Raw genomic sequence first — 105,142 nt, forward strand, 5'->3', positions numbered from 1 at the left:
TGTAAGTACGGAGCCCTGCTGGTCACATCCCAGATAAATAAAAATAACATGTGGCCATGCTGTATTAACGTGTGGGAACAAGATCCTAATGCGTGGCCACAACTTAGTAAGGGGTGGAAACAACATATTTAAGTTGTGGCCATTACTTAGTAAGGCGCAGGAACAAGATTAAGCTTATTAAACTGTGGTCAAGGCTTAATAATCTCATTCCACACCTTACTAAATTGTGGCCATGCTTTAGGATCTCCTTCCCACACCTTACTAAGTCGTGGGCACGCTTTAGTTGTATGTATACAGGTTGTCACCAGCAGGGCTCTGTATATAAGACATATAAGAAAAACACTAAAATAAACAAATTAATCAAATTTTTAAGAAGGTTTTTGAAAAATAATAACTTGTTTCATTTTTTACGTGTGTAGTTAAGAAAAAAGGCACATTTCTTTCTTAAGAAAGTTCAGACTGCACAGCGTTACAGTGTCCTGTCCAAATAACACGTGATCACGCTATTCCCGTCTCATCCTGCCTCGTGCGCTTTAGCGGCTCTGCTGAACACCTTCGTTACTTTATAACATAACAGAAAATATGGCCGCCACATCGGAAGGTGGCGCTGTGGCGAAAGCCGACCTGTGAAGTGTGAACACGCCGCCGAGGAAAGCTGTGTTTGAAAAATGGCTGCGGACGCGACGCAGGGAAGTTCAGAAAACAAACGCAGATTAGACGAAGAGGAGGACGGAGATGACGGGTGGGTCGGACCCCTGCCCGGTGAGGCTGTTCAGACAAAAAAGAGAAAGGGTGAGTGTCTTCATCTACAGGGGTTTCACAAGTTCAGTCGGAGTGAGCCAGCTAATAAAGCGAGAGAGCGAGGAGGGTCCAATAACTGCAGAGCCCCAGTACCGCGCTCTCAGCTCGTGATAGAGAGGCTGAAATGGATTATGTGATGATGATATGGTTATTGAGATAGTAAAGGAAAACTCTGGACTTGCCAAGCAGAAGCAGCCAAATGTTAAAGGCGCCGTTTGGGCCGTTACTGCCGTTCTGCGAGTGCCTACGGCCATGAAGTCACTGGGGCTGAGGGTGCACGTCTGCAGCTAGACTCTATTGATTATTTTAAGACCTAGTACACTAGTTGCATAGGGATTAGGGAGATTGGCTATGTGAACTAGCAGCAAATCAGTGAAGATTTAGACCTTTGCATGCTGAATGGCATAAATACAAATAATACCAAAAAAAATGTAATAGGAATAATGTAGTGCGAGTTCAATCCACCATGTACTTCTGTACTCGTGAGAGCTGAAAGTGCAGCTGCAGTTCTTGAACAGGGGCAGAGGGAGCTGAAAGTATAAAGGCTGAAGATGCGGAGCTGTGGCTCTGCAGATGGATACTGTGGGGTTCCAGCAGCAATGAGGAACAGCGTACAGAAGTCGTCCAGTGTTTGCCTAATAATAACAACATGTTTTCCGGTGTCCATATCTCCAGAAGAATTTGACCATTATGTTGGGTAATGATCTGGTGCAGGAAAAAATGGCCTACAGCAGTGCTTCTCAGCTCTGGTCCTGGAGACACCCTGCGCTGCACCTTTTATCATGGAAAGCTGAATTTTCCTCACTGTGTAGAAGTAATAGCGTTTCATGTAAGACATAAAAATTGTTAGTTTCAAAATGTACCCTTCACTCCCCTGTCCATCAATACAGTCCATGAATGGAATCTAGGGTGCAGAAACAGCCTGTTTTGAATATACAGTTTCTGTAATGTCACAAAAATCAACACACCTATGCCCACATCTGTCTGAAAAGCTGAAAAGTGTTACATACGTACACACACACACACACACACAAAAGTTGGAAAATAGTCATGTAAAGATAAGTTATGATTGTTTTTGGTCCACAAAATCACACAAATGTTGTAAGTGGAGCTCAGGGGCGACCTCATGAAGGTAATGTTAAAGGAGAATTCCACAGATTTTTAAGGTTTCTACATAATTCCATTCTGTAGATCAAGTGGTTTAATGTGAAATGGTGCATTTTAGAGAATCCAACTCAGATGTCTTAACAGAGAATAGGAACCAGGAGTCACAATGTCTAAAACAGTATAATCACTGCCACTGTGAAGAATTCTGACTTAGAGAAGGAATAACACTAAAATGTTCCAGGCAGGAGACTTCCAGGACCAGGATTAAGAACCACTGGTCTGCAGGAAGAGTGCTGGAAAACACTGATTTAAAAGCAAACTGCAATCCTAATGGTCAGTTTATTTACCTTGTAAATTCATGTCCCTGGTCATATTTAGTACATTACGTTATACCAAATAATTTAACAACAAAATAGTTTTCTTGTAATCTTCCATCAAAATCTAGGGACTTTTTCCCACCTCTAAAATGCCTTTTGATTTCTTTGGCATGCTTCAGCAGGTGGGAAAAATAGTATAGTCACCTCCTCCTTCCACCTGATACCATATTTTGCTTGTATGGAATGAAAATGAGTTATGCATTACATTTCATGTTGATCTTGAAGCCTTTTTTCCTCATTTGCAGTGCTCGAGTATGAAAGAGTCTACCTGGACAACTTACCATCTGCTGCCATGTATGAGCGAAGCTACATGCACAGGGATGTTATCACTCACATTGCGTGCACCAGGTAAGTTGTCTACAATAAGCATAATAGTGTATGTTAGGTTGCTTTGAAGAAGTTGTCAGTCATCTTTGCAAGCTGCATAATTTTGTTATGTGCATCATTACAGAAGTATAAGTCAGCTTTTAAGTTTCTGGCCTTGAATGAGTGGAATGGTAACTTAAACTATTTTATTTTTTTTATCTACAGAACAGACTTCATTATTACAGCAAGTCAGGATGGCCATGTAAAATTTTGGAAGAAGAAAGAGGATGAGGGAATAGAGTTTGTCAAGCATTTTCGTAGCCACCTGAGTAAGTTACTTTTGTTGATTCAGAAAGACCCATTCCCTTTTTTTTTATTTGTACACCTACCCCTTGCTTTAGTGTTACCTTGCCTTTTGGAACTGAGTTACAAGAGGAAGTGGTTGAAATCTTCCCCTACAACATGGGACAACCCTTCAAGAACCCAACACGTCATCAGTAGTCATTGGTGGCTTTTATGTAAACAGACATGACGAGTTTTGCCGGTAGTCAGCAGCAAATCTGAAAAAGGTTAGAAAACGAAGAAGTCTTCAACGCCTGAGAATACTGGTGGATTGGTTTGTGGTACTTAGGATATATTGCAAATAAGTTTTGTTGTAGTTAGACTCATAACTCCGTTTGGAGCGTGCCTCTGAAAAACCTCAGTTTGGAGGGCCATCTAGCCCTAACGCTTCACGTTACCCCTCTATCCCAACAACAGTCGGGACAACCCTACCCCTAGGCATGAATGCGCAAAACAGAGGGGTAGGGATAAGTCGTAGGGGCAAGGGGTGAAATGGGATTGGGCCTAACTGTTTGCTGATGTAGCTTTGTTACAAGTTGCTGTTTATTAAAGTGCTCGTTTTAAATGACACATTTTAATCCTGGTTGATATTCCTGTCTTTAGGTGTGATTGAGTGTATTTCAGTCAGTGCTGAAGGTGCACTCCTCTGCACTGTTGGTGATGATCAAGCTATGAAGGTATTCGATGTTGTCAACTTTGACATGATCAACATGATCAAACTTGGGTAAGATATCATTCTCCAGTTCTGTAACAAAGGACTAATCCAGGGGTGTCCAGAGTTCAACTCCAAGGCCAGTTTAGTTCTGTGGCTTAGTTCTTGGAATGGCTCACGAGTCAATACTTTTTGATTTGTGTATTTTTTAATTTTTTTTCCCCCCATTCATCTTATGGTTGCCACAGTACTGTAAACTACATCACACTGTGTTAACATAGTACTGAATGTACAATGTACTGAATGACATTTAGTTATGACAACAGCCACAAAAGCACGAAGTTGACAATGAAAACTGACGATTTCAGTAGAGAATAAGTTTTCATCAAGAGCCATAGCAAATGCCTGTGTCACATATGTCGAGAGACTATTGTGGCAATTAAGCAATGTAATATCAGAGGGCATTGTGAAACAAAGCATGGACAGTGGCAGTAGGCAAAAAAATGTTTTATTTTTGCCTCCAAATTGAATGAATAAAATGCATTTCAGATGCTTAAATAAACTTATTTTTGGAAATTAACAGTGGCTTATTATTCTGGGAAGCCCCTTCACTTTGAATAAGAACTGTTTTTAACAACAAAAGTAAATCTAAAGTTTCATAGTGCAAAATGGAAAAAACGACGAACCCAAGGTCTGACAAAATTCGGCCTTAAGTGTTGTTTTACATGTTTCACAAGTTTCTGCAAGGCTAAATTTGGCCTCTTACGCAGCAGCTTTTTGTTTGAATTTTCTGTTCCAGCTTAAATGGAACAGTGCCCGAATGTAACACATCCACCATTTAAGGTGGGCCAAGAATGTGTAACAAGAGGCCAAATTCAGCTTTTGAATTTCTCTCATTTTTCTCATATGTGCATCCCACACACACTTCCACAGCAGTGTGTTCACATTCAAATCTTGAGATATATCACCTTTGAGAATATGAGAGTTAAACACGCTATCTACACTTATTTGTGGTCTACTGGTATAACAGTTATGACAAGACTCATACCTGAGAAAGACCTGGTGTACTGCCCACTACTAATGGAAAGTATGATGAACATTCAAGAGGTGAAGGCAGAGAAACTAAAGCAGCGGGAAGATACCCTCATCCCGCAGCTGCAGCCTTTTGTCAGAGCCAGTTCTCTAGTTCAATAAATGTTCTACTGATTTGTGTTACACGTTTTGAATTTCATGTTTTAAATAATTTATTTGTGATAAGCTCTCAAGTGTTTTGATATGGTTCAGTATTGTTTGGGCACCCCTGGACTAGACTGACCGTTTCGACTTTCAAATATATGGTTTAACGTGAATTTTCTAAATTTATTTATTTTAAGGTTCCACCCTGGTCAGTGTGAATGGATCTATAATCCAGGTGATGCCATCTCTACCGTGGCCTGCTCTGAGAAATCCACTGGGAAAATACACGTCTACGATGGGCGTGGAAACAATCAGCCACTGCACACTTTTGATAAAATGCACTCCTCTCCACTCTGTCAGATACGCCTCAACCCCAGATATCGCGTCATTGTCTCAGCAGACAGAGCAGGCATGCTGGAGTACTGGACAGGCCTCCCGAGTGAATTTAAGTTCCCCAGACAGGTGGACTGGGAGTATAAGACAGACACAGACTTGTATGAGTTTGCGAAATGTAAAACACATCCCACCAGCCTGGCATTTTCCCATGACGGCAAGAAAATGGCCACCATGGCAGCCGATCGCAAAGTGAGGATTTTCCGCTTCCTGACGGGGAAGCTGATGAGAGTGTTCGATGAATCTCTAACAGTACGTCACTTATGCTCTTGTTTACATGTAGCCCTGCACAGTTATGGTCCTGTGCTAACAGAATACTATTTGGTCTATTCTGGGTGAGGATGCACCACAGAACTGGATTCATTAAGTGGTGATTCACTTTTGATGAAACTATTGGCAGCATACACCACACTACTAAGTGTGAAATATTTTAGGATATTAACAATTGTTATTCAGTAATAAGTTATGGATTGAAATATATTTATATATTGAACTGTTATAGACACAAAATGTAAACCAATGGTTTGTTCACAATATATGGCAACAAAAACTTGTGGTAAGGTGAAAAAAAACGTGTTATTAAAAATAAATCGTATTTCTGGTCACAGAATGACCATCAATAGCTGTTTAGTCACCACTTTAGTCATCCATCATATGAGGGATTCTGGATATCCATTTTTGTTAGAAGTTCTAATTTTCTACGCTCTACAGTTTTCTCAATTAATATGTAATCACATACAGTTACATTTCCTTAGGTACAGAGTTGTAATTATGATTTTACTTAACATGTGCCATGTTTCTTGTGCACGAACAGATGTTCACAGAACTGCAGCAGATGAGGCAGCAGCTGCCGGACATGGAGTTTGGCCGCAGGATGGCCGTGGAGAGAGAGTTGGAGAAGGTGGACGGGATTCGACTGACCAACATCATCTTTGACGAGACGGGCCACTTTGTGCTTTACGGAACCATGTTGGGCATCAAGGTCATCAATGTGGAGACAAACAGGTATCTGTTCATGTTTTGAGATAGTTATTTAGTTATTATTTAAAGCTATACAATGCATGGAGAACAATGTAGCCCAAGATTCAGGGCTTCAGTATGTGTATGGAATGGTTGGGCAGAAATAATTAATTAATCCTGTTTAATTCGATTAACAATAAGCCACATTGTAGACATGCAACAAAATTTTGTTTGGTGATTCTCAGAGACCAGCAGCAATCGAAAACAGGATAATAGAGACAATAGAAAACATTAAGGCAATAAAGGCACTTGGATGTGACATTTAAACAGTCAGTGCAAGCAGTGCAGTCTAAACAGGTATTGCACATCAAGTTGGATAGTGAAGTACTCAGTCCTCAACAGCGATAAAAACAAAACACAGTGAAGTAGTGTTCTCTGTCTGTATATAATAAACAAAGGCACTTGGTTAGGTCAGATAAACAGCGACAGTGTACAGAATAAAAAGATATTGCACTACAAGTTAGATAGTTAAACCAGTACAGTCTTCAGTTCTTAACAGTTGTGGGATGTTGGGGGTGATGGAGGCTGCTGCTCTGGGGAAGAAGCTGTTCTTCAGTCTGTTAATTCAAGTTTTGAATTAACAGACTGAAGAATTTGAAGTTTTTGGAGGCTACTGATGTTACTAGCAATCTTGTGTAGATGGCTAGCATATACTGTATCCAGGTTTGGGTGCACCGCTTGTACCAGAGATTAGTGTCTCTTATGCCATTCATCAGTTCCTTTTCGGCGCATTCCTGCTGGCCAGCACACTGCCTGTCCTGAAGGCAGCATCTCGTACCCTGAGCAGAGACCTTATATTTCTGTCCGACCATGGTTTTTGGTTTGGAAACACCTTGATGGTTTTGGTGGTTAATATCGTCTCAGTACAGACATACATGTAGGCCAAAATAGATTAGGTGTATTCCTGCAAGTCTGCCGCCTTAGTTAAGTGAAGCATGTGAAACATTGAATACATTTGTCTTCATAACTTTCGCTTGTATTTTTTTTAAAGGTTGCTGATGGGTTTTTTTGTCTGTTCCAACTTATCAAACCTCATAAAAAGACTAAATATTTGTGATGCGTCTTGTGGATCATGGCTATATCATGAAATATTGTGATGTTATATTTTTGCCATGCCCCCCCAAGGTGGAGTAAATGGGGATCAAACACTTCACAATACATTGTTTCTTTTCTTTTCAAAACATCATGTTCTCTGTCTGTGATCAGGTGTGTGCGCATCTTAGGGAAGCAAGAGAACATCCGTGTGGTGCAGTTGAGTCTCTTCCAAGGGGTTGCAAAAACCATGACGGCAGCCCCCACTATAGAGATGAAAGCCTCTGATAACCCCGCCTTACAGACCACCAATCCCGACCCCACCATCTTCTGCACAGCCTTCAAGAAAAACCGCTTCTACATGGTAAGAAGTCAAAGAAATGGCTAACAGAGTTGTTTAACAAGAAAAAGATTATGTCAGGGCATCAAACTCATGTTACTGGATGACTTTGTTAGCTTGCTAGTTTCTGTGCCTTATTTTCTTAACGGAGCCTCTTGTCCTCTTGAGTGTTCTGACATGGGCCCGCATTCACTAAGTTCAGACTGTTAATCTAGCATCCAGTTTTAAGTTTGTGCCAAATGTCTTGGCTTTGACATTCATTATTGGCTAGAAACACTGATCCAGAATCAGATGTCCTTTTAAAGCAGTGGTTCTGTTAAAAATCCAATTAACACAATAGTCAGTCAGCCAGGACGTTTGTCACATAATGACTCAACATTATGCAGGTATTTGGGTGCATGATTACATTTCTGTTTCCTGTTTCTATTTTTAAACAAATGCACAAAACTACCTTTCAAAAATCAAAATTAGTAGTTATTTATAAAAAGGGAACAACGATTGTAATCTGTAGACTCCATATGGCATGCAGGAAAAGACAACACTTGCTGCCTAAAAATGTACACGGTGAAGTTTACCTCACTTTCATAGCTCGTACTGTATTCTAAACCACATCAATTCTGTGCAGTCTTAATGAAGACCTGAATATGGTTTGAGTTGGTTGAGAGAAGTTTTGGTGATGTATTTATGGAAAAGACTTGGGTGACTGACTTTGACCCTGACAGTTTACAAAGAGGGAGCCAGAGGACACCAAGAGTGCTGAGTCTGACAGGGACATCTTCAATGAGAAGCCGTCCAAAGAGGAGGTCATGGCTGCCACACAGGCCGAAGGGCCAAAGAGGGTCTCGGACAGCGCCATCATCCACACCACTATGGGAGACGTCCATATCAAATTGTTCCCTGTCGAGTATGCATCTCAGCCATTACGCTTTATTATTTCCCCGATTGGATTACTGCTCAGTCATTATTTTAGAGCAGTGGTCTCCAGCTCTGGTCTGGGAGAGCTACTTTCCTGCAGAGCTAAATTCCAACCTGCATTTAACTTGCTGCCCCTCCCTTTACCTAACAGTAATATGTGATCGAGCCAATCAGGAACTTCTGTTTAAGTTGACTGGCTGAAGCAGGTGTGACTGATTGTGGTTGGAACTAGCCACTTCAGGAAGGTAGTTGTCTAGGACCTGGGTTGTAGAGCATTGTTTTAAAGCAATTCATTTGTTTGTAAATTAATTAATTTGCATGTAAATTTCAGGTGCCCGAAAACGGTGGAAAATTTCTGTGTCCACAGCCGGAACGGTTACTACAATGGTCACATATTCCATCGTGTCATTAAGGTATACACACTTCCGACTTAATGCAGTGTTCTCCAGCTCTGGTTTGAGAACCACAGCATGTTAACAGTTTAGTGCTTTTTCTATCCCTGATCTAGTGTAGCTAGTCACTTCATTATCGGGGCCTCTGTAGTGTTAAGGAAAAATATTGTTTGGTTGTGTGGAGCTGGAGAGCATGAGTGCTCCCAAAACACTGTACTCCTGTCACTGTTTTGTGGAACATGTGAAACTATAGCACCTACATACATCTCTGTACAGGGTTTCATGATCCAAACTGGAGACCCCACAGGGACAGGCATGGGTGGAGAGAGCATCTGGGGTGGCGAGTTTGAGGATGAATTTCATGCTACTTTGAGGCATGACCGACCATACACACTCAGCATGGCCAACGCAGGTCCGGGAACCAACGGCTCACAGTTCTTCATCACCGTGGTGCCCACTGTAAGAACCTTAATACTTTTCTCCAGCAGTGGATTAAGTACTGATGAACTATACTCAGTCTTAAAACTACATGGATATAAGTATCAATACTCCTCTAACAAATTTAATCAAACATTTTTATAAAAAAAAAGTATAGTAACTTAACAATTAGGGACACACAGATTATGACTGGTTGTGGGTTTTTTTTCTCCCTTATTCCCATTCAGATTTCTGTGTAGCTTGATTAGTTTGTAATATCCCAAGTACTGTGTGGACTAAATGAACATGACATAACCCCAGCACATTTCACATACTTGGCCAAAGTTAAATGGCATTATTTGCTTATTAAGAGGCTGAAATGGTGTTTTACATTTGTAAATGAAACATAAGCAATATCTCCAATAAATCCAAGAAATACCTCTAAAATAGTATTATATTGACATTTATTTTAAGCATTACTATTGGTCCATTTATCATGAAATGTTTACACATTGCAAAGAACAGTTTATGGTTTCAATCCATGTGTAAATAAATAATGACCTTGGAGTTATGAGGTGTTGGTATTGATCACAACAGTATGCAGGAAGCCTTTTAAGCGGTGCTGGTTTAGTGAAATCTCTAAGGGAATTAGTGGAGTAAAAATAACTTTAAAATTTAAATATGCAATATAAACACAGAAATCACTAACTTTTACATACAGTCTACATAATTTTACTTGCACGTCTCCTGTTTCTCACCTTTAGTAATGCTGTTGAATGGTATGAAGCTAAAAGTTCTTTTATTTGCGTTTTTCAACAGCCATGGCTGGACAACAAGCATACAGTATTTGGAAGGACTACCAAAGGAATGGAGGTGGTCCAGAGGATCTCCAATGTCAAGGTCAACCCCAAGACCGACAAGCCCTATGAAGACGTGAGCATCATAAACATAACTATCAAGTAGATTCCTCACCTACGCAGACTGTCGTGTCATTATTCTGTACAATAAAGAGTCTTTTTTCCAGACAGTGCTGTATTTATCAGAGATCTACAAATGTTTAAGACAAGAGAATGTCTGCTTTCTTTTTTTTAACATTTTAATAGCATAACAATTATGAATATTTTTACAAAAAGCCATCGTCAAGTTCACAACAAACAAATGTATTAAGTGTGCACTGTGCTTGTTGAGGTTTCAAACTTAAGAAGGAAATCTTTCACAAACTGTGGTCCTCTGAAGAACGAGGGAAAGGCTTCACACATGCTCTTTAACCTACAGTCAGTAAAACATTACATAGCAATGAGAAAAACATGGTTCAAACCAAAGGGTGGTTCGTCAAACCAACTAGCTCGGAGGATGTATGCGCCGAGTCACTAGCTATGTTTCCATTGACTTTGTGCACAAATTGCAAGCCATAAAATGAAAATGCTACCCAGCAGCTTGTACCCAGCAGCTTGTTCCCATCAGACTGACTTAAAAGTTGTAATTATCTTTCCTGCAAAAAAAAACTGTTGCATATATTTTGGTTGATCAATTAAATGTTGTTTGATAACCTACTGACAATTTTGTTTTATATTTTCTTAAAATGACCCCCCCCATTCGAACCGTTACATGAGCGATCATGTTTCTCTGCCATATGGAGCTGTTTGAGTGCTTTCAATTTTGAAAAACTGCAGCTTTTTCTGAGCATCTCTTTCTGTAAGAGCTGAAAAATGGCCACATTTTAAGAACTTTAATGTCCTTCTTAGTCTGGGGGAGTTATTCACAAAGCAGGATTTTCAGTTTAGGCAGATAATTTAAGCTTAAAGTCAAGCCTGTTTAATAGGAATGTCCCTCAGCTCTTTCCCTGTTAACTATGCTTGACTTCAGGCTTACATTATCTGCCTAAACTGAAAAATCCTGCTTTTGTGAAATTCCCAGCTATGTCAGAGGACAGTAAATGTATGGGTGAATGCATTAACATTATTTACTGTGAAACACTTTAGGTATCAATAAACATTTTTACACTTAAGTAGAATATTGTGTCAACATTCACAACATATATATGACCATTACCCAGTTTGTTGATGTTGGCAAAGGAAACAAGAATGTTATACCACTTTTTTGGGGTGGGGAGGAAATTTGATGGAAACATAGCAAGCGACAGTTTCAATATTACCACAGCTAAACAGACGCAGTGTGTGTGTATGTATATAGAACTGAGCTGTAAAGTAAGAATGAAGTGTTCTCAGGTCAGGTCAATAGTAGGTCTGTGTGATCTTGTTTCACAGGAAGCCATTCAAAATGAAGCAACAGACAGGTGAACTACTAAAAGCTTTTTTTTTCCTGCTCCACATAAGGGAAGGTTAATAGAAGGCATGGTATGTGTTCCCCCTGCACAGCAGTACTGCACTTCACCTAAAAACAATTCATAAATCAGAGAGATTTTAAAATATAAATAACCAGTAACAACATTTCATGTAACAGACATCTCTGCTACTCCGTACCTGGCAAATTCACACCTGCACCAATGTACCAGTTTTTTTTTAAGACCACGAAACTGCAATAAATAAATATCACTCATTTTCTCCCGAGCGGAATTCAAAAAGCAAATTATAAAAAACAAATAAAAACAGAACAAACCAGTTGGACAGAGAGAATTAAGGGGCCAATTATGTTAATGCAGAAACTCACATGGTGCTCACCGATTTGACTACTGGTGATGTTCTTGTTTCTCCAGTAGACCCTGAAGTCTACAGGCACTTCACATTTGTTAAATATCTCGTGATACTTTGTTCTGTCTTACTAACCTTAGTGTTGCCTTGGTAAATATACCTAGTAGCTTAATCTATTCTGTCCATGCCATGTTTGGCCAGGTGAAAACAGACGCTATGAGACTTTACTATTTTATCTGTTTTGAAGTCATGATGTGACTTTTATTTACTTTGCAAATTGTTCTGTTAGAAAAGGCTAACTTAGTTCCTCACAATAACCTTTGACTTTTGTAAGAAGAATAAGGACTAACTGACCTAATGCTAAAATAACTGTTGACCAGTTCAACGGTTTCTTTGAAGGAATTCTTAAACCAACTCCAGTTATGAACACATTTAGCCACAACAGCACTAAGCATCAAGACTAACAGTAGAAGACCATATGATGGAAGATCAAGATGGAGGATGAGTAAGAGAAGTGGATCCTAGTGAATGAATCTATCCAAGAGATAGTTTGGCAAAACTAACATAGCTAACAAAAATGAAAGTTTAGTTAGCATGAGACCACAAGCAAGGGTGGGCACACTGCAACTGTAAGAACTTACTTTATAGCCCCCGCCCCCTAAAAAAAAAGCTAACATTGCGGATAATGAATGAAAGCTTGCAGGTGTGTTATCGCAATGAGGTCATGCTAACTGGTCTTCATTAGCTTTCATTCAGTGCTAGCCATGCTTTGGTTGCACTATCCCTATAGCACACCATCAGGCCACGTCCAGAACCCCAGCAGCCACAAGCTGACGTGAGAGCCAGTCCAGGCCCTCATGGAGGCCCATACCACTGCGTGCATCACAGCCCTGGATGTGCCAGCTCCGGCCACAGCACAGCTTGTGTAGGCTCAGTAGCTCAGTCATCTCCTCCACTGAAACAGCTCCAGGGACGTCCTGCGAAAGGAGACATTACAGAGGTTGAAATCAAATAATACGAGCTGGAAGCAGACTTTCTGCTTTAATTTGAGGTAGTTTACATCCAAATCGGGTGAACGGTGTAGAAATTACAACCATTTTAATTTACAGTACATTCATTTACATTTACATACAATGACCGCAAATGACTTGCGACCAAGATTAAAAATGACAAGTTATTTTTGAGACGGTTAGTTTGTACAATTACTATCGAGCCCCTAAAATGAGAGGCTATGTTTGAAAATGGTTGTAATGTGAAAATCTGCAGTTTGAGCTCATATTCATTATCTAAACTCCAACATGCTGTGGTAGACATCCAAAACAATAACTTTGCCAAAGTCAAAATATTTATGGATTGTGGGTCAAAAGTATTTAAAGGGACACTACAGCCAAAATAGAAAATGTAACCACTGCTTCATCTGTTGTCACATGCCTATTTGCCTCCTACAGCAACGCCACAGTAGTCTCTAGAGGTTTAAAGACAAGGAAAACCCCTTTCTGATTATGTAACACAAAAGTGAGAGGATCCTCTCAAAAAACAAATGCTTTAGGGAAGATACTTAAAAAAGTATCTGTTAGACTATTGTTAGAATGTTTTTTTTTTTGGCTAACAAGGAACAACATCAGATAGCTAGCATGACTGCTAGGAAGCTAAATATTTGTATTTATAAGCCTCAGTGGCTACACTAACAGTCAGAATTTCTTTAGCGTCGTGGTGTACACTCCCACTGGCTGTATGAAAAATTTGCATAATGCATTCTCAGTACTGTAGTTAGGAGAACATTGATAGATCAAAAATTAAACAAAATGAATTCTGTCAAAGCGATGAGGCTAAAGGATGAAATACTGTACTAATGAACACTACATAACAATAACTATCCTTATAGAACACTGTTCATACTGGTGGCATCTCAAAGAGCTTTACAGGCAGGTGATAAAGCTTAAGAGTAATAGAAGAAACTATGAGCATTAGTTTAAATTCATATATAACATGATAAATAACATTAAATGCTGTTTTAAGACGAAATGCCTCTTTAAAGCTGGAGGTACACATGTTCTCAAACACAGCCTAAAATGCACTCATGATGGACTTTGCTGGCTGATGAGTTGAATGTCAGGCATGTTAGAGCAGAGCACACTGCTGTAAACTGTGCTGTGGGGTTAGAGTAGAAGAACCAAGATAACATCGCTGTCTAACCTGTTTATTGGCAAAGATGAGCAACAGAGCATCCCTCAGCTCTTTCTCAGTCAGCAGCTTGGCCAGCTCACTGTGGGCTTCCATCAGCCTGTCCCTGTGACAGCTGTCAATCACAAACACGACCGCTGCAGAGCAAGAGAGAAAGCAGAGGTTAAAAATGAAGAAATGCAGAAAACGCACAGCCAGAATTTTATACTTGAATGACAGCACAAACGTGAAAACACTGGCTACAATATAAAGAAATTCATAACAAATCGTTAAAGGAATAATTCAGCTAAAAATCATATTTACATATTTTTTCCCCACTTACCCTAGATGTAGGCAATCGGCTGAAACATTTTCAGGGTCCAAATTTTGCTCCCTTAATTTAGAACTAAGTCTAATATTGCTAACAAACACTCGAAATCACGTCACCCAAATAGCCCAAAAAATAATCGACAAATCTGCGCAAGCTTAATAAACCCCTGGATGCAGTTTGAGGGAGGTTTTAGGGATGTATTTTGACAGAAACAATTTGGGCTATTTGGGTGACTGCTGACTTCTAGTGTTTGTTAGCAATGTTAGCATGTAGCAAGCAAAATCTGGACTCCAAGCCTGTTTTGGCTGATTAATTGATCTGAGGTAAATGGAAATTGGGTAAATGATTTTTCAATGAACTATACCTTTGTAAATAAAACTGAAGTTATATTAGCACGAACAACAGATCACCTTGCGTGTTGAGGTAATAATGCTTCCAAAGGGGTCGGAGCTTATGCTTGCCACCCACATCCCAGATGGTGAATTTCAGATTTTTGTACTCAACAGTTTCCACATTAAAACCTAAAAAAAGAGGAAAAAAACATAAGTAAGTAAAGTAGGTAACTGGAAATAGAAATCTTTAAATCAGAACAATATATCATTTTTCTGAATCGTGTTACCTATAGTTGGTATGGGTTGCATGAACTCATCTTGCTTCAGCTTGAAGAGAATGGTTGTTTTGCCAGCACCATCCAAGCCCAACGTCACCACTCGAATTTCCATCTTGGGCCCAATATGTACACGGTTGTCCTGAAACACAATTCAGTTTCTTATAGCTGTGAAAAAAGCTTGTCAATTTTTGCCGCTGAACACCACCAGACTGTTCTCATGAAAGAAAGCCCCTTTTTTCAAACGATCTCCAGAATCTTATGACCACTTATACTGCAGTGTTTTTGGGAAGCCAGCTCTTGAATGGATGACCAATCCAGACGTTTGATGGGAACAGCTGGAGACAGTACTTACCTTGGTGAACGTGACAGGGATGCCTGCATCCAGCTGAACGTGGTCAGCCATCTCTGTGAACTGCTGCTGCTGTTTCTGCAGAGTTTCTAGTAGTCTGTTGATCTCCTGTTTCGCCAAAACAACCCTGCAATCGTCCTGTTTCAAAACCAATTGCATTCATCACTCAAAAAACTACTGCAAAATCACACACCCAAAACTTCTTGCAAAATAACTATAGTCCTTCAATCTTGTGACACTATGCCCTGTTTGCCAAAGCACTATAATTTAAAAGCACCTTAATTTATGATTCATGTTCTCTTTTATTAAGAGTTTCCACTTCCTGGTTTAATGATTTAAAAATCATTCCATGCCGTTTTGAGAACGAGAGTGTATTTGCCTCTACCTGCTGCAGTGTCTTCTCACAGTGCAGACAGGCTGTGGACACCTGCGAGAGCAGGATAGTCATGTCCTCCTGCTGCTGCCGCAGCCAGATCAGCCTCTCCCTTACATGGGCGTCCACCACACTGAGCGCCATCTCCTCCTGACGACACAGTGTCTCATGTAGGTCGGCGAAATACGCCCGCACACACGATCGGGCGTTCTCCGCTGTCCCTGGAACCTGTGAGAAATGAAGACTCATGTTTAGATCTGGCAGCACTGAAGCTACTGGCAAGTCACTTTGCAAAGTTTTTCTTTAACTGATATTTACTAATTTGAAATCTGTGAAACTGCAGAACAAGCATGTTAGAATTATGCTCTACATTTATCTGCACCCGTTTGATTTTATAAACTGAACAAAATGATTCCAACTTTTTAGTGCAGTTTTACCATGGTTTATGACTGTGTTACTATAGGTTATTGAATAAGACTTGCTTCCCAAAAACTCTCATTAATAGTTATTGAAACAAGCATTCATAGGTGAAACATTTCTTTGAGGATTAGGAAACTTTACAATTTTATTTGTTTGCCATCCTCCAGTAAAATTGCACTCCCATTAACGAGTTGTAATGTCTTCCTACATAAAATCAAACTGGTGCAGATAAACATGGAACATAATTCTAATATGCTTGTTCTGCAGTTTCATGGGTTTTACATTAGTAAAAATCAGTTAAACAGGCAAAAAGTCCAATATAAATTTGTCCAGAATGGATGAATAAATGTAATAGACAGGGCTCTAGATGATTCTAAAATAACTGAAAAGCTGTGTTGTAACCAAAAATGGCAGCTCAAATCAGATAATTTGACAAGAAATACACAATTACAATATATTTATAACATCATAACTTATTATTGTTCCTGTGACACTTTAACTAATAAAAAAAAAACATATAAAACACTTTTTGTCTTAGTATACTTAAAATAAAAGAAAAAATGTATTAAAATGACAAGTGATTTCAGTATAGTACACATTATTAACAGCCGTGGATCTAAGTATTTGTCCTTACATGTTCTGTGTGGGCCATGCCTACACCATCCTCTACAATCTGTTCACCTCCCTCAATCTGCTGCACGATGCCCACAAGCTTCCTGGAGTATTCAGAAACTTCTTCGGTGAATGTGCGGATACAGTGAGCCATGTCCAAAATAGAGGCCCGGATCTGGTTCGCCTCAGCTTCCAGAACAGCATGCTGAATATGAACACGAGGAGTTTCAATGTCACTCAATAATTCAACAATTATTAATTACAAACTGAACAAAATCAGACTGCTGTCTGAAACTCAGCTGCCATTTCAAACTGATTTACCACTTTCGACTTTCACTTGCAGAAGTGAGCAAACCTCTCCTCTGAAAGAAACACTATACAAGTCTTGTGATAATGAGGGAAAAGCACTTCTGAAATAATTGCCCTGCATTAGTACGGTTGATAGCCCTGTTAGGCCCTGCATTACCATGTTTGACTGCCCTGTTATTCAGGTGCAAAGGCAGATGTCTGGATAAGTCAAAGTATTTCAAATCACTAGATTTAAATATAAGCTCATGACTGACCATGTGAAATTTTCTTTACACTTTGAGGACATGATGTCACTGTGCCAAACAGACAGCAATTTTTGCCTTAAAACGAGTCTTATGAAAACGTGCAAATGTTTATTAAGTCACTACTTTCTAAATCAATCAAATTTATTCAAAGTTAGAGTTGGAAACAGTCATGTCCAATTCCACTCGCTAGTTAAGTCTCCCATTTTCACACAATGCTACCAAGCCACGAAGGTGAACCCAGGTGCCTCTGAGACACGTGAAGTGCCTCTGCAGCTTCACCGGACAGCTCAACACGCTTGGAGGAGAACACTAATTGCCACTTCTGCTACATCAGCTAGCAGACACCCGTGTTGGTTAGCATTGCATTGAGTGATGGGGGAGAAGGAGGAGCATCTTACCCACCCAGAGAGAGTGAGGACAGTTTTGCTGCATTCATATGTGTGTGGTAGAAGGACGACGACATGAAACAGAAAAGTCTGCAGACTGCATCAGCAAGTGGAACTGTACGTCAGGACTTCAATTTTTCTACTTTTGCCGTTGACCACAGCGGTGGAATAAACCGGATGTTGATTTTTTTTTGGAGTTATGGATGCCAAATGTCTTCCAGACTAACCCAGCATTATAACACAAAATAAAACCGTGCAGGGAGTGCCTTTCTCCACTTAACATAATCTACACTGCTAAAACTCTCCTCCGACAATCATCCATTTTCACTGTCACCACAACGACTGCATGGCTCCATGCACTGTCAGCCACTCACCACTATGAAATGCGAAATTACGTCTTTTTCAACACAAACATGTGAACACAGCATTATGCTCTCTTGGGACTCCTTGCTATGGATGGTTGTGACATTGCTGGGGAAACACTTTTCCTTAAGTCATTACCTTTGAACTATGGATGCTAAATACACTCAATTCAGAGATTGTTCATCTTAGTCATTAGTCAAAGAAGCAAGGAGAAAGTCAGCTGAGACTGAAGTGGGACTGAGCAAACCATAGTGCACTGGCAGTACCTTATGTCCTTGATGCTTGCCATATTCCTTGCAGACGCAGCACATGAGCGGGCCTGGCTGGCAGCCCTCCTCCAGGCAGACAAACTCGATGGCATGGACCTGGTGCTGGGGACACAGGGTCTTCTCGTGCGGTTTGTCAGCCAGTGGCACCCGTCGGTGCTTGGCCAGTGTGCGGGTGGAGTGTGTGAGCTGGGAACACTCCGCACATAAATGTGTGGCGCACACTGTGCAGTACATGGAGGCAGTGTGACTTTCATCCTCATCACAGCGTATGATGCACTAAGAGGAGAAAACAATGAATGTTGTCAGATATCATGATGGAATTATAAACGGATGCTTGCGGTAAAATGTACAACAATATGCACATTTGTCACATTCTCTGTTAGTATTAAAGGGGACTTTAGCTTATTTTGTAAAATTTCTGGATAATTAAATGGCTAAGATGTAAACAAAGTCATTCTGTCAGAGTGGTTTGATATGAAATATTCCATTCTAGAGAAACTTACAAGTCAGAATTGTTCACAGTGGTGGTGATAGGAACCAGATGTCTGAAGAATTTAATGCCTCGTAAAGCTACCCCATAGTAAGTATTATATGAAATGGTTATGAACACGTACATAAAATGGCTATATCTGTGTTGAAGACATTGGGATCTCTGGTTTGGATCACCACCCCTGAAAGTCAAGTCAGCAAGTCTCTCTACAAGGACCGCTTCACATCAAACTTGTTTACATATAGACCATTGCTGAAATATTTTTAAAAAATGGTGGAAATCCCCTTCAATAGGCCTAGATCTAATTCTGAAGTTTCATTTAAACATGTGCGTGCATTTCACACTAAGTAATGCTTTTTGCTTAGCACAAAACATTTGCTTAGGCAAATGTTATGCAAAGAAAAGATTTACAAGATCCAATAACACAATAGTGCTGACACATCCACAGGAATAACATCTGTCCATGACCTGTGTCTTACATCAAGTTTAGGATTATATGAGGCACTGAATGGACTTTCACATGCCCAAGCAAAACATTAGAATGTACAATGATTTAATGATTTAACCCTCTTGGCCAGAGGTGGCACTGGTATGGTGATTCTTGAGGGAGACACTCTCTTATATTCATACTGGGTAGAAGCATGTGCTGTATGTCTAATAGGAAAACTCAGGTTCCAACCTCTCCCATCTCTCGCAGTGCGTCCTCCGACATCCCTGACTGATTGGAGGCGCCGTTCTGCAGCCGTTCAAGCAGTTCTAGCAGAGCAAAGTTCTTCTTCAGGCCCCACACACCCGAGTCCCCTGAAAGTGAGAAAAGAGTTTATTTTTTACTGATGATAATGCAATGATGTTAACAGTACATACACAGCACCAAAATACAATATTTCTTAAACTGCAGCACTCAAGTCCAAAGGCTTATGACATCATGATTATATCTAGAATGTACAGACAGCGCCCGATTTGTACAGCCAAACAGTAGAAGTGACGCTTGGGTCAGTATCCTGAGTCACAGCTTAGCAAACAGCTAAAGTCAGCATCCTTTAAGATGCACTAGTTGCAATCTCATTGAGAGTGATAAACAACAGGATGTATCCCTTTTCTAATGTGACGTTCCAGCCAGCTGGTCAAGCAGCCCTGTAGTAGCCTTGAACGCTTGAGTTGTTCTTGTAAATACTGAGTGGTATTTAGCCTTTTTGCCCACCTACATTAAAAGGGAATCCCACTGATTTTTCAAAATATCTACAGAAGCTGAGATGTGAACAAATATGCAGTATTTTTTTAAAACTCCCATTTAATAACAGAAATTCCCCTTTAATAGCATCTAAGAAAAAACTGAAATTTTATCCAGGGAGCATAAGAATGACTCACTCACCCAGCTCAGTGGCCTGTCTATCAAAGGGACACCGCACAGCCCTGCCATGGAGGGGCAGGCGGGTCAAACAGTCATGGCAAACGGTGTGACCGCACAGCAGTAGCCGAGGCACCTTGTCTCCTTGCAGTGAAAAAACGTCTTCACATACTCCGCACTCCAGCACCTGAGCGGCAGCAAATATTTGTATGAAACAATGGGTTGTCACTTAGTTACAGATGAGTTTGATCACATTACTAATAGAGTGTAACAATTTCAATACAGTAACAATTGCCAATACACTTCTGTCTGTTCTGAGGGTCTCACATTTTAGTGAATGATCAACATTAGGCACCTGGGTTCATTTAATCCAAGTTTGTACTGTACACAATTAGAGAAAACCCAAAATATCAAAAAATCAAAATAAATCTTGAGGAAAGAGAGAAAAGTATAATGTAAATCAATAATCTACATCCTTGTTCTAGAAAAAGTTTGGACGCTGTGCAAAATGTAAATAAAACAGAATGCAATGATATATTTCTATATTTCATTGAAAATACTACAAAGACAACATATCAAATGTGGAAACTGAGACATTTCATTGTTTTTTGAGAAATATGTGCCCATTTTGAATTTGATGCCAGCAATATGTTTCAAAAAAGTTGGTCAGGGCAACAAAAGTGTAATGCAAAAAAAATAATTTGGTGGAAAATCTTAACTAATTAGGTTAACTGGCAACAGGTCAGTAACATGTTTGAGCATAAAAAGAGCATCCCAGAGACAGATGGAGAGGAGTTCACCACTCTGTGAAAGACTAAAAGGGCAAATAGCAACGAACTTGGGGATTTTATCATCTATGGTATATAATATCATTAAGAGATTCAGAGAGTCTGGCTGCAGACATGCATTCTCGGCCAGATGCATTCTCAGCCCCAGTGACCTCACGTGCACGTGCACTCTCTGCCACAAGGACAGTGTGGCTGCTTCTGCTTAGCGATATCATCACTTAATCCACTTTCCGTACATAACACAGCTGGAGAGCTCCATTAATGTATTACCCTGTTGAAAAAAAAAAAAATCATAGAACCCATTCTAAGTTTCTGCTGGTTCCAGGTGGAGTACTGTAGTCACTAACGGTATTCTGTGTTTTCCTGATGAGTTGATCCCACAGTGTAAAAGAATATAATGGTTAAATGCATTTGATACTTTCCTAATAGAATGTAAAGGCATCCTACACAACACTAATGGCCTCTAATGGTAATCATTAAGCCAAATCCTATTAGAAAGCAAAACCATCAGGTTTTATTCCTAAGGGTCTTTTTACAGCAGTAGCCTGTTTGCAGTTTCTGTTAACAAATGTGATATAACATCTTATTGTCGTGGTACATTTTATTTTGTAAACTCTTATTTATTTATATAATTTATTTACATTTTGCACAGTGTCCCAACTTTTTGGGTTGTATATACTTAATTTTTTTATATTTCAAGAGATGAAAGGTAGGACAGATTGCAGACTACCTATTTTACACATCTACAGCTTAATAGTTATTTACCCTTTACAGCTCATTCTGACTTCAGCCTATAAAAATAGTATCAAGTGACGACTGGAAAGATGCAGCAAAGCTACCCTTTATGTTATGCTGCAAAACAAAAAGAGACAAAGACTGTCCAGAATAAAACATATTACAGATTCTCTGATTAACCTAATGGATAGCGATCTAACGTTACCTACACTCTTAAAAACAAGGGTTCAAGGGTTCTTTAGTAAGGGGAATGGACATATATAGAGATCTATGGGAGTTGGAGCTAACATTAGCTGAGATGGTTAGAAAGATGGCACTTGGCAACAATTAGGTGAAAAAAGCGAGATACACTCTTAAAAATGGTTCTTTAAGGATTCTTTAGTAAATGCAATGATGCTACTTAGAACCATTTAGTGTTTGAACAGTTCTTTGAATTGTGAAATGGTTCTTCAGATTGTGTTCTATATGGTTCTAGATCATATATCAAGCCTTTTTGAAAACAGTTGTGTACATCAACAAAAGGGGTTCTTCTATTCTTACAAGCTTGATATCGTTTCAAAGCAGAACCTTTTATGGTGCTATATGGAACCATTATAAATAAAACCTTATACAACATATTCTCCATCAATCTGAAGAACCATTTCAACACGCAAAGAACCACGCACGAGGTTCTATATAGAATTCATGCTTTCTAAACAGGACTATTGCCTTTCTGGGCTAACTGTTGCCAAGTGATTGCCTGCCGTCTATCTAAGCACCTCCGCTAATGTTAGCTGGTATTCTGCTTGCTTGATTTGTTGCAAAATGCAAATGCAAGTTCACAGACAGAATAAAGTACCGTTGATTAAAAGTAAACAACAGTTGAAGAACTACTCATTGCATTATTTTATTAAAATGTTGGGGGGAAATGATGTTATGATTATTGGACTTAGCTTAGCTTAGCTGGCTCGCTATTCTTGATATGAAACACTGCGACGCCCCGCAGCAGCATATCTGTCTGACCGGAGGCACGAAGGCAAAAACACACCTATATGCGAAAAAACACTCCCAAAACACTCTTCTTGATTTTCCATGTACTTAAAACATCGTACCTTCACCGTATTGCCTGTAGTGCCCCTGCCATGTCGGACACAAGGCTCCATCGATGCTGCGGCTCCTTGCTTATTTACAGCGGCGGCCATCCTGGGACTCGACCATCCATCGCAAAATCGGGGTGAACGAGTGAGAGGACGAGCAAATAAGGTCACAACCTTAATTCTGGCCTACTATGACTTGCCCTTACCTAACTGCGTATTTACACTTTGCTCTTGTATTGCAATATATTTGTGTGATTTACATTGCTGATTCTGTAATTACACATATACTTAGTACAAAAATCATTTAATCCCCCTACACAAACAATAGACGCATCCATCAGCTGTTTCCATCGGTTTAATGTCACCGCTGCTCAAATATGACACTTTTGCAGCAGCTCTGGTCAAAACGCGTTTAAATATCTTTACTTATATTCATAGTTTTCCTAATTTCATTCAAATAAACTATATAATTGTAATGACAATGTGTCCTCCCGGTAAATTACATACATAAATCTAGATTGATGTTATCTAAGATCCAAACGTATTTTAGGACCCTTTCCAGCTTGTTTTACAATGAAGCATCTGTTAAATCATCTTCTGGAAAAAGTGAATTCGTATGAAATATAATGAAATGTTCATGCTGTCAAGGTGTACAAAAACGTAAATCTCAAGTGAAAGAAGACGCTTTCGCACCAGAACACGTTGCACCAGTTAGCTATAATAATGATAACTGATCCTTGCTGAAAAAAGACCATTAGAACCATTAGGATTAAAACCTGATAGTTTTGCTTTCTAATGGGAAATGGCTTAATGGTTACCGTTAGAGACCACTAGTGTCATGCAGGACACTTTCAGATCCCATTAGGAAGCCATCAAATGCATTTGGAATCAGAACACCTGTTAGAGTCCTTTACACTGTGATATCAACCCATCAAGAAAACACAGAATACCATTACTGAGTACTGGACGCCACCAGAAACCAACGGAAACTTTGAATGGTTTCTTTGATTTTTCTATCACGCACACACATATAATAATATATATGAATAAATCTAGCCTGAAACAGACTGCTTGGATTGTTTGAGCATACATATATACGTAGAGAGAGAGAGAGAGAGAGAGAGAGAGAGAGAGATACACACACACACACACATATATGTATACATATATAGGATGTAAGTGTAGAAACATGGGGTTGTTTTAATGTCATGGCTGATCGGTGTATGTTCATATATCATAATTAATAATTTATTAATATATGTATTCGTATGCTTGTATTTTTTTCTACAAACATTTCGACAACATGTTAATAACATTAATGTACAGGTTTATTGTCTCTGCCTGGCCTCCTTTGCTGCGTTGATGAAAACGCCTTTTGTCCCTCTCTGGTTTCCGTCATCAGCTGATGCAGGCGAAAGTTCAGTCGGGTTTACCATAACACAAAATGGATGTTAATCAGGCTAAACAGGAGCACCTTCTGGCTCTAAAAGGTACAGTTTCAGCTCTCAGTCTGCTTCATTTATCACTCCTGCTGCATCTGTATAACGCTGCACTGTTTACTGCCGCAGCGTAGCTCCTGTAGCTCGACACAGCGGCCGCAGTCTGTCTGTCTGTCTGTCTGTCAGCGACAGGAGAGCCTCACTGACTGCTCCGCTGCTTTCTCTGATATCTGCTCACAATTAGGCATTTCTCTGTGTATTTCACGGTTTACATATTTAATACAGTATCGAAACTCAAAACCGTTTAAAAACAAAAAACAGTGAAGCTGAAGTTGGCTTCCTATCCGTCAGCTTCTTCTTCGAATTTTCCCGTTCCACCTTAAATGGTGCAGCAGTTATCATTATAACGCCTCAGGCGCCAGAATGTAACTGCTGCACCATTTAAGGTGGAACGGGAAAATTTGAACAAGAAGCTAACTTGAACCTCGTTGAAATACAGCTATAGCTTAGTTGTTATTAATGCTCAGTGTCAGACTCAGCGTATGTTTTGCTTTTACTTTAAAGGGTCCATATCCTGGAAAACCTGATTTTCTTGTTTTTTAAATAAGAGTTTGTTATACTGTGTGAACACTGTGAAATTTTCAAAACACAGTTCACTCCCCACTCCAGACAGTCAATATATGGAAACTAAGCGGAAAAAATAGCCCGTTTTGAATGAATTGTTCATGTGATGTCACAAAAACAATGTAATTAATTCTAAAGGATACAGAGAGGTTGTAAAATGGTCACATAAATGTGAATTTACTGTTTGGTTTATAAAACCACAAAAAATGTCTTACAGGGACTTAAAGGTACCCAATAAAATGTAGAGGAATGTGAGAAATGGGTCTTGTAATTGCACACATACGTATTGACATTTCAATTGTTGAGCATCAAAAACTGAGACAGAAAATCTTATATGTTTGTTTTGCACTAGGAAATGCTACTATGTAGTTTTTTATTTTGAAACAAAAGTAGTATTTTTCTGAGCCTTACCAGTCTGTGTTATATACACTCATTTTTTAACACATAAAAAATCGCAATTCAAATCAAATCTTGACCTCAGAATCAGTAATTGCATCAAGCTTAATAATATGTGTAACATTACTTCTCTTTCATCTCATCTCTCAGCACGTATCAGCATAGGAACTCAAGTTTGTTAGACTCAACTCTAGGAGTGGGTGTGATGATATTTATTGCTGTTGTGATAATTTTGTCATGCTTTTCTGAGGATCTCATCAGTACTTAAAGAACACTGACTGACTGCATGTTTCATAACAAAAAACATACTTAGACCTGTTTAAATAGATTAGATCATTAGTAAAGTGCAACCTGTGAAGTGTTCAATAAAAGTTTTTGTATTCAGAGTTTTGTAGCTAACGAGTGAAGTGACTAAATGTGTGATTCTACAGTCTATTGGGCTTTTAATGCCTCCATGTGATCCAAATTAGGGCTGGATATCACAAATCAGTACTTTTATGGCATAAACAGAATTACTTCAATAATACAGAGTATTGAAAAGTTCCATGTCATTCAGTACCAAACTTCAGTACCTAGCTAGTCAAACTTATCAACATCAGTCAGCCAGTAAGCATGCTTATTCCAAAATCTAGACTGCTGATTGGCTGTCCAAATTACATCCCGTATGCAAGTTATTAATGGGTTCACTCCCTAATGTACACAGTTTATAAATGGAAACAAAGCTGCAAAAACCAGCCTGTTTTGAATGTGATGTTATGAAAACAAACTTGTTTACATAAATCCTACACTTCAGCCTACAGCAGTTTAGCACTGCCCATTTTACACTTAAGTTGTAAGGAGGGTTTTCTGCACTTCTTGATTGTGGTTGTCAGCAATTCAGTCCATAAGGAAGCTAAACCCATTCTCAGTTTAATATTGTGGTAATGTCATAAAAATTAAAACATTTGCATATACCTGCCAATTCAGCCTAATGCAGTTCATCTCTGCCCATTCATGCTGATCTTATAAGAAGCGTTTCTGTCCCAACTGCTTTCTTTGAGTCACAATACAGGGCAGGCAGTCAGAACAGAGGCCATTTACAAAACAGCTAGTTTAATAATTTATCTAGTATTTATTAATTTAATTAATTAATTTAATTTCTCTTTTTTTGGTACATACAACCACACAAATATCCTAAGTGGGCTTTAGGGGAAATGCAAAATGCTAGAAAAATGTAGGATATGGACCAGATATCAAAAATAACTATCATTGAGGAATCACTGAATGATACCCAGTTCATAGCAACAAAAGTCAGCACAATTTCATAAAGTTGATTTCAATAATCTCTGTTCATGTATTAACATGAACTCATGTTTTTCCCCCAGTGATGCGACTGACAAAACCCACACTGTTCACCAACATGCCGGTGACCTGTGAAGACAGAGACCTTCCAGGTAAAAAAACTGACTAATATTGTTTTATATTTAATAATACTATATAGTTCAACAAATCTCTGTGACTGCTTTTGTCATTGAAATAATAGTTATGTATGTAGTAAGTGAGATGCAAACTCATAATGCCTGTAATTAAGCAAGACAGCTGTGTCACTGGTGGTGCTATTTGCAGTTTCACTTTGACGCCCGCAATTAACTTCTTTGAAAGCCTGTTAGTAAAATTGGAATGAAATCCCTGGTATGACTCTGGCCCAGAATATAACCTGCAGACCCAACAAGAATTTATAATGTTTGTTTTCCCTTGTGCCACAGTCCAGCAGCTCTGAAACTCGATATTCGGCCATTAACGGCACCATTCCAGAGGCATATGTCATTATGACACTTCTTCGTAGGTCCTCTATTTATATGGGGGGCAAAATGAAAGTGGAGCATATTCTGCTATAAATCAAGATGAATGAGGAGAACATGATAGTGGAAAGATAAAGTGAACGGAGTAGGTCTGAAGCCAGCCTTGTCTCATGCTATGCCTTCTCCTGTTTTCTTTAATTTAGTTATTGCAGACTCCAGCTAGATGTGTACTATAATATATACCAGTTGTAATTTGTCTAGGCCTTGCCTTTGACATCATATCAGATGACTGTGTAATGCTATACAGTTTAACTGTGTCAGCCTGTCACTCATTGGGCAGAACTCTGCAAAGCTGGCCTTTGATCAAAGATCAGGTTCTCTAAATGTAGAGAGCAACATATTTTTCCACGAACATAAATCATTCTGATTCTGGCCTACTTAAATCACTGTTAAAAATCTTTAATCAGTTTTCACTTACGTTAAATATTTGGCCTCTGTTGTAAGTGTATTCTTTTGGCTCTAGAATATTTCGTGTACTGTATGTCTACAGGTGATTTATTTGGACGACTTATGAGGGAGGATCCGTCTACTATTAAAGGGGCAGAGACCTTGATGCTTGGGGAGATGCTCACGCTACCACAGAATTTTGGGTAAAAAGATTCTGCGCATGTTTATTTAGACATTATACCAAGATAATGTGGATTGAGGGCGCTTACATGCACTTCATAATCCGATCATAATCGGATTTCTGCAGTTATCCCATTATTCAAATGGTCATATAAGCGGCGTACTCCGATTTCTTAGATCCGAGGGAATCTAGAAATTAGATTAAGAAGTCCAATAAAGAGAGCTGGATTTTAGCTCAGTAATCAGATTTCTCAGCGCATGTGTACTCTTACTCTGATTTCTTTAGGATTTCTCAGTCTGCGCATGTTCGAAAACAGACAGCGGTACCAGAAATGAGCAAGCAGCGTTGCTGCGAGACGCAGCAAAACACTTTTGGAGCGACGCATAGCAAACTACGTTCTTGACAAAGTGAAGGATTTAGGCATTCTTTATGTTCTAAATGATGTATGTACGTATTTCCAGGTAAAGTGGTGCAAAAGTGACTTAAAAAAAAAAGCAGCGGAATGAAGTTTTACATTACGTTTACGTGACGTCTTCTTCTGTGACTTTATTGGCTGGTTGCAAAGCAGAAATCCGATTACTGCCTGAATCATGTAGACCCGGAGTTTCCCATTATCTGATTACTCCAGTACATATAAATGCGTTGATCAGATTACTGACAAAATCTGATTTTCTGCAGTTATCAGATTATTAAGTGCATGTAAACACACTCATTGATGAGAGCTCACTTGTAAGAAAAAAAAATGTGTTCTTGCTCTGGAGGTTAGGGGGTTTGCTGATGGCTACTGCTGTTTTGCCCCTGAGTTACATATTTACTACAGTGTAGCTGTTACTGTAGTATTAATGTAAGTCGCATTGAACAAAAGTGTTAATGTAACCATAATGCATTGTTTGTGTTGACTTAGACATGATACAACCTAAATGTACCAATATACATAAGTACCAAATAACATCCAAATATAACAATCACAGTAAGCTATTTGATATTATTACTAGGCTTCCATGATGCAAATGCAGAATATTCCTAGATCTGAAGTTGCCAGCTTTTAACTCAAATTAACCAGTGTAGCTCATGTTAAAGCAAGAAACTGTAAGTAGTAACATGTTGTTGCTGTCAGAACAAAACCTTTTATCTCCAAAATGGTAACTTTACAGGAGAAGGAAGATCATTCTTAACTTGTAGCAGAAATTAACAAGAATTTTTTTCCAAATAGGTTTCTGCTGGTCTGTCATGAAATTTTAACACAATGCAAAGGGTTACTAAAGTGTTCAAATTAAAAAAAAGTAAAAGGATAAAAATGAAGGTTTAAGTTTGTTTGAGCTCAATGTGATTGACTAAATAATTGGTCCTAAACCAGGCAGATGACTTTATATTCAGATGAATAAGTAATGCAATAAGTAACATTTTAATTTTGAATGTTCCGTGACGCCCAAATGTGTCGACAGTATAAAGTTGTTTTCCCTTTAATAATTTTTCATTAGGATTACTTGTTTTTAAGAGTGCAGTCTATCAGTTTTGGTTCCCTAAAGAACTGTCTTTTTAAAAAGAGATTGGTGAGTGTGAAGAACCTTTCGAAGGTTTAAGAACCTTCGTATAATGTAAGATTCTTTACGAATGTAAAGGTTCTTCATAAAACCTCTACGTTATGAGAAGATTCTTCAAACTCATTTACAACAATAGAAGCAGCAGTGCAGTGCGTGATTTCCACAATAGAATAACAAGAGGTTTTGTCCAAAATGTAATCTCAGGCACTTGTTCTTGGTCAGATCTGTGGGATATTGTTTTCAGTGTGAGGCAGTTTCTTCCACGTCTGACTTTCCTTGTCACCAGGCCATGTAGGTGTTCTGTCCTTCTTATAGGCTTCATCTATCTGGTAACCCGGCCCTTTAAGTCTGTCCTTATATTGAGAAGCTGTTCTTGTCTGCAGCATCTATTTCTGAGCCTCAAAGTGACCTAATAATCCAGTGTGTGCTCTCTCACTTTCTCCTGCACAGGAATATTTTCCTTGGCGAGACCTTCTCAAGTTACATCAGTGTGCACAATGACAGCAACCAAGTGGTCAAAGATATCCTAGTAAAGGTATTCATTCAGCCATTCCTGCACAATATGGACAACATACCAGTGACTATATTGCTACAGACTAATTGCAATATGCCTTGCAGTACATTAAAAATACACAACTCACGTTTGTTGTCATGGCTCAGGAAATGGACAAGATGAAAAACTACCAACCTTGGTCAGTTAGGGAGGTCTCCTTTTCAACTTATAACCATCTTCTGATTTATTTTCTTGTCCACTAATTAAAGTTGAGATGCTTGCAACTGTTGCGGCTGAGTTTCAAATGAGTTGCAGGATGCTTTACATTATTCAACTCAAGTACAATTTAGTTTCATGTAGGTTTCAAGCAACTAAAGTTGCATTAAAGTTTCATTGTATGCTGTTGTTTGGGTTTTGCTCTGTACAGGCTGACCTGCAGACCAGCTCTCAGAGGTTAAACCTGTCTGCATCAAACTCAGCCGTAGCAGAACTCAAACCAGAGTGCTGCATCGATGACGTCATCCACCATGAAGTCAAAGAGATCGGAACACACATGTAAGACAAGTTGAAGTAATAGGTAGTAATAAACCTGTATAACTAATAATTTTCTAAGTAATAAACCTAACTGGGATGCTTCTCCTACTGTACAGTTTTAGATCTAGCTGTAGAAGTCTACAGATATTATGGTCATTTTACTATATTATTTAAAGGATATTACATAGTTACATAATTAATGACAGTTTTTTGCAAATTATGTTTGATTTACATTCTATGCAGACAGTTTCGAGATCTATATATATATATATATATATATATATATATATATATATATATATATATATATATATATATATATTATATATATATATATGTATGTGTGTATATATATATATACACACACACACACACACACACACACACACATTATTTTTTTTTCTCTTCTTCTTACAAACACTAATGCAATACGTAATAAGTGCAACTTCTGTGGCCAGTTTTCCAGATATGGTTTAAGCCTAGTCTAAGACTAAATTGAGACCCACACTGAAAGCCCTTTTTACTTTAGGATTTAACTAATCTGGGACTGAAAAATTAACCCCTTAGGGTTAAGATAGGGTTGAAACTTGTGGTGTCAACATTTATTATATTAGTAATTAGTAACAATTAGTCAGCAAGGACATAATAAATAACCCCCCCAGTCTATGTGCATTGCTGCTGTAAGTGTTTTGTATTTTAAGTATCAGGCTGTGTATCTATGTATTCATGTGACAGATTGCTAAAGCTTTCTTATCTTATTTGGGTAATATACTGATTACTTTGACCATGAATTGAGTAATCAGAGCTTTAAAAAAGGCCAAACAATAAAAACAAACTTAACAGAACAATGAAAAACCCTGCATAGCCTTTCAAAGATTTCAAAATACTTTACTGTTTTTAACTGTAAGAAAGAGCAGTAAGATAATCTATATGCATTAACATCATGAAAACTGCCAAATAGTTAGTGTTAATTCATTGAGAATTTCTATTTTAATGCAAATTATATTTTTACAATCAAAGTATTGAGTTTCATGGAGTATAATTGTGACTGTCCTACCTAGAACCAAAAGCAGCAATAGGTAGCACAGGATGGGTTATTTGGAGGCCTCCATACTAAAATCTAACAGACATATAAAAGATCTCTTTAATTAGTAAAACTTGTATACACACTAAAATGCTGATATTCACTAAGAACCTTGTGTTTTCCAGCCTGGTTTGTGCTGTCAGCTACACCACTCAGTCTGGAGACAAACTTTACTTTAGGAAGTTTTTCAAATTTCAGGTACGTGCAAATCTCACTCCTTCTTTAACATTTCTTGTTTTGATGTAAAAAGAGAAATGCCGTGTTGGGCATTACAGTGGACTATGTCTTCATGTCAGCTGCCATTGTGCCATCTGTCATATTGCACTGAGGAAGTTGTGGTGGAAGGCGTAGATGTCCGTCCAGAGCCGTCACTCTCAAACAATGTCACAGAGTGTTGTCAGAGCAGGACGTAATTAACACTAGCACTTCACATTTTAGTGCTTCACAAAACCAAAGACCGTTGGATCAGATCAGGCACACTTTGTAAGGCTCCGGTCTCTGACAGTTGGACGAAATAGACTGAAACTTGTATTGTGGCGTATTTACTGAGTGGCTGTTTTGTTGTATGTGTTTAAATGCATTCTAAAGAGGAACATTCAGACATCAGCTCACATTTCAGTTTGAATTCTATTCTAAATCAGGTTCTCAAGCCTCTAGATGTGAAGACCAAATTCTACAATGCTGAGGTAAGTTTTTATGTGTTTCTCAATCTGTTTAGTAATACATTCTTATGCAAAAGTTTTGGTGCCTCTGGTCAAATGATTTTTGTTGATTTTCTAAGTGAAAATAAGTGAATGCATCCTCAACAGAGAAAAAATAAAACATAAAATGTGCCCTTTGCAAAAGTTATGGCACACTTTATATGTTTTTTCTTCAGTGTTAAACTCAACAAATAAATAGAAATTATGAACTAAATTATCAGCAAAATGCCATATTTAGGTTTGTTGATGTGTTGTTTTTGTTTTAGAAAAACAACAAAATGTAATTTGACCAGGGCTGTTAAACTTTTGCTCACGACTATGAAGAAGTGCTAAACAAAAAGTGTTCATGGAAAACTATTTTAATTGCTTTTAGTAGCATTTCTGCACGTGTCCACATATTCTTCATTTTCTTTTCTGTGGTCACACCATTTAACCTGCATTTACTCAGCTGTGCTCATAGAATTTTCATTTTAGTTTATTATCCATTATATTTGTGGGTCCATTTCACTGTCTCACGAAGCAGGGTTTCTTGCTTAGCCAGCTAACTTTAAGCTTAGGTCCATCTAACCCTGTACTTTCTGTCTCATTGCAGTGTATAACTTATTATCGGGCTACATTTCTATGGCAGTTTATGCTGCACACTTGCTCTGGGTCAGGTTAAGTGCAGGATTATGGATTGTAAACAGCTCTTGGACCATTCAAGGCCAAGCTTCTGACTAATCAGGGCTGAGGTTCTGGTAGAGATGGACCCGTTCCATTTACATTTCATTAAAGTCATCAGCTGTTTGTTTTATAGTACGTGTAAAGTTAAAAGACTGAAAGACAAATAGCACAACAACCAATTGTGGCTTTTTTCAGTTTTCCAGTGGTGGAACACAAAATCATACCATATACTGTACTGTGCAAAAATCAGAGACCAGTCTTTCATTTGTTTTTTTTTCAGTTATAAACAGCCATAAAGTACAAGTATGTCAAATCTGTACGTATTTAATTTGTCCACTCTTCACGTTTGTGCTCACTACTTACCTCTTTTACTCTTCCTTCCTTCCAATCTTAAAGCCAATCAGTTACAGCTGTGTCCTCCCAACAAAATCTCTCACTGACGTTATATTCACCTTCAAAGAGACTACCCAAACTCACCTCAGCTGCCATGAAGTTTCTTTTTCATGTGCATTTAAAATGGCTAAGGGAGACATTTCTGAGGAAATGGCATACAAGATAAACCACTGGCACAGAGAAGGGAAAAGTCAGAAGAAAATAAGTGGGAGTTACATAGTTATAAATGAGATTCCTAACAACCACATAAGACCTGGTAGACCTCCAAAACTGTGCCCACCAGATAAACAGTACTTAAAGCTTTCATCTTAAACACTTCAGATCTGAAAAAATCTACAGGTGTTTCTGTCCTTCTTTCCACTGTGAGAAGACACATGAGTCTGAAAGGTTGTGTAGCTGTTCAGAGGCCCTCAGTGAGAAAAGAAAACTGAGAAAAGAAAATTTTCACTAGAGGACCAAAACTGGACATCTGCGATGTGGAATAAAGTTTTGATCATTTTTTTATTTGGATTACCAACCTAAGACTGAACTTTGGAGGTGTTGAAAAATGTCCCTGCAGATTTCTTTGAAAAACTGATAGTGAGTCTCCTGAAAAGAATGGAAGTTGTAAGAAAGGCAGAGTGGACACACTAAATACTGAAAAATTTGTACCATTTAGTAGTAGTGTATGTTTTTTTTTCTGATGCTGAGGCTGTTTTGACTGGGAATTAGATAAATGAAAGTCTGGAAATTAGATAAATGAAAGTCTGGACAGTACTGTACATACGAAAACATAAAGAGCAATAATATATGCAAAAGCAACTTCATTAACAAATAATAGATTTACTTCCTTCATTTTCAAGTTGTATAATTTCTTGAAAAGTTAGCCGCTCAACGCCTCCTGATGTTTTACGTAATTGGCTGTTTATTGTAAACATCATACCTTCATGTGCCTGCACACAAGATTTAATTGAAAGCTGAATATCTAAATTTGACAGAAAAAGTTATTAACTGCCTTATTAAATGAGTTAACTGTGTTGCACTGGTTTTGAGAAGCTAAAACTTAGTTGGAACCCAAACAGCTGAACATGCTTTGTGAGACAGGCGCCTGGTATCTTAGCATTATTTTTTGTTTTTATTTAAGCAGTATTTTTATTGCTATATAAATATGTACCATGCTTGACATTTATGACATTTGCATTTTCTTCTGCATGTAACCCTCACATTTCTAATAATTGTGTTTTATTTTCTCCATTAGAGTGACCTCAGTTCTGTGGTAATTGCTTCTCTTCTCATTGCAAAGTTCTTTTTTTTGCAGCTTAATTTCTTTCCTTGTTTCCTCTGTGGAGCCAATAAAACAAGCAAAGGGAAAACAATAAAAATAATGTCAGAATGCGAAGAAAGCAAAGTCAGAGTAAAGAGAGAGGAGCTTAGACACAGTTTTTAAAAGCCTTTTTGTTGTTTTCCCTTTTTCCACCTCTGTGCTTCTGCTCTGCTGCTGTCTCATCTTTTAAATGCAATCGAGTGGCTACAGAACTAAATCAGCTGAACTGGGTGAACAGCTAAACTGGACTGTGTGTGCAGCGAAATCAGTGCAGCAGTGTTTGTGGGGAGGTGGTGAATATTCATACTGCGCATCGCTTAATTTTGGTCGATTGGGAGAATCATTTACTTAAAAATTGTATGCAAAAGTTTGGGGACCCCTGGTCAAATAACATGCTTTGTTGATTTTCTAAGTGAAATGTTAACACCTTCTCTACAGAGAACACACGTCTGCACAGTTTAATGCATAATTACTGTTTTTTGCTCAATTGAACATATTGGGGAAAAAATGAAACATAAAATGTGGTCTGTGCAAAAGTTATGGCGTACTTTATATATTTAGTTTTTCTGTTATGTTAAACTCTGCAAAAATAGAAATCGTACAATAAAATGTACAGAAAAAATCCATATTTAAGTTTATTTTCTGTAGAGGATGTGCTAACGTATTTCCACAAAACATGTAATATAACCACGATTTCACAAAGGCCGATGGTTAGATTTGACTGATAATTCAAACAGGTATTCAGAGACATTTAAGGAGCTGAATGTTTAGGTGATGCTGGGTTACTGCACTAAAATATCTGCATACTATTAATTTCACTGCATTTGTAACCCTATAGGAAAGAAAGTATATTTTTTCTCTATAATGATAAAACAGGTTGATCTATTTTTAATTTCTACAGTCTTTAAATGTTTATGTATCTGTATCGCCAGATATGTACATGAAAATTATTGGATATTCGCATCAGCCAACATTTCCTGCATCAATGCGTCCCTGGTTAATTCACATTAACACAGATTTAAGAAAAAAAACAAGAACAGCATTGTTGACTCTGTACTACAGGAAACATTTGATAAGATTCAGGATTTTTTTCCTCCTCACTGGTTGATTGTGCTTGGCCTGAAATTGAGCTTTATGCTGAAATAATAACAAAAATTCTCTTAAAGGTTTGATTTTTCTTCGTTCATCTCCAGATCGCAGGCATGAACTAACCTCAGCTGGTAATGCCTGTCCAGAGCAGTTCATACTAATCCACCTCTCTGACATTAACAGGGCTTCAGCTGCTTTATTTGGCCCTGGATCTCAAGTTTGATCTCTTAAAATGTCTAAATTGAGACTTGCATTTCTATTAATGCACATGTCCGTCTCCCTGTCACACAGATGTTGTGTACAGGCTGTTTTGGCCTTCAGATGTGTTGCCTGTTTTTCTCTGTGGGGCTTAAATTTCACTTTATGGTCTTTTTACATAACCCACATGAACACAGTGCCCCACAGCCCAATCACAATACTGTCTGACATTCAAGATCCGCAAAAGGCCAAATAAAATGGCTAAAAATGTCCCTGTGTTGCACAGTACTCCAAATCAGCTAAGATGAGTTCTAACTCCTGCAGACAGATGAGGTTTTCCTGGAGGCCCAGATTCAGAACATCACCACATCACCCATGTTCATGGAGAAAGTGTCTCTGGAACCCTCCTTGATGTACAATGTCACCGAACTAAACACAGTGGCCTCCGGAAAGGAGAGGTAAAGTCTTTACTGCATACTACACACAGGTTTATTGAGCATCATTCATTTTATTTAGGAATGGATATAGAGAAATTTTGCAGTATTAATCTAGATGTGTACCAGCTGTGGAATGTTTAGATTTTCAAGAAAAATTCTGTTCTTGTGTAGATTATTATTATTTTTACATAATTAGTATTTGTTTATTGATATTCTTAAAATTCAAACATTCTGTTTTTTTTCTGGCAGCAGTGAATCAACCTTTGGGAAGATGTCGTATCTGCAGCCGATGGACACGCGGCAGTACCTCTACTGTCTGAAGCCCAAGCCGGAGTTTGCGGAGAAAGCTGGGGTCATTAAAGGGGTGACAGTAATAGGCAAACTGGACATTGTGTGGAAGACCAACCTTGGGGAGAGAGGCCGGTTACAGACGAGCCAGCTGCAGAGAATGGTAGGGCTGAAAGATTGATAGTTTTTATGTCAATGTCCAAATGTGACTACAGCATATATGATCAACAACGCTATCTTAAATTTTAGATGGAGAGTGTTAACCGAATAACCTGAACAGAATGGAAAAAATGTAAATTTTGTTATTGTGAATGTAAATTTATAAAAGCATAATTTTTTCTTATTGTTATCCTAAACCATTTTGAATATATTTTTTTAATTTATCTTTTTTTTTCCAAATTTGTCAAATGGCTCAAAATGCTTTTGTAGTCATGCAATGCAATTAACTGAACCAAAACATCATGCTCTTACAGTATTTGTTGCTGTCATTACAAAACCTTTTATATCCCAAATTGTAACATGAAAGTCTTGCTCTTACCTTAAAGTATGTTAATGCAACAAGATTGTATTGCAAGTAATTTTGGACTATTTCTTTTGGACCATTCATTGTGAAATGTTGCCATACTGTAAAGGTTGTTAATACACATCCGGGAAGAACCTGGACCGTGTTTGCACCCTTTATTTATTGCCAGTATGTACAGAAATATTACTCTTATTCATCTGTTTCCTACCCCAGGCTCCCGGTTATGGGGACGTACGGCTCTCTCTCGAGCTCATTCCAGACACGGTAAACCTCGAGGAACCTTTTGACATTACCTGTAAAATCACTAACTGCAGGTAAGAGCATTTTAATTTCCCTCTGACATTTTACAGCTTTACAGTGTTAAGCATGAACATGAGTAAACCTGCTGTGTGTTTTCCAGTGAGCGGACCATGGACCTGCTGCTGGAGATGTGCAACACCAGGTCAGTTCACTGGTGTGGTGTTTCAGGAAGACAGCTGGGCAAACTGAGCCCCAGTGCCTCACTCTCCATCCCCCTCAAACTCCTGTCCTCTGTCCAGGGCTTACAGGTAAGATGTTCTTATAATATAAAAGATCTGTCTGTAGAAGAAAGAATGCTTGTATTCAGGCCTAAAAAGTGTAGATTTATTGCTGCAGTTTTGCTCTAGTATTCAAATGTGTTCACATAATTAATTTAAATTATGATAACACATGAATTACTTTGCATTCAGTTTACATTTTGTATCAACAGATTCAACAGTATGTGACTTCCATTTCTTTGTGTTCAAAAATATAACAAAAAATGGCAACAAAAGGAGGAATTTTCTTTTCTGTACACACAACCATACCTTAGTCAAATTGAAATCGTAATAAAGTAGTTCTTCTACTTAGAAATACAAATGTGATACTGATTTAAACTTCTGACAGAATTGTGCTGTTTTTCTTTCTTAGAGAAATCATTTATTTTAAATTATGCCATCACTGCCGCTTATGGTAGCTATAACTTCTGAAGGGTAAATCTGTAACCATGCAGTACTGTTCCGAAGTCCAAAAGAGACCACACATAATTTATTTAATTTTAAGTACAAGTTATTCATTTTTCTGAGGTGATTAGATATAAGAGGAAACCAGATTAGAAAACTAAGAAAGTCAAAAATAAGTGGGAAAAACTGGAAATCAAAAAACAATTAAAAGTGAGAGAAAATGGGATTCCTAATAACCATGCAAGATCTGGTAGACCACAAACACTGTCACCATCAGATAAACAGTACTTAAAGATTTCATCTTTAAGGGACAAAATCAAGCTGCTTCAGATCTGAAAGAATCCACAGGTGTTTCTGTCCATCCTTCCACTGTGAGAAGACAACTCAACACCGTGGGTCTGAAAGGAACAGCGTTTCTTACTAATTTGCTATAGCATGAAGATAACTACCAGGCAAAACAACCAAACATGAATATCACAGGCTTTGAATGAATGTACTTACTATATGATTCACTGTACAATTGTAAATGCTTCGTGTCCATTTTTTAGTCACATCTGCCTTAATCAGCCCCACACCCAGGCTGAATCTTAAGTGGCTCTCTTTTTTCTGTATAGTGCATCATGTAAGTTTTGTACACGTGTCTGAATCCCAGTTGCCTGTTAGTTAGAGACATTGTGCACTGTTTGGGTTCAGGAGCCAGTATTTTATTGAAAAGATACTGTGGATCTGAAAGGATGTGTAGCTGTCAAGAAAGCCCTTACTGAGAAAAGGAAATAGTCAGAAAAAGTATAACTTTTGCAAATCAAACTAAGAAGCTGCTGGTGTTCTCAGAACAATGAACTGACCACCTCAGAGTCCAGACCTCAGCATCACTGACTGCTTGAATTGCTTGCATCATGAGAAGCAGAAAGTGCAACCAAAATCTTAGACTGAACCTGAAGAACAATGGAGATGTAGAGCAATATCCCTTCAGATTTCCTTGAAAAACTGAAAGCAGGTCTCCTGATAACAGAAGTTGTAATAAAGGTAAAGGTTGGACACACTAAATACTGAAACCTTGATATTATATTTAGATGAGGCTGCTATGTAATTTATTGTGAAATACATTTTCTTCTTATTTTCCTGAAGCTGAAAATGAACAGCTTGTACGTGATGGTCATTTTAACTGGAAATTAAATAAATAAAGGGTTGTCTGATTTTTGTGCTGTACTGTATTGTATTAAAGTGTATATTCTGCTTTTATTTCAGAGTATATCTGGACTGAGGCTCACCGATACCTTTCTGAAAAGAACATACGAGTATGATGACATCGCGCAGGTGTGTGTGGTGTGTCCGTACCTGAGCCCAGAAAGCTGAGGCTTCTCTCTGCACTATGCTATTATCTCAAAGGACCAACTTCTGTGTGCCCTCTTACCACTTTTTACACTATGAAGTGATCATGTTTTAGAATGTTATTTTTAAAGCCCTTATCTTGATTTTAAGTGTCTTTACATGTGAATAAAAGAGCTAACTTAAAACTTTAGGCTTCTGTAAGTAAAGTGAAGAAATAACACATTTCTGTATGTGCTGTAATATACGTGTGGCTTACGAGAGGGAAGGAGCTCGATATTACGTAAAACACTCCTGTGTATCGTTTAATGGTTCTTGGTCACTTGGTTCACACTGAAGAAAGCATGCTTAGTCATGAGCGATTTCAAGACACGTTTATTTGCCTGTTAATTTTTTTTTTCTTCAGACAAAACATTAAAGAGCTCTGTGTTTACACGCATATTCTCTGAAGCTTAAATTACATGTCTGACTACAAATATCAGATTATGGAGCATGCAAAAATAAATTAGGCTGAGACGTTATGCTCATTCTGGCAACAACATTTGTACCCTCGTAGAATAAATAAACAACTAGTGGAAGTACAGTGAAGCTAAAGTCACATACGTAAACAGGTTTCTTTTAAATCATTCACAAAATGTTTCATTTGTTCCTAAAATGAACATAAAGTGCAGTAAAACGCATCACTTAATATGTTAAAATTCCTCGTTTATCAAGGACTACGACCCAAAGATAAATAATCGATAGGCACAAAATCAATAATGAATCATTTGAAGTTAAAATGGAACTGAAACGCACTCGACCCTGATGTGCCATTGCCAGGCGTCATCATGAAAAGAGCAGAGGACTGGCACATAAGTCTACGCACAGATATAGAGAAGCACGAAAGATCACCAGTCTGCTGTGTTGGATGGTAGTTCTCTCTGAGTACCGTTAGTTTAAAGATGGTTTAGCTCCTTGCACACTATATGAGATTCTCACACTCAAAAATCTCACACTACTCCACTTTCCACTAGAATGGTCTAGAATGGTTTCTATTAGATGCAGCACTTTAAAGGGCCCACATTCTTCACTTTTCTCATATTTTTATTGTCTTTGTGATGTTCACTAGTGGTTTTATGTACTAGTTATTAATTTTTACATGAATATAATCCAACCTTTCTTTATCCTTTCATCATTTGGCAGATGTTCTTATCCAGTGCGACTCATGTTACAGAGACTGTAGACTTAGGCTGGCTTTACATGGTGAAACTTTCATGCAACTTCAGTTGCTTGAAACCTACATGAAACTAAACTGCACATCTTGCAACTCGCTTGAACCTCAACTTTGTGAAACAATTTTCAAGTAGTGATCGTAATGCTGATAAAGCATCATGTGGCCTTGTTGAACAACATGCGTTCGAATGAAAGAAAGAAAATAAAACAGAGGATGGTTTATTGGGCGGTTGAAAAGAAGACCCTTTTAGGACGGGATGAGTAAGAAACTAAGTGGCTTGTAACTATGATGGCTACTTAAACGTTTTTAAAGGCTTAACATAAAACAACAGATAAAAAACTGAAATGTATAGTAAAGAACCCCAGATAGATCAATAAAAGATAATTAAAGAAAAAAAAAGATGACTGCTGGAAAAAGACAATAAAAATGCAGCAAATATATAAAAATTAGAGCTCGCAGGTGGCTTTACAGCGAGAATATCGATATAAAATATGATATAAAAAATACAAGCAGCTAAATTGTCTAACTAATGGAATAGGTGTCAAGGTGCATGTAGGTGTATGTTGCAGACAACTTAGAATATGCCACTAGTTGCATAAAGAGTTTCACAATATGCTAAAGGCAGCCTTAGGAGTCTTGCCAAAGGACTCATATTAGTATATAGTGTTTTATGCTTGCCTGCAAGGAATCGAACCCCAGTCTGCCATGTGGAGGACAGCAATGTTATACACTACTTCATACCAACCTCTAACCGATTCCATTCGTAGAATTAAACAGGCTGCTTTTGTCACTGCTTTTAAGACTGATGTATGTAAATGACTGATTGGCTGACCCTTCAACAAGTAAAAAGGCCACATCAAAAATCATTTTGTATAGAACAAACTGTTGTGTTTGGGATAAAATGCAGAGGAATGTCAGGAACAAATAGCTTCTGTTAAAGGCTACAATGATAGATTTGCTTCCTGACGGCCAGGAACAGCACAACAATCATTTTTTCCATATCTTCCACTCCAATATCTCTGCTACAGACTGTCTGCAGTAACATTATTTATCACTTTAGTGTGAATGGGTGGGTTAACTGGTCGTAGGCTGGTTATGTAAATGTGTAAATTGCTGTGACATCACAAACTTAATTATCTAAATAAACCTAGTTTCCATATATGGACTGGAGAGTGAAGGGAACATTTTGAAACTTTAACAGCTTTTATATTCTACATCCAACTCTTTTACGAGAAATTTTGGTTTGCAGTAATATGGGCCCTTTAAATGATCTGAACATTTCTAGCACTTCCTGAAATACTGCCGGCCATTCTTAGAACAGCAGGATGTCATATTTAGCAGTGAAGTGGTGTGGGAAGTGGTGTAGTGTGAAAGGGGCTTTTGACTTGTTTCCTCTGCCTCTCTCCCGGACGGAAGCCCCAGTCCCTGTAAAGTGCCACAGCCCCATTTTCCCTCTCCTCACTCCAGCTCTGCCAGTGCTCAGATTTGAAAGAATGGGTGTAGAGATTGCATTCACGACTTTCCTTCTCCCTCTCTGCTTGCCTCGTCTTTGTTCTTCCTCTCACTTGGCTCTGCAGTGGGAGATACAGTCTTCATTAGCACAAAATGAGCAGAGCACTCAAAAGCCTCCTGAACCTGTCACTGCACTTTAAATCTGATTTACACCATTTTCCTTTTATCTTAGATATAATCACCCAAGATGTGTTTGGAGCCTGAAGTTGGCTTGTTTAGTCTTGCACTGGAATCACAAGGCTAATGTAGCTAACAAGTAATGATAAGTTCATATTACCAATTAGCACTGTACAAATCATCATACACTTGCTTCATAAGGCACTGAGTTGTCAAACAGACTATTATAGACTTATCAAATACACTTACATGGTTTCTGATGCTGTATGACACAATGAGTGCATTTAAATGCACTTAATAGTCCAATAACTGCAGAAAATCTGATTTTGTCAGTAATCCGATCAACACGTTTACATGCACTTGAGTAATCAGATAATAGGAAACTCTGGGTCCACATTAGTCAGGCAGTAATTGGATTTCTGCTTTGCAACCAGCCAGTAAACTCACAGAAGAAGATGTGACATAAGTGCAACATAAAACTGTTTTGAACATTGCACCGATTTTCCCTGAAAGTATGAACATACATCATCTAGAAGAGTGAAGAATATTTAAATCCTTCATTTCCTTAAGCATATAGTCAGTTTCAGCGTCGCTCAAAAAGTGTTTTGCTGCCATCTCGCAGCATCACTGCTCGCTTATTTCCGTGGCCATTTTTCACACATGCGCAGACTGAGAAATCATGCAAAGAACTCTTTTAACCCGATTAAAGTTTCCTTGCATGGTGAAATGGTTCTTCAGACTAATGGAGAATATGTTGTAGATTTTCAAAACCTTTTCGAAAAGGGTTCTATGTAACACCCTTAAGGGTTCCTCTATTGCTACGATGTCAAGCTTGTTACAATAGAAGAACCCTTTTGGGTGCTATATAGAACCCTTACTGAAAAGGTTCTGTATAGCACCATCTACAGCACATTCTCTATTAGTCTGAAGAACCTTTCATGATGCAAAGAACCTTTAATCATGCAAAGGGTTCTTTGCGTGTTCATGGTTCTATATAGAACCATTTTCTTTACCAAAGAACTCTTGAAGAACCATCTTTTATAAGAGTATACTGTTTTTAGCTTCTCAACATACTAGATAAGAGATTACTAAACAGCTTTAAGTGGTTTGAGGCAAGTGTGTGGTGAGTTATGTATGAGTGTGCACAATGTTGACTATTACTGTGGATTATTAGCATTCATTACTTGTTAGCTACATTAGCCTTATAGCTCCAGCGTAAAACTAAAAATTTCAGAAAACAAAGATGTCTTGGCTGTTCATGTGGGTTAAGGTGAAAAACAGTAAATGTGATTTCTCACCAAACTGTTCCTTAAAAAAAAACCTCAGAAAAAGGGACAGCTTTGTTATATAATGCATTATAAATGCCTTTAGATCAGGTTCAGTTCCAGTATTGGGAATCCACCATCCTACTCTGCTTTATCTTTCCTCTGCTGAAGTAAAGTGCATGTAGTGCACCCTATTATTTGGATGAATATGTTTTAAATGTATCCAATGATTCAGAGGGAAAGTGTGTCTGATCGTGTTTTGTAATGGGGACGGACCTGTGCAGATCAGGAATGCTCCTCAGCACTGCCGCTAAAGGAGCGGCTCCGGATGTGGTTCCTCAGCTGCTCAATCAGCTCCGGGTTCTGTTGCTGGATCTGCTGTGCGAACTGCTGCCCACTGAGAGAGAGAGAGAGAAAGAAAAACATGGTGTTTAATGAGATCACACTCACAGTCGCCTTTCGAAAGGTTTAAAGCTATAGTCCAAAAGAACATCAAATTTACACAACCCCCTCCATCCCAAGCCAGTAAGTTTCTCTAAATTGCACCATTTCACACCAAAGCATCTCAACCACTGAATTATGCATAAATATTGAATTTTGAACTCTATCTATCCATCCATCTATACATCTATTCATATCCATTTTATGGATAACAGTACACCACTACACATCTTGGTTGATTGCATTTAGCGTAAGTATGGACATTGTTTAAACTGGATTTGTCACTGAACTACTTCTTTAACCAAAAGTCAAATGAGATGTTTCATTTCAGTGTTCCTCATGCCAACAATCTACATCAAATATACTCTTTTGAAGAAGCAAACTCACAAAAAAGCCAAACCAAATATGATTTGCAGTGCAAATTTGTTAAAAATTTAATTCGTTAAAATATATGAATAGTAGCTTTAACTAACTTATCTAATAACTTGTTCTTATGTCAACATTGGGCTGCATTTGGCTATTATTGTTATGCAACCTATTTTATTTCATTTTATGTCGAGCTACAAGAAATTTGAAGTTTCAGATTGGAAGTGATCAATATGATGATATTTTATCGTTATTGATATAAATAAAATCCTTTGCTATCGTGATCAGCAATATGCTTTTCTAAGCATATTATGAATATCTGTAATTTTTTAAGTGTTTAATAGTCTAAGGGACATAGTCAGTGACTGACAGCACAAATTACATATCTTACATGTGTAATATTTAAATGTATTTTGTGGATTCATATCGGTCATATTGTCATATTGGTTTGAGTTGAATAATGAATCAATGAAAAATACCTGTGTTCACTGTACATTTAACAGCTAAAAGGCCCAACAACACCCCTAGAGACATCATAGGGTTTAGGAAAGCAAAAAATGATCTAACTCCTAATATGGTGTTTTAACCCTTGTGTGGTGTTCAGGTCTGTGGGACCCATTTTCAGTGTTTACCAAAAGAAAAAATGATGCGATTAATTATTATTTCAACCTCAGATTCCTTGACCTTCATTTTCTGTGAAGAACATATAAAATAACACATTTGCAGTGACTTCACACTGAACGCCCCCTATACATTTATATTACGCATGTGGTGTTGGGGTGAACCCGCAAGGAAGGTGGAGGTGCTGTGTCCACTTTAGGCTTTTATTTTAATAGTTTACGAAAAGACAATTATATCGTTAATCACAATTATTTATATGACAATCATCAACTGACATTTCATGATCACAGCAGCCCTAGATTGTGTGTCTAAACATGTCATGTATCATGGCAATGTCTCTAAGTATCATGATATGATATTTTTGCCACATCGCCCACCCCTGTTTCAGGCTGCATGTTTCAGAATTGGATCGGATTCATTCTGTCTTAGACATTATCTTCTGGCCTCAGACCAAAACACTGCGTTCTTGTAATCGCTAGAAGAAGTAAATGGGTCAGCATCTCATTCATATGTCAGGGATTTAATATTGTAGTAGAGACATACTTACGCCTCAATGAGGCTGGATATATCAGACAGGCCTCCAACCCCTGCTGCTGGCCCTCCGACAGCGTTAGACATCATTCCTGACATTCTGCCCAGGGAGCATGACAGGAGGAAAACACATTGCAAAATTCCCAGGTTGCTTTACATCTATAACTGCTGGTAAGCAGACACTGTGGCATCTGAGCAATGGTAGCTGAGCAATACGGTTTAATGCTGGCATATCAGTATCAAATTAAAGCTCATAAGAATACACCAGCTTATCAAAGACTAAGTAGGTCTAAAAAACTTAATCTCTTTACTGCTAGATTAAAAGCTAAAACTGATTACCAGATCTGAATGTTATTAAACATTTAAATGTAACTTAATATGCTGCACTTACAGTTGTTGCACCTGCTGATTCTGCATAACGCTGGCAGCCTATAGACAAAGGAAAAGCTCATAAAAGCTGTCACTGCTTGAACTGGTTAGAAAGCTGTTGTATGCTAATCATCGAAAGATCACCTGTTCTTTGGCATTCAGCTAAGCATATTCAGCCCATAGATAATTCTTTCAGTAGTCTGGTCACAACAGCATTACTGGACACAACCTTCCGGTTACGTAACAGAGTTCTATTTATGATGTAACAATGCTGTTCAGTCAGTTCTAACAATAGCTGTTTCATTCTGTGATCACACTGAGGAGTCTAGAACTACACATTCAGATAGAAAGTGTGAGCTCATCATATTACAATCAAAATCCGGACACTACTGAATCCCATAATTCCAGTGTTAGGTACAGAATTATTGGGCCTGGTGTGTCAGACACTGAACTGGCTGTGACTGAACTGGACACCGAATTGTGTTTTAGGGCACTACTGAGTATGTGAGAGTAATTTTTAACACAATTATTTTTACTGAAATTTAGCAATTAAAAAATTTTGATAAAAACAAAGATTCAACTGTTGTTGTTTTTGTAGTTTTTCTAGTGCCCATAGTTTTTTGTAGTAGTGCTGTTTTTATACTGTAGTTTTTTACTTTTTCTTCTTCCTCTTCAATGTTAAGTTTATGTTTGCGGCTGCGAATAAAAAGATAACTTAAGCTTTACAAGCTACTCATGTTGGTTTGCTGATGATGAGAAAGTGTCCCAATTATTTTATTGAACTAAACAAGCTAACCGGACAAAAAACTAGTCACCTGTGACAGAAACGTACCTAATAGCATGTAATACCTCCAAGAGCACGAATAACAGTTGTGACTGGATTTGGCCTGGACTGGACAAGTTTCTGGATGTAGACGACATCAATGTTCAGCCACTCTTGCTTCAAAGACTTGCGCAGTTTGGCCAGAATTCGTGGATGCCTTCCCTGTCATCTTACACGTGGTTCCAGGAAGTCCCACAGATTTTCAAGAGGCCGTCCAGATGTATGAATGCTCCTGAGTGTTCATCATGCCAATCAGTCACATTTTCAGCCCTGTGAACGCGAGAACTGTCATCTTCGAATACATAGATAGGAATGTTATTTTTCTCGCTAAGATTATGAGCAAAAGGCAAAACCTCGTTGTCCAGCAGCTCAGTGTTGGCACTGTGATTCAGATTTACTGTCACCCCAACCAAAGAACCCATTTCTGCATAATAAAATAAAACACCCCAGAACATCACAGAACCTCCTCCAGCTTGAACCACATCTTGCACGCAGTCCTCATTGAAGGCTCCTGAGGTCTACGACGAACACGTCGCCGAGCATCACATACAGGCAGAAACGAGATTCATATGACTAGATAACACGTTTCCAGTCATAAACAGTCCAATTTTTGTTTCTCCTCGCCTGCTGTAACCAGGCAACTTTGTGAGCAGAAGTGAGCAAAGGCCTCTTGCGTGCCACTCTGCTCCATATGTTCAGTTCCCTGCACAGTGTTCTTTCAGAAATTGGTTGTGAAGGACCTGCGTTGACTTCTAGAAGCAATTCTTGCCTGGAAGCGAAGCGATTTTTATTCACAAGCCGCGAAACACGCTGGCGGCCCCTGTCCGACTGTTTCGTCTTTTGGCCACAATTCTGATGAGAATTTCTTGTAGACTGGGATTTTTGCTGTTGCTGGAATGACCATACGTTTTGATACACCTGCAATTTCTACTGCTACTGCCTTCACACTATGGCCTTTGGCACGCCCAAATGCAATTACTCCTTTTTGCCAATCATTAACATCTGCTTTGCGACCCATTTTCCACATATCGAATGAGACATTCGCTGCACTGTACCACCTTTTCTCAATCTATGAATCCAGTCGCACACCCCGCAGATATTTCTAGCCTGATCCTCCTCGTGCAGCGCCATCTGCAGGAGCCTAAAGTTACTACCACCTTAAACACGCAAGGTGACTCATTTTTTGTCCAGGGAGCTTAGTTCTCCCCTGTATAGCACATTACTAATAACAGAGTACAGATCTATTTTGGACACATGCTTAGATTAGATTAAAATAACATTATGCAATGTTATTGTAATAAAAATATCAGATATCTTACAATATATGTTTTTTTGCATAAGATCAAATACAAGATACTTGCAGGTGTGCCTGCATGATAATGCAAATGTAGACAAACTATATCATCATGATCCAAATTCAGTTACAGAGCACCACACGTTCCTGATGGTAATATCATTATCATTTAATTACCATCTGGGCTAGCTTCTGATCTGCTTAATAATTTAGAATGATAAATATATTCTGCACAGATGGATCTCATGTACCAGAGTTCCTTTGTAAACCACAGATCAGAATGATTGTACAAAAGGAGTTATTAAATAAAGGCAAAGCAATTTTTAAAAAATCGCATGACATGAAAGAGAATGAAAGAATGAAAGTTTGCATAATATCAGCACTTATTCAAATGGCTCTAAATATCCAATAATATCAATTATCAGTGCATGACTACAATCGCAGGATGTTCATCAAACTTTAACATTTGGTGGGTCACAAGCTCGACTGGTTCTTGCGTGAAAGCCATTCTGAAGTGGGCCACAAAAACCCATACATTAGCTATGAACACCATCCAGTTTTTACCATGCTAATGAAGGCTGGATTGTTGATGAGGCTGGCCATGTCAAAGCCCAGTCCTGCGGCCGTCTGAGAGGACACAAATTACAAAAGAACTATTGAGACCTTCAACAATATCTTTTCCTGTATGTACTTTTTAACAGACTTTTGTTGAGAAAAACATCCAAGTATTGGTTAAGAGCTGATTTTAACAGCTAGTTTAATTGCATGCTTGCATTATTTAAGAGTTTGTGAAATGTGTATAGTTATATACTGAAATCGTTTCCACATATGAATGAAAAACCTTGTGTAATATTATATGACACTCAATCTTTGACTTTTTATTAGTTATGTTGAGAATATATTCAGAATTACAGTTTGCTTTACTCACAGAACTTGATGCTTCTTTCTTTTTTTGCTCAGCGACCTTCAAGTTGGATTTGTACGTGTCGTTTTCAGGATCTAATACCAATGCCTTCTTAAAGTAAGAAATGGCCTCTGGATACTTGCTCATGGAAGTCAATGCCAATCTTGAAACCAAAAAAAACAACATATTTGTAAAATAACAGCAACACTAAGAGTATGGTGTATGTCATAATAAGAAAATACTACCACTACTTCAAAAACACAGAACTATATTCTAGAAACACACTGAAGCTAATATAATTACAACTGCTCACCCCATTCTTCCATAGGCCTTGCTGTATGTCGGATCAATGGCTATTGCCCGCTCACAATCTCCAGTAGCTTCTGTGTAATTCCCCAGTTTACTGTGTGCAGCAGCCCTGAGAAGAACACAGCATTGGCATTATTCATTATTATTCATTACAGATGGGCAAAAAAAGAAAAAAAAAACAACATAAAGTGTCTTAGTAATGTGCTGGACACCCATGACCCACCAAAGTGCACTAAAGTTGTGCCAATCTATGCCAAGGAGCACTGAAGCTGGTCAGCTGGTGAAGTGCACCTTGTTCACTGTTCAGTGCACCTTGGCACAAATTGTATTAGTCTCTTGAACTGTACTGGAACACAAACAGATATTCCCTCCATAGGTGTTTTAAGGGCCCAACACATCTGTCCTGGGTGAGATCTGGTGTCATAGCACACAATTTAGATCCTTGTCAAACCATTTAGTGACCCCTCATGCCCTGTGCATCAGGGCACTGATTCCATATCCTATGATTTATCCTAGGGTAAAGGTGGTCAGAGATCAGAATAACTTTGTATTGTTTTGCAGTGACCCTTCACTCTAAGGCAGACATGCCAAACTGGGGACCTTCCAGGCCAAAGTGCTGTGGAGATTCGCATCTACCCTCAATGCATGCTCTGAATTCAGTTTGTGAAGGCCTTGCTAATTAGCTGATGAGCTGAATCAGGTGTGTTTAATGAGACAGTGTGCTAGAGTCTGCAGTGTTTTGGCCCACGAGGACTGGAGCCTGACACGTGTCATCTAAGAGGACAAATGGGCCCAAAGTATGCCAATAAAATGCCCCTAACAGCATAACAGAGCCACTGGACCCTGGGTCCGGGTGCGGTTCCAGTATTCAGGTCTGTACTGTTCTAATGTGTATGCTGCACATGCACTGTCCTACCAGTGGAGAACATCGAGGGCTCGTCTGACTGTATTTTTTCCACATCTCTGTAAATCAGTCACCACTGACATTTTTCACCACTGAACTTTCAAATGGTCATTTGTCTTTGTAATGAGGGGTCCTTGCATTGCAATCCTGTTATAATATCCCTCTCTGTGTAGCTGTAGACAGACTGTTCTTGCTAATCATGTCCTGTGTTGACATCCTCATTTACCTGACAAACAACTGCTCATCTGGTTTTCCTTACACATCTCACTAATGTATAACCATCACGGTTATGGAATTCGTGTATTTGACCACAACTGCCAGCCCTGTTTACTGAGGCCTTTCCCACAGACCGAAATGCAGTTGTCACTTTAGTCACTGATACTACTGAAGCACTGGTCAGTTCAGCAGCCTGTGTGACTGAAGCTCAGTCTGTTCTTAAATGATGAACGCTCTTTCAAAGTCAAAGGATTTTAACTGATTAAATGTATCATGCACACCTGTCTGGAAGCATCTACATTCATTATGCTTCTCCACTCAGGTTTTCCTTTAATTTGTCGCCAGTCTGTAGATGCTGGGTTCCTACTTTACCTTACCTTAACTTAATACTGCTGGTAATTTATTTTTTTACTAAACAGTTAGATCTACGAGGCCATCGAAATAAACCGAGACTTGCTTTGTTTAAGTTTATTTACTTATTTTAACGTCAAATCTGGCAGCAGTGTCCAATTCAATTAACCCTAATCTAGCAAACCTGTTTAATATTTATCTGCCCCTAAAACGCATGTGTCAGGCTCCAGTCCTCGTGGGTCAAAACACTGCAGACGTCAGCACACTGCTTCATTAAACACACCAGATTCAGCTCATCAGTTAATTAGCAAGGCCTTCATCAACTGTATTCAGAGCATTAGAACGCTAATCTCTGCCGCACTTTGGCCCGGAAGGTCCCCAGTTTGACATGCCTGCCCTAAAAAGAGGGGTAAATTAGGACTGAACTCTCCAAGCAAGATGAAGCTGAGTCCCTCTGTGTTTTGTCCCACCTGTTGCAGTAATAGACAGCATTTCTTTGGTCCAGATGGATGGCTTTTGTGTAACACTCCACAGCGCAGCTATAATTCTCCTCCTTCATGTGGTTGTTCCCTGAAGATGAATACAATGTTTATTACTGGAGCAAAACCTTCATAACTCAGGCAGGTACACTGCAAAAAATAGTATCTTGTCAAATAAAATGGTCTTAAATCTGGTCGACATATCCAATATTTCTCCCATTGAGATTGTTGTAAGCTTATTTTACTATTATCTAACTTCTTTCAAAACATTTTTTTTAATAAAATGACCTAAAGCAGGTAAAAATGTCTAGCTAAATAAGCTTAAAAATCTTGTAATAAGTGCACAACCATCTCAAAATAAGAAATATTAGATATATCAACGAATTAAGATTATTTCAATGGAAAATACAATTTTTGCAGTGTATTTAAACTATCCTAACTCTACCGTATGTACCTGTTTTGCCAATAACTCCTGCTCCATCTTACACAGTTCTAAACACATTTGAGCATCATAATGTACATTTATGCTTTAGAGACTTGTCTAATCGGTAAATGACTGCAATTGGCTGCATATTTTTCCTTCAACTGAAGTTTCCTCAGTTTTTTCAGGTCATATTTCCCTTTCATCAGTTCCAGTGCATGCCATATACCTTCATTCTTCAGCTGCTCAGCCCTCTCAATGTCCTCTGGAGACGGAGACGTCTCTTGTAATGACACGATGTCATTCTATAGATTTAGGTTTGAGAAATGAATATGAATATGCAAAAAAACACATGAATATACAAAAACAATAAGAATATACATATTGCACAACCCACAGACAGGTGGGTTTTAATAAATAAAATAACAGTGCAGGGGTATAGGACTCTTCAAAAAGGCTTAAGAGGTCATACAAATCACTTAATCACTAAATAAAAGTCACTGCTAGGTCACTGCTAGATTGAAAGCGGTCCACTATCCAAAAATACCCAGCAGCTCAGAGGTCAGCAACTGACCACTGACGAAGGGCTAGAGGATGGCTAACATAAACTGTGCATCAACAGATTGGCTACAGTCTCTTAACTGTAAGAGCAAGTTTCTAATAAAGTGGCTGTGTGTATTTGTTATATTGTTAAGTTCATGAAAACACTTTTTCATCAATCTGATCGTGTCGCTATGTGTCCACACTAATTTAATGCACCCTGAAATGTGTGTCAGTGTGTCAGTCACCTTGAGGAGGGAGTTCAGAAAGATCTCTCTGAGGGGCTGTGGAGCTGCAAGGTGACATTCGCTGGAGCTGATCTTAAAGGTGGTCTCCAAACATTGTATTGCAACTGTGAGAAGAAGACAACAAATAATTTTGAGGTCTTATTCTTGACATGAATTGACAGCTACTTTACTGTTTAACATCAGTTAAAGTGAAATAATTTGTGGAATCACAACAGCAGAACCCATATTTATCAAATTTTGCTGGGGTACAAATGAAGCAAATAAACTCTGGTACATGAGGTCTGCTCTTCATTAGAGAGTAAAATGGACGAGCTTGTACAGAAGAAAGGTGCCAATGTGACAGGCACAATTTTGTTTTGATCCAAATGAACACAGAGAAGCACTGGATGTTAACAGGGTTACACTAACGTAATACATAATGTACACATAATGTACTGTGTCCAAGTCAGTATGATACTTAAATGTGTTTTGTTGTTTTATACAGCAACCTGTACTGATTTATGGAAAAACATTTACAATACAGGCAGATTATACTGCATCATTTTTGTATGGCTACTGTAATGTTATTGTAATAACACTGTAAATATAATGTGTACAATCTTAGAAAAAAGAGGTATGATACTGTGACTGGGGCAATACCCCTTTTGTCACTGGTGTGGTTCCCTCATGGGTACATCTCAGTACCTTTAGTCAGGAAACGTAATTGTATCATAATCCATTGACATTTTCTAAGCTGGAGTGACTCCACACACCCTGTTTTGTCTCCAGGCTTTTTATTTTATTGTTCTGTTTTAAAACATTAGGTTATGAAAAGGTACAAATATGTACTTTTCACCTGGGATAAACTTATTTAAGGTACACAATCGGACCTTAAAACCACTGTTGTACTTTTGAGGATACATTTACATTGTTTGCACCCTGATAAACGAGAAATGTACCTGCACAGAACCTTTATTGCTAACAGTCTAACTACATGGTAACTCCGCTGCCAGTAAATGAATAAATTTGTTACAGAATATTTTTAAAGTGTACACTTTAAATGTTCATGTACATGTACATGAAAAGTGCACATGAACTGATAAGATCTGGTGTTAAATCAGTGTTCTTACTCTGAGACCCTTGATAAATATGTGCTTGTATTTTCAGCTTACAGTGTTCAGATCCAAAAATCCAAAACACTCTTTAGGCTAAGCAGTGACTAGAATTTTAACATCCACTGGTTTAAACAAAAAAAAAGAAAAAAGAATAAAAGAGCAAGGTCTGTGACTTTCAATGTTTAAAACATGAGACTGGCCTACCTTCGAGGCTTTCCTGTTCATCTGAATTGAGTGAACCACAGTGTGTCTGGTCTCTGAGGAACTGCACTATGGAATATGCCAGGCGCTTTTCCACTGACATTTTGTCTGTGAAAAACTGGAAGCAAAAGGTTTTCAAAAGAAATGAGACTCCACTCAACTTTTTCAGCTCTCATTAAAAGGACAATATCCTACAATTTTCTTGCACTGATGCCCACTTGTAAGATCTGCGTGGGTTTATGTGCCAAAAATACTTTTTATCTATTTTTACACAACCATTTATAACCACTCTTTATCCCATGGAATTAAACAGGTTGTTTTGTTACTGGTCCTTTAAAGGGCTCATATCATGGAAAAACACATTTGGGTTGCCCTGTATTAAGCCTCATCCAAAAGGAGTCTGGCCTGAAACACTCCTCATAACTTTGGTGTGAATAGGTGGGGCTAAACTGCTGTACAGACAGATGTACATCAATGTGTTGGTTTTTGTAACATCACAAAAACAAATTATTCAGAACGGTCTGTTTTAGCAGCTCCATTTCCATAAATGGGACATATGGAGTGGGGAGTGAACAGTACGCTTTGAAAACAGTGTTGACCTGGCACAGGGGTCAGCAACATGCGGCTCTTTTACTGCCCGGTTGCGGCTCCACAGCAGAATTAGATTATTAGGTAAAAATAAAATAATCCTCCTTTGCAGTAAAATAAAGCTCTACTGATTGTTCTAACACAGTTTTAACAATAAATGGTGTTTAACGTTAATGTATAACTGCTAATTCACCTTTCAACCCTGAAGGTTGGCGCGCAGACTGCTGGTCACCATAGCAACGCATACAAGAATCTTGCCTAGCTAGTAGCTAATAAAAAAAAAACAAAGAGAGATTTAAGACGAACATCGATAATTTGGAGGCAAACTGACTATAAACGTTTATAATCACTCCAGCTGGTTTCCTGATACGTTTGCAAAGAGAAACTGTCAAACACTCAAACACTGAAGTCGCTTCTCATTCGAATTTTCCCGTTCCACCTTAAATGGCGCAGCGGTTACATTCTGGTGCCTCAGGCATTTAAGGTGGAACTGGAAAATTCGAACAAGAGGCGAACGAGAAGCTGACTTTAGTCTTGTAAAAAGTCGACCGTTGAGAGACATTTTACAAGAAAATATTCAAATATTTCCTCCCGGGGATGCGAAAAAAGCGGCTATATATATATATATGTATATATAGCACATATTAAGACATATTTTCAGCAAAGATGGTAAAACCAATAAAATGGACATACAATGTTTAGGCTCCCAAGGTGATCTGATTTTTGTTGAAAGGACAAACTGGCTTTTCTTAACATTGGGGTTGCCGACCCCTAACCTAGCACATCAAACTCTTATTTAAAAGTTTCCCATGATATGGGCTGTCCTATCACAAACCGAAATACTAGCCAAGCATCATTACATCTGAGCTGAAGTGAAACCGCATGAGCAGAGTTTGTCAGTTTACTGATTACCTTCTGACAAATGTAGACACGCCATAAATAATCCAGATTACTCAGAAGTCAAATCATCCTGAACAGAACTGTTCTCAGCATTGCACTCTGATCCCCAGCTTTCTTGTCTGGCTCTCAGTGGCCTTATTTATATCCCAGATTTATGTTCCATACAGGCATGCTATAGTTATCCCAAAGTTTCCAAATAGGCCTCTAGCCATTAATCAGGCCCACATACGTGCACAAACCCCATGCTGTCCAGTGCATAACTCCATACATAATGCAGCAAGCAGTTGCAGTTAATTACATAATATAGCTGACCAAATGAATCATAAACTGGAGATCTCCAAAGCAGAGATTGAAAAAGAGGAAAGGCCAGTCTAGCACAAATTACACCCAGAGGTAAATATGTCAGTTTGACAGCTCCATCCAAAAATCACCTTATACTGTATGTGCTGCGTCCCTGGATAACAAAAGCTGCACAAATGATGCAGTTATGTGATGTAATGCTAACTGGGGGATGGAGGTTTTTGTCCTACACCGTGTCACTGCATATCTAATGCACAATCAACCACAAACTACGAAATAACCACACATTTAGTACATCTCAGGGCCTCCTGAACACATCAACATAGCAAATCACGTTTGTAGTGTTTTCAACTGCCAAGCACACGCCTGTGCAATGGCTGCAGAGCAGCACTATCTCTGATAAAGGCGTCAGAGCGGCAACCAGACCGCGCCAGTAAAAATCTACTTCACTGCTGATCATTTTGCACGTTGCTGCATTAAAATGGAAATAACATTGCTGTGTTGTTGGTGATGCTACATCCGCCCTCCTACCTGCACAGATCGCCAGCAGAGCGAAACCCACCACAGCGTCACTAGAGCTCGAGCCAGAGAGAGTCTCAGCAGCGCGCATGCGCGAGAGGATTGCGAGGATTCAACACAATAGGGGAAGTTCGATTCACTTCGCTGAACCGATGCATTTCAGTGAATCGAACATCCCGTTCACGTTCACTTTTTTTGGTAGGAAATATTAGCTAAAATGAGTCTTTTTGACTGATGCAACAATCACAACCTATATCACTACTGCTCTTAATGTGTAAATTAACAGCAGCAAAAATGATCTAAGATAAAACAGTGAAATGCAATACAATAAAATAAAAAATATGAACCAATAAATAAAAAAGAAATCATTTAAAAATCATATCATAATAATAAGCAGACATTGAGGGATATTGGGCTCCAGACAGATGAGAAAAGAATTGCTCTTCTTATCATTTATTATTTTAAGGGATGTAATTCAGCGCTGTTTTTGTTTTAAACACCAACATTTCTGAGATTTAATATGAAAATTTGTTTTATGAATAAAATGTTTTGCAGATAAAATCAGAATAGTGCCTTTCCTGAACAAAACGCAGAGTAATTGCGCAGCTGAAGCGATTTGAAAATTAATTAGGTAGTTTTAAATAATTAGGAGGAGCATCCATATACTTTTGCCCATATAGTGTATGTGCACATGTTGGCAAATATTTAAATATTTAAAAATAGCACAGTTAAATGTTTTTGGCACATAAGTTTCAAAACACCACAGCAATATATGTACATATATTTTTATTTTATATAGGTAAACATATAACAAAAAGAGGACGCTGACAATAAGTCTACAAGCAGAAAATGTAAGCCAAATGAACGATGTTGTCCTTTATATGTTTCTGTATTATTTTATGTATATATTATTTTATGACTTTTTGAGGATAAACTTTCGAAACATTGTTATTCGAATTTTAGTCTAGGTGCTTTAATAAACACGGACGTTGCGTAGATGCAAAAAAAGCTTCGAATCATTTGGCCACCTGAGTCGGTTCGACTGATTCGTTGAAAAGAACCGGCTCAAAAGAACAATTCATTCACGAGTGCAGTGTGTTCCCTCAGCATGTTTGTGATCCGAGCCGGTTTGTGCAGGTATTGTAAACTGTGGTTTAGTGTAGGATTGTCACAGAACAGTGTTTCCCACCTTTAAGTTAATCTACATACATCGTGCAATTTCGTGCATTCACCTCCGGAATGACATGATCATTAGCTGGTTAGCTAAGTAAAGCGTATCGAGAGCGGGCAAAGCTCTAAAAATGACCAGTGTGGACTCCAGGAACCGGACTGCTATCCAGTCCTGTAGTCCACCTGCACAACACAGATTTGTGCAGATTCGCGTTTTCGTTCACTTCTTATCATTAGTTTATCAAGTCGTTCTGGAGCTAAATGTGATGTTTTACGGCAGCTAAACACGAAACTACACTAAATGCTCTACTGGACTGGAGGCTGGAAACAGTGATTCTCCTGTCATTGATGTACAACACAGAGGCCCATAAGGTGACATGGTTATTTTTCAATAAGGTGTGGCCACGAATCAGTATATTGAGGCCACAAATTACTATATCGAGGCCACGAGTTAAGTGTCTCATAATAATACAGGGTGCCTCAAAAGTAAGGAAACACCTATATAAAATGAACACGGTTTGGCAGACGGTGATCAATTTTAGAAATCAGGAAATGTCCCATGTTGGTGACATGGCATAAGAAGTTTCCCCCTTCCTCCACAGCTTGTGTCTAAAAGTGGATCACCGTCTGCCAAACCGTGTTCATTTTATATAGGTGTTTCCTTACTTTTCAGACATCCTGTATATTAATCTGTGGCCTGAGTATAGTAATTTATGGCCTCAGTATAGTAAATTGTGACCTCAGTATTATGATTTGTCCTGCTTTTCGCCCAATGACTGCTGGGATAGGCTCCAGCACCCCTGCGCACAGGAAGATAAGCAGCATAGTGTGTGTGTGTGTGTGTGTGTGTGTGTGTGTGTGTGTGTGTGTGCGCGTGAGTATAGTCATTTGTGTACTCAATATATTAATTTGTGGCCTCTATACAGTAAACTGTAGTATCAGTATAAGAATTTGTGGCCTCAATATTAAATTGTAGCCTCAACGTATTCATTTGTGGCCTCAATATATTAATTTATGTCCACACCTTATTAAAAACTGAATCACCATATCACCTTGATGGCGAACTGTAAAAGAGAAGGCTGAGTTTTTCTCCTCTGAATGTCTAATAATCTGTTTACACAATCAAATACAACACACTGAAGATGTCACAAGATTTTAACTATAACCAACAGCACTATGTTATGCTGTTTTACATTTTTTTCCGAACTTGAATAAAATTGTTTCCCTTTTTAAAAGGGAATCTCCCTAGTTTTTCAGAATTTCTACATAATTTACTGGTTAGGATATTAACAGTCATTCAGAATGGTTTGTTCTGAGATGCTCCATTCAATAGAAACGTACCAAGTCAGAATAATTCACAGTGGTGGTGATAATAACCAGACATCAGAAGAGTTTGATGCAAAAGTGGAGCACAGAAAGTTCATACATGAAGTGGTTATGAATGTGCTGCCTGGTGTCTGAGACAATGTTTTATGATAGTTTTGACATAAGGTCATTTTTAAAATCCATTCATGGGAAAGATGTGTGCAGGATGTTGTAAGGCAAAATAGTCCCCACAGAGAACTTATTTTATCAGATGTACTGCTATTATACTATTATGAACATTACGTATAAAAACACAGAAGACACATGTAGGTTTACTGGTGGTTTTGGACAGTAAATAAAATGGCTATATTTGTGTTGTAGACATGGTGACCCCTGGTTCCTATCACCACCACTGTAAAGACATCAAAGTTTGTTTCACTACAAGTTTGTCTACAATTCACCATTTCACAACAAACCACTCTGAATGACTTTGTTTAGGGGTTAACTGCTAAATTATGCAGACATTTTGAGGAATAACCCTTTAAGCATCTTACCTAATGTAAAGGCCATCTTCTTTACTGTAAAACATCCACACTTTCGAAGCAATAAGTATCACAACCTACTACAATCAAACCTGCACTCCATACAAACCATACAATTCAGAAGAACTCTTGGTTAAATGTGATTCATCATGAATTTCTTTTGGCTGCCTTCGATGGCTTTCCCACCTTAATTGTACCAAAATAGTAAGTGTGCAGCAGATTGGCTTTTATGAATAGACCCTTGGGTCTGCTGTCCCTGCATTAGAAGCTGTGAATGAGAGGGTAGACAGATCGGAAGCTGTGAATAAGAAGCCAGCTTCAGCCCTGTGAAATTAAATCTCGATAATCTAAAAGTCATGTGGGGGTTGTTGTAAGCTTTGGAAGGAGGTATCATGTTCCAGTCACCATGCTTTCACGGTCAGGGAGGTGGTCGTGCCAGTTTCCCTGTTTTGGCTGGGTGCAGCTGTAAGGAGCTCAACTTTCTGCCCTCAAGATTTTACTATCTGTTTGTCTAAGGGTTAAAAATATCTGAAGACGTTTCTTCAGTCATCTGAAGACTGGATTCAACAGGTTTGCCTACTTAGAGCTCGGGCTGATGACAGGGTCACACTGCAGCGTTTGGAGCTGTATACTGATTCTGAACAGAATATTTTGACATTCCTTGCTCTGGTCTTTTTTTTCTCCCCTCAAAGGGTTTTTCACTGTAGCCTGAGGCTCAGGATGACCCTGCTGAATGGACTGGAGGTTTCTGCCAGGAACTGTTCAAACTCTGCTGACAACCGGAGCGATCTAAGATGGGATCTGAGCCCAGAGCAGATCAGGCACAGGACAGACAGGCTGATCCAGCGGATAAAGCAAGCCTACGACTTTGTTGGGGCTGTGGACATTGGGAAGGTGTGCGTTGAAAACACGCTACAGGTTTTGGCAGATGCTAAACTGGGTTATGCTGGTGAGTCAGTACAGATTGGCAGACACTTGATGGTAGGGCTGCACGATATGGACAAAATATACTAGTATTGCGATTTTACTGCTACATGTTACGATTGTGATACACCTTTCCAAATATGCAAAATTAGGGATGCACTAATATAGGAATTGCAGGCCATTCCTATTTTCCAAGATATGGATCTTTTCATAAATGTGAAATTTTCATTATATCACCATGAATGTTTAAACAGATGCCAGTTGTACATGGTTATCAAAATGATTTGAAGTACCAATGATTATGATTGCATTTTATATTGTGATCTATCAATAAAATCAGTAATTGTCCCATCCTTATCATCAAGCCCTTTGATTACTTCCCCTTTATTGACTGTTTTATTGTGAATGATGTGCCCACAGCTTCTCGACATGTGCTGGATTTCCCTCAGTACGTGTCCCCTTGCAAAGAGGTGCGATCTGCAAGCACCGAGGCTGACAAGCGCCTCTCTGAGTTTGACGTGGAGATGAGTATGAGAGCGGACGTGTTCCAGAGGCTCATAGCCCTGAAGGTAATGCAATACACGGTGCTGAGTTGAGATAATGATCTCTCCAGGGTGTTCACTGCCCTTTTAATTGCCTTGTTGTGAACGATCCAGCTATGCCACTGGGGTATATTTGAGATCGACTTGGAGATGAGATTGAGGGAAGAGGCTCACAGTCCTGCAAGACAGAGCAGTGACCTCTGCATGGTGTTCAGACAAATGTCGGTTGTATTTCATACAGCCCTCTTGGGGCCAGTGACTGATTTTTAAGACTCTTTAAAGGGGAATTCATCAGATTTTTTAAATCACTGCAAAATTCAATCATTGAGATGTGAACGAAGTCATTCAGCGTGATTTAGTGTGAAATGAGCCGTCCTAGAGAAACTTTCCTTGACAGAATCATTCACAGTGGTATGATAGGAACCAGATGTCTGAAGTGTTTAAGGTCTCTAAAAGCTACATCACAGAAGCTTATTACTGTAAATGATTACAAAAACACTGTCTGATGCCTGAAACAGTCAGTGCGTTTACATGCACTCAGTAATTCGATCATAATCGGATTTCTGCAGTTATCTGAATAGTCAAATGTCGATTAAGAAATCCAATAAAGAGAGCTGGATTTTAGCTCAGTAATCAGATTTCTCAGTGCATGTAAAATTTTACTCTGATTTCCTTTGGATTTCTCAGCATATGCAAAAAAAGACTGCGGTATCTGAAATAAGCAAAGAAGCGATACCGCGAGACGGCAGCAGAACATTTTTGGAGCGACGCTGAAACCAACTACATGCTTGGCAAAATGAAGGATTGAAATATTCTTCATCTTCTAGTCGACGTATGTTAATTTTTTCAGGTAAAGAGGCGCGATGTTAAAAAAAAAAGCAGTGGCATGAAGTTTTACATTACGTTAATGTTAACGTCACGTCTTCTGTGAGTTTATTGGCTGGTTGCAAAGCAGAAATCTGATTACTGCCTGACTCATGTAGACCTGGAGTTTCACATTGTCTTTTTTTTGACATTTTTTGTCAAAATCTGATTTTCTGCAGTTATCAGATTGTTAAGCGTATATAAATGCACTCTTTGATTTACAACAGTTTTGAGATACAGTTTTTTAAAATACATTCACGGTGGAGTGGTACATGTGGGCGTTTTAAAGAAAACCAAAAAAACTTGCCCACATTTTTGCCTAGAAGACCAACCTAAAAGAGTCATTTTCACTGACTGACTGACTGAGTCAGTGTGCGAGGAGTGTAGCCAGCCACATTTTAATCTAGCTGACATTAGCTAGCAAGCAGTGTACTAAGGACAGTTGCAGAGGCGGGAGAAAAGTCAGCCAAAGTTGTGTCGAGTGTGAATTGTAGGGTAACAGTTAAGCTTAATGCTATGTTTACTTGGCGGTAGGTGGACTACAGCATACAGAATACTTCATTGTTTTAGTGGCGCAGTGACTGAAAATTCTACCACCACCAGCGGTAACATTCTACACACCACAACAATCAGTGAAACGCTCTGTTATGAGTTTGTACCAGAGCCAGTTTATGAGGAGCCTGGCCTCTGCGAGGAGCCTGGCCCTGTTATATTAAAAACATGACTGCAAAACAGCAGAGGGCGCCTGCGAGCCTCAATGAATGGGGCAGAATGGAGGTGAACGGCTAAAAATGAAAAGTTAAAATAGTTTCTACTTGCCCAGAACTTTCCTTTAATTTTGGAAAGTAGAGGGGTGTAATTATTTCACTAAAAAAGCAAAGAAAACTTACCTGTATGTTTCCTTTTTTCTACAGCAAACAGGTTTTGGGCAGCAGGATGCTAGCATTACTGCTACTGAGTGCTGATTGGTGAGCAGAGCAGCTCATTGGCTGTTTGCACTCACTGATGTCATAAACATACATGAGGCGCTGTTTTAAATCCTATAAATTGAGGTAAAAAGCGCTCAAAAATAAAACACCAATGTTAAAATGTTTGATGCTGTTTTGTGTTCAGGAAATGAATATATCCCTTTATATTAAACATGTTTAACCGTTCATAAATTATGATTTTGCTCAAATGCTCCAGCTTAACACATTTGGACTCACTCAGGAGCGCCCTCTAGTGTCTGAGAAACCCAGAAGACATTACAGAGTGGTAATTATCCTCTCTAAAATTTCTGTTTTTACCAACTTTTGCCGTCGACTGCATTGGTGAAATAATCCATTTGTTGATTTTTTTTGGAAACTATGAATGTCAAATGTGTCTCCAGACAAACCCAGTATTTTACAAACAGATAAAAGTGCAGAGCATCCACCTGCCTTATACTACCTTAAATAAACAGTCTACACTGCTTAAAGCTCTCTTCTGAAAATCATTCATTGGCTAGTAATGCTGTAGCCATGCCAGTGTTTGCATGGCTTCATGCCGCTGATGGTCGCGTGCTGCTGCGAGGGGCGGAACAATGTTTTTTCAGTGGCAACATGTGAACGCAGCATAAGGCCAAGTCTGATTTTTACTGACGACCAAAAGTTTTTAAAATGCATTCATGCATATTAATTCTGTCTTTCTGAAACTGACAGACTGCTATGTGCATTAAAACTTTTAAACATAAATTGTTGGATTTTGTGTGTTGCAGAATTCTGTGTTGTCAGGCTGACCAGTCAGATCTGTGTTATCATTACGATACTCCTGTAGTTTATTCACTCAGTTGTTAAAGCTTGGAGAGCAGAGGCAGCGCCATAAACTCCTTCACCACCATTTGTCAGCATTTTCTTCTTAAGCAGCCTATGGTGGTCCAGCAAAACTACCAGCTTACCACTTACCACTATTTTATCATTATTAACTTTACATATGAAACTCAGAAGACATGGTGTGTTCACTGGTTATCGGATAGTAAATAAAATGGGTATATTGTGCGTTCTTCGTGACCGCTGGTTCCTATCACCACCACTGTGAAGAAATCTGATTCAGTAAGTTTCTCTACAACGAACCATGTCATAACACGCTGTGAATGAATTTGTTTGCGTCTCAGTGAGTTATGCACGAATTTTTCAAAATCTGTGTAATTTCTACATAATAACTACATTGCTTGGCAGAAGAAGTGTTTATCACAATTATTATTATCTTTGCATACCTGTTGCTGTTTTATAACAGGTCAAGCCCAACAGTGCTACATGAAATCACTGAACCACACAGTGTTGTATAGGGCATACTATACAACATTATGGACAAAGTGTTGTGTGTATGTATTAAGAGATGTCTGCCATTTGCCTGTGCTACTGGGGCGTTCAGGTCCTCTGAGAGGAGACTGTGCTCTCTCTAGAGCATTTACTGCCCTTTTGATTGAGTTGTTATGAGCGGTCCAGCTAATGTCACTGCAGCTCGGAAGTGGTAGAAATGTTTCCACTCTCAGGAAACTATCTGACCTTTATTCTCTGTCCCTGCAGCAAGCATAGCTTAAAGCAGCTTTTGTGGGTTCTTGTTCTGTATTCCTAGGAAAGACAGTCCAGTGGTTTATTACCTGAGTCGAAGAGGTTAATGGAGAGATTAATCAAAGTTGGGAAACGGAACGGACTGCATCTGTCTTCACAAGTACAAGATGTAAGTTTATAGATGTGGACATAGTTATGATCCATTTATTGTTTTGATGAACACGAAATGTATTTTGGTGATATTGCCATGCTGTAACATGTTTCAATACATACAGGTTACTCTTTTTAATATATTATTCTTTGTTTATCACTTTGTCTTATTTTTTGTTTTTCATTATGTAGGAGATCAAAAAACTCTCCAAGCAAATTAGTGAACTTTCCATTGATTTCAACCAAAACGTGAACGAAGAAAATACTGTTCTGATATTCTCTCCAGAGGAGTTAGGTAAACGTCTATACAGCACGTTGGTCCTGCCACGGTAATGTATACAAACACACTGTCAGAAAGTAAAATCTGTACATCTGACTGTACTTCTGTCCTGAAGGTGGTCTTGCGGAGAGCTATACAAACGGTCTGGAAAGGACAGAGGATGGACGCTACAAAGTTACCCTGGCATACCCCCACTATTTCCCTCTGATGAAGAGATGTCATGTTCCAGAGACCAGAAGAAAGATGGAGACCACCTTCCACAGCAGGTGTAAAGAGGTGTGAGGTGTAGATGGAGTTGTATTGTTCTTGTATATTGAAGTCAACTGTTGCCCTTTGTCAGTCATGGTATGATCATAGCGTGTCATCTAGCTTCATATTTGGTCATAGTGTCTAATCTAACGTTGCATTTAATCCATATCTAATGTGACTTGGACATGGTTAGTTTCTAATGTAACTTGATATTTGGATATAGTGTCTATTCTAACTTGATATTTGGTCACAGTCTAATCTAACTAGGTATTTGATAATAGTCTTAGGTCAAATTTGATACTTGGTTAGTGTCTATTCGAACTTGATATTTGGTCATAGTGTTTAATCTAACATTGCATTTCATTAACATCTAATCTCACTTTTGTTTTTGTATCAGTGTCTAACTTGATATTTGGACATGTTGTCTAACTGAACATGCTATTTGGCTATAGTGACTAATTTAACTTTGAATTTCATTAATGTCTAATTTCACCTTTGTTTTTGGTAAGTATCTAATGTAACTTGATATTTGGTCATAGTGTCTAATCTAACTTGATATTTGGTCATGGTGTCTAATCTAACTTGATATTTGACCATAGTGTCTAATCTCACTTGATATTTTGTCATCACGTCTCATTTAACGTGATATTTGACCATAGTGTCTAATTTCACTTGATATTTGATTGTATTGTCTAATCTCACTTGATATTTTGTCAAAGTGTCTAATTTAACTTGATATTCGACCATAGTGTCTAATCTCACTCGATATTTTATTATAGTGTCTAAGCTAACTTGATATTTGGTCATGGTGTTTAATCTAACTTGATATTTGACCATAGTGTCTAATCTCACTTGATGTTTGATTATAGTGTCTGATCTAACTTGGTATTTGGTCATAGTGTCTAATTGAACATACTATTTGGTTATAGTGTCTAACTTGATATTTGATCATAGTGTCTGATCTCACTTGATATTTAGTCATATGTGTCTAATCTTTCTTGGTCTAATGTGATAAACACAAACCTGTGAAGTGAAGGAACCACAGAACTGGTTTCTAGACCTCTGAACTTTGGTACAGAAGAAATGACACAAGCTGTCCTTTTATTTTGCAGGTGAACACAGAAATACTTGAAAGGCTAGTTGAGTTGCGGGCGAAGGTGGCTAAGCTTCTCGGCTTTAGCAGCCACGCTGACTTTGTGATGGAGATGAATATGGCCAAGAACTCCAAAAATGTAGCTCAGTTCCTTGGTAGGTGTTTACCCATCACAGCCCTTTCACACACAATGTATTGTGTGGTTTATTTACACCCGAATCAATTCAGAGTTGATATATTAGGAGAAGTGGTCAAAGAGCTTTCTTCCTTCAGGTAATAGTATACATGTTTTTTTCCTCTTCATTTAAATGCAGTCACATGCTTTCCATAGGTTGCAACTATTGGTGTCATGTTTTAAAGAACAGATATTTTTTTCCTCCTACTGTACAGCACATATAAACGGTATAACATAAACAGTAAAAACATACAAACTAAATAACCCCACTAATTATTTTTGTGTCTGTCAGATGAGTTCTATAAGAAGTTGAAGCCAGTGGGTGTGAAGGAGAGGCAGTACCTGCTGTTCCTCAAGCAGGCCGAGTGTCAGAGGCGAGGGCTGGACTTTGATGGTCAGCTGCACGCGTGGGACATGCCCTATTACATGAACCAGGTGGAGCAGGTCAAGTTTGCAGTGGATAAGGACAAGCTCCTTGAGTACTTCCCTCTGGAGGTGGTGACGCAGGGTCTGCTGGGAATCTACCAGGACCTTCTTGGGCTCCGCTTCAAGCAAGTCCAAAATCCACATGTATGGCACGAGAGCGTGAAGCTCTATACTGTCCTTGACTCTACAACAGGGGAGGAAATAGGACAGTTTTATCTGGACTTACATCCCAGGTAGACAGTATTTTGAGCCCTGATGAAAAACACTTTTTCTGTTCAACTTTTTCTGTTCAATTTTATTCTGTTCCACTTTAAATGGAGCAGCAGTTACATTTTGGCGCTTCAGGTGTCAGTACTGCTGGACTTTAAGGTGGAACAGGCAAATTAGCTACTGAGACTTCAGCATACCATTAACTTTGCGAATATTTATGCCTCTAATGAAGAAACTAACCATATTAACCACATTAAACTAAGATAATACAATGGTTATCAGCGACCAACAATGGTTGGTCGCTTGCACTGCCATCTTACCGCTTTTTTTTCTCATAACACTCCGTTTTAGTGTGCCTCTGAAAAACCTCCATTTGGAGGGCCATGTAGCCCTAACACTTCACCCTACCCCTCTATTTTAACAAAAATCGGGACACTCTTACCCCTAGATGGAGGCCTAAGGGCTAAGTTGTAGGGGCAAGGGGTGATATGGGATTGAGCCTTAATCATTTCATCTAAAATATCTCATGTGTGCATTTTTGATATGGAAAAATATTTAGATTGAATCTTTACGGCCCAGCAGCCAGTGACCTGTTAAATTAACTAGGTTTACATTTGCTCTCCATTGTATTGTTCAGAGAAGGAAAGTATGGCCATGCTGCATGCTTTGGACTCCAGCCAGGCTGTTTTGGGCCTGATGGGACACGTAGGATCCCAGTGGCGGCCATGGTGGCCAATTTCACCAAACCAACACGCACCTGGCCCTCTCTACTGCAGCACCATGAGGTGGAGACCTTCTTCCATGAATTTGGCCACGTCATGCACGAATTGTGCTCCAGGGTGCGTTCAATACCTGTGTTAAATAATAATTAGTTCTGACCACCAGGTCTGAGGCAGTCTACTCGTCTTGTTATAGCTGACTGCAACACATTGTTTTCACCATACCTGTATCATCCCACTGACCAGTGGTTGCTAAGTTGCTTCACTCTAAACTGCTCTGAACTACTTGTTTTGGCAGGTGAATTTGCCAGTATTAAAAACATACTTGAACAGTAATTTTTCTGGAGTTCTATTCTGCAAAACTGTTGTATTAAAGCATTAAAACACTTGAAAAATGAGTCATATTACTTAAATCATCATTTCCATTCACGCTCTGTTTGAATAACTCACCTCATGCTCTGTATGTTTTCTATTCATATTGTGCAGACTCGCTATGCAGAATTCAGCGGCACTCTGGTGGAAACGGATTTTGTGGAGGTGCCATCTCAGATGCTGGAGAACTGGGTGTGGGAAAAAGAACCCCTCAGGAGGATGTCCCGCCATTACAAGGACCGCAGCCCCATCCCCGATGACCTGCTGAACAAACTCATCGCCTCCAGAGTGGCCAACACCGGTCTGCTTTCACCATCCACATTTACGCTTGCGCTGTAGGCGGTGTTACCAACATTCAGTCTGCTGCTTAACTGAACAATTTGGACTATTTTTTACAGAGGCATTAACAGTGAAAAGAGTTTTTAATCACAAGCTGCCCTTTTTTCGCACTGACAGTGACAATATGTACTCACCATGTGGTGTAGATTTACCATGTTGACTTTTTGAGATTGTACATTTGCAGAATATAGATCAGTGTTTCCCAAACTGGACTTCAGGGCCCTCAGACAGTCCACATTTTTTGCAGCACATTGTAATGAAAGAAAAATGTAGAGCGTCTGAGGGCCCTGAGGACTGTGTAGGGAACTGCTGATGTAGACAGAAAGTTTGAGAGTATTTATAGAAACTAGTTGTAGTAGATTATTAATGGGAGATTTTTTATGGACAGCCAAATGTTTTATGCATTTTTCTGTAGGGAGGGACTAAGTGTGATCTGAACACATTTTTGAAATAAATGACACCGAGCCATCCATAAAGACAGAAACTCTGGAGAGTTTCACTAAACAGCCAGATAGGTTTTGTCAATTCTTACATCTATCCAGTATAACAAAAGCAATTAGATAGATAGATAGATAGATAGATAGATAGATAGATATTATAAAATATACTAAACCAACTATAAAATATAATATGCAGCACGAAAATAATGAAGTAAAATCGCATAACTATTATGCAGGTGACAATGCAGTGGTGCACGCCACGTCCAGTGAATGAAACAAATGACTATATACTGTAAATGATAACATATGTTAATAGTTGTATATGAATGCGTGTATAAACAAGTGTCATTGCAGTATGCAATATTTATGGATGTATAAACAAAGTGGCAGTGCAAGATGCAATATGTATATATGTATGTACATATGTAATTGTTGGGTTTCTTTATCTTCTTCTGGGACATTCAAGGACATGAACATGACTTATGACATTTTTATACTTGTTTTCTCTACAAACTAAACTTGGCTGGATTTAATGGTCCTCCATTTGTTGATTTATTGTAAATGCTGAAGATATTTTGCTGTATTTTTCCAGGTCTGATGAACCTCAGGCAGATTGTTCTCAGTAAAGTGGACCAAGTGCTCCACACGAAGGCCTCTGCTGACACTGCGGCTGAGTTTGCCAAGCTCTGCAAGGAAATCCTAGGCATCCCGGCCACACCAGGTAATAAAATAGTAATAACCAAGTAGTGGCTGTTTGGCCACCTAGCTGATAGTGTTGGCAGGGTGTAACCTCTAATATGGGACAAATGAAAGGCTTAGTATGACAAACGAAGGAGCTGAATATTAATGTTTGTTATTTTTGTCAATTGGCAATAAAAGATATTTTACAGACTGTAATCATGCATCAGAAAATCACTATGAGCTAAGGACTGCAGACAGACTCTCTATGGATAAAAGCCTAATCTGTATTGAAGTAATCATTAAACACTGCCATGGAAATATTTGAAATAAACAATAATAAAAAACAGTATAAATACTCACAAGTGGCTGCTGAGTGGCAGAACTCTCTAAGCTTTTGTTCCATCACTCTGTAGACTGTTATATGCCCTCAAATATGCTCTGAGATTGAAGGCATTCTACAAAGCTGATTACATTTAAAATTGCATCCACTGTACGTTGTGATAAGTAATCTGATGAAATAATAAGTCAAAGGATATCAGACTATAGACTGTGGAGTGTCATATCCTCACCCTTGACTCATAGTGTGACACAAGCTTATTATAGAGCAGTGTTAAGTGTAAATGACTCAGCCTTTGCTTTTTTCTCCACAGGGACAAACATGACAGCTAGTTTTAGTCATCTGGCCGGAGGATATGATGGTCAGTACTACAGCTACCTTTGGAGTGAAGTCTACTCTATGGACATCTTCTTTAGCCGCTTCAAGAAGGAAGGAATCATGAACCCGAAGGTGTTTCTCTAGTTTTGCTAAGCTGCTACTGGGGTTTTTTGTCTGAGAGGGAATTCTCATCTATACTAGAACATAATATAGTGCTGAAAATATGGTATTCTGACAGGCCCTGCTAATCCAGTCTGCAGTAAGCACTCACTTGATTCCCCCCACTGAGGCATAGCTTAGTGGGAACAAACTGACAGTAACCTTCATATTGCAGGAGCTTAAAGGGGAATTCCACCTATTTTCCAAAATTCCTACATAATTAAATCATTCAGATGTATATATCTTTATGCAAAGTGGTTTGATGTGAAATGTTCCATTCTATACAAACTTGCAGTGTCAGAATTGTTATAGTGGTGGTGATAGACGTCCAAAGCCTGTAATGCCGCTAAAAGCTCCCCAACAGAAAGGTATTACAAATGCTTACAAATATGCTGCCTGATGCCTGAGACACTGTTATATGATAGTTTTGAGATAAAATTTTGGCCTCAAACCTATTATTTTAAATCTGGAGAGGCAGAGGCATTTAACACAATTGTACCATTGTTAACATTACATAAAACATATAATTTCAAAAGGTGTGTAGGTTTACCAGTTATTTTGAATACTAAAAAAATGACCATATTGTGTCAGGTGCGTTGTGACCCCCGGTTCCTATCACCACCACAGTAAGTAAATCTAAGTCAGTAAGTTTCTCTACAATGATCCATTTCACATCAAAGTCTGAATGACTTTACATCTCAACCACTGTATTATGCAGTATGTTTTGAAATCAGTGGATTTCTTCCTTAGGCCAGATCAGAAGGCACATATGTTTCTGCACCAAGTACAGGAATGTTGTATAAGATCTGTTTACCTTTGCCTGCAGGTGGGTAAGGAGTACAGAAGGGTGATCCTGGAGGCTGGGGGCTCAATGGATGGGATGGAGATGCTGAAAACGTTTTTGGGCCGTGAGCCACGCCAGGATGCTTTCTTTCGGTCTAAAGGACTGGATCGCATTGAAAATGGATACAATTATTGACTTGATCTGTATTACTGTATTAATAAGAATGTGTTGTGTGTTATTGCACTCTGTGAGTCAAAATACCACAGTCTGTTGCATATTCTTCCAAGGACTTTCATTTAAAAGTCATGTTTATGCACTTTGGTGTATATCCAGATCAACATCCTGATCCCTGTTCTATTAGTAAAAAATATAAAGATTTTTACATCATATTTATTGTATCATTCATTAGAGATGAAGCTATAGTTTTAATTGTGTGTTAATCGATTTCTTGCTAGTGAAGACACAAGAAAGGCATCTTGAGCTGAGGAGTGTAGATTGCAAACCGTATTGCACTGGAAATGCTTCATATAAAATGTTAATTGTACCTTTAAAAAAGAATATAGGTGAGACAGGTTAACGAAAAAACAAGCACTAAGGTTATTTGCTAGGTGGGTTATGAAATTATATCTAAAAGTTTCCTTATAATGCAAGCTCCCTACAGACTACAGAGACACTCAAAATATACACTCATGTTCCAATGGCTTGTTTTTTGCAATGGACATTTCAGATGTCCAAAAAAATGTACCTTATTTATTGTGATATTATATGTTTGCCACCACTAGCTTATGTTGGTGTAGCTGCTCTATCTATGTATAAAAGAGTGAGGCAGTCTCTGTAAAAAAGGCAAGTTACTGCTTTGAAAATATATTTTGGAGTAAACATGCAACGTCAGGGTCCTCCTTGATAGTATTGTCTTGTTTGGCCACTAGATGGAGACAAAACCCTAAAATCCATCAGAGCATGTGTTACTTGTAAACCAGGGTTGTTTTCAGTTGAACTATAACAATACCGCCACATCAGAGGAGGAAAAGCGTTGGTGGTCTGCTGGTTCATGGCTTCACCTGCAAGACCCAGTCTTGACTGAGAAGCACCATTTTTTTTTCATAGTAACCGTTAACATGCCTCTAGAAATCTGCCCCCCGCCCCCGTGTACCCTTTACTCCTGTGCCAGCTTAGATAAGCAGAGCTGTTCAGTGATTTTGTTCTGCATTTAGAAAATCTAGCCTGTTGATTGATGCTCAATCTCTGGGCAAAGCGACAAAAGAAGGTTAGCTTCTCATTCGAATTTCCCGTTCCATCTTAAATGCAGCGTTTAAGGCGGAACGTTAAATTTTAGGCTCCAGGATGTAACTGCTATAGCATTTAAGGTGGAATGGGAAATTCGAATAAAGAGCTGGCAGAGAGGAGCCCAACTGCGCCAATTAAGGTGGAACGGGAAAGTCAGGCGCCAGAATGGAACTGCTGCAACACTTAAGGTGGAACGGGAAAAGCAGCCTTGTATAAAAATGAGGCAATTCAGCCGTGCCTCGGAGAAATTAGGTCAACCAAACGTGTGATGGAAGTGTAGGACCCTCCTGCTGGCTCTTATTGGTGTGAATAGCATATGCTAGGACTTTCATTGGCTTAAACAGCACGTCTATCAGGCAGGCCAATCAGACCCCATCAGGCCTTCCCCCTCTTTAGTTTTGCACCTCTGCTGTGGTGTCCCAATGCTGAAGTGCCTGCTTCTGGCTATTGAGTTGCTCTCCGCTGCGTTCGCTCGTGTACTGACTGCTCGCGCTGATCGCTGTGTGAGTGAACTAACGTTAAGTCGCTGCGTTCAGTCCGTGCGGCTGCAGCACACTTCTCCTTCACCGCTCTACGTGTTTTTCACCCTTTTTAAAAGGAAGCGAACGAGAGGATGTGAGTCTTAAATACATCTGGGTGCGGCGCTCTATTACAAGTGGTGGAAGAAGAAGAAAAAGAAGAAGAAAGGGATTTGGGCTTTGCTGGTGCTACTGGTGGAGGTTTTTGCCGCTGTAACGTTACTTCACCGCTCAGCTTGTTGTGGTTGTGCTTGCGGACGTCTGTCTGGATCTTTTTGGAGCTGTTTTTTTCCGTCTAAACTAACTACTCTCCGTTTTGTCCAGCCTCACTTCACGCTTCTGGAAGCCGAGGACACGTCGGAGACTCTTTTTTGTGTCTGCGTTTGGGAAGAAAGACAACTTAAGCAACTTTATTTTCGTCTTTTTATTGAGAGGAAGCTAACGTAAACGTTAGTGGAATAAGCTAACGTGCTTTAGCCTGCCCGCTAGCTCCAGCCCAGCTCCCGTGGAAAAGCAAAGCAAAGCAAAGCAACAGCAGCAGCAGCCAGTGATGGTTTTGTGTGGCCGGCTCACATGGATTTAAACGATTTAAACTCTTCTGTTTTCTCATAAATGAAATTGGAAACCTGTTCGAAAAGGTAAGGGCTCGATATAGTTCATTAATTCAGCGTTTCGGTTTGTCCTTCAGAACCATACATCTGGCTTTCTGCTTACGAAGCTGATGTCTGCTTCCTATTCGCCAGCTTCTCGTTCGAATTTTCACGTTCCACCTTAAATGGTGCAGCAGATACAGTCTGGCGCTTCGAGCTTGAGCGTGAGAATGTGTCTGCTGCGCCGTTTAAGGTGGAACGGGAGAATTTGAACCAGAAGCTGGCGAATAGGAAGCGAACTTGAGGCTCGTTTTCTGCTTCCTTGTTAGCCGTGCTATAAAAATGTACGTTAAGTCCTGTTTGTGTTTTTTTTCCCCACCATATTGCGGCCAGTCTGTTTTTGTCCAGTGTTTCTATCATGTGCTGAGGAGGAAAATGAAGTATAAATAGCACTGTTGGCCTGATACAGGCAGGGCTTTGTGTCCGAACAGGTGAAATAACGTTAAATATAATGGTGTTTATACAGACACGCCGTTTACTGCTATCGTCCATTGGTTTTGTAGGTACATCAGAAAGAGTTATTTTCATTTGATTTTTCTGAACGTGTTTGCACACCCTTCTTGGTGTTGATTGCTTGCTGTGTGTTCATTACTGATTAACATCAATGACGTGCAGATTAACCACTGGAAACCTTTTTTAGTGTATCTTCCATGTACATTCAATATTCTGCTCCGGATTCAGGAATTCGAATCTTTTCTCTTCTATTGCGGTGCGTTTCGTTTCTCTAATTACAGAGATATTTTGTATAGAATGCTATTAAATTCAGTTCTGTTTTTGAGTTTTGATATATGCTATTACATTGACTTCTGTTATTATATTATAAGGTGCTCTCAAGTTCAAATCCATTTTGTTATATTGAGTTCCATTCAGGTCTGTCCAAATCTGTTCTGTTCTGTTGTTCAGTTCTGTTTTCTGGCATTTTAAAATAAATTTGAGAAGACTCCAAAACATAAAAGAATACAAATAAACACAATCATATTTGAATAAATTATGTTGAGTTAATTAGATAACTATATATTCTTATTTTCAAATTCAGTTCTCTTTGAGGTGTCCTCATTTGATTTCACCGTTAAGTCTTCACTTCCTATTCAGAGCAGCTTTCTTTTTCGACTCTCGGCTCATCTATACCGAGAGATCATGTTCATTTCCCCACTGTGCTTTTGGATTTCCCCCTGCACTGACTAATAAGATTAGCATCTCTGTCACAGCGTGAGCTTTGATCGTATAGCCGAGAGATGCTGGCTCACTCTGGACACGGACGGCATGTCTGCGAGCTGTGGGCCAGTGGACTGGCTCCCTAATCAGACCCCCACTGGAACAAACAAATGGAAGAATAAAATTGCAACAGTAGGACACCTGACAGTGATGAAGACACTGGCAGTGGTAGAAACTTTATATTTGAAACATAGCATTATTGGTTGTTGGTAATAGGGACAGCCGGGTAAGTTGATTTGTGACAATTGGCTGTAAGGATTGGTTTCAGCGGGTGATGAATTGGGATAATGGGATAAGGCAGGTTCAGGGGGATTATTGCCACTTGGTACGCTCATCCTCACTATGGCTAATCCTACTTTCTGCATCCACCGTCCAGACAGAGGGACAAATCATGAGTAACCAGCGACCTTTCTGCCATGTAAAATCAGTAAGGTGTCCCAGGCTGGTCTTTTTGTGTCTGTAAAATGGCTCTTTAAAGGCACTGGGTGGGCAAAAGTCATTCCTGCATGGCTCACCTGCAGCCTGGCTCTCTAACAGGCTGGATTTTCACAATATCCCCTACTGTTTGCCTGTTTTGCTTCTCGGTGTTGGTTGCATTCTCGTAAAGAGATTGGCGCGTCATCCTGTTACAGCCCAGCATTGCGGCGCAGATTGAGCAGCCTGAGCACTGAAACCATTTACTCTTTCGTGATAAGAATGTTAGCCTGTAGGCATTTAACAAAACATCTTTGTGTTGTCTATCATGTTGCAGGACTGTATACCGCATTGCCTTTGTTTTTGTGTTTGCATTATGCTGCTAAACGTCATAGCCACGTGCTAGAGATGACCTTGCTGAATGAAACAGTGCTGTCTAGTAAGGGTATGACAATTTGATTTTAAAGTGGTGTAAAACTGTGTTCTCTCATTTGCTCTGAACCACTAATAATAACCAAAACTGAGCATTTAAGTGCATCCTCTCTGTTTTTGTATTGTTTATAGCTCTGCTGCTCTGCTCTCTATGCTATCATAGACGTTAACCTGTTGCTAGTTTGCAGTCTTTTGTTTTGAAGTAAAATTTATATTTTTATGAGACCAACCAATCTGTGTTGTATAAATTTAGCGTTCTTGTACAATTAAGACATGTTTAGCACATGAAATATAGAACATCATATTGTTACACCCCTTCCAGCCTCAGCTGTATGTAAATGGAGTACCTTATATCTACTGCATGATAAGTGGGCCAAACTATCAGGATTTCCATTCTGATTGTTGATCTACACATCTGTGTGAATACACTTCCCTGCAACTGGTTTTATCGGTCCAACAGAAAAAAACTTTTGAAAGCAGTTGCTTCTTCAGCTCTGAATGGTATTTTATTTTGGTAGATGTACATGATGCTGTGACATGAATAGAGCTGCAGTTGTGCTGCCGTTTTTATCTCAGCATGGCTTTCTTTGTAGAGAGCTGTGGGTCGTTTTCACAGCATGAGGTTCTCATCTGTTCCACTTTACTCCACATTGCTTGCTAGCACCTCAATGCAGAGTCAAACCAGTCACACGCAGCATCCTGGTTACAGAGTTGTGGGAGAAAAATATTTGATTTGATTAATGAGTAGGCCTGCAGGAAGAGGTTAAGCAAGCCTTGCTGACGCACACAGATTTGTTCCCTGTGCATGTGTTTTTGTTGTACATTACACAGAAACAACAATCCTTTGTTGGTTATTTTTCATGTCTGTCAAATGGCTCGTCCTCGTCTCTTCCATGTGTAAGGTATGAAACGCACCAGACTCTAAAACTACAGGTTTGCTTTTTGTCTCGTGTTTTAATCCAGACATACTCTATAACCGTTTTATGTGTATTCATTGAATTATTTATTTGTGATTAATCAGGAAAGAACAAATGTTCTGCTCTTCATTGAGAATACAAATAAATAATGAATACTGTATGTATGTGGGGTTATTGTGTCAGTAAGAAATGGACTCTGCTTTCCCCTGATTGATCAGTGTCTATTACCCTAATGTTTATTGGCAACTGGAAAAGTTCTAATGATTAAGGAGACTCATGTACGCCACAGGCTCTTAATCAGTACCATCAATTCCACATACAATGATGTGATTGTTACTATAGTAGGAGTGTAATACCTCAGCCTACTGACTGTTCTCATTATAGCACGGTATAGACATATGGCAAGATATGTTCTGTCTGATATGATCCATAATGCACAGACTTAATGGTTTTTAATTCTCAGAGTGCTTTTCCGTCTTACGAAGAAGTGACCTGATGCTGTAAACAGGCCTACGCTGTCAAAATGCAGTGTCATTTTGAGCCAGAGCTGTGGTCATCTGTTTTGTAAATGTGCATGTCCTTCATCAGTGTTGAGTATCGACCGATACCATACCAATCTAATCTTTGTTTTCGCAGGTAATACAGATGATGATGATGATGATGATGATACATAGATAGATATATAGATAGATAGATAGATAGATAGATAGATAGATAGATAGATAGATAACACAGTAAGATATACTAGGCTGTCAGTTAATGCTTCAGTAAAATCATTTCATTTTTTTGTATATGTGTAATGTGGCGTTCTGGACCTACATTTTGTTTTTGTCTTTTTTTGTTTGTTTGTTGTTTGTTTTTGTTGGCGTATGCTTAGATTTGACCTACCTGATGATGTGGCTTACATTTATTTTAATATATTGCAGTGAAAATGCATCATTTTTGATACACGCTTAGTGGCATGCACTCTGAAATGGTTTGTTTTTTTACTACTACTTACATAAAGCATCCATCTTGTAGTGTTGTGAATGCACTTTGATTTTGTTTTGCTCGAATGTCTGCAGTAGCCAGCTTCATCCTCTCTGTTTTGAACTAGGAATATAGGAATTGTGGGCCAATTTTGATATGTTATTTTTCATGTGCATGTCTGCCCATAACATATAAACTAGCATTATTTTCATCAGGATTAGTTGTTGGTGTAGTGTAGCGGCTAACACCTCTTCCTTCTGCGCTGTAGACTGGGGTTCAATCCCCCGCCTGGCGAGCAGTACTTGGGCAAGACTCCTAACGCTACCTTCGCTGACCTGTGTAAAATGATCAAATTGTAGGTCACTCTGGATGAGAGTGTCTGCCGTAAATGTAAATGGATTATCATTATTTAGGAATATAACGTTAATTTGCAGAAGTGCCCAAATGCAGTGAAATGAATCAAATGCGTGTGTATATTTTAGACCAGCAGCCAAGCATCGCCTGATCATTCTCCTCTTCCAGTATGTAAGAAAAACTCCCTCCATTACTTTTCTTGGTGGGAGAAATGACAAGTATTAAGAAACCATGTGCAGGAGTTCGTTGCTCTTTTTTCCCCTTTACTTCGTAAAACTCTGAAAGTAAAAGCAGTAGTGCCAGCACACACTCTTCCGGGTACTATTGCTTATTGTGATTTGTCTGGTGTCTCGTTGTGGTGCTGTATGTGGCAGAAGCTAGAGTGTGTGACTAACACTGACATGAGGTTTATCTTCATTCTGCCTCCTGAGTATCTGTTGCATCTATACAATTACAGTTGGTCAGATTACTCATTACTTGATTAAGAAATGTTTTTTTTTTCTTTTCCCCGTGTTGCATTAAAGGGGAAATTGTAAAGATTATTAAAAAATCAAGATCGAAACAAAGCCGCCCAGAGTAGTTTAGTGTGAAATGCTCCATTCTAGAGAAACTTAAGAGTCAGAATTGTTTATAGTGGTGGTGATGGGAACCAGACATCTGAAGAGTTTAAAAGATCCCTCAAAGAAAGTTATTACAGGAAATGGTTATGAAGTCACTGCCTGATGTCTGAGACATTGTGGAGGGGTACATGCAGGGTGTAATAAGGCAAAATAGTCCCCAATTATTTAGTTTTTTTTTAAATCACTATTTCAACATCATATTTGCATATGAAAACTTATATAGGTTCACTGGTAATTTAATATAGTGCATAAAGTGGCTATGTTGATGTTTTGTTTCTTTACAATTAATCATTTCACATCAAACCACTCGGACTGGCTTTGTTTACGTTTCTGTGATGGATTTATTTAGAAATTTTAAAAAATCTGTGGGTTTCCTCTACAAGATTTAAGACCTTTAAAGTCTCACTAAGGTTCTCAGTAAGGTATAACTTCTTTTTTCATTCCTTTCAATTGAGAAGGCACCACATTTGTGTAAAATGTTGGTGTTGGCTGTATGTAAATGTGATGAAGGCCTTCCTTTAGAGGCTATGATTAGCCTACCACCTGTGTGTCATGTTTCACAGTTCTTTTCAGTTTTCTCTCAGGAAATGTATTCTTGTGATGTGGGTGTGCTGAAAATTCATAATAACTGGTTTGAAATTTAACTCCAAGCGCTCTCATGGTAGTTCATGTTGAATAAATAAAACGCTCACTCTGCAAATCTACGTCTTGCGCTTTGCGAATCTAGTTTGTGTTGAGCGCTGTGTAGCGAATGTAGTGAGAGGAGGGAGGAGACGAGTGGAGTCGACAAGCGTGAATTTGGACAGAGCGTTTAGCGAATGCCCTGAGATGTGCTCATCGATAAAATGAAGGATATGGCTGGAGGTGCTGCAGGCTGTCTGGTTTATAGCTCTCTAATGTAAGTCTCACTTTCATCTTCATTTTCAATTTTCATCTCTTTCGTCTCATCGTCTCTCTTGCCTTTCAAGCACCTTTTTCAGAAAGAGAAAAACTATTGGTAAGAGGACTGTTTGAATGAAAGCTATCAAGACATTAGGGGGTGTACATTCAGACCAATTTACGTTTAAAAGGCCCACATCAGAGAATTGTAGATGTTCCCTTTTTTTCTTAAAAAAAAAAAAACTGGAGAATTATGACTTCTTTTGGTACATAAATGTACACAAAATGTCAGCAGACCTCAAGGAGAAAAATAAAGTACAAGAAAAATGTAGCATATGAGTCCTTTAAATCTTCAGTACTTAATTTACAACAGTAACAAAATTCATTATGATTAGCTGTAGTAAATCATGCATTTAACTTAATAGGTTAATTATTTGACCTTGCTGCTTATATTTGTTTTATTCCACAAATAATCAGTTTTCTATTTATTAACTGTTTTAATAATATGATTCTTTTCTGTCCGTTACTGTAATGGATTACAGTTGGGCTACCGTTTTATGGTAGTTTAAATATGTAATACCATTACTATTTTGTCTGTCACTCACTAGACCTATTCTGGATGTTCTCTCCTGTACTGAACGATTGAGATTACAGGTCTAATCACATCAGATGTCAGAAAAGTAGGACTAACAATGGAAAACGGAGCACTGTATTTAAAGCTGTTCTCTCACTGTGCAGTGGAGATTTATGACATTTTCCATGTAACCTCGCTTCTGCTCCACAATAGACCTCCGGTAAGGAAATATTCCTCGGATTCATTACGCCCGGGCTGTGTGTGGTGTGTAAGAGCTGTGGAATGTTTCCATTAAAATTGAGAAGGGTACCTCATCACTAACTGTTTTTACTCTCCAACTACAAAGCTCCTTTCAGCTGTGATGTTTCTGCACTTTTTTTCCTGATGTAATGCTGCATCGTGTGAAAAATGCATTGTGCAATGAGGATTTCAGTGAGAGCTGCTGAAGTTTAATTATTTCTAAACTGGGTCACGTTTGAATATGCTCCGTTAATAGCGAATTAACGTGGTGTTACGATTCCAAAGCCAGTTTCAGGATTTCTGACTGGGAATCTTCTGTCAAATTATTGAACTCTGACATTAAGTGTATTGCTAAATGCTCCATACAGCCTGCTTTTAATTCTGCTCCAGCCTGCCATGTTTATAGAGTAATGTTTTGAGTTTGCTAGGTCTGCTTCTCTTCATAACTCTGTAAAGCTGAGCTGTGGAGGTCACATCAGTGCAGTCGTGGTCGTGTTCGTCTCCCTTTCCCTGAGAGCAGTGCCTACTGTAGGGCTGGTCAGTATGGTGATATTTTATCATTATTGTGATAAATTACTTTATTATGCGATTTTCTAAATGTATAATGGGTGTTGTCAGTACTTTTAGAACACTGAATAACTACAAAAAGACAGATTTAAACTATATATCAACTGTATTCCTGTGTCCCATGTTGCTTTGAGTTACCTGTGGACAGAACCTCTGGGGAGGCACAGACTGACAATGTGTAAAATGTTAACATCCTAATATGTCAAAATAAATGAAAATGTGAATTGTTATTATTGGGATGTTTGAATGTATGCCAGTGTTTGTAATCAATCTGTCAGAAAGCTGAGTCTGCGTGCTGCAGTTAGAGGATCTTATTTATGGCCTACATCGGTTACTTACACTTATAAAGTCATTTGCTTTCAGCTTTGTATATTTTGTTTACACGGTCAGGAACAGGCATAGAGCCCCGATTAGAACTGGACAATATGACCGTGACATTATGATGGGCAAAATATTGTTATCAAGTTAATTTATGTCTGGACAGTACGTGATATCGTGGATATGATCAGTACTGGTAGAACACTGACCAACTGCGTGTTTCATTATAAAGAGAGCAAAATTAGTCCTGTTTAACTGGATCTTGTGCAACACAGTACACTATTCAATCAAATTCATTGTGTTCATAGTTATAGATAGTATTTTTTTTTCAAATGTAGCGCAATTTTACCACCTTTTCTCAGCTTCAACTGATCAGGTGTCTGAAAAAATATATATTGACACGTGTCTGGTGTAAATTTTCCTGGAACTATCGCAATATTATATTTTTGCCATATCGCACACCTCTAACTTCAATGCCATTCCATAGCTCTAACTTTAATGTCATTACATAGCAGTGTTTTTATGTAGAAATCTGACAAATCACTTACATTTTTTTTAAACCTGACCTAAAACATATGAGCATATTGGGGATATCATCAGTATTTAAAGAACTCTGACTAAAGGCATTTGTTGTTGGTAGTCTCTGTGATTCATCCTGTCCAAATGGATTCAGTTCAGGTCAGTATGTGCGATGTTGAATAAAAAATCATTGTACTCATATTTTAGTACTTTTAAATGTGGCACCATTGATGCTTTTTTGTTTCGTTCCCCAATTTGTCAAACTCCAGAAAAGCTTAATGTTGTGATGTCATGCATCATAAAATGTCTTTAAGTGTTGTGATGTTATGTTTTGCCATGTCTTAAATATTGAAATGTGTATGGTGTAAGTATCTTCAAGTGTTGTGATATTATGCGTTGCCCACCCTCAGCTTGCTGTTCTGCCGCAGGCTGGTTTTTAGATAGCTTTGGAGAGATACATGTTTTAGATGTAAGTCCTCCAGCTGACGTGTTTTTGAAGTGTTGTTCTTCCCCGGTTGCTGTTCCCAAGTCATTCTTTCATTCCGTCATAGTCACAAGGCGGTGAGGATATAGCTGTGTGGACTTTGAGATTGATGTGGAATGTTTTCATAAGCTACTGACGTGAGTAACCTACTCAATGTTGTGCATCTGGCGCATGCCGGATCTTGACCTTGGCCCTGAACTTGGCCTTGTTTAACAGAAATATTTCAGCATCAGCCACTCCATAAATAGGCTTACAGTCTTTTTGTGTTCTGTGTGGGTTTTTGCTTGTGGGGACGGCAGCTGTCTGCCTGAACAGAGGAGAACCTGCTTTCTCTCTGCTGATCGTCAGCTCAGCACTGTCATTCTTGAACACTCCGACCCTTTCCCCCATCCCTCTGCCCTCCAGGCTGCACTTCAAAAGCAGATGACTGACATTTATCCCTCTTTAACACAGTGGCTATGGAGGAAATGGTTTTATCCTCCGATGACCTGTGTGGATTGGGTTTGCTTTATTGTGTGACAGTGTGTTGAAAGGCATTTCAGAGTAAACAGTGGGCTCACTGAAGGTGATTTTCCTTTCCTTTCCTTTTTTTGTAAGTCCATTATGTGCACTTTTCTACAATGTTAATTTCAATATGTGCCATTTGCTGTTTGCTTTACATTATATAGAACAGTTTAAATCCATAAGAATTTCACTGCGAATAGTACATTTTTAATGTATATAATCCAGTGTAAAGTTCATTCTTTAATCATTTTTTCAATGTTTAAAATGTTTGATTTTTTTTGTAAAGTTGAAAAATTCAAAACTGCTATCCCACATTTTCTTGTCACTACTGAAACACAGAGTTTAAACCCACGCACAATTTCTGTAGTTAAGTCAACTTGTGTTTTAATAATAAAATTACAATTTTATGTGTGTACAGCTGTTCAAAGCTGTGTTTGCTAGTCAAGTACTGACTGTGTTTTTAAATACTGCTCAAAACAAGCAGAAATTGTCACTACCGAAACGCTTGGCACGGTTTCAGTAGTGTTGTGATTTGTTTTGATAGTGACTGTGTAGAATGTCCAATCATTTATTTTAATAAAATAAACATAATTTAGGTATAGTGTCACTCAAACCAAAGGGATTTTAGTCTAAAGTCCAAGTAAGTTCAAAATGGGTCAATTTGGTAGAATTACATACAAATATAAACATACGTCTATATTTACATAGACATGTATTCACTTTACATGTGTTCATGTCTGGCTCTGTAAGACTGTATGGTCTGCTGTCAATGCCATGAGTGCTGCATTGCCTTTAAATATGTTTCCATGTAAATATAATAGTAAAATATAACAGATGTCTGCGTAACCTGATTTGTCATCGTGTTATGAATTGGACGGTTTCCACATCGTGAGTGTTGCAATCAAGAGTTCTGTTCCACTGAGTTTGTGAGACGGGAGTAAGTAGGACAGTAAACATTCAGAGTGTTTTATTATGGATGTCTTTCCTTGTAGTGTTGCGTCAGTGTTCAGCATGAGGTTTTAAGAAGCTAAGCTGAAGTCTTTACAAATTACGCAGCAGTCTTATACCTGTATGTCAGAAAGGGCATGGTCATAACAGATGGTGACAATCAACTGAAACACAAAGTAGCTTTTGTTTCTGTTCCGGCAGCTCTTGTTTCTCCTGAAGTTAGTCTGTCAGTGTTGGTAAATTTGTCAGTAGTAATAAAGGTGAGTTGTCCAGGTGTGTCAGGCGCTAATGACTTGAGGACTAGGTGTGCTAGACAGTAATTCTGGTGACTGGAATGTTGATAAACTGCTTCATTACAGCGCATTTCCAGTGACTTTCTGATAGGACCTCACTGAGCCAAAGCCTCTACAATAATAAGAATGATGGTGGTAGATTTTAAAGGCTTTACTGAAGAGTTAAAGACTAAACGCATGGGAAAAGGAAAAAGATAGTGGCATTGAGTCTAACACAAAGAGGAAAATATGAAGAATAAGACTTAACTGAAAAGTAGAAAGCAATATAATATGTTTATACTCGAATCCAGCATTCAGTATCCGTTGAAAATAGTCTATGGATTGGTGTTTTTAGTGGTTCCTGATCTTGGAGTTGTTTTCCTGCTCTAACACACCTGTGTCATCTCAGAAGGGGCTTGTTAATGAGTTGATTAGTAGAATCAGGTGTGTTGGAGTGGGGAAAACACCAGAGTACTTACAGTATCAGGGTTGGGAGCTGTTCCGTTTCGGCAGGTGATGCAGTCAGGGTCAGTAGTGTAGTGAGTTTACAGGGCTAAAGTTTACCTAGATCAGGGTGGCCCAAAGTGTGGCCCATTGGCCAAGGTTGGTCTGTAAGAATGTTGGATTTGGTCCATGAGAAAGTTATCCTAACCCCATGCCTTCACCCAGTGAGAAAACAAACATTTTTATGGTATATAGAACTTAATTCTTATCTTTCTTTTAAAATAAGTTTTTAGATACAAAATATAATGTGTGTCCTAAAATACAGTTCTTGTTAGAGTTTGATAGTTTTTGCTGTAGGTTTAATACATGGTCTATAAATCACTTCTTTTTAAAATAATAGAACATGAAGTCACCCTATAGGCTACTAATGTTGTAGTCTTCACTCTCCACTCCAAACAGTTTATAAATGGAAATTAAGCTGAAAAACAGCCTGTATTTTAATTGACTATTTCTGTGATTATAAAAAGCAACAGCTGCATATGTTAACCTATTTTGGCCTATAGCCATTTAGCCCCTCCCACTTATGCTACACTCATTGTGCAAATAAGCTCAGGGCTCATTTGCATAGAACAGTCTTAAAGACACAGTTACAAAGTGTTTAATTCTGAGGGAATAAATAGCCATGTTAAAATGATTAATGATTGAGTGATTTGGTACATAAAGCCACACGCAGTTTATAAGTGGAAAAATTACAAGATAAATGTTGGATATGGGACCTATTACGTCGCAGATGGTATGCAGTAGATGAAATGGTTCATCTATTAACGATTCTATAATTAATCGGCTCAAGCTTTAGTGTGACCACACATTCACTGTTAGACCCCAAACATTATGTTGAATTTCTTTCTTCAGCATGAATGAGGCTAACGGGCTGCTTTTATTATGAACAGTCCAGTGTGTGCATTTTGCAAACTGCAAAAGATTCAGTGCACACCAGCCACCCCTCTGATTTGTCGTGAAATGAGGTTTGATGGCCCGTCGGTGGTTTCATATATACAGAGTATGTGTGTGGACTGTTCCATCATAAGTTCCACACTGACGTCTGGGTTCAATCTCACTGAGGAGCTGAATGGAGCGAGTTTGAGTGCCTGTGTGTTCTGTGGGTAGGAGAGGAAGGCAGCAGCCTCTTCGCGTCTCCACCATTATTTGATTTGATTGAAGAAAATGACCAAGTTTTATTTGAAACAGGCTTGTTTTCCCTAAATAGAGTTTCCACTAATACAACTGAAGTGGTATGGCTGGTACAAACCTTACTGCCAGCTGGAAAAGTGAAGTATGTATCAAAATGTATTAAAGGCATAGATCAACCTTACATGCTCATGTTGCTAACATTGAAAGGAAGCTAATAGACACTAATTAGCATGATGTCATTTTCATGATGCAGATTGGTGGTTCCTTACACTCTCTCACGATTAGCACTATTAGCATTATTCCTTTACAGTCACAGTATCAAATTATTGCTGCTTGCTGTTAAGCAAAAGGTTCATATTTTATTTTTGAATACTTTATGCTGGTATTTCTGTCTCTACTCACTATAAAGCTTTCCTTTTTTTTGAGCCACAAAAATTGTAGCCACAGACCATTTCTTTAGCAACGGCCAGGAAAATATGCAGTCGGCCAATTTGGCTGTGAAGAAATCTGAATATAATATTTCAGGATTAGTGCATTTCTGTTATATCAGATTATATTGCAGTGTGATTTACTGTATCTTTGTATACGCTTCCACTTGCAGCTTTGCTGCATCTGATTCATTTCACTGTAGAGCTTTGCCGCATCACATGGTGCATTATTGGTTGATGTGTGGTTAAATTTCAACTTTATGCTACATTGCGTTTAGCCAATCAGGCAAATATAGACCAGTCTTTGTTGGAGGTAGGGGTGACAACTTTTGTGACTGTGGTTGAGTTAAGTTGTAATTGTTTTCTGTAGGTTAAGGTCCAGGCCTGTTTTCTTTGTCCAGATTATCCACTTTTCCTGGCTTGACATTTGCCCAACTGCCAATTAGTTTCGCCTGTAATTGCCTTGTTATGTACACAGAACATAGGTGTTTAGTTGCCTCTGATTGGCCTAACTCAATTTGTCTATGGGCAGTTCACAAGCTCCCTGTTTTTAGGTAAAATTTCCCCTACTTAAAAACTTGCAAGGCAACATTGTTGATAATGTATACTATAAGAAAATCAGAGCTCTTGCAATTTCAGAATTGCACTCTTAAATTGTGGTTTCAATGTAAAACCAATTTCAGCCCCTGGTTGAAGGCAGTTGGATTTGTAGTTGGGGAGGTTTTGGGCTGCACAGTTGCTCAAATGGATGTTTATGTTGTGCCACAGTCCTTCAGTGTTTACAGAGAGATGTCCTTATGTCCTTTTGCATAACATTTGACATTTGAACACGTCCAGCAAATCTGTGCCTTCAGATTTACTCGGATGATACAGCTGGCAGTGTGACCCACTTAGCAGCTGAACATCTGTCTGTACCTCTCTCTCTCTCTCTCTCTCCTCTCTCTCCTCTCTCTCTCTCTCTCTCTCTCTCTCTCTCTCTCAGCCTACTGTCTCTGTCGCCCACATGGCCAGATCCTGCTTATAGTCAGTTGCCTTCAATGACACGAAATGCAAGCATGTCACTGCTAATGCTCCACCCACTATTAAATCATTCACGCTTGTTGAGGAAGCACTGCTGTTCAATCTGTTAAGAAATCTCGGAAATGGTCTGATATCCAAAATGAACAAAATAAAACAAAAGCGTATTGTGTTCCACTCGAGATCATGGTGGTTTGTGGTTTGTGTTTAGTTTCAGCTGTGCAACAAACATCTCTGTGATAACCAGACCACATAATGCTTGTTGAATGAACAAACAACTGATAAACATCACATTTATCTGTTTTTGTTTGGCACTTTGTCTGTGATGCAGCTTTTTCACTAAGCGGGAGAAAGTCAGCCATGCACTTCTAAGATCCTGATCTTATTTACGGACAAGCTCACTGACATCATTTTACGAAAAACGGATCCAGAATTTGTTGATTTCACCTTTGTGCTTTACAGAAGGTTTAGTTCAGACTGTTTGGAGGCTTTCTCCATGTAAAGGGCCTATTTATACCTTTCCCTAAAGTGTGTTTTTGTGATCAGATCCCAAAAGCTTGAAAAGCCAGATGTAAAGACCCCCAGGGCGCATTGTAATCAGATTATGATCAAATCACTCAAAACCATATTTGCTGGTGTTCAGAGATGAATCCATCTATTTAGCCTACAGCAGTTTAGCTCTGCCAGTTCATGCTAAAGTTATAAAGAGTGCTTCATTCCTGCTTTTATGAATGAGGCCCAGTGTAGAGCAGGCAATCGGAACCAAGATCATTTATATATCAGCCTTAAAGGCCGAATAAGGCCCGAATCCAATTTCTTATTTTTACCCTTACCCCTTTTTTTGAGTGTCACATTGCTCTTGAAACTTGAATTATAAGGGTTAGTGGTTGAAATCTTTCCTCTACGAAACTGGACCCTCAAATAAAGAAGACCATTACTTCATTAACAGGCTACTAGCGGTGCTCTGTAAGTGACCCTGCCAGTCTGCAGTGATAGCAGAGGAGGGTGAAGTTCAGCAACCTCACTGCTGGGCTTTAGGGCATCATGTGCCTTTAAAGGGGGAGGGTGGGGTCTGACAATTATTTATTATTGCCCATCCATCATTTTTCGGTAATATGAAGCTGAAGTCAGCTATTCGCCAGCTTCTTGTTCCAATTTTACCCATTCCATTTAGCTAGTTAGCTACCAAGACATCAGCATACTACTAGCGACTTTATATGCTTGTTATGATGAAAAGGACCATAATACATTAAAACAACAGTAAACTAAGATAATACAATGGTTATCGGAATTTTTTTATGGAGAAAATACTCACATTTGTGGTTTTCTTTGGTTGCTCGCGCAGCCATCTTGCCGGTTTTCATTTTTTCATTGGAGTGTGCCTCTGAAAAACCTCCGTGGGGACGGCCATGTAGCCCTAACACTGCCTTACCCCTCTATGTTAACAAAAATCGGGACACCCAACCCTTAGACGCGAATGGCCAAAATGGAGGGGTAAGGACTAAGTGGTAGGGGCGAGGGAAGAAATGGGATCGGGCCTAACGGTCTGTTTTAATTCTAAAAGATATAGATTAATTTAAGTTATGTAAAAATGAGTTACTTGTTCTTTTGTTTTCAGTAGATAAACTCGTAGAAATGTTGTAAGTGGACCTCAGGGGGAAAACAATAATGAAGACGTAGTATTTGGCCCCTTTAAAGTTGAAGTTCAACAGTTTTTTGAATGGGACCTTCATCTGTTCTTTTTTCTAGTTTCAGCTCAGAGGATAGTCAGAGCAGAGCTGCAGTAGATGCGGGTCAGATACGCCCACAACACTTGGCTCATTTTCACTTCCCAGCAGACTAGAGGAACAGAAGAGTAATCCCATTTCAATGGTGTGTGTGTGTGTGTGTGTGTGTGTGTGTGTCAGCACAGACAGTAAATCTTTAACACATGAGAAGTGGACAAAATGGCCCAGTAGGAATTGGAGCAGAAGTAAGTGACTGTGTGATGTAAGCCAATGGCGGTAAGGCCTTATAACTTTGTCCACCCCCACCCCCTTCTTCTTCATTCCAGCTGCACTTCTTAAAGCCTGCTCTCTCCAGCCTGCGCCTCATGGGGCTCGTGTGGCTCATATCTCACGGTGTGTAGGCTCAGTCAGCAGACACAGGGCAGACGAGGCCACGCTGATACCATTTTTCTGGCTGCGGAAAATGAGCTTGACACAGCCCATGACCTAGGCATACCAACAGTATATGCAAAAGCGCACACCCAGAATAGGCCTTAATTCCTGGTTCTTATTGCTAGATCTTAGAAAGATTGTGGGGGCGTGTGAAAATATGGGTATTGCCGAACGATGATGTCAGAATTCTGTCAGTGTAATATCAAATGTCAACTATCAGCATCTGACAAACATTTTAGATTTGACATATTTCAAAAACAAAATTTGATGATACGACTGTTGTACTCTAGAAGAGCAGAACATTTAGGTAGCTGTGGGTTATTGTGCTAATATATTTGCAATTTATTCATTTTACAGCATTTGTAACTCTGTAATGCTAATCTGGGTAGATGTACTCCCGGTATGTATATTTTGTTAATGTATATGTATTGGCTTTGGCAGATGTGCAAATATCAGAGATCAGGCCCCTAGTTCTCATATAGATGCATCCCTAGTGGGAAGTGTGCAGGTATAAAAGTAAACACCAGTGTGTGGGAACGCACAATAATGTTGGAGTTATATTGGCAGTGGTAGACACTTGACTTAAAAAAAAAAAATACACTAGACTTAGATTTATTATGCTGTAGAAGCCTAGAATGTTTAGGAAACACTGGGATTTGAAATGAAAACATCTGCATTTTATTCATTTTACTGTGTTTAATCCTTTACAAATAAATGTTTCCCTGTGATGCTAATCCGGGTGGTTTGTGTATCAGCATTGACAGATATGTACTTAACAAAAATCAGATATCGCCATTGGTCCCCGATTTCCATATCGGTGCATCCCTAATTGGAAGTGTGCTGGTATAAAAGTGAATACTGTTACGTAGGGATTCACAATAATATCAGTCATATCTGTATCAGCAGATAATTGCTTAAAAAGATCATCATTGTACAGTTGTTTATTTAGCTGATACCTCAAACCGTTATTTGTCGACACATATATTTACACTGGAAGAGCAGAATGTTTAGGTGACACTTGGTTACTGTGCTGAAATATCTGCATTTTATTGATTTTAATGCATGTGTAACCCTGTAGTAAGAAATGCTGCATTACAGAGAAGTGTGTGTGTGTGTGTGTGTGTGTGTGTGTGTGTGTCTGAATGTTTTTGAATTGGCATCAGAATGGGCATCCCTACCATGGTGATGTTATTCCGTGATGTAAATTTTAGGATATAGCAGACTGCAGACGAATGAAGATGCGCTGACGTTACTAACGTGCACACAGAATGTAATTTAGACAGCCAGTCTGCTGCCTACATTTTTGAAAGCAGTCATTCTTAACAGCTTACTGATGCTGATAAGACACCTCGTGGGTATTGAAATTTAGTAAGGATTTTTAAATGCTCAGTAGTAATGTAAAAGTATTTCATTTCAATGGCCAGCCCCATCAGTTTGGTATTCTGCAATATGGATTTTACATATTGTGGATACCAGAAGCTCAGATGTTCTTTTTTTACCACCTTAAACCCTGAAATCCTGCATCTACAAGAATATAAAGAAGCTACTAAAGTTTGAAAGTTTGTGAGATAATGGAAATAAAGCTTTTAGATGCAAACTCTGACAGTGTTTGGTTTATGTTAAGAAGGAACCTGTATTGTTTATAAACTTTTTCATCCTCATCCTCTTCTTCTCTTCATAGCCTTCAACGTAACAGTAGTGTTTTTTTTTCTTTCCTCTATTATAGAATTATTTCCCTGATATCGTTAAATCTTTTTAAATATTATTATGTTTATTTTAAATCATATCTCCCCCCCCCCCGCACGGTGCCGTACAGTTACATTTATTACACTTGTTTATAATAGATTTTTTTGTAGAATGCGAGATTTAAAAAAAACTCAATTTTGGTTCATGCTGTTAATTTAATTTAGGTCAGACAAGCACTAAAAGAAGGCACGCTTAAAAAGGTATGATTAATATGAAGTCTGCGAAATGGAAAAACTAATGACATTTTAATTAGTCTGCCTAAAAATTATGATTATACTGTAAACCTTTTAGCCATCCTCACCCAAGACAAAATGCTGTGCATAATTTCACCCAGATTATTTCACTGTTCTTAAAAGAAGTAGTCATTGGAGTGTGTTTATTCTAATGAGTTTTCTCTGCAGTTGGACTCCTCTATGTTGATAGATAATTACATAGTTCAGTTTAAATGGACAGTCCAGCTTTGTGTGTAGTATGGAACATGGGTTTTATGGTAATATGGGTTTTGCTTATTGTCTGCTTATCCCAGATTAAAGGGGAATTTCTGTGTGACTCAATTGTTGAGGTGTAAAAAAAATAAATAAAAAAAGTTATTCAGAGTGGCATTTGGTGTGAAATGCATTTTAGAAAAACTTGCTGGCTCGGATTTCTTTACAGTGGCGGTGATGATGGGAACTAGGGGTTTTGATGTCTACAACTCAAAGATAGCCATAATATTTGCTTTTCAAAATGATCATTGAACCTACATGTTTTTGTTTTTATATGTAATGATAATGGTGAAATAGTAATACATTTGTAAAAATAAGTTTTTTTGGGGGACTATTTTGTCTTACTACACCCTGCATGAATTTAATGAATTTATTAAAAAAAAATGTGTGCCTTTAGAGTCATTAAACCACTAAGATGACTGGTTCCCATTACCACCACTGTGAACAATACTAAGCATTTCACAACTACTCTAAATGACTTTGCGGACATCTTAATGATTTAATCATAGATTCCTCTTTAAGAGAACCTGCTTATCTTCAAGGCTAATCAGATGCTGGTGGAGTTCTGCAATGTGATACAGGAGGATCCTGTTAAGTTTGTTGTTGCTTTGTTTTTTTCAGATAAGCACCTGTATTGCTGTTCGTTGGATGTCTTTACTGCTGCGAAGTGGGATCCTGAGAGCTGGGTTATAAATGACAAGGTAACAGTGCTGTTCAGTGTCCTTCGACGCTTGGTGTACAGAGTTTGTAAACGACTGTAACGTGCTGAAGTTGCTGGATCGTCAGTTTAATTGTAGAAAGACGTGATCCTGTTTTATGATTATGACTTGATGACTGTATTTAGTGTTAGCTGAGACTCTGTGGGAGGCCTGAATGCTGCTGCCTTTTCCCGAATGGAGCTATATTTGATTGACTCTGCAGAGTTGTAAATCCAGCACCAAGGCTAAGAGGTTACATAAGCCATAAGGGGGTGATCTGGCTTAATTCGTCTCTGTTCAACAATTAGACTTTTACTGCACAGTTGTTTTATCATCTTGAGAACGCAAACGCTGGTCGTCTTTTCCATAGAGTGCTGCAAAGTCAGCTCGGTGCCAAAAACAATACACTCGGTTCTTGACTAGTGCTCTTGCAGAAAGCACAATAACTTGACTCTCCAGGCTCAAGTGGTCATGACCATAAGTACATGGTCTATAAACCTCCTTCCCTGAACAGGAAGACTGTACATACCATGGATTTCTGTCTTTCTTCAGTGTATGGCTTGTTGTGATGGGTTTTTTAAATGCCTTTTGTGAGAAATGACAGATAGTCAATGGTTGGTTCTCCAAAGGGGAACCTGTGGCTCTGTTAATCCTCTGTAGATAATCACCAGCTTGAATGTGTATTGATCTGTGAGTGCCATGATAAATCAGCTTTGTTGGCTTAATGGGAATCCTATGGGGAGCAGGAAGTGACAGCTCAGTAATCTACATCTAATGGTGAGTTAAAGGGCCCATGTCTTACATTTTCCTGTGTTTTATTAAAGGTTCTCTAATAACATTAGTGTGGGTTTATGTAACAAAACCTGTCATTGATTCTTACATGAAAGTTAGAATTAAATAGACGCTGCTTTTGTCTTACACAGAGTCATACACAAACGTTTGAACACCCCTGGTCAGATTATATGCTTTGTTGATTTTGTAAGTGAAATTAAGTTAACACATCCTCTACAGAGAGCTAAAATGTGGCATTTTTCATCAAATTTTACTGCACAATTCTATTTGCCAAGTTTAACATGTTGGGGAAAAATAAAACATAACAAACATATCATTAGACCAGCACTCAAATTTTTGCATTCAGCTGTATGTGTAAGTGTAGTGATGCATTGAAAGGAAAATTCATTGCCAAAACTAGAAACAAAAAATTAGGACACACTGAACCAAAAACTGAAAAACCTAACAATAAATGAAAACAGTGCACATAAAAAACTTACAGAAATGATTACAGTATGCACCACAAAATCAAATGCCCTTAATGGTTGATCATCCAGGACAATTAACTCCTTCTTTTTTTTTTTAGTTTTACTTTGCACTTTTGCACCTTTGCACTGTCATTTGTGATGTATATAAGTGTTTTGGGTCATTTTATTAACTGAGACTACAGATGGCGTTAGCTTGCTAGCAGGAACGTTCTACTTCCGTTATTTTCCAGTATTGTGTTTTAAGATGATAAATCGAATCTGTAATGGAGAAGTTCTGGGGTGTTGTACCTCCTCTTGATGAACAATGATTAATCGCTTGTCTAATGTCCTTCTTGACATAATTCCACATTTTCAGTGTTGATCTGCTGCTCAAACTGTTTGAACGCATCTGTTAAGTCTGGCGCTGGAAAGTGAAAGGCTGAAGGAATTACGTTCTGTTGCCAAACAGGCCCTGGTATATACCTCCTGCACTATTTAAGGTTGAAGGGGAAAACTTGAGTAACGAATGAATACAAAGCCAGCTTGAGCAGTTTGAGCTGAAATACTCTGTATAACCATGTGAACAGAGGGCTAAACAGGTGTAAGCTGAATAGGTGGATATATGTGAATATGTTGTTTTTATGATGTCACAAAGAATCTAAACAGCTGCAGTTTTTGCAGCTCTGTTTCCATTTAAACAGTGCATACAAACTACTTTTAATTCTGCTGTTTAACCCAAAAAAGTCCAGGAAAGTTTTTTTCTATCATGTTGGCCCTTTAGGAACATTAAGCACCTTACCTTTAGCCGTACTGTCATTGGTTGCGTTCACAGGAGTAGGAAAATGTTGTTGTTTTGTTCTGTGCAGTTTTCTCACCAAGAGTGCTTAAATCTGAGATCAAGGTTTGGGTTTCTGGCACGAGGGCGTCTCTTCTTTACAATGGCTCACGTCCAGCTTGGCTCTGCTAAACCTTGATTAACCCATTGAAGAATTCCAGACGCTAGGCCGGCTCGCCCGTACTCCCCCGACTTTCCTTCCTGCGAGTTTTGTCCATCTAGACCACATTTTTAGTGTGTAGCAGTAGGAGGCAAGGTAGACGCTGGTGGGGGGGTGGGGAGCAAGGTACTGGATATAGAAGCAGTCGTGTCCCCCGAGTGCCATCAGTGTGAGTCATAACTCAGCAGCCTGATGGAGGCTGTGAGACATAACTGAGTACAGATGTGGCAAAGCATAAAGAAGGCCTCCATCAGGGCAGTCATGCCTGGACCCGGCAGTTCAAGAACCACTTTAACCTCTGGCCTCGTCGGCGGCCGTTACCATGTTCTGCTTTTGCTTCCGACATCAGAAATACGAGAAGGGTCACTCCTGCTGTCAGCGTTTTGCGTCAGCGTCCCTCAGTTCTCTGAGCCTTTAAGGTGGAAGGGAGAGGCCAATGTGTTAAATAATCTAAATGAGAAGCTGTACAAAGAATTTCTTTTGATGATGGCTCTGAGCCAATACCAGGTATTGGGCTAATATAAGCCAAAGATGCAGATGGGATATTGGAGGGTAAAAAAAAGATTCCGTCCAGTCCTGTAACAAAACTAGTCAGTAATAGCACTCATATTAACTGAAGTTTTAGTATAATAATACTTTATTATAATAAAAGTAGTTTACATTCACATCAGTTGCTTGATATTAGTTTAAGACTACTGATCTAAGTTATCATCATGTGTACAGTGTGATCCGACCCACAGTACTGTGTGTTTATTTAATTTCCAGTCAAAATGGCCATTAATCTCCAGTTCTTCATTTTTCAGGCGATGTTTCTGAGGACGTTAGATATAAGTCAATCCACTTACATAATCAAGAGGAAGGTTGAGGGAAGATAAGGGAAAGAACTGGAGAAAAAATAATCAAAAGATGTGGAGAAAATGGAACTCATCACAGCCAAGTATGACCTGGTAGACCACCAAAACTGTCCCCATCAGATAAGCAGTACCTTAAGCTTTCATCACGCTCCACACTTAGTCCACAAGTGTTTCTGTCCATCCTTCCACTATGAGAAGACAACTCAACACTATGGGTCTGAAAGGATGCAAAGCTGTCAATAAGCTCTTACTGAGTAAAAGAAATAGACAAAAAAAAGAAGAAACTCTGCAAATCAAACACCGAAGCTGCTGGTGTTCTTGGAATAATGGACCAGCCCGTCACCTCAACATCACTAAATATATTTGGGATTTCTTGATTTGTGAGAAGTAGAAAATGCAAACAGCGTCTAAGACTAAACTTTAGAGGTGTGAAAAAACATCCGTGCAGATTTCTATGAAAACTGAAAAGATTGGAAGCTGTAATAAAGAGTAGACACACTAAATACAGAAAAAGCTGATGGTGTATTTAGTTGTTGAGGCTTCTGTGTGATTTTCCATTGAACGTTTTCTGACGTTTTGTGGCATTTTCTGTAGTGCCACACACATGATGAGAGCATTTTGACACCAAAAACAAATGTGATAAAAGCTGAAAGGACTGCTATATATTTCTTTCTAGGGTGTTTGAGTAGTTTGAGCATGATGGTCTAAATGTGATGCACTTAAGTGCAAATGTGGAACAAGAAGGAGGTGTGAGGGAACTTTTGTTCAAGAAGATTACAGTCTAGGATATGCAGTGGAAATATTATTTACGATACTAACATTGGGCCCTACTTGCCTATGTTCGTTACTGTCAGTCATTGCTATACAAATGAGATTTTGCCAGCCACTCCCGTCATTGTCATTTATTAGCTGTATCAGAGCTTTTGTAAAGCATAGCATTGAGTGGTTGGGAGTGTTTCCTTTGTGTGCTAACTTAGTGTTAGCATGTGTTTGTTGCTTATTGCATGTGATCTGTGTGATTTGCTGCCCTGGAAGCAGAGTTATCAGATGGTGACACTGATCTAAATTGCTATTGATTTGAAGTTTAGACTGTGGCTTTAAAAGGGAGGTTAGTCGGTTAGTGAATAAACAGAAACTGACGTTGTTTGTCCACACTAGCGTTTTTATGGTGTCTTACGTGGGTCAAGACTTTGCAGCATTTCCTTTTTCAAAAAAAGTGGGTTAATATGATTTTATAGCACTGTCTAACAAGGCACCATTTCTATACTGTTGTATACGGTTAATGCAGGAGGACCATGTGTTCCAAGAAAACCTTCTGGAGTTTTGGGTTCTAGAAGCTGAATTCTTAGTCAAGTGACATTCTACAGGCACTAGCATGGTAGGAATCCTCAAAGGTAGGAGTGGGCAGTATGACGATGTGATATCTTTATCATCATAATTTACATCATGATGAGCTTTTCTGAGTTTTGGTTATAGTTCATACTTTACACAGATTTTCTAAATTTCAGCTGAATTCAGTCATTGGAATGTAAACAGAGTGATTAGATAAAAAATGGTAATTTACTGACTGATTTCTTTACATTGGTGGTGATCAGTGGACCTTTACTGTGTTCTGAGTTTTTGCATGTAATCTTGATAACAGCAGAACAGTGGTTAACCAGGAAAAAATAGGTTTTCTACAGATACTGTGTTGTCCTACTGCATGTACCTTTCCTTTGTATTGTGCCAAAAACTTTAGCTCAGAATCATAAAACAGTGTCTCAGACATTTGACAACATATTTGTAAAAAGTTAATATAATAACTTTCTGAGGCATTAAACTCTTCAGATGTCTGGTTCTCATCACCACCACTGTGAACATTTCTAATTAAGTTTCGTTAGAATAGTGCATTTTACATCAAACCACTCTGAGTTCGTTTAAATCTTTAAAGAACACTAACAGAATTTCATTACTAAGAGACTTTAAAGAGACTCCCAAGTGATGTAATGTCACCTTATTGTCAGGACATCATGATTTTGAATTTTGACAGGAGCTGAAAATGTTTAAAAGAACATCATTGGTCCTGTTTAATTCAGTGCAGTGACAGTAGTGACGTGAATAAGAAAAGAAAGATGTCATTGTCCTCACTTCGCTTTGCTGGTGCTAGTGCCTGTTCCAAAAGGAAAATATTGTAAAAATATCTTCATGTATTGTGATATGTTTTATTGTATTGCTCAGCAATACTCAAAGGGATAAAGAAGCAAATTGATCAGCCCTGTTCAGTGAAGGCTTATCTAACACGGTTGTTGGCAGTTTTGTGACTTTGCAGAGCTGCCAGGCCTGAACCATGTTACGTAAACACTCGCCCTTCTTGTTTGCTGGGACTTTGGATCTGCATTGCCTTGGAGCTGTTAAGCGTTTTGGCACCAGTTCAGTTCGCCGCACTGGCACTTAGCAACATGGCATTACGTGGAATGTGGCAGCACTTAAAAGTTCTTTCCAAGAGCGAGGAGCAATTCACAGACCTCTTTGTGACGTGGGAGTTCACGAATGGCCTGAAGTTCAGCGGCCATCCTCTCCGATGGGACGGTTGCTCGTTGCAATTGTGTTGCAATACATTGTTTGCTGTATTCCTTGACCTGCTCCTGGCAGCCATGCTTTTCTTTTTGTCCAGCATTTGCTGTGGCTCCTCTTCCAGACTCTGACTGCGAGTCTTTATGATTTTAATCCAGGCAGATGGTAGACTTTTAAATGGGGCATGTGCAGTCAGCGGGTTCAGCGGAGTGAGGGACTCCCTCCTTGTTCCAGACTAGCCTTCATTTTGGCAAAGACAGCATCTCCAGGGCTCTACTAAGGGCAGAGGAGATCTGGTTATAGGTTAGAACTTTACTGTTTCCAATACCAGTACTGATACCTTGACTTTGATATCGATTTCTGAACAGTACTTGTTTGATACCTTCCTTTTAAATAGAAACAAAAATTAGGTTAAGCATCAAAAAGTCAATAGCCTGAAGTTGAGGTGTTGAGCACTGCTGTTTTATATGTACACTTCTCAATAGCAAACTCATTTGTATGCAAACTAAAAGTGGGTGTGGCTTAAACCAGAATAGTGTGTGAGAGTTGGCAGTGGGTGTGTTTACTGACCACAGTGCATTGCTCTGATGAAGCACTGATGTTAACTTGCTTATGGCATATCATTTAGACAGCCAGTCTCAAGTCTACATTTTGGAGCAAGCATGCTTATAGGCTCTCAGATGATGAGCCAAATTGCTGTTGTGTAGGAGTTTTTCCGATACTCATTAGTATTGGAGAGACTTGGTTGGTACCACAAAAGCATTGAATTTCAATACCTACCCCTAGATGAGAGAAACTTGCCATATCTATTATCTATCTGACAGCAGTGACTGGCATTTGAACAATTTTTGCTATTCAAATGTTCTGATTTCTGAATATCTGATTTAACGAGGTGGGTAGTCCTGTAAATAATCAGTTACATAAAAGTGTAAAAACCATGTAAATGGCTGTATCTGATTACAATCCCAGTTGGAAAGTTTAAGTACGTTCTGCGTATGTGTGTTCGCGTCTAGGGAAAGTTTATAACGTCCAACGCGGCGGGAGCAGAAACTGGTCTGTTGAACTTTAAAAGACGCCGGTGGGACTGGCATCCAGCTTATGTGTCTCAGAACACGACGTCTTCCTCTCGGCCTTTTTTAATAAGTACATGTGAAGTACGTTTTCCTTTTTGCCATAATTTAAAAGTAATTAAAAACACAAGCACCAACTAAAACCCAGGTAACACACTGCTGCTCGTCCCACTCTTGACTGGACTCAGTTGATGCTCGCTGTCATGGTAACATCTACACTAAGTGGTTCTCTATGCATGCACATAATTTTGGATTGGATTACTTGTAGTGTGCGCGTAAATTAAGATTTTCATCAGGTTGTTGAGCATATAAACACCTTAGTCTTCATCTATAATCGGAATATATTCAATCAGGTTGGCAGAAGTCTGCATGTAAAGACAGCCAATGATAAGCTGTAGTTCCAGGCTACATGTGCCTTATTCAAAGACCAAAGCCCTGTCAATTGAAATTCTCATTAAGTATAGAAATAGTAGGATCAGTTTGGTTATCCCTAGTTGGAATGCCCATCTCTAGTTGGCAGTTATCTGATACTTTGATTGTACCTGCATTGCTCTTCTGTTTTATTTATCCTCCTTGTTATTATTTATTTTGGGTTTTTTTTTGGGTCAGTTCTTATCTCACACTATGGACTACTTGCTCAGATATCAGTGTTCCCACTATATGTGTACATACCTTTACTTTCTACTGTATGCATGTTTATTTGAAAGAATGTTGCTCTGATAAAATTGATGCTTTGACGATCCAAGTGCGTCAGTTGGTTGCACCTGAATAAAATGCTTTGCGTCGCAGTTTACTTATTTTGGCAAGAACTGTAACACCTTTTGTTCATGTGCAACTAATTGACGCATTTGAATCAGGTAAATTCTAAGCACTTTCTTTTTGTGTGTGTGTCAATGTTGAAAGCGTCCTGCCAGAAACCTGATTGCGGCTCTAAAGGGGATTAAAAAAAAGTTATGTGGGTACTGAGTAACTGTCATTCAGTTGCTCTGGGAGAAAACGTACTGTATGTTCCGTTTGCCTCGGGCTGAGCTGTGATGTTTTCTTGGCTGGAGCTGCAGGTACTGCTTTCAGGTTTGGAATGTTGGGGGGTGGGGGGGTGAGAGATTGAGTGAGAGAGAGTGAGGGGGGAGAGAGAGAGTCTTTCTTTTATCGTTTTGGACAGAGTAGAAGCTCGTGAAGGCCTCCTCTGCTTCATTCCTACTCATGCGTGGGTGGCTGAGGCTTTCACTCTCTTAAAGAGACAGACTCGTACACATCAGTGCATTTCAAGGGTCCTGTCCTTACATTTCCATTCCTGGGGGGCTTTAGTCCAGCGCAGTTTAGTGATTTCCATTAGGGATGCACATTTCAGTCATATAGAATAGGACTAAACTAAAGGAATCCCTTGAGGTCCACTTTCTTTTTTTTGTGGGGTTGCGTACCAAAATGTATTTTTGCAAGACCATTTTCTACCTCGCTTTATAGCTTAAAATAAAACAGCCTGTTTTTTGTTTCTGTGCCTTTAAGATTGGTTTATATGCAAATGAGCTATGTTCTGATTGACTGTCCTGTATTGTGCCTTATTCTGAAAGCGGTCTAGGCTGAAACACTCCTTATAGCTTCGGTGTGAATGGATGGAGCTGCAGAATAACTGCACTGGGGCAGTAAAAGAGCACAGACTACAGGAGTTTTGGGTTGGGCTTTACAGGGGGCGGACACTTTCAGACTTCGTCACACTCCAACTTTGAGATTTCATCACAGTCCAAAACAAAAAGTTTAGCAAGGTGTCCTCAGCTGTCACAAGGTCACATCGGACCCCTGCTCAGCGGTCAGTTGTCAGGTTTAATGCTCTATTCTGGCTGCATTCTGGAGCTATGATGTTCTCAACCAAAATTGCAGGGGACAGAAAGTTTAGTGTTAAAGGAGCAGTTGGAGATCATAAAAAAAAACTGACCACCATTTGAGTGTGTGTGATTTCACTGTGACTTTTTTTGATGTTTCTAAAGCAGCACTTTATAGATTCTGGTCCTGAATCATCTCTGACCACTGTGGTAAAAACGGAATAGAAATTAAGGAAACGAGCAGCCAGCCATTCCAAGGCATTTTCTTTCCTTCTGTAAGTTTATAATACAAAACTTTGAACTGTCATGCACACGGTTTTGTTTTTAGTGTGGGATAAACATTATGGGGAAAATATTGATGTTGCGATTATATTGCTATATATTATAATTACAGTAGGCCTTGCTATGTATTAGATTGGTGTATCGATAATGTGAAATGGTTAAAGATTGGCCTGCATTAAAATGCAAGAATAATGGACAGTTGAATGCCTTGATTCATCAGGACGTCCACATTAACACTCATCTGGAAATGTGATCGGTCATGATGCTTCCAGTGTGCAGTGTGATTGGTTCAAGGGCTCATTTGCATATTGCAGATATCTGTAAAGGCCGATGATGCGATAGCGGTTAAGAAACAGTGCACAATGGTGGATCTACCAAGATCATAATTGGTCGAATTTTGTTCGAGAGACGTAATCTACAGTCGTTCATTTTATTAATTTTTTTTTTTGGGCAGATCATTGTTGAAATTTTAAGTAAATAACGTTGGTCGTTAGTAAGCTCAGTTATGCTGTATTTGAATGCTGCTATAGCAGAACGTGGTAGCTTAATTGTGTATGACTCATTGTGCTAAATAGTCATACTTACCAGTAGCACTTTAATTTCATGTTATTTAAACAGAAAACTGATTTTTGTTTAAGAATTACAGAGCAAACTATAGTATTTGTATTGCATCTTTGACTATCAGAAAGTGCTGGAAGTGTTCCAGTGTTGTTAATGTTAATTTAGCCTACATAATCTGAGCACTGGGTTTTAAAAAAAAGGCTAATAAAAATCAGCTGCACTGGATGCAGTGCTTGTGATGCCAGCAACTTTTTTTTTCTTCCTTTTCTTGAGGAAAAACCTCAGGGGAAAATGGCAAAAATAGTTTCCCTGTAGAAAAAAACCCTTAGCTGAGATTACATTCCTATAGCTTGCACTTCTCTTTCTGTAAACTGCAGTACTGAATTGAGCAAGAAATGAAATCACTGGTGGTCTCTCTCTCTCTCTCTCTCTCTCTCTCTCTCTCTCTCTCTCTCTCTCTCTCTCTCTCTCTCGCTCCCTCTCTCTCTCTCGCGCTCGCTCCCTCTCTCCCTCCCTCCCTCTCCCTCTCTCTCCCTGTCTACGTCTCCCTGTCTACCTCTCTCTGTTTTCCCAGTGCCAGGTTAGCCAAAGCTGTCGAATATTAACCAGACAGCTGCTCTGATGGACTGCTGCGTGCTCAGGAGAGTGAGTGTGTTGTGGAACATCAGAAACCTTGCGCTTCAATGTGTCTCTCTGAATTAGGCCTGCCCAGTATATTGTTTGCATTGACCTTTGCAATCTGATATCACAGAAGGCTGCAATATGCAAATGAGCCCTCTGACCAGTCACTGTATGTTTCTTTGTGTGCTGTGAGTATTCTGACCAATCACCAGATAATCCAAATGAGCTTCTGTGCGTGTTTTGATGATTCAAGGCATTTACATACTCCTGAAATGTAAATTAGTTAGGCTTAAAAAAGGTAGGGCAGTCTTTAACCTTGCTTTGAAAGGGTTTTCAAACCTCTCTTAACCTCTTGAAATTAAACAGACTTTTTTATTTGTACCTTTAAGACTGATATGTTTAAATATTTGTGGTTCTGATTGGATACTCTGTGTTGTAAAAACACTCCTAATAACTTTAGTGTAAATAAATGATGTAACAAAAACAGCAAATTCAAAGTGGGCTGTTTTTGTAGCTTACTTTCCATATTTGGACTGTGTGGACTAAATGGTGCATTTCAAAATTAGCAAAATTTGTTTTTTCCATGATATGGGCCCTTTAATATATTGCATGGTATAGCTCTGTTACAATATATAGCTCTAACATCATATTGTTGTATTTTGTCCAAATGACTCATCCCTGCTCTGAATTAGCTGAGAACAAAGCAAATAAAATTGTTTGCTACCCATCATAGAGTTAGCAGTCATTTCTCATCTTTACAGTCCACTAACCATCGCAATTTATGTCTGGCAGTTAAGCAAATGTTTTTCATTTCGGTGCCTTGTTGCCACTTGATTTAGTCTTGATAAATGAGGCAGGCTGCTTAATTTTTCTCAGCTTTTTATGGCCGTGTTATACACTCGTTTTGATCTGCCATCCTGTTTTTATCTTATAAACACATCCACACTAATGCATGTTTTATGACTGTAGTAGCAGGTGAGGACCGCTGACCAGTTTGTTGAAGGAATTTAACACCTTTTTTATAATGCATGTTGTCCAGCAGCTGGTAAGGAAAATCTACACTCTTGATCAGGTCACAGTTGGGGCACGAAACAGGAGTTTTTCCTTTCCAGATAGAAAACAAGCTTAGTGTGACCCATAAGTGGCTGTGTTGTAGAGTCTGTACTCTAAACAGTCTGAAAGTGTGTATTCTGGCACATTAAGGTGCTCATAACCTGGAAGTGAATTTTACTCACTTTTTAAAAAAAATAAGACTTTGATATAATAAGAAAACATTGGCATGTTTTGAAATTTTAACAATCTCTCAAGGTCCATGTAGTTGATACATGGAAATTAGGCTGCAGACACAGCCAATTTTAATTTAATTGTTTGCCTAATGTCTGCCTATTGAACCTACAGCAGTTTAGCTCCACCTATTCACGCTGAAGTTTTTTGAACAGGGCAGCCAATCAGAACAGAGCTCATTTAACATATCAGTCTTAAAGGCACAATAACAGAAATGGCCTGTTTAATTCTAAGAGAGTTATAAGAAAATGTAGGACATGAGCCTGAACGTGCTTTCTAAAACACCACTGTGAATGGAAATGTACCCTGTAATAAATCTGCTTAATAGTTAAATAGCGTTCCAATCTCTCTTGTCAATTTTTTCAGGCTCTAAGATGGTTTCACCAGCATTCCTGTGCATTGCCTACCTTAAATAAGCGAGTATACTAACTGAAATTATGACCTTACCTGCTCAGTGTATGCGTTAGCCTAAAGTAGTGAAACATCAGTTTTGGATGCACTGGGCTAAAAGAAGAGAAACTGAATATCTAAAGCTCACAATAAATAAACACAGTTAACATAAAATAAACTTGCCAGAATAATTAATCAAAAAAATCAATTGACAACATGGAGCAGTTGGTTTTTAATAACCATTTCTCATTTTTGTTGTCATTAAATTTTCCTAGATCCTGAATTTTGATACTTTTTCAGCTCTAAACTGATTCCATGTAGTTTGGTGGTTGGTTAGTTAGCTAGCTATATACTATATAACTATATGACTATATAGCTAATACAGTGACCTTTTTCTAATAACAGGGTATAAATCTAGCTAACATTAGCTAATGTTACCACACTGTACTTAGGTAGCAATAATCAAAAATATTTTCTGCCACACCCACACACTTTGTAACACATTCTTTGGTGAATGAAAACTTGCAGCCTCTCTGTTCTCCAACCTCTGATCTGACCCACACATTAATGATCTTAACAGATGTCTATATGTTTTGTTCTCAGCTTCGTTGTTTGTAGTGTAGAGTACATAATATTAAATAGGCTTTAGTTTTCCATTGTTGAGTTTTGAAACCAGTACAACAGTATCAGTGTTTGCTCTGCTACTTCTTATCTTATCTTTTTTATTTTTTCACAAGTAAATTACCCTTACCCTATTGCGCTTAAAAGCACACAATGGGTTTAACCAGTAGACATACCATTAGCCTTTGTTAAATATCCTGTAATGACACTGTCAGCTACACTCCAACAGTCAAAACAAATCAGACATTTTGTCTGACACTCGCAGTGTTTACAGTCACCGGCACTCTGTGTTGGAAAAAGGGGGCAGCGGTGTGCTCGGTGCGAGGCAGGTACTCTGTTGGATCCAGCAGGAGATGAAAGGCGCCCTGAGCTGCGCTGTGGAAGTGTTTATGGAGCTCAGGGGCCGGAGACGTTCCCCAGCGGCCGCGAGCAGTCGCCTCTGTTTTTCCTCTGGCTAATCCTTCACATGCCAAAGCCGCGCTTTCTCCGCCGTCTGGCCTTTGACTTACATTAGCAGCGTTTTTGGTTATTGTCTTTGTCACCCTGTGTGCTTTTGTGTGGATGCATTTGGACGGACGGACAGACAGACGGAGGGAGGGAGGACGGCTCTCTGAGGTGTTTCCATTTTTACTGTTCCAGCAGCAGCCGAGCTTTTGTGTCCTTAGTTTCAATTGAACTTTTATAGACCTGATTTCCAGCCCTGCATTTCTTTTTTTCTCCCTCTCGCTGTCTCTTCCTCTTGCGCTCTCTCTCTCTCTCTCTCTCTCTCTCTCTCTCTCGCTCTCTCTCTCTCTCTCTCTCTCTCTCTCTCTCTCTCTCTCTGGTTCTCTCTGTTTGTCTCTCTAATTCTTTTTCTTTTCTATTTCTTTGTTCTCTGTCTTTTTTGTCTTTCTTTGTTTTGTTTTTCTTTTACTTTCATTTCTTTCTTGCTTATTTTCTCTCATTGTTTTTATTTTGCTGGTGCTTGCTTTCCTTTCTCTTTCTCTTTGCTTTGTTTTTTCTTTGTTTCTCTCTTTTCCAGTTCCTTTTTCCTCTCTGTCTTTTTCTCTTATTTTTCGTACCCTTACTGTTTTCTCTCTTTTTTCGGACTCACATTCATTTCTTTTTCTTTCCTTCTCCTTCTCCATCTCTCTTTTTCTGCTATTTTATTCTTGCTTTCTTTCTTTGTTCTTTTTTTTCTTTCTTGCTTGCTTTGTTTTTTGCTTACAATCTGTTTTTCTTCCTCTTTTGTTCTTTTTTTTCTATAATTGTCTGTCTGTCTGTCTGTCGTCTGTCTGTCTGTCTGTATAGTCTTCTGTCAGTAGGGTCTTGCTGGTTACAATATCAGTGTCTGAGAGTCGTCACTCCCCTGCAACACTTAGTGACCAATGACATGCACACACACACACACACACACACACACACACAGAGTATCAGCACAGAAAGACTACAGACTACTACTTTAATTCTGTCAGAAGAGCCAAAATTTCTGTGTTCTGAACACATTTAAGTGTTATTGTTAGTCTCCTCAGATCTAAGTCTCATGTGTTAGAGGGAGTGCTGTGTGTCATTCTTCACTGCTCACTGAAATCCCAGGTCTAAACACCCCAGAACGCATTGTGATTGGATTACGATCAAATCACTCAAACCACATTTTGAGGTGGTCAGAGATGGATCTTGACCACATTTAAC

At 38.8% G+C, this 105,142-nt stretch overlaps 5 protein-coding genes and 2 long non-coding RNA genes across 12 annotated transcripts; 4 read left to right on the plus strand and 3 right to left on the minus strand.

The window, feature by feature from the left end:
* Positions 1-668: 668 nt before the first annotated feature.
* On the plus strand, positions 669-10,710 carry ppwd1 (peptidylprolyl isomerase domain and WD repeat containing 1). The gene is made up of 11 exons (XM_036594622.1): positions 669-792; positions 2,531-2,633; positions 2,817-2,920; positions 3,537-3,657; positions 4,959-5,406; positions 5,969-6,159; positions 7,381-7,570; positions 8,269-8,450; positions 8,793-8,874; positions 9,130-9,312; positions 10,090-10,710. Exons 1-11 carry the CDS (start codon positions 669-671, stop codon positions 10,231-10,233), a joined length of 1,872 nt encoding a protein of 623 aa, XP_036450515.1. The 3' UTR covers positions 10,234-10,710.
* Positions 10,711-10,765: 55 nt separating this feature from the next.
* Positions 10,766-22,919, minus strand: trim23 (tripartite motif containing 23). Of its 2 annotated transcripts, XM_036594623.1 has the most exons (11): positions 22,804-22,919; positions 20,214-20,376; positions 19,521-19,642; positions 18,349-18,627; positions 16,802-16,984; positions 15,760-15,975; positions 15,378-15,512; positions 15,035-15,164; positions 14,826-14,936; positions 14,118-14,242; positions 10,766-12,898 (listed from the first exon to the last, which is right to left on the minus strand). In XM_036594623.1, exons 1-11 carry the CDS (start codon positions 22,891-22,893, stop codon positions 12,719-12,721), a joined length of 1,734 nt encoding a protein of 577 aa, XP_036450516.1. In that variant the 5' UTR covers positions 22,894-22,919; the 3' UTR covers positions 10,766-12,718. The 2 variants fall into 2 exon arrangements, with proteins under 2 accessions (XP_036450516.1, XP_036450517.1); XM_036594624.1 differs by lacking the exons at positions 19,521-19,642; positions 20,214-20,376; positions 22,804-22,919 and having other exon boundaries at positions 18,349-18,430; positions 18,502-18,611.
* Positions 22,920-24,171: 1,252 nt separating this feature from the next.
* On the plus strand, positions 24,172-40,235 carry trappc13 (trafficking protein particle complex 13). 4 transcript variants are annotated; one of them, XM_036594763.1, is made up of 13 exons: positions 24,172-24,278; positions 26,612-26,680; positions 27,579-27,678; positions 29,651-29,735; positions 30,121-30,248; positions 31,437-31,509; positions 31,953-31,997; positions 34,306-34,323; positions 35,983-36,116; positions 36,345-36,546; positions 37,120-37,220; positions 37,307-37,454; positions 39,117-40,233. In XM_036594763.1, the coding sequence occupies exons 1-13, from the start codon at positions 24,233-24,235 to the stop codon at positions 39,222-39,224; spliced, it is 1,257 nt and encodes a 418-aa protein (XP_036450656.1). In that variant the 5' UTR covers positions 24,172-24,232; the 3' UTR covers positions 39,225-40,233. The 4 variants fall into 4 exon arrangements, with proteins under 4 accessions (XP_036450656.1, XP_036450658.1, XP_036450657.1 ...); XM_036594762.1 differs by having other exon boundaries at positions 24,194-24,278; positions 36,348-36,546; positions 39,117-40,235; XM_036594765.1 differs by lacking the exon at positions 34,306-34,323 and having other exon boundaries at positions 36,348-36,546; positions 39,117-40,235.
* A 631-nt stretch (positions 40,236-40,866) lies between these two features.
* Positions 40,867-55,796, minus strand: sgtb (small glutamine-rich tetratricopeptide repeat (TPR)-containing, beta). Of its 2 annotated transcripts, none has more exons than XM_036594767.1 (12): positions 55,736-55,796; positions 53,420-53,534; positions 52,122-52,225; positions 51,563-51,638; positions 50,904-51,003; positions 48,967-49,071; positions 48,678-48,816; positions 48,314-48,376; positions 45,655-45,692; positions 45,280-45,363; positions 43,581-43,701; positions 40,867-41,981 (listed from the first exon to the last, which is right to left on the minus strand). In XM_036594767.1, exons 2-11 carry the CDS (start codon positions 53,517-53,519, stop codon positions 43,590-43,592), a joined length of 921 nt encoding a protein of 306 aa, XP_036450660.1. In that variant the 5' UTR covers positions 53,520-53,534; positions 55,736-55,796; the 3' UTR covers positions 40,867-41,981; positions 43,581-43,589. The 2 variants fall into 2 exon arrangements, with proteins under 2 accessions (XP_036450660.1, XP_036450661.1); XM_036594768.1 differs by lacking the exon at positions 55,736-55,796 and adding an exon at positions 54,917-55,119.
* Positions 55,797-59,007: 3,211 nt separating this feature from the next.
* nln (neurolysin (metallopeptidase M3 family)) lies at positions 59,008-70,945 on the plus strand. The gene is made up of 13 exons (XM_036595683.1): positions 59,008-59,310; positions 59,433-59,689; positions 60,085-60,233; positions 63,666-63,770; positions 63,944-64,046; positions 64,147-64,307; positions 65,393-65,528; positions 65,841-66,207; positions 66,822-67,023; positions 67,390-67,576; positions 68,647-68,775; positions 69,386-69,522; positions 70,376-70,945. Exons 2-13 carry the CDS (start codon positions 59,461-59,463, stop codon positions 70,526-70,528), a joined length of 2,058 nt encoding a protein of 685 aa, XP_036451576.1. The 5' UTR covers positions 59,008-59,310; positions 59,433-59,460; the 3' UTR covers positions 70,529-70,945.
* Positions 70,946-72,054: 1,109 nt separating this feature from the next.
* Positions 72,055-104,811, plus strand: LOC118824452. The gene is made up of 3 exons (XR_005008610.1): positions 72,055-72,776; positions 91,106-91,185; positions 104,799-104,811. It is a non-coding gene; the product is annotated as an uncharacterized LOC118824452 (long non-coding RNA).
* Positions 81,866-93,453, minus strand: LOC118824454. Its single transcript, XR_005008611.1, has 2 exons — positions 93,220-93,453; positions 81,866-83,623 (listed from the first exon to the last, which is right to left on the minus strand). It is a non-coding gene; the product is annotated as an uncharacterized LOC118824454 (long non-coding RNA).
* Positions 104,812-105,142: the final 331 nt, after the last annotated feature.

Source organism: Colossoma macropomum, unplaced genomic scaffold (assembly GCF_904425465.1).
Source record: "Colossoma macropomum unplaced genomic scaffold, Colossoma_macropomum, whole genome shotgun sequence".
Classification (NCBI taxonomy): domain Eukaryota; kingdom Metazoa; phylum Chordata; class Actinopteri; order Characiformes; family Serrasalmidae; genus Colossoma; species Colossoma macropomum.

Bases quoted from the DNA above. Each gene is read 5' to 3' on its own strand.
- ppwd1 (XM_036594622.1), top strand. From the start codon at position 669: ATGGCTGCGGACGCGACGCAGGGAAGTTCAGAAAACAAACGCAGATTA. The intron at 2,921-3,536 runs GTAAGTTACTTT...TCCTGTCTTTAG, and splicing joins GCATTTTCGTAGCCACCTGA to GTGTGATTGAGTGTATTTCA. The intron at 6,160-7,380 runs GTATCTGTTCAT...GTCTGTGATCAG, and splicing joins ATCAATGTGGAGACAAACAG to GTGTGTGCGCATCTTAGGGA.
- trim23 (XM_036594623.1), bottom strand. From the start codon at position 22,893: ATGGCCGCCGCTGTAAATAAGCAAGGAGCCGCAGCATCGATGGAGCCT. The intron at 20,377-22,803 runs GTACGATGTTTT...GCTGCCGCTCAG, and splicing joins CTACAGGCAATACGGTGAAG to GTGCTGGAGTGCGGAGTATG. The intron at 14,243-14,825 runs GTGATCTGTTGT...CTTGCTCTGCAG, and splicing joins TTATTACCTCAACACGCAAG to CGGTCGTGTTTGTGATTGAC.
- trappc13 (XM_036594763.1), top strand. From the start codon at position 24,233: ATGGATGTTAATCAGGCTAAACAGGAGCACCTTCTGGCTCTAAAAG. The intron at 24,279-26,611 runs GTACAGTTTCAG...TTTTTCCCCCAG, and splicing joins GCACCTTCTGGCTCTAAAAG to TGATGCGACTGACAAAACCC. The intron at 29,736-30,120 runs GTATTCATTCAG...TGCTCTGTACAG, and splicing joins TCAAAGATATCCTAGTAAAG to GCTGACCTGCAGACCAGCTC.
- sgtb (XM_036594767.1), bottom strand. From the start codon at position 53,519: ATGTCAGTGGAAAAGCGCCTGGCATATTCCATAGTGCAGTTCCTCAGA. The intron at 48,817-48,966 runs GTGAGCAGTTGT...TTTGGTTTCAAG, and splicing joins AAGGCCTATGGAAGAATGGG to ATTGGCATTGACTTCCATGA. The intron at 45,693-48,313 runs GTAAAAACTGGA...CTTTGTCTATAG, and splicing joins ATCCAGCCTTCATTAGCATG to GCTGCCAGCGTTATGCAGAA.
- nln (XM_036595683.1), top strand. From the start codon at position 59,461: ATGACCCTGCTGAATGGACTGGAGGTTTCTGCCAGGAACTGTTCAAAC. The intron at 64,308-65,392 runs GTGTGAGGTGTA...TTTATTTTGCAG, and splicing joins TCCACAGCAGGTGTAAAGAG to GTGAACACAGAAATACTTGA. The intron at 67,024-67,389 runs GTGCGTTCAATA...CATATTGTGCAG, and splicing joins TGCACGAATTGTGCTCCAGG to ACTCGCTATGCAGAATTCAG.